This window comes from Nyctereutes procyonoides, unplaced genomic scaffold (genome assembly GCF_905146905.1).
Source record: "Nyctereutes procyonoides isolate TBG_1078 unplaced genomic scaffold, NYPRO_anot_genome, whole genome shotgun sequence".
NCBI classification, from domain to species: Eukaryota; Metazoa; Chordata; class Mammalia; order Carnivora; family Canidae; genus Nyctereutes; species Nyctereutes procyonoides.
In genome coordinates, this window is record NW_026575142.1 from 43,674,939 (window position 1) to 43,819,117 (window position 144,179).

General features: G+C 37.3%; 2 protein-coding genes, 1 long non-coding RNA gene and 1 other non-coding gene across 5 annotated transcripts; 2 read left to right on the forward strand and 2 right to left on the reverse strand.

Moving 5' to 3' along the window:
* The first annotated feature begins 5,045 nt into the window (after positions 1-5,045).
* PIK3CA (phosphatidylinositol-4,5-bisphosphate 3-kinase catalytic subunit alpha) lies at positions 5,046-84,441 on the forward strand. 2 transcript variants are annotated; one of them, XM_055308125.1, is made up of 21 exons: positions 5,046-5,461; positions 52,001-52,428; positions 52,960-53,169; positions 54,457-54,707; positions 55,114-55,359; positions 56,080-56,165; positions 64,174-64,279; positions 64,948-65,100; positions 65,194-65,328; positions 67,239-67,363; positions 68,264-68,345; positions 68,639-68,803; positions 69,267-69,370; positions 70,835-71,006; positions 73,382-73,488; positions 74,013-74,134; positions 75,161-75,239; positions 78,122-78,292; positions 78,852-78,969; positions 79,082-79,233; positions 80,044-84,441. In XM_055308125.1, the coding sequence occupies exons 2-21, from the start codon at positions 52,077-52,079 to the stop codon at positions 80,312-80,314; spliced, it is 3,207 nt and encodes a 1,068-aa protein (XP_055164100.1). In that variant the 5' UTR covers positions 5,046-5,461; positions 52,001-52,076; the 3' UTR covers positions 80,315-84,441. The 2 variants fall into 2 exon arrangements, with proteins under 2 accessions (XP_055164100.1, XP_055164102.1); XM_055308127.1 differs by lacking the exon at positions 5,046-5,461 and adding an exon at positions 6,338-6,406.
* LOC129498988 (U6 spliceosomal RNA) lies at positions 24,346-24,453 on the reverse strand. The gene has a single exon (XR_008662257.1). It is a non-coding gene; the product is annotated as a U6 spliceosomal RNA (small nuclear RNA).
* Positions 84,442-89,145: 4,704 nt separating the features above from the next.
* Positions 89,146-115,049, reverse strand: KCNMB3 (potassium calcium-activated channel subfamily M regulatory beta subunit 3). Its single transcript, XM_055307662.1, has 4 exons — positions 114,957-115,049; positions 95,364-95,555; positions 91,092-91,290; positions 89,146-89,959 (listed from the first exon to the last, which is right to left on the reverse strand). The coding sequence occupies exons 1-4, from the start codon at positions 115,016-115,018 to the stop codon at positions 89,561-89,563; spliced, it is 852 nt and encodes a 283-aa protein (XP_055163637.1). The 5' UTR covers positions 115,019-115,049; the 3' UTR covers positions 89,146-89,560.
* A 1,466-nt stretch (positions 115,050-116,515) lies between these two features.
* Positions 116,516-120,259, forward strand: LOC129498352 (uncharacterized). The gene is made up of 5 exons (XR_008662111.1): positions 116,516-116,581; positions 117,559-117,617; positions 118,363-118,474; positions 119,059-119,170; positions 119,589-120,259. It is a non-coding gene; the product is annotated as an uncharacterized LOC129498352 (long non-coding RNA).
* Positions 120,260-144,179: the final 23,920 nt, after the last annotated feature.

The window sequence follows — 144,179 nt, forward strand, 5'->3', positions numbered from 1 at the left end:
AAATACTGCCATGCTAGCATAGACAGAGATTAATGGAACAGAGTAAAGCCCAGAAACAGATTCAGACGCATATAGGAATTTGTTACATGAAAAATATGGTACTTCAAATAAAAATATGAAAAATGGCAAAGAGGCACAATAAATCATTTGCAAAAGATGAATCTCTGGAGATTCATCCAAGTTGTTGCATGTATCAGTAGTTTGTTCCTTTTTATTGCTGATTACTATTTCATGGCATGGATGTTCCAGTTTGTTTAACTATTCACTTATTTAAGTTCATCTAAGTTGGTTGTAATTTTTGGTTACTTATTTTGTAAAACAATTTTTGTGTATATACATTGGGGAAAAAAGACTAGGAAGATGTACATCAAAGTAAAATTAACCATCTTTTATCATTTAGGAAGACTTTCTTTTTTCCCTTTAAACATTTCTTTATTGTTTTGCATTACTTTTAAAGGAAAAAAAATAACACTTGAGTGAGGAAGTTCTTATAAAATTACATTTGTCAAAACCCAACATTTTAATAACAGAAATTTCTGCCTTATTATCATGTAACAACCACTAACTGCCAGGGATGATGTTTGGTGAAATGGACACTCTTACTCACTGCAAACTCAAGTCTATTTCCACAGTTTGGTTTTGTTGTCACATAATATAAACATTTGTTTTACATGAGAATGTTTCACCAAAGGGAAGAAGAAAATAAACTGCTGGTTTTTCAATATTCATGAGTTAGGGAACAGCAAAAATAAAGTGGTTAAATTAAAAGATTTGTTTGAACTGATATTGAAATATCAGAATTCCTTCCATCAGAATCTTATGAACCTACCTTCTCAGGCAACTGGTTTGACTAACTACAAGGGTAGCACAAATACACTAATCTTGTTTCCTAGGTAGAAATATTTTAACAGAGTAGTGTGCAAATCCTTAGACTATACAACAGCATTGCAGATATCTTTAGCATCTACAGAATTAATTTTAACCATAGCTATTAAGAAAATTGTTCTCTGTTGTGGTCAAGGCACAAAATTTGTTTTCTCAGCAAAGCTAGATTTTTTTTTTGAGGCAATAAAATTGGCTGTTTTTCCCTTAAGAGCTGTTTCTCCCACTGAAATTCATAAAAATATCTGCAAAGCGTATTACTAACTGTGCTCCCTGAGGTAAGGACAAACAGATTTGAAATGAATGGGAAAATACAGTTTCTTAGCAGAGATACAGAAACCATTTTTAAAAAGCCAGTTAGAAAATTAAGAATGAAAAATACAATATCAGAAATTTTTAAATTTCCTTGGTGGGCTCAATAGCAGAAATGGATATAAAAGAGACAAAAGTAAGTGAACTAGAAGACAGACCAATAGAAATTATCCAATATGAGAGAGAAAATATAGAAAACAATGGGCAGAGCCTTAAATACAGGTAGGACAATATCAAAATGTCTGACATTGTCACTGGATTCCCAGAAGAGGAGAAAGAAATTGGGGCAGGAAAATATTTGAAGAAATAATTCCTGAAAACGTCCCAAATTTAGCAAATTTATAAATTTTCAAATTCAAGAGCTCAGCAAACCCAGGTGGAACAAACTCAAAGAAAAAAACCACCTAAACACATCATAAGTCATTGAAAGAAAAAAATGTTAAATATGGAAATAATCTAGAGAAAATGAAAAATTAAATACGGGGAAAATTATTTTAATGACTACAGGTGGAGCCTAAAGTGAGTAGAAAAGCATCTCTAAAATCATAACTCTGTTAGCCCAAATTTCTATAACCAGCTAACATATCCCTTAGGAACAAAAACAAAATAAAAATATCCTCAATGAAGGGAAGCTAAGAGAATTTGTCATGAGACAGAAAACAAATAATAAAATGGTAGGCCAAAATGTAACTATATCAACAATTACATTAAATGTAAATCATCTAAACATAGAAATTGCAAAAGGAGATTGTCAGATTGGAATAAATTTTAAGAAGGAAAAAAATTCCCCAATTATGTGTTGTCTACAAGTAACCCATTTTAAATATAGCAACATAGATGAAAAAAAGAGAGACAAACATATATCATAGGAACACTAATCAAAGGAAAGCTGGAATGACTATATTAATATCAGAAAAAATAGACTTCATAACAAGGCTATTATTATGAGTGACATAGAGATATAGTACATAATGTTAAAAAGAATCAATCCATCAAAAACACATTAATTCTGTGTGTGCACCTAATAGCAAAGCTTCAAAATATACAATTTATGCAGAAATACATAGAAGTGAAAGGAGAAATAGACAAATCCACAATTATGGCTGGAGACATCAATGTTCCTCTCCCAGAAATTGATAGAACTTGTAGAGAAAACCAGTAAGGATATAGAAGACCTAACAGCATTATAAACCAATCTGATATAATTGACATTTATAGAACATTCCACCCAACAATGAACATAAAATGATGTTTTATAAGTGCAAGTGGCATATTCCGTAAGATATTCTGGGGCAAAATAAACTTGACAAATAGAAAAGAACTGAAATTTTATGTTTTCTGACTATAACTGAATCAAAAAGTGCTATACAGTACCACTTGTTATCCCTTGGTGTGTTTTCACTGTTGAACTTGACAATTTTATACCTCCAGAGTACACCGCTACATAACTAAACTGATTTTTGTTTTCAACGACTTCAAAGCTCAGCAATGACTTACGTGCTGTTAAGAGAATGTTTTGGTGCACAGTGCACATCTGAGTATCAGTTATCTTTATTTTCGGTAGAAAGAAATCCAAAAGGCAAATAGCTGTTATCATTTTCAATGTGTTAGAATAGAATAATAGTTTCATCTCAGACGGTTCACCTTCTAACTTTGAAAAACTTAGAATGCAATTCTTAAATTCTTAAGTATTACATTTTTTTGTCTCACTGACAGTCTGAGAACTGCTATTTCAACTTTTCCTTTAAAATTCTTCCTACATGGGACGCCCGGGTGGCTCAGCGGTTCAGAGTCTGCCTTTGGCTCAGGGTGTGATCCCAGAGTCCTGGATCCAGTCCCAGATGAGTCCCGCATCGGGCTCCCCATGGGAGCCTGTGTGTCTCCCTGTGTCTGCCTGTGTCTCCCTGACTCTCTCTCTCACGAATATATGAATAAAAATCTTAAAAATTTATATATTCTTCCTACAGGGGCATGTGGGTGCCTCAGGGGTTGAGCATCTGCTTTTGGCTCAGGTCTTGATCCCCGGGGCCTGGGATATAGTCCCACCTCAGGCTCCCTGCAGGGAGCCTGCTTCTCCCTCTGCCTGTGTCTCTGCCTCTCTTTGTGTCTCTTATGAATAAGTAAATAAAATCTTTTTAAAAATTAAATATTCTTCCTACAGCCACAGGACACTTGAGAAGTTTTGTCATATAGATGTCTAACATACTGTATACACTGAATAATAAAACACCTTTGAAAAAAGCATGATAAAACACACGACAAATGCTCACCAAATAAACCAAATGCACCAACTGAAAATTGGGCAATAAATGCTACTCCTGCACAGTGAATAATCATGTATTCAATTACCAGGTATGGCATTTTCTGCTACGATACATGTTTTCTTAAATGTCTATCATCACGTAACAAAAAATATATAACGTAATTAGCTTTTTCTTATTTAAAAATAAATTTTAGAAGGAAAAATACACCTAGCAAAGACGACCTACTGATACTTCACAAAACTCTGTGCCTGGAAACATCGTTTTGGAAATGCTGCCTTAGGGTTTACTTTGACTCGTGATTCAATGTTATTTGCTCCCTTTCACCCCCCCGCGCCCCACCCCCCCAAGTCCCCTGCTGTGGAGTAAGTTAAGTTACATAAGTTTTTTGAAACTGCTGTGGGGGGGGGGGGCACAAAACAAAACCTGGTTCAAGAAAAATATTTAGAAACATAGACCCCTGGAATGTGAGATGAAAACCATAGCTTAAGAAAGAAAACAAGAAATATGGTCAAACGAAACTATGACAACATAAAGGAAGGAATCTCATTTACAATTGCGTACGGCCCCGTGGTATTCAAGCAAAAAACAAAATTGGTTATTGGTCGGGTTTTTGGTCTTGGATGACAAATAAGACTGCAGCCTTCTAGGGTGGGTCACTCCCAAGTCTTCTACCTAAAAATTCAAGAGAGCGGATGTTTGAGGACTTGCGTTGCAGACTTGAATCACGCTCCCGCGCGGTACACGGTATTCATTCAATACAATGAAAGACCACCAGGGGGAGAAACAGGGGAACTCGGGACCCTTACAAGCAGCGACCTCAGAAGGCAACAGATTCCACCACTCTCAAAGAAAGGGGTGGGAAGCGGGCTTCTCTGGCTCGCAGCAGCAAGGCTGGACTCTAAGTCGATGGATAAGATGGCTTTCCTGAAGTCTCCGTGGGCACTGCGCGAAAAGAGCTCTTCTGCTCCAGTCGGAATTGGATCCTACAAGCTGATTCACTCTGAATTAAAAGAGCATTGCAGAAGGTCCCCCCGGAGTGAGTGGAAGGATTGCGGAGGGCACTGGCAGTGTATTCCTCTTCCGATCTGGCTATAACTTAACTTTACGTTGGCAGAAGGACGCGTAGCAACGCTTCCTAAAACGCCTTCTTAGTAGCCACTTGGGGCTAGCCACGGGGCCCCCTTCTCTCGCCTCCAGGAAATGAGATTTCCTCTACGAGCGTAAAAGCAAAGGAACTCACTCGATCCCAATACGCCCCTATGTCTACCCTAGCCTGCTTAGTGCCCGCCGAAGCAGACACATAAACACGCAGGCAGTCCTAGGATGACACAACATTCTCACTGCTGCAAAAGCAGGAGCACAAACACACGCGATCCTCCACCGCCCGGACTTCGGGCGGAAAAGCGAGGCGCAGGCGCACCGGCGCACTGTTACCCGAGTGCCCACTTGCCCCTCCCGCTCTCGGCAATTTCACTTCCTGTCCTCTGCGCATCTGCTTCCGGGGTATTGTAGGCTCGGCCCCTCCTCAGCTCTGACCCTCCTCTGCCGGAGGAGGGGGGGAGTCGAGGGGGTGGGGAAGAGTTCGTTGTTTGTTTACACGATGTGAGCGGAAAAAGAGACCAATAAAGTTTATTCTGGAAACAAAAGGAAAAAAAAAACAGGGTGACAGAGAAAGGAGACGGGGGCGGGGGCGTGTGGCGGGGGCTAGAGAGGAGAGGGAGCTAGAAGGAGAAAGCGGCAGTTCCGGTGCCGCCGCTGCGGCCGCTGAGGTCTTGGGCTGCTGCTGCGGCGGCCGCCGGGGCTGGGGCCGCCGGCGAGGCAGGGCTCGGGCCCGGCCGGGCAGCTCCGGAGCGGCGGGGGAGAGGGGCCGGGAGGCGGGGGCCGCGCCGCCCGCTCTCCTCTCCCTCGGCGCCGCCGCCGCCGCCGCCGCCGCCGCCGCCGCCGCCGCCGCGGGGCTGGGACCCGATGTGGTTAGAGCCGCGGAGCCTGGAGCAGCCCCGAGCGTGAGTAAAGCGCCGAGCGGCCGGGAGCGGGCGCGGCGGGGATGCAGACCGGGTGGGTGTGGGGGCCTCCCCGGCGCGCCCGGCGTGTTGGGCGGGGGCCACCCTCGGGTCGTCTCCCGGCGTCGGCCCGCCGCGGAGTTCGCCTGCGATCGCCGCTCCCTCTCCCCCGCCTGCCGCTGGCCTCACCCAGATGCAGAGGCGAGGGCTCGCCGCTTACTCTCCTTTCCCCCCTGGCCGCCGCCACGCTTCGGGTTTCCTTCCTTTTCTCATTTTTTTGGGGATGGGGCGGTCTGGAATCCGAGGAAGTACACCCAGGGCCGCCGCCCCGGTCGCGGTATCTCGGCCCCCCGCGCCCTTGCACGCCCCCCGGGCCCGCGGGGAGCCGGGCTGCCGCGGGCGGCGCGGCACGAGGGACCCCGGTGGAGCCGCGAGCTGCTCCGGAGGGGCTGTCATGCCCCGGGACTCGGCCCCGCCAGCCGGGCGACCCTACCCTGCCTTTGCCTCACGCTGAGTTTAAATCGCCCGGCTGGGGCAGGGAAGGAAAACCGCTCCCCCCACCCCGCGGTTCTCCTCCCACCCTTCCTCTCGAGCTTGTGTTTTTTGTTTTTTTTTTTTTTTTTTTTTGCTTTTAACCGAGACAATCGGACGTATTGGATCTTTCATTCATAGACCTGAGACGTTGTCTGGTGATTTGTGTCTTTACTAAGTCTATTATGCGATGCCCTTTTCCTCGCTCCTAAGTGGTTCAGAAAGGTAGGGTACGCCCAGGATCGGACTGTGTAAACACCAGCCGTTCCGCCTGTGTTTTGACCGCGGCGTGAGGGGGTTTATTTTAGGATGCTGAAGGAAGAGCGGTGATGGTGGCTAGTTCCCAGGCTCGGGAATCGAAAGCTGTTTTCTTAGATGTCAATAACCGGGGGACTGTTTACGTAGTTCCATGAAGCGGTAAGGGAGCGCAACAAGGGGGGGCTTTGTAGAAGACAGCCCGTGTAGTCTTTAATGGGTTACAGTTGTGATTTCGTTTTAGAAAAGCTTCCTCATTCCAGTGCCGTTGTGCACGCGTGGGACATGGGTTTGCGAGATGATATTTTGAATCCAGTTTGTGAGGTCTGGGACAACCCCTCGAAAACTTGGGTAGATAGACGAGTAAGCCAAGTCGGGTGATTTCAGTGGCCACATTTGAACCACTGCAGACAGCATTGGTCGCATGTTTTCCTCCTTAGAAAATACATTCTCAAGGGTATTTGCTTACAAATTTGCTTTTATACAGGCTTGTGTGATGGGGTTGAGAAGAGACCTGAAAAATACTTAAGATACCATGTTGCTAGTTTAGTTTGGATAAATCAGAATACCCTATGTCTCTATTAAGAGGCCCTCAAAGCAACTGCAGTGTAAGAGTTTGTTACTATGTGTATTCAAGTTTTAAGATTTTTTTTAAACTAGAATGTTGCATTCTGGTTGACAGCATAGATTTTTAGCTAAACTTCACATATTATGGAAAATTTTGATTATCAGATTAACTGTTCTGCAGTGTCATCAACCAAAATTATCTGAAGAGGGCCCAGTGTGTGTGTGTGTGTGTGTGTGTGTGTGTGTGTGTGTGCTTGTTTTGTTTTTTAAGTTTTCTCATGTGGTGTTTTGGGATGAAATTAAATAAAATGTCATCCATAACTTTTTTCAAAAGTTTCTTGTGCATTTTCCATCTCTGTAAGATAGAGTGCTTTTGTGTGCGTGCGTGCTTGTTTTGTTTTTTAAGTTTTCTCATGTGGTGTTTTGGGATGAAATTAAATAAAATTTCATCCATAACTTTTTTCAAAAGTTTCTTGTGCATTTTCCATCTCTGTAAGATAGAGTGCTTTTCTTTGCAAAATAAGTAATTGAAAGAAATGATAGCACATCATAATAGTAATACCTCCATGGACAAAATAGAAAGTAAATGAATATTAATATTCTGTTGACTGTGAGTATGAAGTTTGAAGGCATTTCTGTCAGTTTTAGTTGGAGAATTAAAAATGAGCCACATGTAAATGCAGAACAGTGTTTTTATATAATTAAAGTTTTTAAATTTTAAGTAAATTGGATTTAGTATGAAAGAGATGTCGCTCCGTACAGCACTGTACTTGAACTGAAAGATTACTGCATCAGTGTGTGTATTCTCATGGGGCTGGACATATGTAAAAGGGAGACTAAAAGAACAGTGACTCTGCCTGGCTCTGTGTATGGAACAGTCCTTCTGGAGGCAGAGCTTCCTTCCTCTCAGGATAAGATCCTCTCCATCTCAAATAAGTATTCCCTAAAAAATAACAACAACAAAAACCAACCACCTACATTTATAAATGAAATACTTGTATAAGAAGGTAGATCATAATAATGTTTTTCCTAAAACAGTTTACTTTGTGTGTAGCTTTCTTGTTTGGAGCCCTTTACTGAACAGAGTTTTAACATTTGTTGTTACCATTAAAGGGCATTTGCTCTGTTGATCTGTTTATTTGAAAAGAGCTAACTTAATCCCAGTTGATCTCTTTAGCAACTGGAGTAGCATTAAAAGGATCAGTTCTCTATTTTATTATTTTAATATCTTGAATTCTAGGGTAGGTGTGATTCTTTAAGTAAAATGTGTTCCTTAAGCATCATAAAGATTTCATCTTTGATAAAAATATGTATGATCTTTAAAATTGTGCAGTTTTAGCTGCATAAATCGTGGAATATTGTGGTTTGTATTCATTAGCACAGTTATCAAGCTGTTTTCTTAAGTGCGGTCTTGAATTACAGCAATCCTGTAGCCAGGCAGTATTACTATCTCCGAGAAATGACATTTTAATCTGAGGTCATACAGGCATCAGGTGACAGACTCATTGACAAAACCAGTGTTTTCTGATTCCTTTCAGTATATCAAGCTACCTCTAACCTGCTTCATCCTGCTTTTTAATAGATAAAGAAACTAAGGCCCAGAGAAGTTAATTACTTAAGATCACCTTTTCCTTTATTTCCAATAATAAGTATATGTTTTTAATTCCCTATATAGCTTGAACAGTAGTTTTCAATACAGGCTACATATTAGAATCATCTAGTTATCTTTTTAAAAGTACCAGGACCAGGACACATGGGTGGTTCAGTGGTTGAGCGTCTGCCTTTGGCTCAGGTCATGATCCCGGGGTCCTGGAATTGAGTCTCGCCTCGGGTTCCCCACAGGGAGCCTGCTTCTCCCTCTGCCTATGTCTCTGCTTCTTTTTGTGTGTCTCCCATGAATAAATACATAAAAATCTTAAAAAAAAAAAAAAAAAGAAGAAGAAGTAGTAGTACCAGGACCAGAGATTGTGATTTAATTGGTCTGAGATGGGGCCCAGACATCTGTGATTTCTTCATTTGTTTTAAAGTTCCTCAGGTAATAGTAATAGACAAGATTATAAAGCCCTTTCTTTCAAAGACATGCATGGTTTGGTCCTTGCTTGTCTCTCTAGGTTCATTTCTCCTCCCACAGCTTCTTTGGCCTTTCCCTGATCTCTTGTGCAAATGCTCTTCCTGAAATATTTGCACTCTCTATACCTCTTCCTTAACTCACTGACTCCTACTTGTCTTTCACATCACCTCTTTCAAAAAGTCTAGTCTGGGTAGGTATCACTACTTCCTGTTCCCATAGCATCTTGTATTCCCACTGTCATAGCATTGACTCACTGCATTATAATTGCCTATTTGTCTGTATCCTCCACCAGGATATAAATTCCATGAGGATAGGGAATCTTTCTATTTTATATATAGTTGTATTCTTCTTATTGGCAGGGACGGTAGCCAGTACATAATAGGCCTTATTAACTGAATAAATAAGTATATTGGCAAAAGATTTCTTTGCAACATGTAATAATTTACAAACACCAATCAAGTTTTTATTTCTGCCAAATACATTTAATATCTTTGGTCACTAAAAAATGTATATCCCTGAAGTTGCCACACATATAATTTCATTTGGAGACAGTCAAGACATTATAAATTATACCAAGCATGACTCAACCCCAAAGACACACACACAAGCAAAAATAAGGATTATTATGCACAGAACTGCACTGGAAATCAGGAGACTTGAATTCAAATATCAGTTTCACCACAAACATTGCATCCTTGGGCAAGTCTCAGTCTTTTCTGGGCCTCTGTTTCCTCATCTGTAACACAGAGAGATTGTACCAGGTGTTCTGCATGGTACCCATGTAGCCTTAAATCTTATGAGTAATAACAATACAGCTTTGGAATCTGAAGCTCCTTGGTTGAGTACTTGTCTCTTGCAGTTACTGACAGGATTACTTTGGATTGATTTCCTAATCTGCATAATGGGAGTAATTACTATTCAATAGACTCTTGTTGAAATTTTGAATGAAATCTAGATCTAAGAGAGTTTTTTTGTCCCTGTATCAGGCACTTAATAAATGTTCATTTCCTTTCCCCCCTAGGAGGTGTTAGATCTCATGAGTGGACTTAGATAACAAAAAGACATAGTTTATATAATCCTATTTTCCACTTTGCTAACTGTTAGCACTACAGATGTGACTAGGGACCAAAATCACTGTGACTTTTAGTTTCATTTTCTTAGAATCCCATTGCACTGTCAAACATCCAGGTGTTAGCCTGTTTGGGAAGTAATTGTGCCTAGGAGTTTCAACCATGACACGATATCGATATACCTATAATACATAATATGAAGGAGGAAAGAATCTGGTGACCTTACAGCATCTCCAAAGACAAGTGATATCAGACTTGACCATTCCAAAAGAAGAGGACAAATTAAAACTATAGGTGACTTATAAAAGAAAACTCAAAATTTTGATAAAACCTCAGTTCACCAAAGCTTAAAATTCAGGGATCATGATTTAGTAATTTCTGGGAGATACAGAAAATATACCCCCGGTGAGGACCAAATTCAAAAGGTAAGATTGGGATCCCTGGGTGGCGCAGGGGTTTAGCGCCTGCCTTTGGCCCAGGGCGCGATCCCGGAGACCCGGGATCGAATCCCACGTCGGGCTCCCGGTGCATGGAGCCTGCTTCTCCCTCTGCCTGTGTCTCTGCCTCTCTCTCTCTCTCTGTGACTATCATAAATAAATAAATAAAAATAAAAAAAATAGTCAAAAGGTAAGATTGTTCTTGATGTCAGATTAGCAATTTCAGATATCAACAGACTGAAATTATTGATATTTTTCTTTATTTGGGAGCCATGTGTTTAAATATATAGTTAGCCTTTATTTGGTAGTAGAGAGTAACCTTACGTGTAGTGTAAATAGTACCTCTTGGCTAGAGTTCCTTGATACCAATCTTATTTTTATATAAACCAAATTGGTGTGCCTGAGTTTTCCCTTAAGTTTGTATTTAAAGTGAATTTTACTACCAGTCATTTTGGAAAAAAAAATACTATAATAAAACTTAAAAACTGTGGGGAGGAGAAACTGAAATATTAGGGCATAAAAAAGAAATGTGAAGCAACACATAGTAAAATCTGAGAATTCAACTTGAAGTCTTGTGATTTCCATCACTGAAAAAGGTTATTAAATTTTAAATATATCAATAGTGTTTTATAGCTATATGTGTCTTATTCACATTTAATCCTTTATTCTGTGAACTGATTGATCTTGGTTAAGGAACTTTTAAGTGTTCTTTCTTCCTCTTCCCAAATACATAGTTTGGGGAGTTTAAAGTTAAAATCTTCCAATAAAGAATTTACAAGTTTGTAATAAATGTGGTAACTTAGAGCTTTTTCAAGTTTAATATTAAGTTGAAGCTGTTTTTAAGTGTGGATTATAGAGCTCTGATCTAGAGGGCTAAGGGACTAAATTCCAGTCCCAAAATGTTACTTTGTATTTGTGTATGGGGAAGAAGATGAAGATTATATCAAATTTTTGCCTCTTTTCCTGGATTGATAGGAATTGTATTATGTTGCTTGCTAAGTAAATCATATAATGAGATAATTTAAGTGATCTCAAATTATATAAAATTATTAAGGAAGAATATACATACTAATCATTATTCTAAGTTTATATCTAATATAAGAATTTCATATTTAGCTCAATAACTAAGTACTCATTTCTTCTGTATTACTTAGTAGTTACGTTGATAATTTATCAAAATTGTTGTCATGTAGTAGAAATTAAGTTTTAGTGACATTTGGCATATAATTGCAATTGTTATGGAGTCTTTGTATCAAAACCAGCATTAGGATTTAAAATAAAGGTGAGATTAAAAAATAGTAAGAATCTTTACAGATCATACCTATCTGGTATACTTCAGATTTTAAATATTTGTATAGTGGAAGCCAAAAAAGTCAATGTTGTGATTTGAAAAAAAGCTGCCACAGAATAGAACATCTATTCTGATCATAATTCTCTTGCCAACCTCAATACCTACTCAAGCCTTAGTAAGACAGAGTGGAGATACGCATCTTACAAAGTACTATAGAAAGTTAAAACAATATTATGAAGATAATTTTAAGCATAAATTTTTTTTTAACAGGAAGAAATCATGTTCATTCTTGTTATCTTCAGCACTTAGCATAGTGCCTAAAAGTAAGTGGCCAATAAGCATTGATATTTTTGCAGCAAAATCATAATTAAGAATCAAAATATTTTTCTTATCTTTTATCAGTTTGTAGCTATATACTTTAAACTATCTGAAAAGTAGGTAAGTTGCTCTGTGCCAGTCTTAGTTGATCATTTATTGAATATAAACTTGAAGTATAGCAGAAACACTTTTCTGTAAGTTGTTAACAAGTTGCATATTTCTCTTGCTTTGGGGGATATTTTTAAGAGAGGAGGTTAAGGAGAGACTGTGTGCTATGGTGAAAAGAACACTGAATTAGGAATCTAAAACCTGGGTTCTTTTTTTTTTTTTTTTTAAGATTTTATTTATTTACTCATGAGAGACACACAGAGAGAAAGAGAGGTAGAGACACAGGCAGAGGGAGAAGCACAGGCCCCATGCAGGGAGCCTGACATGGGACTTCATCCTGGGTTTCCAGGATCACGCCCTTGGCTGAAGCGGCGCTAAACCACTGAGCCACCCAGGCTGCCCTAAAATCTGGGTTCTACGTTGAACTATTAACCAACTGTTTAGTTTTAAATCTTAATCTTTTGCCGCTTGTTCCTTTTACCTACACAATTTCTTTTTTTTTCCTACACAATTACTAATGTTCTTTACAATTCCAAAATTCTGTGAGATTCCTAGTATTTTCAAGTCTATTTCTGATTTCAAGAAAAAGTAAGCCACTCCCTAAAAAGGGAAGACAGTCTATGCCAGTTTGTTTTGTTTTCAGAAGCTAAAATCTTATCTGCTTGTTTATAAATGTGCACATATTTGAAGGCCCTTGTATGAAAATCTGTGGCATAGACAAACTGGCATCAGAAAAGAATGGGCTGGAAAAGATTCTTTTCTTTCTGACCATCAGTGACTTTGGAAATCAAACTAACTTCAGGCATGGCCATTTTAGTTACTGGCACTCAGGCAGTTGAATGACAGGCATGGAGAGTAGGTCATCCATTGCATACCAGTTGCCAGGGTTATGAAGGACAGCAAACCTGTCACAGCACCCTTAATAGCCACTGGTCACCATCCTTACTTGTTAAAGACTTCTAGGAAAGTATGTTCCACAGTTTCCTTTGGTGACCCACCCCATGAGATGGTTTTCAGAAACTGTGTTCTAATTTTAGGAATATAATTCCAGAGACACAGTAAGCCTCTTTTTGTTCCAGATACGTCCTTTTTGCGCAGATATAAGGAAAGATAACAAAAATCATCGTTCTTGATTAGAAAGCATTGGTATGAATATGAATTTATAGAGTACATCATCAAGTATAAAGCATCACTAATGGGAAAAATTGTGGGGGGGGAGTTTGAAATTAGGACTACTAGTGTCCAATCTGAAATCAAACCATACTTGATAGTAGGGAAAGGAAAAACTGTGTTTTATACTTCACTTTTTAAATTTATAAATATTAATAGTAATATCATTTTGAAGTTGTCCATTTGAATTATTTCCTTAAAATCTAATGGCTATTATTATTTGCATTTGAGACTCCCATAGGCAGCATCTTAATGTATTTATGAAAGAGATATTCTTATTCTTTTTCTCTATATGGGAGTTGTAAAGGTTGAACATGACTTTTTCAAAGCAGCTTCTGTACTTGTCTTTATAATAATAAGTACTCAAAGTACTTTGGAATATTAGTAATTTTATAGTGTGGAGACTGATTGTTTTCTCTTCACTAGAAATGGCCAACTTTCAATTCTCTTAGTGATATTATGGGGCTCCAGATTTCTTCAAAATCACTTTGAATAATTTTGACTAATTCTGTACAATAAAAAGCAACCTTTTTTATAGCCATGTTATATTCATGGCACTACTAGTGTATAGCTAAATGTATCTACTAATGTACAACTACTAAAGAGCATTGCTAAATATATCATGCTATGGTCTTTTTTGTTGAGTATAAATATCATGCATATAAATTAGTATATTTCTCCTACAAATATTTTTTTTTAGCTACTAAAATGAAGGTAAGTTACTTGACAATAGGACAGAATATTTGAAGTTAGTACAGTCTTAAAATAAGCCAAGAAGTGTGCTTAGCTTGTTGAAAAATACAGTCAGTGTACTTAGGCTTCTTTAATTTTCTTTCTCCAAAATATACGTCATAATGGCTAAGAGCATGTGCTCTGGAGCCAGACTATTGAGATTAGTAGTTTTGTAGCTTAGGGCAAGTTATTTAACCTGTCTGGGTTAAACACTCTCCGGGTTAATAGACATTTCCTTGTTTGTAAAAGAAGGATGATAACAGTACCTACATCATAATATTGTAATGAGGATTAAATGATTAATACATTAAAGCATTTAGAACAGTGCCTAGCATGTAGTAAGCACTCAACTCCAGGACACCTGGGTGGCTCAGTGGTTGAGTATCTATCTTCGACTCAGGGCGTGATCCCAGAGTCCCAGGATCCAGTTTGCATCAGGCTCCCCACAGGGAGCCTGCTTCTCCTTCTGCCTATGTTTCTGCCTCTCTCTCTGTGTCTTTCATGAATAAGTAAATGAAATCTTAAAAAAAAAAAAATTAGGCTCCTTGAGAGCACAAACTGCGTCATATTCATCAATTTATTTGGGGGCTTTAACATTATGTAGTGAATTGAATTTTGTCCATTCTGAGGATTTACTAATGGATCCAGTCTCTGGAGAGTGAACAGTAAGATTGCCTTCTAACAAGTTTCTTGATTACTGCTTGCTTTTTGTTCTGTTATAACTTTTAAAATTTCTTTCTAGCTCTAGGAACCTGAATTCTGTTTCATACCTATTCCTAAGAGAAGTTAGCATATGGAGATTTAGCTTGATAGAAATGAGAGATTGATGAATGGAAGATACTAGGTAAATGGATGTACATTTTTCATGTCTAATCTGATCTTCCTTGGATCGATTTTTCCCTGTCAATTCTTGGAATCTCAAAATCCCTGGCAGATATCTTAATATCACTCGGCCATTGAAGCAATACTTGTTTCGAGCTACTAGGCATTTCTTTTCCCTGTCCTCCATGTGCTAAAGACTATAGTTGTGTCATATTGTTGCATAATCCCTGTATTACATGGCTTTTATAGAATTCACATGTCATGTTTTAAAGCTGCTTATATCTCACACATTATACTTGTTATGAAGCCTTTATTAAATACCATATTTACTCTTTTGTATATCATTTTGTTGCCCAGTTTACACTCATTGGACGTTGTGTAAAACTTACAAGTCATTTATGTGAAAATAAGGAAAGCAACCATGCATTCTGATTTTTCAATGAGTTGTCTCTAATTCTTTGCTTTTTTTTTTTAAGATTTTATTTATTTATTCATGAGAGACAGAGAGAGGCAGAGACATAGGCAGAGGGAGAAGCAGGCTCCATGCAGGGAGCCCAATGTGGAACTCGATCCCTGGTCTCTAGGATGACACCCTGAGCCAAAGGCAGATGCCCAACCACTGAGCCTTTAATTACTAACTTACCTACACAGCATCATTGATACAAATGTTTGTGGTATCATCTTGTTGGCACCTTACATAAATGAGACTGTTAGTTCATATTTAAGTGTTTGGTAAATATTTATGTTTATCTTTTCTCACCTCCTACTTTTTAGCCATTTAGCCTGTTCTTGATGGTCACACACCATAACTTATTCTTCTCAAGTTGGTGATCCTATCACCTGTATCTCTCATATACCAATTGATAGTAACAATAAAATCTATATACTTTTTAAAACTATAATATATCATTATTAATTTATATGGATATTTCTTTAGAAAGGATCTATAATTTTAGGACAGTTATGCAAAATTTTCATTATTACTTTTAAAGAATTGAGCATACTTCTAAACATTTTTTTTATCCATGTGAAACTATATAGAATTTCATTTCTTTTAGGGGGTGGTATGTGCAGTGAAAAAAAAACAAAAACTAAAGAAAACATGACAATAGACTGTTCTAGTACTGACCAAGAGTTTATTGCCTTAGTATCTGGTTGCAATTAACTTAGGCATTGAATTTAAGAATTAACTACTTATTTTAAAATGGCATCATGGAGAGTTATAGCTAACAACCTGTGTGAGAAAATTTCCTTGATTTTTCTAAATGTACACATAAGTATGTATACTTTGAGTTACCTCAAACCCAAACTTTAATATCATGAATCTGGGAAAGAGGAATATTATGGACTTTGTAAATGTTATCTCCCTTAGTCCTCACAGTAGCAGTTCACACATTAGGAAACTAAAGTTCCACGTCTAATCAGTACAGTGGAGTCTCATCACAATTTACGTGAATTCAACTATATATACCCAGCCAAAAGTAAAATCATGACAGAAGTAATCATTTAAATATTGCGGTCACATCCCACTACTGAGCTTTTGTTTCAAAATAGACATGAGATTAAAGATGTGAATCTCTATCACCTCAATTGATCTCATTGTGTAAGCATGAACAACTCACAGTGTTGAGTGTGATTCTGTTAGTCAATCATATGTAATGTTCATAAAGCATAGCTTCTAATGCCAAACCTGTAGTGCTTAACCAAAGAAACAACAATCTTTTCCAGTGCTGGAAGAGAACTGGTGTTTCAGACTAGCTGAGCAATTGTGTTGATTTCCAAAGTGGCCTGCAGATATGGCCACAAGAAACCACCGTCTCTACATGTGCATCCTCTCTGAAACATACATGTACATGCATAAGCCCACACCCTTTTAAATATATATTTTATGTATTGCACATAAAATTTTATTGTGTGTTCTAGATTGCTGTAAGTATATCTTTATGCAAAATGTTTCTATACAAGGCGTTATACGAAAAATGTGTACATTGTGTTGTTTATGGATGATCTAAGAGATTTTTCAAGGAAAATGTGTACACACCCACAGACCGTGTGTTGTTTGCCACTATATACCCAGGGTCTCGCACATTGCTAAGCACAAAGTTTATTGCATCACAGGGGAAAAAATGTTTAATACTTAACTACTTATTTTTAAAATATAAATATACATGCAGTGGTCATATTTTTGCAGCTCAGATTTGAAGCCTTTCAAAAATTTCCTTCATACCCCAGATGAATTAGTTTTAAGTCATTTTAGAACAGTATGGAAATAGAATATTGGAAATTACAGCTATCTCACAACATCTGGTCCTGATATAATTACTGGACTTAGCATTACTTATGTTTCTTTCCTTTGTCCCATCTCTTCTTTTATATGTATATGGATGGATTTGCTAAAGGGAACTCAACCATACTATGCAGAATTTATTTTATGAAAACTTGAATTAGATTCGCTAACTCTTCCAACTAGAGAAATGAAAAAACTAGGATAGGACATTTAAATAAGGTTACAGATCTACATATTACTCTTACCTCCCTATGTAATATTCATTCCCTTTGTACAAACACCCACTTTTTAAATATCCTATCTAATCTGTGCAGGGAGGTAGAACTTCCCCTTAGAGTTTCCCTGTGCCAGTCTTTCTAGCTAGCCAGAAGGTAGACTACTGGGCCAAGAAGACATGATCTCTCTCACACTGGGAGAGAAGAAAGAATTGGCTCAGTGAAATGGGACATTTGGTTATAATTCCAGATCAGAATAAAAATATTTAACTGCCTGCTAGCCACGTGACACTGAAGAAGCCACTTAGGTTTTATGAGCCCGAAAAGATCACTAGATGGCTAGTAACTGAAAGAGATATTTCCAGGATGCTGTGTTCCAGAAATGAGCTTGTGCAAACTTTTAAGAATGTAGAACTCAAATAGCAGCTATGAATAAAATATAAATAAAAATAATTCAGTAGTACATTAAGTCTGCTTTATGATTATCAAGTATCTAAGAACGCAAAGATGGCTAAATATGACATTTTATAATGCATAGGTCAATGCATCTGATAAGAAAAATAAACATCTCACCAAACATGGAAAAGAAATTAATAATTTCCTTTTATCAATTTAAAAGCCAGGAATGAAGAAAAATTTCCTTAACAAAGCATATCAAACTAAAAGCTAAAATAATAATTGATGGTGAAATGCTAGAGAAACAATGACTATTAGAAACTCAGAAACCCATTATCACTACATTATTATATAACATTCTTCAGGAAGTTCTGACCAATATAGTTAAGACATGAATTAGAACCAAGAGCAATAAATACGAAAAAAACCCTGCATAATCCCATTTTTGGTATGGTATGATTGCATTCCTGGGAAAACCAAGAATCAACTGAGAAGTTTATTAGAACAAGTAAGAATGTAGAGTAGGTAGATTTAAGACAAATACTTTAAATTCAGTAGTTTGGGGATGCCTGGGTGGCTCAGTGGTTGAGTGCCTGCTTTCGGCTCAGGGCATGATCCCGGGGTCCTGCAACAGGCTTCCTGCATGGAGCCTGCTTCTCCCTCTGTCTATGTCTCTGCCTCTCCCTCTGTATCTCCTCCCACTAATAAATAAATCTTTAAAAATAAAATAAATTTACTAGTTTGCCTTTACAACAGAAGTAGTTATTTAGAAAATATGGTAGAAAAATCATAACAATGATGATGGAAAATAAAAAATTATGTTAATAAGAAATGTGGGAGTCATTTCCATGTAAGGAAACCTGAAAACTGAAAAATTCTGGGATAAAGGCAGGGTGGGGTAGGGAGGGTGGTACAGGGGGAAGAATATCATGTGCCTGAGTGGAAAGTCCCAGCTATTACAAATATCCATTTTTCTCAAGTTAACTTACAGGTTTATCATAATTCTGATTTTTAAAAAATGTGTTTGAGGAATTAACAAGATAATTCTTAGTTTTGTCCAAGCAGGTAAAGAGAAAAAAGTGAAAAACCAAGAAGAGTGACAAAGAGCTAACCACTATAGCCCTATTAGATATCAAAACATACTATAAAACCATGAAAGAGTTGGATACTGGCATAGTATTGATAGTAAAATTGATAAAGGGGAATCGAGATCCCAAAAATAGATATTCTAAATATAATGAAGGAATCCTTGGAAACCAGTAGAAAAGGGAAGATAGTGCGTTTTTTTTTTTTTTTTGAGAGTATTAAATAGTATTCAAAATAAATTTGAATCTTTATTTAATCTTATATACCAAAATAAATTCCAGGTAAACTGAGGAGTTAAATGAAATAGAGTAAATATCCTTATGCTAGTCTCATTTAAGAAAGATATTTATGTGGATGGGGAAATACCATCCAAACTTTAAAGAACTGGAAGGACTCATGAAGGACTCATACATTTGACTCAGAACATTGACATTTATTCTGTCCTTTTCTCCCACCCCCAATCTCCCCAGTTCTAATGAACAAATTAAAGATATGGAGAGCAAGATTAGAAATGTGCAAATATGTAACAGACAGATGTTTATCTCTATGTATTTGGATCAAACCATTTTATTGGTGGGCTTCATGGAAGGGTTAAAGGGCTGGGAGTCCATTGAGATTCAACGCCCTTGGCCCAGCCAGGATCTCCCCAACTTCACAGTTACAGAAAGTCAAATGTTTATCTTTAAATTTTGAAGTATTTCTGCAAATGCTTTCAAAAGTACCAAATTCAATGAATGAGTAAAGAACTTGAGAAAACAGGTTTATTTTCTAAAGTGAAAATAAAAGCAAATGGGAAAATGTTTCTCCCTGACAGATCATCAAAAAAGTGAAACTTTAAGATGCAGTGATATATTTTTACTTTTTGAGTTAGCAAGAAATGGTTTTGCTGCTGATGAAAGTGCCATGAAATGGGCTTGTTCATATATTTCTATTGGCAGTCTAAACTGATTGAACTGATTGCTGAATTAGGTCAGCAGTTTTTGTGCCTTTAAAATTAACATTTTGATGCCATAATTTCATTTGCTGTATTATATATGGAAATTTTAAAACAGCTTAAGTATTCTGTAAGTAAACCGCTATATATATCTCCCATAGAAATAGGTGGTCATACAACAAACACTATTGTTTATGAAGAATTTACAATAATTTGAGGAAATGTTTTTGAAGTGAAAAAGCAACATAAAAATCATCATACTGTATGAGCACAACTATATAAACCAAAGAAGTAAACTAAAATATTCATAGAAAAAAAAAAGCCGTAGGAGAGAACATCTCAAAAAATGGTAATAATGGTTATGTCAGATGCGTTTTTCACTGGTTTGTTTTCTTTATTCATCTGTACACCATTGCATTTTAAGTAGGTACAGAGCACAGTCTTAATAGATCTTAATAGACACTTCAGTCAATATTTAAGTGAATGAATTTCTTCAGTAAGCATGAATTACTTTTACATTGAAAGAAATATGAATACAATCCACATCTAAGTTAAGAAAAGGAGAAGTGTGGGAAGTGCCCTAGAAAGGAATGTGATTAATAATATCTTACACTTAGTTTTCCAGTTTTCACAGTTCTATTTTATAAGATCCTTTTCTGTTAATAATATCATTACTTGCTAAGTTAGGAATTTCTGTAACCTTTACTATATCCTACTTGACCTACCAAATTCAACCAATCACTAAGTCTTGGGTATTTCTTTTTGGAAATGTCTTTTGATTTCATTTTCACCTTTTCTCATAGTCACTGCCTTATTTTAGTTCTTTCCTACCCTGACTAGTCTCTCCACTTTTCTCTCTTCTACTTTCCATGCTGCTGCCAACATTACCAGACATGTAAATAACTAGCAGAATTTCATGAATGTGCTATAATAAATAGATTCTGTGGAAGAGAACAGGGGAGAGATTGACACTGCTTCCACACTGTTGCCAAAATATCACTCATCCTAAAATACAAAATTGATCTGCTTAAAGCTCAGTAACTCCTTGTGGCCTACATTTTGCTTCTCAAGCTTTGAGTATGTAAGAATCATCAGGGGAAATTTGTTACAATGTAAATTATCCCCCCAAATGTAAATTACTCAGACTCTAGAAAATCATATTCAGTGCATCTACAGGCCTGGGAACATGCATTTTTTAACAAGGCTTCCTACTCTTGGTCCTGTACATATGATCCCAGGATGAGATTTTAAGGAACGGTATAACCTTGGAATATCATTAATTTACTATCATTCTCATAATTTGGCACCAGCCTACTTTTCTGTATGGAGTTTCTGTACTTTCCCTCACTGAACACCTTGTAATCTAGCCATTGTGAACTCCCTTAAACTCACCTAGGCCTTTCTGGACCTCTGTGCTCATCATGCGTGTTCTGTTTTTGCTGCTCCTACCCAATAACTTGACCTGGGCACACTATCTTGAGCTTCTGTATTAGGTATTCCTAGAGTCACTCTTCAAGACCAAAGTCAATCCCTCCCTCCTCTGTTTTCTGTAGCCTCTGCTTATTACAGCACATACATACTGCACTAGTTTTGTTTACTTCTTTACACATCTGTCTTCCTCATTAGGTTATAAGCCTTTTGAGGTCAGGGATGTGCTTTTATTTATCTTGTACCTCTAGCATAAGCCTGGCCCATAATAATTGCTTAACAAATGTGTGTCATATAATTAACAGCCCAATAAAGAAGACCGGAAATGAGTGATTAGTCCCATTTTTCAGTAAGGAAAAAAAGGTCTTAAGAAGTTACGTATTTGCTTACAGTTACCCCGCTTGTGAGTATAGACTTGAGATTCACACCCCAAGATTCACACACGTGGCTTCTTTTCTGGTTTTGGTCCTCACAGGTAGACTGTCACAGTAAGATTACACACAAACACACTTTTTTAAGCATCTCCATCCTCTCACTTATCAGTTGATCATGTTTGGGGCGGAAGGTGTTTCAATAAACTTTCTCATCACATTCAGTCTTTGTAAAATAAAACCTCTTCCTCCAGAGCAAGAACGGATTACTAGATATTAAGCTGTTTGTCTCTCAGTTTCACATCCAACCTCCTGTGCTCTACTTTGTGATGCTTATTTGTATCCCTTACAGAAACGTGTTCTGCATATTATAAAAAAAAAAACAAAAAACAAAACCATATTATAGTACCTAATGGGTTTCCACAAATGCTAGTTTAATTAAATTCAGCTGACATTTACATATGTAACATTTTATCCTGCAACAACTAAGACAAAAAGCTATGTATGTATTAAATATTCAAGTAGGTTTCCATCATATTTTTTAAAGCTCCATTTTCATAGTTTAAATGTGTTTAGCCTGACTATAGACTTCAGTCTTAAGGTGTTGATGGAAATCAACCACCAGCTGCAAAGTTCAGATCCAGTATGCCATAGAATACATGTAGCTATGGCTTGAACCAAATGTTAGCAATGAAATATTTAGTAGCAACTGTTCTTTTAAAAGAAACATTTTAGATAATTAGAGTCATCTTGTAATACCCTTATACCCAGCTGTCAGCTTTTTACTTTTTCTGCCAATATTTCTGGAACTGAAATCAAGAAAATGGAAATTAGGGTACCATACTTTGAAATATATTAAACACTTGAAAAACTGTTATATCTTATAAAGATTTCCAAATAGAGTTCCTCAGTTAGTGTTGCAAAGATATTTATAAAAAGCAAATATCTATAATAACACCAATATTAAGCTGAAATATATGCATTGGTAAATAAGAGGAGCATTTGAGAATTTGAAGAATTTGCCTCTATGAACAGCCAGTGAACTTGAAAACTATTAAAGTAAATTTGAGAATTTTAATTTCATTTTGAAATATTGTTTCTTAATTTTGTTACCATATTTAATCAGCATCTCACTATCCTTCCATTCTCCCTTTTTAGCTTTTGTCATCTTTCTACTTTCAACATACTCAAATCTCCATTTTCTGTCACATCAACTTTCAGTAATAGTCCTGATTCCCCACGATGTTAGACAATGATAATATTACTCCCGTTTTCCTTTCAAGTCTTCTACCCTTTCACCATAAATTATGTGATTTTTACATTGTCAAGTAATGGTAATGCTGATATTTGATACTGTAACCATACTGAAACCTGCTTATGTTTTGACTATAGGTAGATTTTAATAGTTGAAACTGATACTATTTACATTAATATGATTATGTAAAATGTTTCATTCCACAACTAAATAGAACTATAGGATTAGATTTCTTTCTCTGTGTTCAACATCATGAACCATGCAAAGAATATTTTTAGCATTTCAGTCACATGGTTCCTCTTTTCATACACTTTAAAATTGCTCAAATTGTGCTGTTTCATATTTTGAGCATGATTTTATTGTATATTTTGAGGGTTTGTTTTTTTTTTCCCTAAAGTCCTCAATTCCTTTTATCTGTTGCCCAGAGCCAGTTGTGTTCTTTGTCCTGAATATTTTTTACTTGGGCTATACAGAGTTCATCTACTAGCTTGGGTTTATTACTTCATACACTTGATAAAACTTTTAGGATTGCTTTTTCTTGTTACTTATGTTGTTTGGCCACTGGGTCAGTTCCACCATGTCTAGTGTAGTAATCTTCCTCCTCCTTGACCTCCATCTTTGGTTGGGTAGAGTAATAAATCAGGTGCCTCAGAATTGGTTCATGGAAGTAAAACCCATGGAAATATCTTTATTTTTTCTTTACACATGATAACTTGCTGAGTATAGAAATCTTGGTCAAATTGTTTTCCAACATATTTTAATTGCTGCATAGTTTTTCACTACTAATTATTTTTTAGTTTAATTCCAGTGTAGTTAACATACAGTATTTTATAGTTTCAGGTATGCAACATTCACTACTGTTATTATTGAGGAGAAGACTGTTGCCAGTCAGTTAATTGTTCCTTTACATATTACTGATTCTTCCCCCTGTGAAAGCTTTTAGGCTTTTATCTTTTATTGTCTAGTATGGAGGGGTTTTTAAATATTTATTCTGCTCAGTTGTCTCTTTTAGTCTAAACATGTAAGCTTCTCCAGCTCAGATGCTTTTTATTTCTTTAATTTCTTTCTCCATTTTCCTCTTATTTCTTCTGGATTAACAAATATTTGGTTGTTGGACCTCATTGATTCATCTTCTATATCTGTTTACCCCTTATTTTCAATATGCTACTTTTTACTTTGTGTTTTAGCAGGTTTTTTTTTAATTTTGAAAATCCAATAGGTGAAATATATCATTTACTTTGCTTTTTATTATAAATAAAGATGAGTAATTATCATATGTTTTTTTGGTCACTTACATTTCTTTTTCTATGAACTCTGAGTTCACTTCTTTTTTTATCCATTTATTACTGGGTCATCCTGTATATACCATAGGGATTTCTCCCATTTTCAGTTATATGAATAGCAAGTAATTTTTACTAGTTTATCTTTTGAATTTGCCCAAGGTTTTCTCCTACATAAAGGAATTTTTTATTTTTCTGTATTTGGATTTATTAACCTATTTATGGCATCTTGATTTCACTTTAGAAAAGACTTCCTCACATATATGAGGAAAGATCATCTCATTTTTTTTACGTGTCATCCTTGCGCAGGGGCCATGCTAATCTTCTCTGTATCGTTCCAATTTTAGTATATGTGCTGCCGAAGCGAGCACTCATTTTTTTTATAGTACTGCTATGTTTTTTTTTTTTACATTGTGATTGTTATTCTAAATAGAATTTCTTTGAATGTAAGGTGTAAATAGGGAACCCACTCTTTTTTTTTTCAAGCGTCCAGCCAGTTGTTCCAAATGGTCTTTTCCGTATTGATTGGAAATGATATCCTTTTTATATAATACATTGTGTCTATTTTAAATTTTCTGTTTTATTTATCTGACACCATGAGCTATAACTTACCATTGTAATTATTGTGCTTTTATAATATATTTTAATATCTGGTAGGATTAGGCCCTTTCTCTCCCTTCTTTTCCCCCCTCTCCTAACTTCTCCTGGGTTTTCTGCTTTTCTTTCTATTTTTCTTTTTGAACATAAGAATCAGCATAATAAATTCTGCACACACAAATCATGCTAGTATTAATTCCTGTTATGTTAAATGTATAGATTATTTCAAGGAGAATTGACATCTTTATGAACTTGAGTCTTCCTATCCAAGAATATGATGTTTTTCTATTCCTTCAAGTCATTTATGTTAAATTAATTTTAAAATTAATCAGTAAAAATTAAACTTTTCTTCCCCTCCAAGTGGCTAGTCACTTCTACCAGGATTGTCTATTAAATAATACATCCTATTACCTGACATAGAGATTCTGATTTTTTTTTTCCTATACAAACCTGCAGCAACTACTTGGTTTCATTTCTTTACCCAGTTCTGTTCCCTAGATCTGCATCTTTACCCAGTTCTGTTCCCTAGATCTGCATCAGCCAATACTATATATATAATTTTTTTTAATTGAAGCTTTAATGCCTGTTAAGGCTAGTGTCCCCTCATTATTCTTTTTTCAAACATTCAATAAACTAAAAACTATTATAAAACTTCTTACACTGTATAAAAACTTTCTCTCACACAGACCTGCCTCACTTCAGGTGTTAGTTATCTTAAATAAAGTATTAGCTAAGGGAGTCAATAGTTTGTGAAAACATACACATGCACACTCCACAGTCACATGGCATTAATGCTAGAAATACCATTGGTCATTTTAACTTTAGGATATCTGTAACACACATATATAAATTCAATCACTCACACAAAAACATACCACTTTAGTAAAATATGAATAGAAAGCTATTCCTTGACATATTTTTTATATATTTTTTAATTTTTATTTATTTATGATAGGCACACAGTGAGAGAGAGAGAGGCCAGAGACACAGGCAGAGGGAGAAGCAGGCTCCATGCACCGGGAGCCCGACGTGGGATTCGATCCCGGGTCTCCAGGATCACACCCTGGGCCAAAGGCAGGCGCCAAACCACTGCGCCACCCAGGGATCCCTTGACATATTTTTTTTTTAAAGATTTTATTTATTTATTCATAGGAACACAGAGAGAGAGAGAGAGAGGGGCAGAAGCACAGGCAGAGGGAGAAGCAGGCTCCATGCAGGGAGCCTGATGTGGGGTCCCCAGGATCAAACCCCGGGCTGCAGGCAGCACTAAACCACTGCGCCACCGGGGCTGCCCACCTTGACATATTAAATAATAAATATCCCAAACCAGAAGCTTTAGTCAGGCTTGATAATGAAAGATTCATGCTCTATTCATGTTATGAATAATAAGGAACAATCAATAACTTCTCATTTGTGTTGGTGTACAATACTAATACAGTTAGACAAGGGAAGGAAAATGAATATAATACAGGAGGAGACAAAGTATTTTATTTGCAAATTTTGGTTTCCATTTTGTATATCATTTTTATCTCCTAACTTCCCAATCATATCCTGCCCTTCAAAAGTGTAGCCAGTGTTAATAGCATGTGATTAATTCTAGAGGGAAAAATAGAAGAGGATAAAGGAATGTATATTTACATATATTTTTAATCCATATTTTTATTTTCTTAGTATAGAATTACAATCATTTTCAAGTCTATCATTATATTCCCCTTTTAAATTTATATTTAATATTTATCATTAAAATAATTGCATCTTCTAGTAATGACAGCATGATAAAGTTGGGTGATTTTCCTCCATAGAAAACAGGTACAAGAATGTTAGAGTAACTATAATAATACCAGTGAAGATATATTGTAAAATAAAGAGTGATACTAGAGACACAGAAAGACATTTAATAATTATAAAAGAATGAGTGCAGCAGGAAAGTATAAAATTCTAAGTATATATGGACGTAACAGAGACGCAAAATATATGAACAAAAGGTAGTAAAACTGGAAGGAGAAATAGTCTATTCCGCATTTAGAGTTGGAGATTTTAGTACCCTTCTCTCAACAGTTGATAGAATAAGTAGGCAGAAAACAAGATAAAGAAGACTTGAGTAAGGCAAGTTGACCTAATTGACATCTACAATAAACTACACTAAACAACACATTCAAAGTAGACTTAAAATATTTATCAAGATGAGCCATATATTGACCTATAAACTAAATATGAGAAAATTGAAATTATGCAGAAATTATTCTGCAACCACAAGGAATTAAATATCAATGCCAAAAATATCAATACAGAAAGAAATAGGGCAGCCTGGGTGTCTCGGCGGTTTAGCACTGCCTTCAGCCCAGGGCGTGATCCTGGAGACCCAGGATCGAGTCCCATGTCAGGCTCCCTGCATGGGGCCTGCTTCTCCCTATGCCTGTGTCTCTGCCTCTCTCTCTCTCTGTCTCTGCCTCTCTGTCTCTCTCCGTGTCTCTCATGAATAAATAAATAAAATCTTTAAAAAATACAGAAAGAAATAAGTAAAATCCTCAAATAGTAGAAAATAATGTATTTCTAAAGTAAGCCATAGGTGAAAGAATTCACAGGAGAAATTAAAAAATACTTTAACTGAATGAAAAGAATACAACATATGAAAATGTTCAGCATATAGGTAAAGCAGTCTAAGGAAGAAATTTATAGCTTTAAAGACATACTAGAAAAGGAGAAAGGCCTAAAATCAATATATAAGCTGCTGGTTTAAGAAGCTAGAAAAGAAAAAGTAAATTAAACCCAAAGTATATAAAAGAAATAATAAAGATCAGAGTAGAAATCAAGGAAATAGAACATAGAAGGAAAATCAGTGAAATGAAAAGCTGGTTCTTGGACAGCCCCGATGGCCCAGCGGTTTGGCACTGCCTTTGGCCCCGGGGTGCAATCCTGGGGACCCAGGATTGAGTCCCACGTCAGGCCCCCTGCATGGAGCCTGCTTCTCCCTCTGCCTGTGTCTCTGCCTCTCTCTCTCTCTCTCTCTCTCTCTCTCTGTCATGAATGAATAAATAAAAGCTTTAAAAAAAACAAAAAGAAGAAGAAAACCTGGTTCCTTAAAAAAGTTCAATAAAATTGATAACCACTTTAAATAATGGTCAAGGAAAAGGGAGATGCAAATTAATAAGAATGGAAAGTATCAAAGATACTATAGATACATAAAAATGTAATAAAGGAATGTCATGAACAACTTTAACCAATTTGACAACTTAGATGAAGTGGGGGAATTCCTTGAAAAATACAAATGACCAAAATGGACTCAAGAACTAGAAAAGCTGGGGTGGCACAGTTGGTTAAGCATGCAGCTCTTGGTTTTGGCTCAGGTCGTGATCTGGGGGTTCTGGGATACAGCCCAACATTGGACTCCTTGCTCAACATGGAGTCTGCTTGGGATTCTCTTCTATCTCTGTCCCTCCCCTTCATGCTCGTTAATGCTCTCTCTCTCTAAAATTAATAGGTCTTTTTAGAAAGGAAGAAAAAACAGAAAATCTAAACAGACTTATATAAAGAAATTCAATTATTAATTTAAAACCTTCCAACAACAACAAAAATCCAGACCCCAAAAGCATAGCTGGTAATTCTGGCAAACAATGAAGGAATTAAAAATATGAGTCCTACCCAGATTTTCAGAAAATACAGGAGTAGAAAATGTCACCATTCATTTTATGAGGCTAGTATTACCGAGATACCACAGCCAAATAAGGACATTTCAAGACAAAAAAACTAGTAGCTGGGAATCCCTGGGTGGCTCAGCGGTTTGGCACCTGCCTTTGGCCCAGGGCGCGATCCTGGAGTCCCGGGATCGAGTCCCGCAACGGGCTCCCGGCATGGAGCCTGCTTCTCCCTCTGCCTGTGTCTCTGCCTCTCTTTCTCTGTGTGTCTATCATAAAATAAATGAATAAAATCTTAAAAAAAAAAACTAGTAGCCAATATTCCTCATGAAATAGATACCAAAAAAATCCTTAACAAAATATTAACATATTAAATCTAGCAATATGTAAAGAGGATGATACATCCAGCCAGCCACGTGGGATTTATCCTAGCAATGCAAGGCTGGTTTAACTTCCAAAGTCAATTCAATGTACTATACCGCACTACTAAGATAAAGTTGAAAAAGCATATGACCATCTAAGTAGATGGGAGGAAAGTATTTGACAAAATTCAGTACAAATTCAAAAACTCTCGGGGAAATAGGAATTGAAGGCAACTTCCTTAACCTGATAAAGGATGTTTATGAAAAAAAAACCAATATACTGGGGTGCTTGAGTGGCTCAGTTAAGTGTCTGACCGTTCATTTCATCTCACATCATGATCATGGGGTTGTGAGATCAAGTCCCAAGTAGGACTCTGTGCCCAGTGGGCAGTCTGCTTGAGATTCTCTTTCCCCCTCTCTTTCTGCCCCTCCCTGACTCATGCATGTGCTCACTTGCTCTCTTTCCCTCTAAAATAAGTAAATATAACAACAACAACAAAAAAAAATCTCCCCCTCTGCCTACCTCCCCACTGACTCACACACTCTCTCTCTCTGTCTCTCTCTCTTTTTTTCCTCTCTCTGTCTCTTAAATAAATACTTCATGGTGAATGATTTTATGCATTTTAGCTTAAGCTCAAGACCAAGGCAAGGGTGTTTACTCTCACCACTTTTATTCACCATTACACTGGACGTCCTAGCTAGAGCTTTAAGATAAGAAAAAGAAATGAAAACAAAACTTACAGAATAGAAAGGATGAAGTAAAACTATTATTCACAGATAGCATGTATATAGAAAGTTGTAAGGAATCTGAAAAAAAAAAAAAACCCTAACAGAACTGAAGATGTGAATTTATTAGCAAGGCTGTAAATACAAGATAATAAATAAGAATTAATTGTATTTCTGTATACTATAGTGCAATGAACTATCCAGAAATGAAATTTATAAAAAGCACAATAGCATTGTATAATTATTTAGAAATGAATTCAACAAAAGATATGCAAAACCTGTACACTGATAACTAAGTATTGCTGACAGAAATTAAAGACAAATTAAAGAAGACCTATATTAATCGAGAGATACACTGTATTTTAGTCTATACATTGGAAGACTAAATGCTTTTAGGATGGCAATTCTCATAAAATTTGATCTATAGAGCCAGTACAATCCCAATAAGAATTTTGTCAGTCTTTTTTTTTTTTTTTAAAGATTTTATTCATTTATTCATGAAAGACACAGAGAGAGAGAGGGGCAGAGACACAGGCAGAGGGAGAAGCAGGCTCCATGCAGGGAGCCCGACATGTGGGACTCAGTCCCAGATCTCCAGGATCAGGCCCTGAGCTGAAGGCCGCCCTAAACCGCTGAGCCACCCAGGCTGCCCGAATCTTGTCAGTCTTCATAGAAATGTTTATAGCAGCAATGTCCACAATAGCCAAACTGTGGAAGGAGCCTCGGTGTCCATCAAAAGATGAATGGATAAAGAAGATGTGGTATATGTATACAATGGAATATTACTCAGCCATTAGAAACGACAAATACCCACTATTTGCTTCGACATGAATGGACCTGGAGGGTATTATGCTGAGTGAAATAAGTCAATCGGAAGAGGACAAACATTATATGGTCTTATTCATTTGGGGAATATAAAAATTAGTGAAAGGAAATAAAGAGAAAGGAGAGAAAATGAGTGAAAATATCAGTGAGGGTGACAAAACATGAGAGACACCTAACTCTGGGAAATGAACAAGGGGTAGCGGAAGGGGAAATTGGTGGGGGTTTGGGGTGACTGGGTGATGGGCACTTGAGAGGGGTACTTGGCGGAATGAGCACTGGGTGTTATGCAATATGTTGGCAAATTGAACTCCTGATAAAAAAATTTTAAAAAAAAGAATGAATTGCAAAAAAAAAGAGAAATTGACAATATGATTCTAAAATTTATATGGAAATGCAGAGATATAAAGTCACAAAAAAAATTTAACCACAAAATCTGAAGACTTACAATATCTGATTTTTAGACTTGCTATGAAGCTACAGTAGTCAAAATGGTTCTGTTATTAGCATAAGGATAAACATATAGATGAATGGAAGAAATTTGGAGTCTAGAAATAGAACCATACTTAATAGGATAATGATTTTTTATGAAGGTGCTAATGTAATTCAAGGGGGAAAGAAAAATATTTTCAAAAAATGGTTCTAAAATAAACTAGATGTCTATTTGGAGGAACTTTTAAAAAGATCCTTAATATGGTCTTCACGCCAAACCCCAAAATTGATTCAAAATGGATCCTAGACCTAAACGTAAATGCTAAAAATAGCAGGCTAAGTGAAAGAAGCTAGACACAAAAGATTAAGTACTGAATGATTTCAGTTATACGAAACTCCAGAATTAGAAAAACATAGAGTGACAGAAACCAGATTAGTAAGTTACCTAAAATCTGGGGTAAGAGTAGAAATTGAGGACTGACTACAAAGGAAGAACATTTTAGGAGTAGGTAATTGGATTGTTTTGAACTTGATTATGGTGGTAATTTTCACAACTGTTACGCATTTACCAAGACACATTGACCTGAATTTTAAATTACCTCAGATAAACTGAAATAAAAATACAATCATGTGATTTTAAATTATTACTGAAAGATAAATTAAAAAGTTTACTACTCTGGGCAGCCTGGGTGGCTCAGCGGTTTAGCGCCACCTTCAGCCCAGGGCCTCATCCTGAGGACATGAGATCAAGTCCCAGGTCGGGCTCCCTGCATGGAGCCTGCTTCTCCCCCTGCCTGGGTCTCTGCCTCTCTCTCTATCTGTGTCTCTCTGAATAAATAAATTAAATCTTAAAAAAGTTTACTACTCTCCCTTCCTCCCATCCTCTCCCCTGAACTTGTCTTACCTTTATGTAATTTTTTAGGAAAGCTACTTTCAACTATTTCAGCTACCCATATTTTCCAGCTTACAATAATGGGGTATAGTGCTATCTCTTGGTCCACCAATATTTGACATCCATTTATTTCCTCTTATAACATGACTTTAACTCTTTTTATGCTTTACTTTGCCTTATAGCACATCCTAATATATTTATTACTGATTAAATATATACTTAGTGTTTTCATTACTATGACTGTATAAATATTGTTCAGTAATGGAGCAAATAGCGCATGTGGTTATATCTTTACTGGTACAAAATTTTTATTGTTTTTTTTTTGTTGTTTTTTTTTAAATATTTTTTTTTAATTTTTTTTATTTATTTATGATAGTCACAGAGAGAGAGAGAGGCAGAGACACAGGCAGAGGGAGAAGCAGGCTCCATGCACCAGGAGCCTGACGTGGGATTCGATCCCGGGTCTCCAGGATCGCGCCCCGGGCCAAAGGCAGGCGCCAAACCGCTGCGCCACCCAGGGATCCCAAATTTTTATTGTTTTAATTAAATAATTACCTCATTTAAAACTTTTGCTTAGTTACCATTGTTATCTGAGTTTCCACACACTTCAATCCATCTTTGTAATATCTTTCACCTATGCGATAATTAGCTTGGTTATTTTCCTAAGATACCTTTCCTAGAGCCTTCAGTTTTTCTGATTTACTCTTGACTGCTCCCTAGTTCTGTTTCACAGCTGTTGTCATAAGACCTCTCTTTGCTCTCATCCTGGAAATTCCCTACACCTGCTTCCTTTGTCGGCGCCTTGATTTCCTGTGCCCCATACCTTCATGGTTTATTCCCTCATTTACGGGAACATATCCTCTAGTGGCTTCTTGAAAAGGGGTAACTGAGAGGTAAATTTTTTGAGATTTTACATGCCTGAATATGTCATTTTCTACTTCTACAATTATGTGATATTTTAGGTGAGTGTAGAATTCTAGATTGAAAGTCATTTTTACTCAGAATTTTTGTAGAATTGCTCTACTGTCTTCTAGCTTCCAGCTGTGCTATATAGTGGCCCAGTCCCATTCTGGTTCCTGATCTTTTAGTTACTTATTTTTCTCTTTGGAAGGACCTTGTGGGCCCTTGCTTTCTGCGGACTTAACATCCTTCAATTCTTGGAAATTTTCTTGCCTTTTTAAATATTTTCTCACCTCTGTTTTCATTGTTCTTTCTGGAATTCCTACAAATCAGGTATTAAACTTCCTGGATTTCTTTTTCTGTTGTCTAATTATTCTTTTCTTATTGGTTCTTCATCTAGTTAATGATATACAGTATTTTTTCTCTTAGAATATTTTAATTAGTTTCCTTGATTTTTTTTTCTGTTCCATCATTCTTTCTTAGCACTCCCATAATGTTTTAGTCTCTGTCCTTAATATTGGAGACTTTCCTGAAATACATAAAAATCTTTCACTATCATTTATATTTAAATGTCCTTAAAAGCCGGTGGAAAGTGGAATTTTAGGGCAGAACTCTTGTGTGCTGGTTATATTTTGAAATCAGAAGTCTGTTCCCTCCCTTTTTTTAAACGCACTGTTCTACGACTCTTCCTTGACCTTCTTACTGTATTTTGGTGATATTTTCATATCAGTACATACAGTTCTTTATCATTCATCTTAATAGCTGTGTAATATTTCATAAGATGCACTACTATAATTTAATAGTTATTCCCCTGTTGATATGAGATTGTTTCTAGTTTTTGCTTTCATGAACATTGCCTCATAAATATTCTTTAACCTACTTTTTGGTGAATTTTTTCAAATATACCCATATAATGAATTACTAGTGGTGGGATTGCCTGGTCTAAGAATATGTACATATGAAATTTTGAATCATATTGTCCGAATTGTCTTCTACAAAGCTTATATTTCCACCACCTTTCTAAGAGTGCTTTGTTGTAATGGGTTTCATCAAGCTCAGATGTTTTTCTTTTTTTTTTTAAGATTTTATTTATTTATTTGAAAGAATGAGAGAGAAAGAGAGCATGAGCAGGGCAGAAGGGGCTGAGGGGAAGGATAAAGCAGGCTCCTCACTGAGCAGAGAGCCTGATACAGGATTCCCTTCCAGGACCCTGGAATCATGATCTGAGCCAAAGGTGGACACTTAACCAAGCTACCCAGGCATCCCATGTGTAAATGTTTTCCTATTTGATAGGTAAAATATGGAAATATATGATTGTTTTATTTGCATTTTAAATTATTTTCTTAAGCTTATCCTGTAGAAGTTTCCTTTTCTGCAAACTGTATTTGTAATGTACTCTTATTCATCTTTTTCTTACTGACTTGTCTGAGTTATTTGTAAATTACCAAAAAAAAAAAAAAAGCCTCTTGTCTTATATATTACAAATATATCCTTGCCAGTTTGCCAATGGTCTTTCCATTTGGCTTGTGGTACTTTTGCCAAACCAAATTTTTGACTTTTACTTAGTCGTATTTATCTGCCTTTTTCTGTATGTCTTCTTGGTATTGTAACATTAATATATAAATAAACCATAGTTTTCCTTTATATTAGCAATAAGAAATTATATAATGGAAGAGAAGAGCTCATTTATAAAATTAACAAAAAGTTCAGTTATCTAGAAATAAACTTAGTAAGCCATAGCAGAATTTACATGAAGAAATCTTTTAAGACTACTAAGAAGGCAAAGATTTCTTGGACAAGACACAAGAAATGCTGATCATAAAGGAAAATGAAATAAGACCTTATCAAAATAAAAAATTTTTGCTTACCAAAAGACAACATTAAAATGAATAGGTATGCCACAGAATGGAAAGAAATAGTCTCAGTACTTATAAGTCACACAAAATACACTTAATTTCCCCAGCTAGAAGTTGAGACAACCTGTATGAAATGTAGACAACCAGGAAAGCTTATTAAATTCAGTACACAAATATTTTGAGGCTGATCCATCTGCCCAGCACATACCCAAATTCCAGAAAGTGCAGGTATTCAACATAATACATGTTGTTTTCATAAACAATTTAGGTACAGTGAACCCCTTTTATCACTTAATGGAAACTCTTTCAAAATCCCTGATCCAAGTTCCCAAACACCAATCAAGGGTCAACTTTGCAAGCAAGCCTTCTTAAGGATAAGTCGTTGGTCTGCATACCCTATAATCCAGCATTTTACTCCTAGGTACCAAGAGTACTCCTTCCTTACCAAAAGAAATAAAAGTATATGTCCACTAAAACAAAAACGAAAAAATTAACATAAGGATCTTCATGGTGAAAGCCGAAGCAGCCCATATATTCAACAACTGGAGAATGGCTAAACAAGTTGAAATATATTTTGGACTGCTACTTGGCAATTTAAAAAAATTAATTACTGATACATTAACAACATGGATAAATCTCAAATATGTTTTTTATTTTATTTTTTATTTATTTTTAATTTTATTTTATTTATTTTTTTAATTTATTTATGACAGTCACAGAGAGAGAGAGAGAGAGAGAGAGAGAGAGGAGAGAGGCAGAGACACAAGCAGGCTCCACGCACCGGGAGCCTGACGTGGGATTCGATCCCGGGTCTCCAGGATCGCGCCCTGGGCCAAAGGCAGGCGCCAAACCGCTGCGCCACCCAGGGATCCCTCAAATACAATATGTTAAGCAAAAGAAGCCAAACACAAAAGAGTAAATATACTGTATGATTTAATTTATATGAAGTCAAGAACCTGCAAAAGTAACTTATGATTATAGAAATCAAAATGTGATCATCTAGGGGCAGAGAGAGAAATGAATTGGAAAAGAGCATGAGGTAATGTTCTAGGTTAATAGATGTTCTTTATCTTGTTTTGTATGGTGGTTACATGGATACAGAAATTGTTAAAAGTCATCAAACTTAACTCTTAAGATATGTGCAGTTCACTGTATGTTAATTATAGTACAATTAAAAAGTAACTGCTGAGGAACATTGAAAAACAGATAAGTGTGTAAGTACACCCTTGGATAGGAAGGATATCTTGTAAAAATATCAGTTCTCCCTAAATTATTATGAATCATGGTTAATCAAAATACAAGTTTTGCTTTGATCTTTGTTTTTGAATTTCACAAAATGATTCTAAAGTTAATCTGGAATTATAAATCAAATTTAATGAGACTGTGAAGGGACAGAAGGGAAAGCATTAGGCTGAATGTCAAGGAAAGGCATGATTGAAATGGCAATGAACAAGGACAGAGGTAGAAGAAAGATCATGGACTCTTTTTACAAAAGCAGAGAGAGAAAACTGTAAAGGAAAAAAATTGATCTAGAAAGATTAGAGCTTGGAGTGTGGGGGAAAAAAGAACAAAGTTGCAGAGCATAGTTGTAATGATTTTGAGACTTTGAGTTTGAAGTGTATTCTGTAGATAACAGAATTTCACCACATTATTTTAATTGAGTAGCCATGTGATTAGATATGTGTTTTAGGTAGCCAGTTTTAGTGACACTGGATAACAAATTGCAGGGGCGGGGGATGGGAATTGAATACTGTGCTTTTGGGGCTTTTTGCCTTTGTTCATACTGAACACTTAACCTACTCCTCACTTGGTATCTATCAGAAATTCTACAGTTCATTAAGCACCTTTCTCTTAAGCACATATATACACTTTGTGCTATAATTACTAAATTCTGCCTTATAGATTGTAAGGTAATAAAGGTTAGAACTCTGTCCTTTTCACCTTCACTTATATACACATATGAATGATTTTTCCCCCTTCACTTTAATTGCCAGTGTCCTGTAGATAGCAATGGCTTTATGAATGCTTGTTGAATTAGACACCTGTCACTGTTCCATATGAGAACTCTTTAGGGTTTAGTACTGATAGAGAATATGCTCTCCCAAAAAAAGTGATGAATTTGTAGGTGATTTAATGAATGGAAGTGATATCATGCAAGAGGAGTTGAGAACTCCAAATGATCCAACCTTCGGGATTGAGAGAGTGGTGAGATCATGAATAAACACAGTAAGAGGTACCAACAAAAGGAATAATTAAAGGAGGCTAGAAAAATATCCTAGAAAGATTATGACTTGTTACTGGGAAAAATTGGGGGAAAACTTTTTAATCATTTAAAACATCATTAGTCTCTTATCTTTTTTAAAAAAGACTTTATTTGAGAGACAGAGAGTGTGTGTGTGAGCGTGCGCGCACAAGCGGCGGGGAGGGGCACAGAGAGAGGGAGAAGCAAACTCCCTCCTGAGCATGGCGGTCCAACTGGGGGCTCAATCCCAGGACGGAGGGATCATGACCTGAGCCACCCAGGTGCCCCAATAGTTCCTTATTTTTGTAACTTATACCTTTTAATTATGAAGATGTTTTAAGATGAGATATAAAATATGAACCTAAGAACTGTCTAATATTTAACATTATGGAAATAAATATCCACTTTTTCGAATGTTCTCTACATATTTTACAGTGACTTTGTAATAGATTACCCAATAGGAAGAGGGGTGTGTGCGTGTGTGCGTGTGTGTGTGTGTCTCTTTGTCTGTCTGTCTCTCTGTCTGTATTTTGTCCTGGGGAGATGACATTCTGACAGGACAGAACAAAAGAGCAGTACTGAAAATAGTTAGACTAAAGGTTGTTTTTCTGTCACCACACACCAGATATGTAGAGTAGTAAAAGCAGACAGATGGACAGTTCTGCTAGTTTTGGAGTGTTCGAATAGAGAAAAGAAACATTCTGTTCCATTTATTCAGAAAAGGAATTTCTAGGCTAAATTACTGGTTTCAGTAATAAGTTTCATATTCTGACCAAAGAAACATTATTTTTTTACCCTGGGGATAATGACTCATGCTCTTCTCAGAATTTTGCTTTTGTGTAAACTAAAGTGCAGTCATAAATACAGCACTGTTATTTGGATCTTAGTGCTAATGATACCATTGTGAGTAGACTAGTGATGGGTAAGAACACTAGTATTGTAAAGCCAATTGGAACAAAGGAACCAAGCACAGGTTTTAATTAGCTGATTCCTAGAGATGTGAAAGTAGATTTTTTTAGACTAATAAACTAATTATTGTGGTTTTGTTAATTATGTTATAAAAATAGAACCCATACTTTTATCTTTGAAGAAAGCTTTATCGTTTTGGGGGCTTTGTGACAAAAGGTGAATTTCTGACTTGCAGTATTGACAGTGAGACTACTGTAAAGAATTTTTTCTGTGCCTTTTTTTCTTATGCCCTACCAAATTGATGAGGCTATCAAACTGTGATCACTTAGACCATTAGGCAACTATCAAATAATGGAAATTATTAGTATTGACTAGATGAAGTTAAAAGTTTATGGTCTAGTTTTAGTTTAACCTTAATCTTCCAATTTAAGAAATAAATGTTTGAATGTGCTCTTTATGTACTGTACCATAATAGATGGCTTTCCAGATTTTCACATCAGCATTCTCCATCATGTATCCATCTCTGTAATAACCATTACTGAGCATAGACTCAAAGATCGCTGTTATCATCCCCTACAATATTTCTCTCCAACCCTGGAATGTTTTTTTCTCTCTTCACTTTAATCTTTGCATTCATTCCCTTTCTTGACTTGTTACTCCCTAGTGAAGGTTTAGAATTTTAGTTCCTTTAAGTTCTCTGTTTCAAACTTTCTTACAACTCACTCTGTGCCTTGATTTTAATTTCAGCAAGATTACCTAATAAATTGTAATGTGTGAAGCAGTTGTTGGGATAATAGACAATTTAATAACTTAGGTTAAATAACTAATTTACAAGTTCATGTCAGTTGATACATTTTCTAAGGAAGCAGTTTAACTTACTGAATTATTACAAGGTAATTTATGGTTTACAATAAATGTGGTCAACAGATGACATATTGAACATCAATGAATAAAATAGAAATATTCTATCTATTGAACACTTATGTTACTATCTTTACACAGTTACACCCATTTCAGTTTGTCATTCTCATTGCTCTCATTTTAAGGTCTAGTAACTATAGCATCCCAGATAAAGGCACATTATACCGTATTAAGTGTAAGTGAACAGTAAATGTTTAAAAAGGCAAAGTAAAGACCATCTACTAATATTTCTCTCTCATCATTAAGTGGATTCTGAAGTACCATGCCCATATTGTACTGACTTTTAAAAAATTGATTTATAAATTATTTGTACTTACGTGCCTCTACATTGTTGTTGCTATCACTCATAGAACTCTCCTGTTCACATCTTGGCTAGGTGATGCTTATGCTGAAATTAAGCTCCTCTCTCTCTGATTGCACTTCTGAGAGATGTGTATTCCTTTGCTTTCCAAACAGCTATTGGACATTACTTCAAATTTCACTTTAATGAAATAGCCCTTTATCAGAGATCAAATATTGAATGATGATAAATCACTATTAAAGTTGGTCATAATTACTTGCAGTGGAGTTTTTTCACCGTTACTATTGAATACTAAACTATTCTGTTATTGCCAGAAAATGGAGCAGATGGCAGATTTTGAATTTAGAATGTTGAGTTGGTCAAAAATGAAAATAATACTCCAAAGCAAGGAGACCTTCTATGAAATATGTCTGGATTCAATTAGGTGAATATACTGTGTCTGCTAATACCTCCAGTCAAAGGTAGCTCTCCCTATTGGACTGGACTAGACTGAACATTTACTATTTTATCATTTGGGGATTGTTTTCTCATTCTGGACACAAACTACCTGTTCTGTACAAGGAAGAGAGAACAATTGAATCTACTGAGAAATCTATAGCTAACTCAAGTTTCACTTTATAATGGCAGTGTAAGACTCATCTTTTCATCATTGTCAAGAAAGACCACACGGTTAATCAGTGGAGTGCAAACAAGTTTTAATGCATCTAGAAACTAGAGAGCTACCAGCAGAAGGAATAGTACTTGATTAGAAGTCCCCATAGTAATTAAACTGTGTCTTCATCCCATTATATAAGGAAATAATGTAGCTGTTCATTCTTGCTGAATAGAGAGAATGGAATAGTATGAAACAGGTGTTTTCCAGAAGTTCATCCACCCTCTCCCATAGTGGCAGGCAGACTTGGAAGGAGATTGTTAAGGTATTCAAAGACAAAGAAAGGCTTATAAAGGCATTACACTGTACCAGAAAAAAATCAAAAAGAAAAAGTTATTTGATAAACTTAAGGGAAGGACATTCTCATTCCTGATGGCTTATGGAAACATCTTGCCTTCAGTTTATTACAGGTCTTTAAAAGAATAAAGTCAAGTGAGCTGGAAGACACATTACTATAGTTACCTTTCTCTAGATATTCTTATTTAAGATGTCTAATTTAGATATTCTTAAACTTTTCAATGAATTTATCTAGCTAGGACCTGGATGATCTACTCTTTTTTTTTCTTCTTTCTCCATGAATCACTAGCAGCCAGGAAATAACAATTTTACAAATCAACCAAGTCCAGGATGGTTGATTTTTAGCTTCTTTAAGTCAAGAAAGAATGAAGTTATTTTTGGTGAAGCCCACCGGCTTTTGAAAGAAAAACAGGGGAAAGTTAATTTTCATCCTGATTTTAAACTGAAAGTGGAACCCTTTTATACTTTTTTCCTTAACCTGTCAATCAAGAAAGAAACTGTGTGGTTGACAAGATCTATGCAATACCATATAATAAATTGCTTTTGTTCCTGAAGTATATGGGATGTGAATCTCATTTGTAAAGGGAAATTACAAAGGACTATGAGCCCCATATTTTGGTTATCATCAGTAATAAGTCTGATTATAAACTTAAGTAAGCTTATAACCTTATTTGTAAAAGTTTAAGCTTTCAGCACCTCTTCTCTTTATGTTCCCTGGGAGCTAAAATGTTTGCTTAGGAGAAAATTGGAGTAACACTTCAAGAACTCCTCTGTATTTTGCATTTCCTTTCTTCCATGCTGAGTTTGCCTATCCCTTCATTGGTCTCATATTGGTTAAATTTTCATGGAAGCAACCAGGTGTATAATTGGGGTTCTGTTTTCCCTGTCTTGTTGAAGTATTTTCTTGGCCCTCCAAGATGTAGATACAGCTATAAAATTTAAAGACCTTAGGGTCATTTCTCTCTTTACATAAAAGATACTAGTTTGTAACAATTTACAAGGGAAGTTTTTTTTTTCTCATTAAAAAGTTACTCTCCATATTATACCAAATTTTCTTTAAGTATTGCTTCAGTGAACCAAATATTATATTACTTAATGTAGAAAATGAGCTGTGTTGTTGGTTTTTAGCCCAAAAAGACCATTTCTTCTTATTTGCAATCAAACCAAATATGATTTAAAAACTTTTTTTTTTTAATGAAGAGAAAAATCAGTGGTATGGTCTATGTAATACCCTTTCACTTCTCTCTTTTCCTAACTGATCATTATTTTTTTCAGTTCAAGGGCCAAAATATTTGTTACTATGACTTTGCATTTTTATTTCTTTCACTCATTGCATTTCCTCTCTTTTTCTTTAGATAAGAAAGCCAGTATAATCTTATGTATACATAAAAAGAAGTAGATTTTACAAATAATGAATAGCATAATTCTAGCATAAGAATTTTTGTACATATTTCTGCCATTTTCTTATGTCTTGTTGACTTATATTTGATTATTTTAATGTTTTATCATTATTGAAATATATCAGATGTCCATTTGATGCTTATGCTCTGCTGAGAATGTAAACTGAGTTAAACAGATACAGACCTCAGGGGCACTGGGGTGGCTCAGTCAGTTAAACATCTGACTTGGGCTCTGGTCATGGTCTCAGGGTCCTAGGATCAAGCCCCATAGGGCTCCACACTCAGCAGGGAGTCTGCTTCTCCTCTCCCTCTACCTCTCTCCCTGCTCATGTGCCTGCTCTCTTAAATAAATTAATAAAATCTTAAAAAAAAAAAAAACAGATACTGGCCTCATCCTTTAGGGATTTTGCAGTTCAGTAAGAATACAGAGACAAATATAAAGATGAGGACAAATACATTTATACAGATTTCAAATACATAAGTAAAGTATTCTGCATAAAATTTTTTTTTAATAATTATAAAATAAGCCTGATGGGATGCCTGGGTGGCTCAGTGGTTGAGTGTCTGCCTTCGATTCAGGGTGTGATCCTGGAGTTTCGGGATCGAGTCCCGTATCAGGCTCCCTGAATGGAGCCTGGTCCTCCCTCTGCCTGTGTCTCTGCCTCTCTCTCTGTGTCTCTCATGAATAAATAAATAAAATCTTTAAAATAAAATAAGCCTGAAACAATAAAGTTCTGGCTCCTTTCTGGACCCATGGATCTAGATAGCATGGGTCCCATAGATGAGAGGGAACCTTTATTGAATTTCCATGCTCCAGGCATTATGCTAGTATTTAACGTGTATTATTTCATTTAACTCATCAATCACTGTGAGGTAGTAACTGTTTTTATTCACTTTGTGCAAATAACGTAACTCCTAGAGAAGTCTAAAGAATTGCAGAGTTTGGGGATCCCTGGGTGGCTCAGCGGTTAAGCGCCTGCCTTCGGCCCAGGGCGTGATTCTGGGGTCCCAGGATCGAGACCCACGTCAGGCTCCCTGAGTGGAGCCTATGTCTCCCTCTACCTGTGTCTCTGTCTCTGTCTCTCTCTCTGTGTCACTCATGAATAAATAAAATCTTTAAAAAGAAAAAAAAATGAATTGCAGAGTTCTCTTGGGACACCTCAGTGGGTGCAGTTGGTTAGTCAATGGACTCTTGGTTTCGGCCTAGGACATGATTTCAGGGTTGTGAGATCGAGCCCTGTGTCAAGCTCCACACTCAGTGCAAAGTCTGCTTAGGACTCTTTCTCACTGTCCCTCCCTCCACTCCTACCACCCCACTCTCTCTCAAATAAATAAAATCTTAAAAAAAGAGAGAGAGAGAATTGCATTGTTCTCCATAGAGTTGGTAGAGCTGAGGATGATGGAGTAGTGATCTGAACCAAAGCAGAAACACTGGTTAGATCATTTCTGCTCTACCCATAGAACTAGATTGGGCTCATATGTTGTTTTCTTTGCTACTAAACACTGAATAATACCATAGTTGAAAAAATGTCGAGGTTTCCAAAATGTTTTCAGGTCCATTGATTATTTGTTCCAGGTATTAAGATGTTAAAGCTCAAGTCACTCGTTAGATTCTCTTTATGGAATCATTAGCTTTGTCCCTTTTTTGGGACAGAAGGAGGTACCCTTAATTCTATCCACCTGTCTTATCAATATATGCCATCAGTCATAAGGTGGTCTGATTAAAAAGGAGGAATCAAGGAAGTAGAGCAAAAGTATTCTACTGAATAAAGCAAAATATTAATGTATTCTTCATTTGAAGTACTAGTCGTTCTTTCAGTTCTATATTTTGAAATCATAACTTACCAAATACTGCCATCTTGATCTAAATGGAGTTTCTAGAATTGCCTAATTTACCATTGACTTTTGTTTGACTGCCTGCTCCTTATTTTATGTGAAGCTATGATACCCTACCTTGACTCTCTCACAAAGAGAAAAGAAGTATTTCCTGGAAAACTCTACATTACTGTGGAGTCATTTGTCTTATTAAATTGTATGATATTGTGAAATATCTTTTGTTGTATTTTCTACCTTAACTACGTTTACTCTTCCTCATAATCCTCTCTAACCATCACCTCTATTAATATTTAGTCTCCTTTTGAGTTTAAATTTTAAGAAATTTTATCACACTAAAATTTGAATTTTTAAAGTTCAAATTGAGAAAATTAGTGACTGTATATTTTGAGATTTGGTAATGTTTCTTTACCTATCTATATAAAATATGGAATTTAAATTCATTATTTAATAATCCAAGATCAAGTATATTTTAATCTATACTTCAGTAATGCATCTTATGCTTGTTTACCCTATTTGATTCTGCTAGTCACACTGGATTGTTTTAACCCACCTTATTAATAAAGTACTTGTTCACATTTATTGATAATCAAAAGTCTACCAGGGCACCTGGGTGGTTCAGTGAGTTAAGTGTCTGCCTTTGGCTCAGGTCATGATCTCAGAGTCCTGGGATGGAGCCCTGCATTGGACTCCCTACCCAGTGAGGAGTCTGGCTTGCTCCACCCCGCCCCCAGCTAGTGCGAGCACGTGCGTGTGCTCTCTCTCTCTCTCTCTCTCTCTCTCTCTCTCAAAATAAAGAAATAAAATATTTTCTAAAATAGTCTGCGCTGATGTAGATGTTACTAACTTAGTAGACCTTAATTGTTTGTCATTTAAAAAAAAAAAAAATCCATTAGGGAATCCCTGGGTGGCGCAGCGGTTTAGCGCCTGCCTTGGGCCCAGGGCCCAATCCTGGAGATCCTGGAAGGAGTCCCACGTCGGGCTCCTGGTTCTCCCTCTGCCTGTGTCTCTGTCTCTCTGTCTCTCTGTCTCTCTCTCTGTGTGACTATCATAAAATTAAAAAAAAAATCCATTAGCACAGGCCCTTTCTAAGCCCATCAATGAATCTCATATTTGGGAACCCTTATTTTAAATAAATCATTAAATCTCTAAAATGTATTTTTAAATCTCTGAAGTGTCTTTCACAGCACAGTGAATTTAATAGTGAAAACGAATTCTGTCTCCTCCTAAAGGAATTTGAATTTTCTACATATTGGTCATGAGAACTCTATTTTTCCACCCTAAACTTGTTAAGGTCTCTCTCTGAATAACTAAGAGAATGAGTTAAATCTGTTTTTTCATGGTCGGCTTGTAAAGGTCAGTGAAGGACAGCATTTTGAAAGAAAGTGGATAAAATGCATCCTTCCAGCACTAGTGTATATTACAGCTGTCCCTTTGGACTCACTCCAACAACAGCTCAGTGACTCTTGGAAGAAGAGAATTTTAGAGGCCCAAACTGGGGCTCATGAAAAATTGTACAAAAAACGCTTGCCTTCCATGCATTTCCACTGCACTGAAATATTTTAAAATTATGCTTCTTATCCTTCAAATCCAGTTAGTCTCTCAGTGCTTTTGATTTCCATTTATAAAGTGTCTTCTTCCATCTCTTTCTTCTATTACTTGTTTCAGGCCCTGGGTTTTTTCCCTGGGATAACTTCAACAATTTAGTTTTCCTACTTATTCTTATGCTCTAGGACTGTAAGTGTGCCAAAAGAGACTCCATCCTGGAAAAGTTAGTAGTAAGTCAAACAAGGATAATAGATAATAGATAGTACATAATAGATATTAAGAATGTATTAAGGTACAATCATATATATGTAAGAGGCTAGTAACATTAAGAAAGGGAGTAATTAACTGGAAGGATTTAAAATAACTTTTAAGGAAAGTAATCAGATCATAGAATTACTTTTTTAAGAGATTTTATTTTTATTTATTCATGAGAGACACAGAGAGAGAGAGGCGGAGACATAGAGAAAAGGGAGCAGGACCCCAGTATCACGCCCTGAGCCTAAGGCAGACACTCAACCATTGAGCCACCCAGGTGCCCCAGATCATAGAATTATTAATCAAGATTTTAATCATGTTATTTCTGTAGCAAGTACAGAGGCAAGTTTTTTATTTTGTTCTAAATCAGACTAAAGTAAGGATTCATTTGGTAATTTAAAAATAACCAGGAAAGCATATTTTCTAGTTAATGAGCAAACAGATACAACTGAGTTATCAACAAACTACATGTTAATGTTTTCCAGTTGACCTCTCGGAGAAAGAGGGTGGAAAATATCTTGTCAACATATATCTAAATATACTCATTTGTAAATATGTCCATTAAATCAAATAACTTTGGTTAAATGTATCAGTTAAATAAGAAATAAGCATTTGTAAGACTTTTGTTCATTCAGTAAATACTTATAAAAGCCTCTGTATTTGTGGTATATAGATATCTAAAAAACACAAGCTGCTTATTTTAACAAATTTTGGCTTATTAAGCCATGTGCACTTAGAAAATTCTCCAGTTGAGGTTGCCTGGGTGGCTCAATCATTAAGCATCGGATTCTTGGTTTCAGCTCAGATCGTGATCTTAGGGTCCTGAGATTGACCCCCATGTAGGGCTCTGTGCTCAGCAGAGAGTCTGCTTGAGATTCTCCCTTTCCCTCTCCCTCTGCCCCTCCTCCTGCTCACGCTCATGTATACTCTTTCCCAAATAAATATTTAAAAAAAAAAAAGTAAGGGGATCCCTGGGTGACTCAGCGGCTTAGCGCCTGCCTTTGGCCCAGGGCACAATCCTGGAGTCCTGGGATCCAGTCCCACGTCGGGCTCCCAGCATGGAGCCTGCTTCTCCCTCCTCCTGTGTCTCTGCCTCTCTCTCTCTCTCTCTCTCTCTCTCTCTCTCTCTCTCTCTCTCTGTCTATCATGAATAAATAAATAAATAAATCTTAAAAAAAAAAGTAAGAAAATTTGCAGGTTGATATATTGGGTAATTCTGATACCTTACCAAAAGCCAATAAACTTTTTCTGTAAAAGACCAGATATTAAATGTTCTAAGCCACATGGTATCTCTAGCATCTGCTCAACTCTACTGTTGTAGTGAGAAAGCATCATTGACAATATGTGAACACAATTTATTGGCTGGGTTCCCATTTAAATATATTTACAAAAACAGGTGGTGAGCTGGATTTGGCATGTGGGCCATAGTTTGCCAATTTTTGCCCTAAACAGTGAAATCTGAAAATACTGTTCTATTATCATAAGCGGGGAAAGACTTTGAATTTAGGACTTAACAAATTATTAAAATGTCATTGTCGTCTTGAACTGAAAGAGTACACATTAGATGTTTAAGTTAAATTGTCCAGTGAATTAAGAAACCCTCAACTTGTAAAAGTCAAGTGACAATGAAGATTCTGAGACTATTTTTTTACTGTTCATTTCTGCTGCTTATTTTGCTTAAAGTTGTCTTTACTCCAGCTGACCAGTACTATTGCCCTCACTGGGACTGCTAATGCAGACCTACCCCTAAAGAGGAAATGAATGTGGGTTCAGGCCTTCTAAGAACCAAAGACTTTCCGTGCCTTCTGGCCAAACACAGTAATTTTTAACAGTCATGTTAACACCAGAACAAGGAAGTAAACAAAATCTGTGACCAGCAAGGTATCTGTTACATATGTTGTGCTCCTAAGTTTGTACAGCAGAGGCTTTGATATCATAATTTGGTCTGTTGTTCTCTAGTCTAGAGACTGTTATAAAATGGTAGTCGGTGTTGATGCTGACTAGAAATGAGTAACTGAAGAAAAGGAGGCCGACTGGCCACAGCTGAGAAGTGACCGTTGACTACTGGAAAACAAGGAGATAGGGACATTTTACTTTATTTTTTTTTAAAGATTTTATTTATTTATTTATTTATTTATTTATTTATTTATTTATTTATTTATGAAATCAGCACAAGTGGGGGGAGGGGCAGAGGGAGACGCAGACTCCCTGCTGAGCAAGGAGCCTGCTGCAGGACTCCATCCCAGAACCCTGGGATCTTGACCTGAGCCGAAGGCAGATGCTTAACTGACTGAACCACCCAGGCACTCCCCAATGGGAACATTTTAAAAAGCACTATCTCCGTCCTGGGGTCATTGAGGATAGGGCCAAAAATACACTCACACTCTTCAATAATACTGAAGTGCTTTGCTGTATTGTGTTTCAGAATAGCACAGTAATTGGTTTTATAATGAGGACTGTTAACCCATCAAGAAAAGGGTAAATTGTGAGTTATATATACTCTTTTAAGAAAGCAGGACCACCCCAGTTGAAATAGTTGATGTTTAGATATATAAAAAATTAGAATAAGCAAAACCAATTTATTTCCTAAGAGTCCTGCCTGAATAGTTGTAATTTTTCAGTATATGAATATTTCTGGCATTCTGAACTCCAAAGCCCAGGAGTGTCAAGTTTGGGACCTCATATGCAGCAGAGCCGCTCATCCCAGGAAATGGGGCATGGTCAGAAAGGGGGCTGCCCCTCACGGGTTACTCAATAAACATTTATGGGGAATCTAGTGCTAAACCATTGGTAGACTCTGCTTCTGAGTCAGGGTTTTCCATGTAGCAGAGCAGCTTCCTCGCTGCAATTTATGGAAAGTCAGCCCTCAACACAAGGGTTTGTAAAGAAAAAAAAAAGAAAAAAAGCCAGTAGAGTAGTACTTAATCCTAAAGTATTTTATTTTTAGTAAATACATTTTTGTGACTTCAAACTGTCAGTGGCAGAGATTCTTATTTTAAATATTAATCTTATCGATTAATATTTAAATATTAATCTTATAGATTTATTCCCCTCTATTGCTTTTCAAATAAATTCCACCTTTATCAGCATTTAATTTCTTCTATCGTGTAAAGGCCCTTTTATTTAAAATATTACATATGTATATTTGCTGACTTAGGGATTTTTTTTTTCCAAATTAGGGGAATTGGGAAGATACCATTTTAACACCTTGGTTTAATGCTAACTTAACTATATCCTGTATTTGAAGAGAAATACTTTTTAAATCTGAAATTTAAAATCATGAAAAAAATGTTGTCATTCTTTTCCTCAAAATACTTCAGAAGATTCTCTTTCCTTACAGCATACTACGTAAAATTCATACTCCTTAACAAGGAATCCACCTATCTTTCTGGCCCCTACCTACTTCTCCCCTCTCCCTCCTTGCCACACACTTTACCTATTCCCATGCACTTCCTCAAGTAATGAAAAACAACTTCTATTGCTGGTAACAGGCTGTGTTCTTTCATGGTCTGTGACTTTGCATGTATACTCTTGTGGCAATCTAAAACGCTTTCCTCATCTAGTTCCCCCATGTCCAAGCTACCCCTAACCTTCCCCGCAAGATCCCTACTAATCTATAATATTCTACTTAAATTTTACCTCTCTGTGCCTTCCCTAACCTCAAGCAGTTGGAGATTTCCTGTGGCTTTTCAAAGTACATTCTGTCGTATAATGATTTTCCACTGTCAAAGTTGTTCTTGTCTTTCATTCCCCCAATAAACTAGATTTTACCTATTTACCTTAGTTTTCATAGCATTTTTAGCTTAGAGCCCAGCACAAGTAGATGTTTCTCCAAAAAAGGCAGAGGGGTTAGCAAAGGATTCCTTATGTAAGGTGTACACGGATGTACCATTTAGATAGGAATATTAGGAGTTCAGGGAACTAGACACAGCTGCAAAAGTACCAGCCTCTGAGCCACTCAGTCCAATATTCCTGACTTGGAAGTGAGCCTTGCATTTCCAGTACTACCTTCAAAGTTCAGTTCTTGAAACTAGCACAGCTTTATAAGGCTCCTTATTTACTTGCCTCCCTCTGTAAAAGAACTCAAACCTCTTTTTCCCATCCCTGTCTGGTACTAGCCCAGGATAATTTGTAATAACTTGAAAAGGTAGTGAGGGTGTACTAATATTTAACATTTATTGAATCCTTACCGTATGCCAATCTCTTTGCTATGTACATGTTTTTCGTATATTATCTCATCTAATACAACAGTCTGAAGAATTTTCTGCCATTATCCCAACTTAACAAAACGGGTAGGGAGAATGAAGTTCAGTGAGATGAATTAAACTGCACAAGACAGCTGTTTACTAAGGCAGCGAGAATTTTAATCCAGTCTAACCTTAGAGCCCATTTCCTTATTCACCACCAGTGAGTATTACCTGGCCATAACTGAAGCCCAAATAGCCCCATGGTTATAGTATATTTATACTTTGAAATCATCTAGATCTGGATTCAAAATCTGTATCTAGCATTTACTGGTGGCAAATAATTTCACTTCTCTGACCTTCAGTTTCTTCATATGTGAAATGATCATACCTACCCTGAAAGGATTATTGCCACCTGAGTGCATGATTTATACTGACTAGTAACGTTAGCTCCATTCGCCTCTTCTGTGCTTCTGTTCATGTGAGCTCTAACTAATGGTTTGTACAGAATAAAGCCTGACATAAGAAGATAAGTAAAAAAGTTAGCATCCTCTGTCTTCTATTTAGTACTACCACGGTGCCAACTGGTGCCTGCCTTCCAGGATCTCCAAATATTTTATGGCTATGATCAGACTTATTATCTTAATAAATGAGAAGGGTGTGTCTCGAGTATTTAGTACTTGTTTGTTAACCATAAATACACTATAGTAGGATGAAGATTAGAAGCTGTGATCTCTCTGCTGTACTAGACTTCTCTTTTGCTAATTCTTAGGGAGCATATGAGACTCTGAGATGTTACTTATTATATAAAATAGTTGCCCGTATGATTCCATAACATGGACCTGTTAGGGCCATTCAACAAAGAAAACTATAAACACAGCTGCTGTTTTGGTGTGCCTTGTGGTTTGGTTTTGTTTTTATTTGAACTTTTTTATGCAGTCAGATCATCATTTAAAAGTAGTCATTTGGCATTTCCCTTGCATTCTTCAAATTTTTTGGTATGTTTTTAAAAGCTTAGCTTAAGTCACTTCTATAATTATGCACACAGATTGATCCATCTGGTCCTTTTACTAACCAATGAATTTTCATTTAGAAGTGTTGGAAAAAGAATAATTATATTTTAAATCCTATAACTTCAGTGGGTCTCTTTTATAAATTTGAAGATACATTTTCAACTATTAAAAATAGTTTTACATTCTCTATTGTCTTCCAACTGATTTCTATACTTCTACAGATGGGGGAAGGCTTGAAATTTTTGCTATTTCTATTTTTCACCTCCTTCATATATTAGAACTCTGAAGCGTACTGTCAGTACTTGTTTGCAACTGAGACAGTAAAAATGTCTGCTCAAAGTAGACCCTATTGCCCTGTCTAGCTCACACTGACTGTAAGGTGAAAGATGGATTGTAGGGGGCAAACCTAGATCCACGGAGACCATGTAGGCTGTAGCACTGGTCCAGACACGAAATAGTTGGGGCCTGGCTTAAGGTACTAAGAGTGGTAGTGAAGTATACAGATTCAAGACATAGAATTGACAAAGTTTTTGATGGATTAGATGTTAATAGATACGACAAACAGGAGTCAGAGAAGACGGGTTTCTGGATTTAATTACCTGTGAATTTAATTATCCTGTACCAAACAAACCCATAATCTTCACACTCTTGACTTTGCCTTATAAGGGCAAGGGCCATGTCTGTCGTCTTCATTATCATATACCCAGGACCTAACATGGTCCTGAAGAACAGCCCCAGTGCATTTTTAGTTAATAAACAGTGCCATTTATGACTGTTGTCCACAATGCCTAATAAAATAATCGAATATAATAAGTTATCTGGGCCTTTTTGATTCATTTCTCTAGCTTAACTTTCATTTCTTATTTTTTCAGTGTCCCTCATTTTCCTTTTTTAATGCCTTTACAGTGTAGCTTGCTGAATAGAAAAAAATATAAGCAGCAAAAAATAAATTTGTGGCTCCATGGGTTTTGCAGTATCTTCTAAAGAATCCCCAAGATAATAAGTACTGGGTGTTCTACTATATGTTGGCAAATCAAACTTCAGTTATTTTTTTTTTAAGATTTTATTTATTTGTTCATGAGAGACACACACAGAAAGAGGCAGAGACACAGGCAGAGGGAGAAGCAGGCTCCACGCAGGGAGCCCAATGTAGAACTCCATCCTGGGTCTCCAGGATCACACCCTGGGCTGAAGGCCAATGCTAAACTGCTGAGCCACCCAGGCTGCCCTCGAACTTCAATTAAAAAAAAACAAAAGAATCCCCAAGATTGTTGACATCTTTAAAAAATGAGGGGTTCAAATCATAATACTTTGTTTTTTAAAAATATTACAAGTAACACTGTTGGAACATTGTACTAACATGTACTGACAGAGTCAGTGAGTCTCATTTGTGTAGATCAATTCATTTCAGTCAGAATAATTAGACCTGGGTTATTTGATAAACTAGTTGGATCATTTAAATTCATCATCATGGGATGTCTGGGTGGCTCAGTGGTTGAGTTGAATATATATATATGTAAATTATACTTTAAAAGCAGAATGGTCTAAGATGCCACTTAGACAATAATCAGTAGGAAGAAGGAAATCACAAAGATTAATTAAAGAAAAAAGACAAAGCCATGTAATTTCTCATTACCACAGGGTAGAGGTAGGGAGTGAAAAGGAAGATTTGACTTCTCTCACCTTTATTCATCTTTAAAATGAGAGAAATGGACCAATGATCTAAAAGATCTTTTCCAGTCCAAATTCTGTTGCTCCATAAAATAGAAGAGAATGATAGAGGTGACATGTGATGGGAATTTTAGCTTCAATTACAACTTAAACTGTCCATTCCTCCCTGTAGCCTTGGCTCTGTCTTGATAAGACCTGACTTTAAAAAATCTATTAAAATAAAATGTTTTTAATTAAATCAGTTTATTAAACATAATTAAATACAAGTGTTTTTTCTAATTCCTGCTTTGGAATCAATTATTTCAGCCTAATTTGAAGCAGGAGTCTCCATCAAAATACTTAAGATAAATTATTTATACCCTAATCAATTCAAACTACAGGAAATGAACTTTTACATTTAGTAATGCCATAAATATATTCTTCTATAGTTTTTCTTTTAACATCTGTTTTTTTTTTCCCCTTTGGTTTAGATTTCTGCTTTGGGACAGCCACGCATATAATTCCTTAAAATAGTTTTATATGTAAAACTTGTAAAGGATCAGAACAATGCCTCCAAGACCATCATCAGGTGAACTGTGGGGCATCCACTTGATGCCCCCAAGAATCCTAGTAGAATGTTTACTACCAAATGGAATGATAGTGACGTTAGAATGCCTCCGTGAGGCTACATTAATAACTATAAAGCATGAATTATTTAAAGAAGCAAGAAAGTACCCTCTCCATCAACTTCTTCAAGATGAATCTTCTTACATTTTCGTAAGTGTTACCCAAGAAGCAGAAAGGGAAGAGTTTTTTGATGAAACAAGACGACTTTGTGACCTTCGGCTTTTTCAACCCTTTTTAAAAGTAATTGAGCCAGTAGGCAACCGAGAAGAAAAGATCCTCAATCGAGAAATTGGTATGACACAGTTTTTTACTAAATGGCATTGTCCTTTTCTAAAAGCAAATAACTCAAACTTAACTATTTTCTCATTACTAAAATATTTCTGTCTGAATCAGTTAATTCCTTTGTAACCTTAAATAGATTTTGAGATTAAAAACCATTACAAATTGAAAGTACTTTTTGCCTACTTGGCTAAGGAACTATTTTTAACACGTTGGTAGTGTCCTATAAATTTTCTTTAGGAAGTATCTTGTAGGGTCGACTTAGATTTGTTATATCCCAGTTTTGTTTTGTTACTCTTTTAAAAATATTACACGGATGCTTGCTGAATGCTCCAAACTGCTGAATATATCATATATTATATATTAAAAATATTTGAGTCTTTGTCAATTCTTGCTTTACTATATGTATTCATCAAAATTTCTTTAAACCTAGAGAGACCTCTTTGTTGTGATCTTCCAAATCTATCAAGTTCCCCATTTGTAAGAAACATGTTTGTACTATATGTTTAATAGAATGTTATATTCTTTATATAATTTTTTTAAGGTTTTGCTATTGGCATGCCAGTGTGTGAATTTGATATGGTTAAAGATCCAGAAGTACAGGACTTCCGAAGAAATATTCTGAATGTTTGTAAAGAAGCTGTGGATCTTCGAGATCTTAATTCACCTCATAGTAGAGCAATGTATGTCTATCCTCCAAATGTAGAATCTTCACCAGAACTGCCAAAGCACATATATAATAAATTAGATAAAGGTAAGAAAATAGTCTACTGTGTTTACTACGTAGTAAAAATTTCTATCGCTGAGTGCCAAATGTATGCGTGTAATAAATATTTATTGATTGAATGAATTGTGCACATATGGTACTGATCCCTTGGTGAGCTGTGTATCTTAAAATAAACCTGAAGAAATTCGAGTTTGAAATTTATTTTTAATACAGTTATAGTCAGTTATCTTTTTACAAATAAAAAAGTATAAGTAGAAATACTTCATGAAATTTTGGGAAAACTTTGCACCTTCTTGTTATTATTATCATATATACAAAGAACAATAGATTTCTTAATGTTAAATGCAATAATTAAATCTGATCATGAGTGATAATATAGGTTGACTTGACACTTAACATATCAATTTTTAGAATTAAGTGAACATGGAAATTTATACACGTTTCGGAAATGAAAATATTGTATCAGATAGATATCTATTTTTTAAAATAACAAGGTGAAGGTTTCATTTTGAAGTTATAGATAGAATAAGTTAGTTCTTACATATTATTAAATATAAAATTCTGTTGGTAGACAAGTTGAGACCTGTTATTGCTATTTCACTTATATTGTTTAAAGTAGTTTAATGCAGTATAACATAATATCTTCATTTGAAATTCTTTTCTACTCGAGCATACCTTTTAAAATGAAGGTCTCTTAATTTTCCCTCAACATTCTTTATAAAAATTATGCTACAGAAAAGTTGAAAGAATTGTACTGTGAACACCTGGACCACTCTACCATAGTTTTAATCTTTTCATTTTCATCATCTTACCCCCTCCTCCCAGCTTAATTGATCTTAAAAGGAAAGCATTTAAAAATTCCTATTCTTTCCTTTCTTCCACCATCTTTTCTCTCCTTCTGATTCAGCATTTTCTTTAGGTCTCCATGATTCTTTCCCATAGTTACCAGAAACTCTTCTACTTTAGGTACTGTTGATCTTTTGATACGATCAAGAGTCATTCTTCACAGGGGTCATACTCATGAAGTATTCATGCAGTTTAGAATGAAAATTAGCTTGGCCTCAGGTACTTGTGACCCACTAGTAACAGTTTTGTGTGCTTGCCATAAAACATAAGATTTGGGCATGGCCTGGCAGCTGTATCATATTTGAAGATTTGTGATTTCTACCTGATATCTGTATTTAATTAGTTTGTTTATAAGTCATTTCTGATTATAGTTAGAAAAAAATGGTACAGTATATGCTTTTTGAAATTTGTCTCTTGAAAAATGAAATATATATGGTGATTGCATCTAATAATGTTTTCCTGTTATAGGGCAAATAATAGTGGTGATTTGGGTAATAGTTTCTCCAAATAATGACAAGCAGAAGTATACTCTGAAAATCAACCATGACTGTGTTCCAGAACAAGTAATTGCTGAAGCAATCAGAAAAAAAACTAGAAGTATGTTGCTATCATCTGAACAACTAAAACTCTGTGTTTTAGAATATCAGGGCAAGTATATTTTAAAAGTATGTGGATGTGATGAATACTTCCTTGAAAAATATCCTCTAAGTCAGTATAAGGTGAGTAACAAGCTTCAAAAATATTAATATGAAATTTAAAAGTTGAGACAAGTATCTATTTTTAGGACATACTCTTTGAAAGTTCAGTGGTTAATATTGGTGAATAGCATTCATAAGTTTATTTTTAATACTACCAATTTTTAATCTGAGAAATTGATGATGAATTGAACTAGAGCAAACAGATTTTTTTTTCCTTTAGATTTATATATTTAATATTTGGAGTCTGATTCTAGATATGGATAAGCTGGTTAACATTGTTGTTCAGATATAAACAGTGTTTTCATGATGAGTATCCTCTAATCATTGTTTTTAATTCCTTTTTTCTTTTTTTTTGCTTATCTGTTGCTTTTAAAATAAAACACCTTATAAGAAATGGCTTTTCCCCTCCCTTCTTAATCTTTTACAGTACATAAGAAGCTGTATAATGCTTGGAAGGATGCCCAATTTGATGTTGATGGCTAAAGAAAGCCTTTACTCCCAATTGCCAATGGACTGTTTCACAATGCCATCTTATTCCAGACGCATCTCCACAGCTACACCATATATGAATGGAGAAACATCTACAAAATCCCTTTGGGTTATAAATAGTGCACTCAGAATAAAAATCCTTTGTGCAACCTATGTAAATGTAAATATTCGAGACATTGACAAGGTAAAGTCAAGTGTTGATGCTTACTATTTTATATAAACTTTTTAATTGAAATATGTATAATAATCTGTTGACCTGCACTGTTTTCAGATATCTAGAAAACCACTTCTCCCTCAGCTGTTGCATAGTTTATAGTCCTTTGTCTATAATGCTAATATCCATAATTCTAATAATTCTAACTTCCATAAATCTAAGTTCTTAAAAACCATGAGTTTTACAGAATTCATTTGGCAGCAAAACCTGACCTAACTGAAGCAAGACTTTTTATAGTCTTTATATATCCCATTTAGTGTAAATATTCATGTGTTTTGTTGCAGAAATATTAATGTCTTTATGGAGTGTTGTTCGAACTGCTAAGAATATGAAGTAATATTTAATATATATACCAATTTATCTTTCTAAAATATGAAAAAGTCGGAATTACATACCTGGCCTAAAGGGATTGTGAGTCTATGTTGATTTTTTTTTTTATGGTCTGATGTCACCTTAGAGGCAACAACACATTTTGTTTGGTGAAGAATCTGCATCAGTATTAACTTAGTATATATGTGAAGAAAGGGAGAAGAGAAAAGCAACATTTTAATAGAAACTCTTAATAGATTCTCTCTCATTCATATCAGTTACAATATTTTAATATCATTTAACATTGGTTCTGTAGTCTGTGTGCCTTTGTGTATTTTTTGTGTATATTTATATGCACATACTTTTTTTTCTCTTTTTAAGATTTATGTTCGAACAGGTATCTATCATGGAGGAGAACCCTTATGTGATAATGTTAACACTCAAAGAGTACCTTGTTCTAATCCCAGGTAAGGAAGTGTATGGATTTATTTTCTAAAAGCCATGTTAATATTTAGCAGTATAATCAATAAAAGTAGTAAATTTTTTTGGCATCTTTAGTTTTATACAGTCATATAAATTCACCAGGCATTTACATATAGAACATAAGGACTTTCAGTCAAATGAGTATCAATCACAGGATCATTTTGTCGACTCTCTGTAAAATTTTATCCAAAGGGTTTTTCTGATTCTCTCTTTCCATTATATCAGGTAGAGAGCAGAATATGGTTACATTTTGTGCTGATGATCCCCCACATTAGATCCATAAACCTAGTATTTTATTCTTACCTCCATTTCCATTTCCATTAAAAAGAAATGAGAGTTGGTAAACAACCTCAGAGCCAGACTACTCTGAGGCACTCACATGACTCACAAGAGTAGATATTTATACATTCAAATAAAGAGTCTTGGGAACAAATCAGATTCATAGATGGAGGGAGAATTTGGGGGAGCATTTTAAATGATTACTGCCTAGAAATAAATTGAAGAAATAAAAGGTGGTATAATCCAACAGTTTGTCTTCCTGCTATTTCTTTGTCTCTTTATAGAATCATTTGGGAATTAGGAGTCTACCCTGAATATAATAGAAATATTTTAAGAGCACTCAGATTGTTTTTGAAGATTAAAGATGGATTTTGTAAACTAGCAATAGAGACAGCTAGTAAAACCTCCAGAAGTAAATTTTATAATGAATTTAGACTGCATTCTAGGAGAGTCAAGAAAAAGTTCTGGTCTTATAATTAAGTTGCTAGATGTGGCCACCATTCTAGAGCCTAAATTCAAAAAGGTGATAGCCTTCTCTACCAGAAGGAAGTGAAATAGTTCCTCACTCTACCTGAACTATTGTCAGTCTGAAGGTACATATTTAAATTAGAAGTTACCCTGTGAATGAAACAACAACTACAGGATCTTTTTAAATTTTTGTTGTACAGCAAAAGTTTATTTCCTGCCCATACTACATGTCTGTCACAGGTTGGGTGGAGTGGTTGTGTGAGGAATAGAGAAACAATATTTGAGGAAATACTGGCCAAAAAGTTTTCCAAATTTATTGAAAACTATAAACATTCTAGAAAGTTCAACAAGCCCCAATCGAATACCCTAAAATAATATTGGGTAGATATATCATGTACCTAAAGTAAACTAGTATTATAAAAGTAAAAGGTAAATTTGTTTAATAATAAAACATTAAAAGCTCAAATTTTTAGTAAATGAGCTATCTAGTTAGAACTTACATTTGATTTCTTTTCTTCAAGAATTCTCCAGAACTACAGGCCAGTGTCTCTGATGAACATGGATGCAAAAGTCCCCAACAAAATATGGCAAACCAAATCTAACAATACATTAAAAAAATCATTCAGCACAATCAAAATTTATTCTTGGGATGCATGAGTGGTTCAATAATTGCACATTAATCAACATGGTACCTCAATCAGTAAGAGAAAGGATAAAAACCGTATGATCATTTCAATAGATGCAGAAAAATCATTTGACAAAGTATAACATCCATTCATGCTAAAAACTCTCAACAAAGTAGGTTTTTAGAAGGAATGTACCTCAACATAATAAAGGCTGTCTATGAAAAACCCACAGCTAATATCATAGTTGGTGGTGAAAAATTAAGGTCTTTCCCCTTAAGATCAGGAACAAGACAAGTATGTCTACTCTCACCACTTTTATTCAACATGGTACTGGAAGTCCTAGCCACAGAAGTCAAGAAAAAGGAATAAAAGGCATCTAGATTGGTAAGGAAGAAGTAAAACTTCCACTGTTTGCAGATGACATGTTACTCTATATAGAAAATCCTAAAGATTGAATGTTGAAAAAGAAAACCAAAGCTGGAGGCATCACAATCCAGACCTTAGGCTGTCTTACAAAGCTGTAATCATCAAAACAGTATGATAATGGTACAAAAACAAACACAAAGATCAGTGGAACAGAATAGAGAACCCAGAAATGGACCCTTAACTCTATGGTCAAATAATTTTTGACAAAGCAGGAAAAAATAGCCAGTGGAAAAAAATCTCCTCAACAGATGAAACTGGACCACTTTCTTACACCATACACAAAAATAAATTCAAAATGGATGGAAGACCTAAATAGGAGATAGGAGTCCATCAAAATCCTAGAAAAGAACACAAGCAGCAACCTCTTTGACCTCAAATGCAGCATCTTGCTAGTCACATCTTCAAAGGCAAGGGAAACTAAAGCAAAAATGAACTATTGGGACTTCATCAAGATAAAAAGCTTTTACACAACAAAGGAAACAGTCAACAAAACTAAAAGATAGCCTATGGAATAGAAGATATTTGCAAATGTCTTATCAGAAAAAGAGCTAGTATCCAAAATCTATAAAAAATTTATCAAACTCAATACCCAAAAAACAAAAAATACAGTCAAGAAATGGGCAGAAGACATAAACAGACATTTCTCCAAAGAAGACATACAAATGGCCATCAGACACATGAAAAAATGCACATCACTCAACATTGGAGAAATACAAATCAAAACCACAGTGAGATACCACCTTACACCAGTCAGAATGGCTAAAATTAACAAGCCAGGAAACAACAGACGTTGGCAAGGATGCAGAAAAAGGGAACCCTTGTACACTCTTTGTAGGAATGCAAGGGTGCGGCCATTCTGGAAAATAGTATGGAGGTTCCTCAAAAAGCTAAAAGTAGAGCTACCCTACAACCCAACAATTATACTGATTCAAAGGGACATATGTACCCCTATGTTTGTAGCAGCAATGTCCATAATAGCCAAATTATGGAAAGAGCCCAGATACCCATCGACAAGTGAATGAATAAAGAAGAGTGCGTATGTATGTGTGTGTGTGTGTGTGTGTGTGTGTGTGTGTACAGTGGAGTATCACTCAGCCATCAAAAAGAATGAAATCTTGCCATTTGCAATGACATGGGTGGAACTAGAGGGTATTAATGCTAAGCGAAATAAGTCAGTCAGAGAAAGACAAATACCATCTGATTTCACTCATAATGGAATTTAAGAAATAGATGAACAGGGGAAGGGAAAGAAAAGTAAAATAAGACAAAAAGAGGGAGACAAACCATAAGAGACTCTTAACTCTAGGAAACAACTGAGAATTGCTGAGGGGAAGTGGGTGGGGGAATGGGATAACTGGGTGATAGGCATTAAGAAGGGCACTTGATGTAAATGAGCATTGGGTGTTATATGCAACTGATGAATCACTAAATTCTACCTCTGAGATTAATAATACACTATATGTTAATTACATTGAAATTAAATAAATTTTTAAAAAGAAAAGCCTAAAGACTATCAAAAAACTGCTAAAACTGAGAAATGAATTCAGTAAGGTCACAAGACACAAAACCAACTTAAAAAATCTGTTGTATTTCTGTTTTGTTGTGTTTTTTTAAATTTATTTTTTATTTTTTTTAAAGATCTTATTTATTTATTCATGGGAGACAGAGAGAGACAGAGACACAGGCAGAGGGAGAAGCAGGCTCCATGCAGGGAGCCTGATGTGGGACTCAATCCCGGGACTCCAGGATCACGCCCTGGGCCGAAGGCAGGGGCTAAACTGCTGAGCCACCTGGGGATCCCCCCCAAAATTTGTTGTATTTCTGTACACGAATAATGAAGCAACAGAAAGGGAAAGAACACAATCCCATTTACAGTTGCACAAAATAATAAAATACCGAAGAATAAACTTAACCAAAGAGGTAAAAGACCTGTACTCTGAAAACTACAAAACATTATTGAAAGAAATTGAAGATGATACAAACAAATGGAAAGATATTCCATATGCTCTTGGATTAGAAGACAAGTATTATTAAAATCCGATACTAGCCAAAGCAACCTACAGATTTAATGCAATCCTTGTCAAATGCCAATAGCATTCTTCTCACAGAATTAGAACAAATAATCCTGAAATCTGTATGGAACCACAAAGACCCTGAATAGTCTAAACAAACTTGAAAAACACAGAGCGGGGGGGGGGGGCGGTGTATCACAATTCCAGACTTTTAAGTTATGTTACAAAGCTGCAGTCATCCACCTAACCCTGGGAAATGAACAGGGGTAGTGGAAAGGGAGGTGGGGGGGGGGTGGGATGACTGGGTGATGGGCACTGGGTGTTATGCTATATGTTGGCAAACTGAACTCCAATAAAAAAAATTTAAAAATTTAAAAAATTAAAAAAAAAAACAAAGCTGCAGTTATCAAAACAGTATGGTACTGGCACAAAAGTAGACACATAAATCAATGGAAGAAGATAGAAAACCCAGAAACCCACAATTATATGGTTAATTAATTTTCAACAAGAGGCAAAAATATGTAATGGGGGAAAAACAATCTCTTCAACAAATGATGTTGAGAAAACTGGACAGCTACATGCAAAAGAATGAAACTGGATCACTTTTTTACAGAATACACAAAAATAAACTTAAAATGGGTTAAAGTCCTGAATGAGAGACCTGAAATTAAAGAAATCCTGGAAGAGAGCACAGGCAGTAATTTCTCTGATGTCAGCTGTAACAACATTTTTCTAGGTATGTTTCCTGATGTAAGGTAAACAAATGCAAAAATAAGCCATTGGGACTACATCAAAATAAAAAAACTTCTATGCAGAAAGGAAATAATCGACAAAACTAAAAGACAACCTACTGAATGAGAGAAGATATTTGCAAATGACCTATCCGATAAAGGGTTAGTATCCAAAATATATAAAGAACTCATAAAACTCAACACCCCAAAATCAAATAACCCATTTAAAGCATGGGCAGAAAACATAAACAGACATCTCCAAAGAAGTCAGACATATAGATTGCCAACAAACTCATGAAAATATGCTCAGCATCACTCATCAGGGAAGTGCAAATCAAAACTACAAAAAACAAGTGTTGGTGGAGATATGGAGAAAAAGGAACCCTCGTGCATTGTTGCTGGGCATGTAAACTGGTGCAGCCACTCTGGAAAACAGTAAGGAGTTTCCTCAAAAAGTTATAAAGAGAACTACCCTATGATCCGGCAATCCCACTGCTAGGTATTTATCCAAAGAATATGAAAACACTAATTTGAAAAGATATATTATGCACTCCTAGGTTTATAGCTGCATTATTTACAGTAGCCAAATTATGGAAGCAGCCCAAGTGTCCATTGATAGATGAATGGCTAAAGAAGAGGGGATTTATTTATATATATGTATGTAATTATATGTAATGGACTATTATTATTCCATTATATGTAATGGAATATTATTCAGTCATAAAAATAATCTTGCCATTTGTAGCAACATGGATGGAGCTAGAGAGTATAGTTAAGTGAAATGACTCAGTTCTTTGAGTGAACTGATTCTCACTTCTCCATGTGATTTCAGTCATGTGGAATTTAAGAAACAAAACAAATGAACAAAGGAGGAAAAGAAGAGACCAACCAAGAAATGGACTCTTAACTACAGAGAACAGAGAGTTACCAGAGGGGAGGTTATGGGGGGATGGGAAAAATAAGTGATGGGGATTAAGAGTACACTTAACCATGATGAGTTCTGTATAGAATTGTTGAATCACTATGTTGTGCACCTGAAACTAATATAACAGTATACATTTAACTATATTGAAATTAAAATTAAAATCCTTAATAATAAAGAATTTTCTAGTTAAAGGGTAAAATCCTTATGATGGTAGTATGAGGATTTAAGTAGATCTTTTAACTTTTCTGTATTCACAAAGTTAAAATCAAGAATAAAAGAATATGAAATTATTAAATAGAAAAGAGGTTTTTAAAAAACTCTTACTGAGATAAAGTGATCATTCCAAATTTGGGCTTCCTATATGCTAAATAAAATAGATACTTAATGATTTCTTCATAGACGTTACCAGTCCTCTCCCAAAATCAAAATTAATTTGGAATATATATATATATATACCCTAAAAATAAAGAACTTGGGCACCTGGGTGGCTCACTTGGTTAAGCATCTGCCTTCAGGTCAGGTCATGACCTCAGGGTCCTGGGATCACTCGCATTGGGCTCCCTGCTCAGTGGGGAGCCTGCTTCTCCCTCTCCCTCTGCTACTCCTCCTGCTTGTGTGCGTTTGCGCTCTCTCTCTCTCTCTCTCTCTGTCAAATAAATAAATGAAATCTTTTTAAAAACATTTAAAAAAATGAAGAACTTAATTGGTGTGTGTGCACTCACATGTCTGTATGAACTTTAGAGGAAGAGAGAAACATGTTTTAGTCAATTAGCATAGTATTGAGCAACTACATTCATAGGACATAGCTCTCTTAGAAAGTGTGTAGAGTATTTTTCATTAATTATGAGCAATTCTAAAGATTTAGAAGTAATAAAAACTCCTAGGTACATTTAAGTACATGTATCTTTAATTTTCTTAAATTACTGTGGACTTCCCAAATCCCTACTACCTGCATTTCTTCTATCTGTATTTATTGTTTCTTTTCCCTTTAGAATTCCTTTTACTAAGTTCTCCCATTTAACTGTAAGCCTTCTCTGCATCAGAGAACCATATTTTTTTAAATCTTTGTCCATAAAACTTTAGTAATAAAGTTTATATCTTAGTTTGGCTAATTAAAAATAGAATTTTTATACCATTTTATTGTTAAGTCTTATTTTATTTATAATAAAAAATAGAATTAGGAAAAACCCTTTTGAAAAATTTTCTAGATTAATGTCTAGCACTTGAGCTTTTATCGTGGACTGGTTACTATTCCAATCACTTTACTTGTGTTATCTGACCGTTCCAGCCAGAAACTCCTTTACTAGTGTTAACTCACAACAACCTTATGGAGTAAGTACTATTATTAGTCCTTCACAAATGAGAAACAGGCAAAACCAAGGGTCACACATTTAATAAAATGTTGGAATAGGATTCTACTCTCCGTAGTCTGACTTCTGAGTTTATACTGGTAACTGTTGCTATAATATTTGAAAACAAAACAAAACAGTGTGCTGTTACTTGGCTATTTACAAAATGTCCACCCATTATAGACATAATTTCACATGTAAAATCCAGTAAATTGAAGTGAATTTATCATAAATATTTGAAGCATTTTTGTCATCACTTTATATAGCCACTTTTTATTATTTTCTTATTATGAATGTTAACTGTTGCTTCTTGTGAAGTAGTTATACTCATCCTCAAATATGTTACTGCTTACATATCCTTCATTTTATTTATGTACTGACTTATTTAATGAGTTTTTCTGAATAAAACTACACCATATGTAAAAGTAAATATATTGTAATTTTAATAGGAAATTTCACTCTTCTTTGAGTTTCCCTCTTCCATGTGCTTTTTATATAAGCTATTTTGTTTTTAATTATTTTTTTTACTGAAGTATAGCAAAAGTGCATAAAAGTATACAAATCATAAAGTTCAGTGAATTACCACACTTAATACCTATATAACCACTATGCTGGTCAAGAAATAGAACAATAGGAGTGTATGAGATTTCCTGTTACTGCTACACTCCTAATTCTGGGAAACGAACTAAGGGTGGTGGAAGGGGAGGAGGGCGGGGGCTGGGGATGACTGGGTGGCGGGCACTGAGGTGGCACTTGACAGGATGAGCACTGGGTGTTATTCTGTATGTTGGCAATTGAACACCAATAAAAAATAAATTTATTATTAAAAAAAATAAAAACCTAAAAAAAAAAAGAGAGAGAGATTTCCTGTTACTGCACATCCTTATCCTCCCTTGGTATCATCGGTATCATCAGCCTTTATAGTTTTAGCCAATCTCTTGTATACTGGTATCTCCATGAGATTTATTTTGTGTTTTCTGGATGACAAATAATATTCACTATTTTCTTATGTTTATTGGCCATTTGGATATGATGTTGTGAAGTATGTTCATTCCACTTGATCTCTGGCCTATTTTTCACTTGATTTCTTGTTTTCTTGATGATTTGTAGTTGTTTATATACTATGGATAAAGCCCTTTTTTGGTAAAGTATTTTTTTCTTTAAAACTTTACATAGGTGGAATGAATGGCTAAATTATGATATATACATTCCTGATCTTCCTCGTGCTGCTCGACTTTGCCTTTCCATTTGTTCTGTTAAAGGCCGAAAGGGTGCTAAAGAGGTAAAGTACTTCAAAAGGAATAATATTTACCTCTAAAAAACTCCTAGTTATACTACTGATTTGAATTTTTATCAAGAAACTGATTTTTTTTTTCAGGATTCCTATGTGGCTCAATGGTTGAGCATCTGCTTTGGCTCAGGTCATGATCCCAGGGTCATGGGATCGAGTTCCACATCAGGCTCACCGCAGGGAGCCTGCTTCTCCCTCTGCCTATGTCTCTGCCTGCCTCTCTCTGTCTCATGAATAAATAAATCTTAAAAAAGAAAAGGATTTTTTTCTTTAAAAAAATTAGTTATTTGTAAAATTTTAATAAATGTGTCATAGAAGACAACCTTAGGAGAGCTTCCTGAGTTTATTTATGATGAATATGTCCTGAATTCACCTTGATACAATTTTTTAAGCATGCAACTGTCTGTTAGGTGACTAGATGCCAGTCTCTGCCTGTCTTACAGAAATAGGTTCATATCTCCTATTTATAATTAAAGAAAAATTTATGTAATTTCAAATAGGAAAACAGAAAGTGCTTGTATTTTTAAAAAATTGATGTGGCTTATTATAGATATCATTGTAGCAATAGTTATTGAATTCTTTCTGGGGAAGAAAAGTGTTTGAAATGTATTTTATAATTTAATCCACGGAGTAGTGAATATTTTTGTTTGTTTTTGAAGGAACACTGTCCATTGGCCTGGGGAAATATAAACTTGTTTGATTACACAGATACTCTAGTATCTGGAAAAATGGCTCTGAATCTTTGGCCAGTACCTCATGGATTAGAAGATTTGCTGAACCCTATTGGTGTTACTGGGTCAAATCCAAATAAAGTAAGCTTTTTATTATCAAATTAGAATTTTTTCTTTTTTTTTTATACAGTCAAGCACAACTTGATATATTATAACCTTTATTCCATCTCTTAGGAAACTCCATGCTTAGAGTTGGAGTTTGACTGGTTCAGCAGTGTGGTAAAGTTCCCAGATATGTCAGTGATTGAAGAGCATGCCAACTGGTCGGTGTCTCGGGAAGCAGGATTTAGTTATTCCCATGCAGGACTGGTAAGAAAGATCACTGAGTTTTCTTAAATATCAGTCATAATCAGTGGATTTGGGTTTATCCTCTTTGTGTAGAGAAGGGTTCGTGTGTTTTAGTTACACTGGCATAGCTCCTCTGAGCTCTTGGACAGTATAATGACATAATCACATTCTCCATATGCTAATATTGTTACTGCAGCTCTGCCTCTTCTTTATTCAGAGCCCTAGCCTGCCTTCAGTTAACAAATAGATATTGAATGCTAACTGTATGTTTAAATTTATTGTATGAGAGGTACTGGGTAATAAAGTTGTGACCTAAAGAGATTTCCATTGCAGATACAGTCTAATGGTGAAAATAGACATTAAAGTGGTAAAAAAATAAAATAACGTTATTAATCATGGTAAGTGCTATGATGGAATAACCAGTAGTGTGCCAAAAATGACTACAGAGGGCTGGGTTGAAAAGCTAATATATATTGGGTTCAAGAAAGAACTTTTTACTTCTCTAAGATGGTAACATTAAAGTTAAAATGAAAGTGTATGTTGTTAGTTGAGCTTGGAAGCAGAGGAGGGCTTTCTTCGTCCACTGGGCTTCAGGCTCACAGGTCTTCCTGTTCCTCCCTCACATCAAACTCATTCTCTCCTTCGGTCACTGTCACTGTTTCCTCCATCTACAGTGGTCTTTTCCCTGATCTTACTGTAGAGGCTGTATCCAAACACCCAGTGTAAAGTAGCCACTTGGTCATTCTCCATTACGTCACCCAAAGTATTTATTTATATTACCTTTTCATTTTTTTTTATTCATTTAATTTTTGACTATAATGAGGACCCTGTTAGTGCAGGTTCTTTTCCTATTTAAGATCCCCAGCAGTAAGAAAAAAAAAAAACAAGGCACAGGGCGTTTTAATAAGTATTTGTTGATGGACATGTGCCAGTAATATTCCTTTATGCTATTGGATAAATTAATAATTTTTAAATGTTAATATAAATCAAGTGGCATGGATACCTGCTTTCATTTTTAGCCATTGGGAATATGTGTAACCCATTCCAAGGGATGTATACTTGTTTTCATAGTATATTAAGATACATTCATAATTACTCATTGTGCAGTCAATATATATCTGTATTTCAAGGGAATAAATACATTACTTGCAATCTTGGAATTTTACCAAAAGTTATAGTATTTTCACTTTAGTTTTCAATCATTTAATGTCCAGTGTTTTAAAGAGGGTGTTTCTTTTCCTTTTTTCTCTTATTTATTTTTACTTTTTAAATTTGAAAGCCTTGCAGTGATTATTCAGATATATTCGGGCAAAGATTATGAAAGAATTTACATTTTTATTTTATTATTTTACTATTTCTTATTATTCCAGAAACATGAACAGATTAGTTAATAGAATTCTAGGAAGGATCCTCATCAGGAAGAGAAGTAAATTATTCGCTTCTACCCCCTAATATCTCAGTCTGAGATACTTTGGTCCCTGACTCACTTTGGTCGAGACCGTTCTGAGGCTCGTGGTAATGTTAACTAAGATTACTAGATTTGTTCCACAAATACTACCTTAAGTTGATTCTCCTCGGGGATCCCTGGGTGGCGCAGCGGTTTGGCGCCTGCCTTTGGCCCAGGGCGCGATCCTGGAGACCCGGGATCGAATCCCACGTCGGGCTCCCGGTGCATGGAGCCTGCTTCTCTCTCTGCCTCTCTCTCTCTCTCTCTCTCTCTGTGACTATCATAAATAAATAAATAATTAAAAAAAAAAAAAAGTTGATTCTCCTCTATCCCTGAAAATAAAGGCTTGTGATGAGAAGAAACTTTCACAACAGTTAATATGCAACATAAAGTTATTCGCCATTTTCTCTTTTTGTAGATCACTCGTGAATCCAGGGAAAAATGTGGCAAAGGAAATCATATAAGATATTCCTTTATTTTACAGAGTAACAGACTGGCTAGAGACAACGAATTAAGAGAAAATGATAAAGAACAGCTCCGAGCAATTTGTACCCGAGATCCTCTCTCTGAAATCACTGAGCAAGAGAAAGATTTTCTGTGGAGCCACAGGTAAATGTTAAGATGGAGGAGATTCCCTGTTTCTTCTGTTACATAAGAAAGAACTGATTTTGACTTATCTTGCAGGTTTTACCATACCTGTTAAAGTGTATAAAGCATAATTTACGTGACTTTTTAATTGTAAACATTGTTCTTTTTCAGACTGTGATAAAGATCAGTATTTCTGGAAAGTCATGATGCATTGGTACTAACCTTCCGCCTTCAAGTGGCGAAGGCTTTTTTAAAATTCTAAATCCCTGTTACGACTTTTTTTAGGATTTGATTTTGGGGGATTCTTTTAAATGAAATTCAAGATATAAATAATTAAAAAACCCTGTAGATTTAGATCAATTTAGTTATAGTTGGTCTAGATATTTCAATTTTTAGATGTTCCTTCCATTTTCCTTCTTACACTTCCTCAAAGTAATAGTGCAGTACTTTATTTTTCACTTATGAAGAAACTATCCCACCACTTGGGAAGTATACGCTGGTTTATGCAGTTATAGTGCATTTCTGCAGAAAGTCCACTGAACCATAAATTTTGTACAGTGACTACAGTAGAAGTGATGACTCTTCTCATGGTTTCCATTGCGTAAGTAGGTTAATAAAAGGAGCTATATAGTGTTATGAAATAAATTCATAATTTTTTTGAAATATCTGTCTTCCATTTGTATTTTTCTTATGTCTTCCTTGCCATTATAACTGTGTCTAAGTATATATATATATTTATGTATACGTATATATATACGTAACTATAGTGTTAAATGCTGATTTCTTTTGATTTTAGAAAAGGCTAGTAATAGTAAGTTTTAAAAGTGTTTGGAAAGATTACATAGTTGAAAATTTAGATATCTAGGCCTTTTGAATAACATGCAAGAATGTTTTTTGTTTTGTTTTGTCTTTTCCACACAGACACTATTGTGTAACTATCCCTGAAATTCTACCCAAACTGCTTCTGTCCGTTAAATGGAATTCTAGAGATGAAGTAGCTCAGGTAAATGCATGTTTGAGATTACAGAATAACTGTCATATAAAATTGGTGTGTCACTCAAATTGTTTTCTCTCAGAAACAATAATATTAAATATTATATGTTTTATGTTAATAGAGAAAAATACTATTCACACCACTTCCACTGATGAAGTTAATTAGAATTGAACATTTTAAGCACCAAATTCATAAGGAGGGCTCTTAACTAATTTTAAAATAAGAAAGTAAGAAAATGTCTTAGAGGGTCCTTCACAACTATCTTTGCTTTTTAAATAGATTTATTGTCTTTCTCATAACAGATGTACTGCTTAGTAAAAGATTGGCCTCCAATCAAACCTGAACAGGCTATGGAGCTTCTGGACTGTAATTACCCAGATCCTATGGTTCGAGGTTTTGCTGTTCGGTGCTTGGAAAAATACTTAACAGATGACAAGCTTTCTCAGTACCTAATTCAGCTAGTACAGGTAAAATATTGTAAAACAAAAATATAATGTTTTATTCTAATCTGTGCAACTTTATCCAAACTGTGGATCTTTAACTATACTGGTTTTACACTTTTTAAAAAATCAGTTCTAAGGGTTCCTGGTGGCTCAATCAGTTAAGCATCTGCCTTAGGCTTAGGTCATGATCCCAGGGTCCTGGGATTGAGCCCCGCATTGGACTCCTTGCTCACTAGGGAGCCTGCTTCTCTTTCCCCCTCTTCCTCTCCCTCTGCTTGCTGCTCCCCCTGCTTGTCTCCTGCTCTCTCTCTCTCTCTCTCTCAAATAAGTAAATAAAATCTTTTAAAACATAAAATAATAAAAATAAATAAAAGTCAGTTTTATTACCAGTATTACCTACTTTCTTAAAATGTTTCTTTAAATCCAACCCTGCGAAAACTGACCCTGATCAATACAACGTTGTTTTTGTTTGTGTTTAATCACATAGGTCCTAAAATACGAACAATATTTGGATAACCTGCTTGTGAGATTTTTACTCAAGAAAGCATTGACTAATCAAAGGATTGGGCATTTTTTCTTTTGGCACTTAAAGTAAGTCACGTTATTTTCCCATTAAATTCTTTAGATATATATTACTTGCTTTCTTAATAGATCTATAAATATTACGTACACACTGTTTTTGTTTGTCTGAGTTTTCCATAATGAAAGTTAGTTGTACCAGTGGTAAGCTTTCCTACAACTTTTTATCTTTAATATTAAATTCAGTTTTGAATTTTATATAGAAATGAGAGCTGAAATGTTTTTAAAGACTTTGATATTACTTTAAGCAAAGAAAAATTTGCTAGATTAATATTGGTTAATATTGCAGTTGATTTTACTGTATGTGTGGATTAAAATACCCAAAATAAAGAAAAATAATCCTAACTTGGAATTCAGAACAATAGTGACAGAAATCCCAAGTTTTTTAACTAGGAAACAAGCTAATTAAGAATAAAAAGTATTTTGTAGAATAATATGATCTATTTTATACTCAAGGGGAGATCATAAGCCATATACTGTTTTCTAAATTTAGAAAGATTTATCATTAACTTGATTTTTTTTATAATTAACTTGGTCTTTTAAATGTTAAAAATGAATCAAAATGGAATCTTGAAGCTAGGTTTAAAATAACTTAAATTCAAAGACAATGTGAAAAAGGGACATGTATCCCACAGGGTCAAATAGTACTCACTGAGCTTGTCACTCCCTCCCTGTCCATTTTATTACTTTTGTGCTGATTTGTTTCATGTTTATATATCTTTATTTTTAAGCTCTTATTTAAATTCCAGTTAAGGGATCCCTGGGTGGCGCAGCAGTTTGGCGCCTGCCTTTGGCCCAGGACGTGATCCTGGAGACCCGGGATCGAGTCCCATGTCGGGCTCCCGGTGCATGGAGCCTGCTTATCCCTCTGCCTGTGTCTCTTTCTCTCTCTCTCTCTCTCTCTCTCTCTCTCTCTCTCTGTCTCTCTCTCTCTCTGTGACTATCATAAATAAATAAGAATTTAAAAAATAAATAAATAAAAAAATTCCAGTTAACATGCAGTGTAATGTTATTAGTATTACAATATGTACAATATGGTGATTAAACACTTCTATACAACTCACTTCTGGTGCTTATCATTAAAGCAAGTGCACTCCTTAATCCCCATCACCTATTTCACCCAGCCACCAACCACCTCCCCTCCGGTAACCATCAGTTTGTTTTATGTGGTTAATATATCTTGTGCTAAGATTAGTAAATGAAAAGTAGTTGAAATAGGACTAAAAACTAGTTTATTAAATTTACAGTTCCAGGAGCTATCTTAAATTCTTGATTATTTTGCCTCCAAATGATAAATTTTAAATCATTTTATTGTTAGTATGTTAATAAATGTTATAACATTTATTAGATTTCAAAAATGGGTTTTATTATTTTCTTAAGATTATATACATATATACATATACTTATTTTAGACCATATATATAGTGAGTGTTGGGGGGTCTTCTTTTTTTTACTAATCTTATACTGCTCTTTTAGATCTGAGATGCACAATAAAACGGTTAGTCAGAGGTTTGGCCTGCTTTTGGAGTCCTATTGCCGTGCTTGTGGGATGTATTTGAAGCACCTAAATAGGCAAGTTGAGGCTATGGAAAAGCTTATTAACTTAACTGACATTCTCAAACAAGAGAAGAAGGATGAAACACAAAAGGTATGTAACTCTTTAGTTTGTTTTTGGGACTCTTCATTGCAGTGGGGCAGGGTAATCTGAGAGCCTGAGGTAGATGCGGATAGTAGGCATTAGAATCAAGCATATCAGGATTTGGATCCAGGTGCCACCACCTCTCAGCTGTGTAATGTTAGACACATTATTTAGTCTTTGAGACCCATTTTCCTCATTTATAAATGGTAATGATACTTTCTACATAGTATAGTCGTGAGAATTAAATTACAGGAGATGCGCTGAAGCACATATTACAGTCCCCAGAATGCAAGCAGTGCCCAGTAAATGTTAGTTCTTTCTTCTTTCACTTCCTTGTCTTTTCACAGTCCTAACTTTTAAAATAAGTTTTTCTGGGACAGCTGGGTGGCTCAGCACTTGAGCACCTGCCTTTGGCCCAGGGCATGATCCTGGAGTCCCAGGATGGAGTCCCACATTGGGCTCCCTGCATGAAGCCTGCATCTCTCTCTGCCTGTGTCTCTGCCTCTCTCTCTGTGTGTCTCTTGTGAATAAATAAATATAATCTTAAATAAAGAGCCCCCAAGCATGAAGAATGTAAATTAGCAGTACTGATGAATTTCCTAACATCTTCATTAATACTGCATGAAAAAAATTTTTAAAGAAAGTTACTATATTAATATAAATGTCATAGTGTGACTTAGTTGATTTTATTAAACTTGTGGAATATAAGTTCAAATAAATGTTACTAGAAAATAATTGTGGGGTAGCTCGGTCAGTTAAGCATCTGACTCTTGATTTTGGCTCAGCTCATATTCTCAGGGTAATGAAATCAAGCCCTGAGTCAGACTCCACAATAGGCATGGAGCCTGCTTAAGATTCTCTCTCTTCTGCCCCTCTCCACCTTGCTCATGCTCTGTTTCTAAAAAAATAAAATAAAATAAAATAAAATAAATAAAATAAATAAAAATAGTGCTGTTTCTGATGCTAGAATCATGAGCTAGAGGGAACTAAACTGCTTTGAAGGAATAAATTTTATTATATTTATATTGTAACATGTAAGAAAAAGGAAACTAAATATTAATTAAATTTGCAAATATAGGCATTTCTCTAAGCTGGAATTTTCATATCAAAGGTTGGCTCTGATACAGTGGACTAATCAGAAATGTCAAAGTCATTACATTAGTATTGGCTTAAATGGGATTGTGATGAACAAAAGCAGTTTCTTTGAGTGGTTCCGTGCTTTATCCTAAAAATGATAAACCATAGGAAGCAGTGTGCTAACATTAGGATTGATAGGGATAGAAAAAGAAATGCCTTTATGTGAGCAAGAGCTGCCCTAGTCAGTGAAAACTAGATTTTCTAGCTACTCACCTATCCATAGTGATAAAGAAAAAAAAAGTTATTACTAAAAATATAGCATGAAAATTAATTTATTATGAATTCCTAGCTCTTAACCTCTTTTGCCCCCCACTCACCTTTTATATTTATGATAGATGAAGATTTCCTAAAATAATGGCAGTTGGGGTGCCTGGATGGCTCAGTTGGTAAAGTATCTGCCTTTGGCTCAGGTCATGATCCTGAAGTCTCAGGATCAAGCCCTATATTAGGCTTCCCGCTCAGTGAAAAGTCAGTCTCTCCCTCTGTCCTCCCCCTGCTCCCTCTCTCTCTCACTCACACAAACAAAATCTTTTTAAAAAAATTAAAAAAAAATACATGAAATGGCAGTTGTTGCATAATATAACTCAGCAGTCTGGGCTCTGATTTCAGTTGATTAAAAAGAGATGTTTCTGCATACATACTGGAACCTGAGTATAGTGTGAGACTCAGTTTAACAAATGTTTTTATAAGTCCTTTTCCAGTTTCCTTTAGCCTCACTAGACCTTTTTTACTCAAGAGAGAAAATGAATATGTTTTCTGCAACACATAAAAATAAAGTTACTAAGCTAACACAATATCTCCGTAGTTTTTCCTCTAGAACAAAGATCAGCAAACTTTTTCTGGAAAGGCCAGATAGTAAATATTTTAGACTTTGCAGGCCATGCAATCTCTGCTGTAACTACTCAACTCTGTTCTACTAGTGTGAAAGCCACCAATATCTAAATGAATGGGCATGGCTATATCCAGTGCAATCTGATTTACAAAAACTGGCATAGTTTACCAAGTCCTGCTCTAGAGCCAAAACATGGGCTGTGTCAGCAGGGCTCTTACGGGAGAGTAGGCCATGCTGTCCTTCCTGCCTCTCCCAGAGTTGTGTTGCTCTGTGTGATAGAAACCTTTCTAATCTGAATACAGGATATTAATTCATAGTTTATACAATACTGAGGTTCCAACATATAAAAGAGATTAGCAATTAGTTTTACTTTTCAGGAAATCAGTTTCTAAACATGAGTGTGCCCATTTATCAGGTACAGATGAAGTTTTTAGTTGAGCAAATGCGGCGACCAGATTTCATGGATGCTCTACAAGGTTTTCTATCTCCTCTAAATCCTGCTCATCAACTAGGAAATCTCAGGTAATGTACCTTATTGGAAGTTTTATTGATATATGTAAACAAGTACCCTTCCTGGAGAAAATCTTGAGAAAAAATAAGTCCATTTTAATCAGAATATTCAATTATATGCTTCCCTCTCCCATTATCCTACCCTGCAAAATAAGAGTTGTTTAGGTTTCTTAAGTTCAGAACTGCATTTAGTCAGAATGAGTCTTTATTACTTTAATAATAGAGTTTAAAACTTTCTCTGGCCAGAATTTCTGGTTTCATAGGATAAAAAAATGAAATGTAATACCTTTAAAATGAATGGCATATCCCTATATTTGTTGAAAATTCATATGCTATTATATAAGAAAGTTTTAAGCTTAATATTTATTTTTTTCCTTACACTCCCTTAGAATTGAATTCATAAATGAAATTGAGGAGAAGGTTTTAAATTTTTATAACACTTCAAGAAACTATACTGTCTGTATTTTAAAAGAAATTTGAGGGTAGAAAAATTTTAAAAAGTAAGGTGCCTAGTAAAGTTTTTAACTATTTTAAAGGCTTGAAGAGTGTCGAATTATGTCCTCTGCAAAAAGGCCACTGTGGTTGAATTGGGAGAACCCAGACATCATGTCAGAGTTACTCTTTCAGAACAATGAGATCATCTTTAAAAATGGGGATGGTAAGAAAGAGTATTAATGAACTTATGATGCATGAATTTAGCTATCTTTTTATACACAGGATATTTATGAACCATGAAAACTACTGAAAGCCATTTAAGGAATATGCATGTGGTAAAATATATAACATTATAATATTAAACAGATGTCTTAACCTTTAGACTATGTTAATCCTTTAAAAAGAAGTACTAAATTTAGAATTGAAAGGCCTGAAATAAGTTTCTAACTATTATTTACTTAGCTGTGTGTGTATCCATTCATTCCATAAATATTTGATGTGCTGGGCCATCAAATTGTAAGAATAAACAAAACAGAATCCCTGCCCTCTTAAAGTTTACAGTCCAGCAGAGAGAAGAGAGACATTAAACAAATAATTACAAAAATAAAATTACAATATGGTACAGAAGAAAAGTATAGTCTTCTAAGAAATCATATAAAAGAAGGTCCTAATGTACTTGGAAACAGGCTGTGGCAGGAAGCAATAGGCATATCATTGATGGGTTTCTATTGATAAATGACTTTTCGGCCCTAAATTCTGTTAACCCCAATATTTATAAACAGGTTCAAATTTAAGGATTAAAAACATAGGTACTTTAAATATTTTAATTTAAAATTTTTGTGAAATACATGCTAGCTTATCCTACATATATAGATGGATTTGTGCAGATACTTTAGAAATGGTTTAAAAGGGGATCCCTGGATGGCTCAGCAGTTTGGCACCTGCCTTTGGCCCAGGGCGCGATCCTGGAGTCCCGGGATCGAGTCCCACATCGGGCTCCCGGCATGGAGCCTGCTTCTCCCTCTGCCTGTGTCTCTGCCTCTCTCTCTCTCTCTCTCTGTGTCTATCATAAATAAATAAATAAATCTTTTTAAAAAAATGGTTTAAAGAATCAAAATATTGCTTCCTTATAGATTAATTTGATAAGTAAATTCAGCTATCTTTATGTTCTGTTTGAAAGCAACATGATGACATGAACCAGATTTGCATTTATGGTATTAAGTGGTGATACATATTATTTGAATTGCAGATTTACGACAAGATATGCTAACACTTCAAATAATTCGCATTATGGAAAATATCTGGCAAAATCAAGGTCTTGATCTTCGGTAGGTAACCAGTAAGGCAACATATATATTGAAAGTTATCCTGAAAAAGTGAACTATTAGTAAATATCAGTTATAAAGCATAAAGGAGCATGTATTTGTGAAGAAATGTAGGGAGTAGTAATTAATACTAGTTTATTACAACTGCTTTCATTTGTCTTCCTCTTTCTTGGCATAGAATAGCTAAGAGATTCAGCTAGGCAAGAAGAACTATCTCTAATAAATTGGCAAAGACTCTGCAGCTGTGTCTGGGATGTGACTGTTTAGGACAGGACATAGGAGACACAAATGCCCCCTATTTTCTTTCAGGAGTTAAGAGGTTAAAACAAAGTGTCTTTCATAATATACATTTTCTAATTTTAAAACATTATAAGGCCTCTAATCTTAAATCAGTTTGACAAGGAAAATTTACGAAAAGAACTCCTCTTAAAGTTTTCCCATTCTGTTGGTTTCTGCCCAACCTTCTACAATTATATCTAAGTTTTCTGTCATGCTTCATCTTGTCCTTATTATTTGTTTCTCACAGTGTTTCCTTCTCTTTCTCATCTCTTTGCAAATCTAGAGTCATTCCAGCAAAGGCAGCTCTCTCCAAAAGCATTTTTGTCCATAAGTGGACATAGGAGTCAACTCTAGCTGTAGCAGCAGAGCAGGTTAGGGTTTATTTGTATGCCTCTTAAAGATTGAGGGTAACTAGTATATAAAAATACATCAGTGACACATAGTAGAACCCTCTTGTTGCAAAGAAGAAAAATGGACGTGTCAAATAACTTGCTAAAGCACAAAATTAAGTCATCAACTTCAAATTTTTAACTCATGATTCTTTGCTTAATCCCTTCGGCTTTCCAAAAAACAATGTTGAATGAATCAAGTTACCTCTTTTGGTATAATTTTCTGTGTCTGAGAGATACACATGTCATTACTACCACTGCCCCCAAGGAAGTACAAAACAAAAGAGAATGCAGAACTGGACAGAGTAAAGGATTTAACTATATACCTCTGGTAATTACTGTATTTAATTGTAAATAAGTGACTGTGCTAAAAAGCATTTAAAGTTAAGCTAGATCATTGGAATGTAAGTTAGATCTTTAAAATATTTTTAAATCTTATGATATTTTCTAAATTCTTTTAACATAAATAACTTAAATTTTTTTATTTGAAGTTTGATTTTAAATAAAAAATTTATTTAAAAAATGTCAGAGCATTTTAATCTAAAACTTGGATTCTCTGTTTTGTTGTTGTTTTTTATATAACAACCCTTATAGGACTGTGTGACTCTTTAAACTATGAGCATGCTCAAAAGTAATAAAATTGAAAAGTAAAGTGTAAAAGTAAAGTAAGAGAGAATGAGAAGGATTCCAACCTTTAGAAATTCCTGTATTTACCAGGACAGATAGAAGGAAAGATTCCATAAAAGAAATAGTCAAAGGGATAGCTAGATCAGAATAAGTATTTCACAGAACCCAAAAGAGTGGAGAGATTCACAAACAGTTTACAGTGATCGGGTGCTTCAGGGGATGTAAGAGCCTAAGGACTATGAAAAAGCCCTTAGATTGGATGATTCAAGATTAACTGTAAGAAAAGTTGAGTCATTAGAATGGAAGGCATAGAAGTTATGTTACATGGAATTGAGAAAATGAAAATAAGTTTAGACTATTCCTTTTAGGAACTTAAGTAAAAGAAAGAAAGCATGGACAGTAGTAGCTTATGAGAACAACAGAGTTCTTTCGTACTTATGTGCCAATTGGGATTTTTTTTTCATATTCTCTTTAAATGCTCACATCTCCCTCGACTACATGTCCTTTTTAATACCCTGTGATGAATGGGAGGTACCCATATAGCAGTTCTGCCGCAGACCCAAATATGGTTTTATCAAGAAAAGGCATTTGTGGGTGATTACAGTTGCAAGCCAAACTAGCTGCTTTTTCCATGGGACGCTATTTTTACTTAAATAACTAATAGGAAAGCTTTGGTTATTGAGACATGGGTATTTGGCTGACATTTTCTAGAAAATGAATGAATGATAGGATGTCTTTGAGCTTTCAAGCAAAAGTTAAAATTTGGAAAAACTTGTATGCACCACCAGAAGCATAAGAGCTTCCCCAAAGTAAAGATTTTTCTGATGAGATCAGAGGCAATATTAACAATTGTGAAAAAAAAAAAAAACAATTGTGATTTTTTTTTTTAGTTGGTATAATGAAAGTATCACCATCTGAAAGGTGATACTTTATAACTCAGTGAACTAATATCTTCCAAATGACCAATGTAGGATATGATAAAGTCACATGTGAAGCCATACTTAAAAAAATTAGAAAATATGGGAAAGTGTCACTCTTATTTCTAAGTTTTTTTAATATAATATTTTTGTTTCATAAAAGATATTATTTATATGATCAGTAATATTTTTTTATTTTTAAATGAATTGATGCTTAATTTTTAAATTTTCTCTATTTTGATTGCTAATATCAGTAAATATAATCCACATAAATAAAAGCTCCTTGGGATCTCAGTAATTTTTAAGATTATAAAGTGAGTCTTGAGACCAAAAATTTGAGAACTACTGCCCTGAAGTATTATTTAGATGTCAGTTAAACTGAAATTCACCCATATTTTTAAAGTTAAAAATGTTTATAAAATTGTAATTGCCACAGTAATCTTTTTAATGCTTTTCTCTTATACAATTAAATGCTTTCTTACTTGAAGATTATAACATGATGGCAGATAATTTTGAGAATTTCTCTAGTTTTTTTCTAATTTTAAAAGAAAACTAAAGGAGTAAAGGTCGTGTGTGAAAATTTGCAAAAAGAATATTCCTGTATTAGCCTACTAGGATATTTGCTATTTTAAAATTCCATCATTTAATTGCAAATGTTTTGATCTTTTTTCAGAATGTTACCTTATGGTTGTCTGTCAATCGGTGACTGTGTGGGACTTATTGAGGTGGTGCGAAATTCTCACACTATTATGCAGATTCAGTGCAAAGGTGGCCTGAAAGGTGCACTGCAGTTCAACAGCCACACACTACACCAGTGGCTCAAAGACAAGAACAAAGGAGAAATGTGAGTTTATTATTCTTTTCTTCCTATGTCAATGTAAGGTTTGGTTAGATGAGTCTTTTAACAATTCTGTACATTCCTTTGAGACCAGAGAAAACATTTGTACTTACTTTGAAAAGAAATATGCTCACCTTTTGAAATATTTGAGATTTTATGTTTGAATGATAAGAATTACTTATGATTGTGGGGAAACCCTATATACCCAACTTTATACATTCAATTTTAGGTATCTAAAATGGGTTTTTCTTTATTGCTTATTCTTTTTTTAAAGATCAACATTGAAAATTTCAAAATTTACCTTCTAGTTCATTGTTAAAATGGTTAGAAAAAATTTTTTTCATGACACATTCAGTATTTTTTCACCATAAGAATTATGCTTTAGTCAGAGGATATCTAGAAATGTCTTTTCTATCTCAAATCTTTGGCCATAATTGCTTCCTCTTCTTAATGTCAATGATTGTTTTCATTCTTCAATACAGATTTGACCATCTTTTCTCAATTTGGACTGGATTACTCTATATTTCCACACTACTCTCATCAGGTGTTTATTTCTTCTTTGTAGATATGATGCAGCCATTGACCTGTTCACACGTTCATGTGCTGGGTATTGTGTTGCTACCTTCATTTTGGGAATTGGAGATCGTCACAATAGTAACATCATGGTTAAAGATGATGGACAAGTAATAGCTTTCTCTTTTTAAAATTTTTTAGCATTCATTCTTAAATTTACTAATTCAGGATATTGTACTTCTGCATTTGTCAAGCTATAATGTAATTCTTTATTTTTGAAAGCTGTTTCATATAGATTTTGGACACTTTTTGGACCATAAGAAGAAAAAATTTGGTTATAAACGGGAACGTGTGCCATTTGTTTTGACACAAGATTTCTTAATAGTGATTAGTAAAGGAGCCCAGGAATGCACAAAAACAAGAGAATTTGAGAGGTAAGTTCAAGAAATCAAAAATACAAAATACAGAATTTTTGCTGCTCTATCAAAAATCATTGATATTTTTCAATATAAAATGTTTTATTAACATTTTAGCATAACTGAGTATCTTAATGTATTTATTTATTATGCAATGCTATGAAGAAAAATGGAAAGAAAAAAATCAATGTATTAAGTTAATCAAGGCCTGACATGATTTACTTAGTTAATTAAGACCTAAGAAAGTGATTCTCAAACTTCTAACTATAATAAAGGTTTTTATTTACTGCTGTGTAAGTAATTGGACTATGTCTTCTCTATACTGTTAAATAACGTATAGTGCTTAAGACAGCATTTCTTCGTCCTATGATTTAAGGGAATCAATCAACTATAATTATCAGGTTTATTCTTAATTTTTCTAACTGCCTTCTGGTAGATCATCAGTCTATCTTAAACCTTAAAGTGCTTTCTAAAACTTTCTATAAAATTCCATTTTATCTATAACTCTGTCCTGGCCCTAGCCTAAATCCTAAAGCCTTCAGGATGGACCAATTCTTACATTTAATAAATCCCTAGTAAACTACTGAGGTGCCATGCTAGGTACTGGTGATAAAGCAGTAAACAGAATCCTTATGGACTCTCAAAGTTTACATTCTAGTGTGGGGTAAAGAGGACAGAAAGTGTTGATAAGGGGAGTCTGGAGAGGAGTGGTATTTTTTATAGGTTTGCCCCAGAAGACCTCTCTAATGGATGTGACATTTGAGCAGAGACCTGAAGGTATTAATCCCATTTGCTCCATACTGATCAAACTGTTCTTATTACTTATAGGTTTCAGGAGATGTGTTACAAGGCTTATCTAGCTATTCGGCAGCATGCCAATCTCTTCATAAATCTTTTCTCAATGATGCTTGGCTCTGGAATGCCAGAACTACAATCTTTTGATGATATTGCATACATTCGAAAGACCCTAGCTTTAGATAAAACTGAACAAGAGGCTTTGGAATATTTCATGAAACAAATGAATGATGCACATCATGGTGGCTGGACAACAAAAATGGATTGGATCTTCCACACCATTAAGCAGCATGCTTTGAACTGAAATGATAACTGAGAAACCGAAAGCTCATTATCTGGATTCTATACTGCACTGTTAATAACTGTCAACAGGCAAAGACTGATTGCATAGGAATTGCACAATCCATGAACAGCATTAGAATTTACACAAGAACAGAAATAAAATACTATATAATTTAAATAATGTAAACGCAAACAGGGTTTGAGAGCACTAAACTAGTTCATTTCAAAATTAAGCTTTAGAATAATGCGCAATTTCATGTTATGCCTTAAAGTCCAAAAAGGTAAACTTTGAAGATTGTTTGTATCTTTTTTTAAAAAAGAAAACAAAACAAAAAAAACCCCAAAATATATAGAAATTATGGAGAAGGAAAAAGAATGATGTTCTTTTTTTGTCTTGCAAATGTTCTATGTTTTGAAATTGTGGACACAGCGAAGTCTATTATTGCATTAGGTCCAAGGAAACTAAAGTTTGGTGTTAAATTACATTGAGATTAGAAAAATAATGAAGATTTCTTATTTTTCCATTGCTGTTCAATTTATAGTTTGAAGTGGGTTTTTTGACTCCTTGTTTAATGAAGAAAAATGCTTGGGGTGGAAGGGACTCTTGAGATTTCACCAGAGACTTCCTTTTTAATAAATCAAACCTTTTGATGATTTGAGGTCTTATCTGCAAAGTTTTGGAAGCAGTCACAAATGAGACCTGTTATAAGGTGGTGTTTTGGGTTTTTTTTTTCTGGACAGTATTTACAAGAATCTGATTCTTACTTCCCAGGGAAATTCTGGGCTCCCACAAAGTAAAATAATCATTATAGAGAAAGAATGAGCAGGACTAGTTCTTGCTCCAGAATTGTACAGTATTCACCTTAGGTTGATTTTTTTTTCTCCTTTTGCAATTGAATTGAATACATTTTTCATGCATGTTTCCAGAAAATAGAAGTGAGTATTAATGTTATTAAAAAGATTATTTTTTTTATTAAAGGCTATTTATATTATAGAAACTATCATTAATATATATTCTTTATTTACATGATCTGTCCCGTAGTCATGCATTGTTTTGCACCCCAAATTTTTTATTGTTCGTAGCAGCATGGTCAGCTTTCCTCTTGGTTTGTGGGTGAGGCTCAGGCACTATCCCATTTATACCAATGACTAGTGTATAATTGCATAAGGAAAACAGATTAAAGTTCATCCTCTTTCTTTTTATTTCTTTGTTTTCATGTAACTCCCCCATTTTCCATCTCCTATAGTTGATAATGCCTCAGTCATGAAACTAGTTACCAAAATTAACACAATATAGAGTATCTTCCTGATTGCTTCAACCCCTCTGCTGAGGTATGCTCATGAATAATACTTTATAATATGGGGGAATAGAAACCACAAACTTTCTACCTTTTTAGGCTATTTATGCAATATCTGGATAATAAAAGTAGGACTTTAAACCATTTTAAGGTCATGTCCCATTTCCAAGCAATTAGGGCTCACTGTCCAACTTTATTAAATCGCATTTGAGTACAGGATACATTCTTAAACACTTTGGAAAACATTGACCCAAGGTGCAGGGGCTAATGCTAGTCATAACTCTAGACTCTGATATTTTACTCAGTATTTGAAATGAATGATTAATGCCCTAGGAAATAGCTTTAGCAAATGTCCGGGTGCCACACCAGAAAAAGTGCAATAATTTACTGACAGTTTTCTAGATTAGGCATATTATTGGAATACAACTTTATAAAAAGTGCACATTATATACTCTAGTAAAACAGCATCACTAAAACAATATTCATTTATGAAATCAGTTACCTATAATAGAAGTCTTGAATAGTGAATAAGGGACTCTAATTGAAATACTCTTAATATTTGGCTATTTTAGAGCCCTTAAAGGGCCTAATTATTGGAGACTTAGGTACTTCACTAAAGCATGTATATAATATTGCCAACAACAAAAATAAATTTGAAGATTAGGGGAACTTATTTCTGTAAACTGTCTTGAAATAGTTAAGAAGAATTTAAACTCCCATTTTAAGCAGGAAGCCAAATAGATTCTTTTGCAGATATAGATTTCATAACTTCTTAAAACTTCTTTAACATTTTGTGCCTTTTAGATATATTCAGTTAATACATACTAACATCCCAGTCTTTTCTATATCAGGGATTAATTACAGGAAAACTCAATGAAATGGTACAAATCTGGAACTCTGATGGTGGAGACTGAAGACTTAACAGAGAACAGCGTTTTTACCTGAGTGCCAAAAAAGCTTTGAGCTTCCTTGCACAAAATTTATATGATCTTTGCATGTCTCACATCAGTCCAGCTAGTCCCCTTCCCCTGAGACCTCTCTACCATTTAAACACAAGCCACATAGCTTATTTCATCATTTACATTTATTTTTAATAGTTATTACAACCAAGTCTATTCTGTTGGAAGAAGTGTAGACAAATTTTACAAAGAATGATTAAACAATCTCACTGAAAACAAGGTAAATTTTAAACAAATCCAAGCAGAGTTTAAGCAAACAACATTAAAAATAAGAAAAAAGGGTCAAGTCGTGCTCAGAAGGCAAAGCCAAAAATTGAACTGAATGCTACATGGGGTGACTAGGATGTCAAGTCAAGGGTAAGCTGTTTCCAGGTACTTCAGTGTCAGACCACTTTCATGGATTGGTCCATTCCTGTGGCCAACTATCCTTGTCATTGAACGTGGTATAACTGATTATTGACTCTACGGTTTCATGTAGTCACTTGAGAAATAGTTCCCTCAAGGTATTTTGTAGGGGGAAAAAACCAAGCAGGTTTAAGGAAAATAAAACCTAATTTTAAACACATTCTAGTAAGATAGACTCTGAAAATCATGTTTTAACTTTTTAATCATATTCTCAGCTATACAGAATCATTTATTTTGAAGATTTTTAGACTGCTGTTAATTTGAAATCTGTTAATCATATTGTAGAATTTGGTTTTTTAAAAAAAGATGTTTCTAATTGGATTTTTTAAAGAAGAATGGAATTTGGTCGCTATTTTATGATAGAACCTAAGCTTTTTGTGGTTCTCAGTGTCCTCTGTAAAATTCAGTGTCAAAGTAATCTACTTTGAGGTTTTCCCTTTTAATCTGCTTTATATTACAAGCCCTTTAGGAAATGGGAACGTGGTGAATATACAATGAATTGTAAAATATTTTAATGTGTAATTTTTTCAACTGTGAAACTATGAATATTGGTTTTTTGATGAAAACAGCTGCTGATAAAGTATTTTGTGTAAAGTGTAGTTCTTATTAATCAGGAAAATAATCAATGACTTGATTAGAATGTATATACCCTCTTGGATTTTATTTTAAATGGATTGGTGATTTTCACATAGGTAAAACACAGTCCATCTGTATCCTTTTTCCATCAAAAATTGAGTGATTTAGCATTATAAAAAAAATTATGAGCAGCCTATCTACTTTAAAGGAACCATGGAAATTTCACAGCACATAAACTTTGATTTGTTTCTTAATGATTTTGTAAATTCACCTAATTCATATTCTGACCAATAGCCCATGCTTGCCAACTCTTTGAAAAAAATTGATTTCCGGCATTATTTTAAGGCCAGCAGGTTAACTTTTTTCTGAATGTTTTAACTTTCTTTTGTTTCTATGTCTGCACAAACTGCAGACCTGGGCTGGACCCACACACTCAGAATCCACCTTAAAAATAAATTTTGATGTCCAAGACATCACTAAAATATTTCAGTTTAAAGACCATATGTGGTGTTAATGGACTGTGGTGCTTCTACTATTTAAAAACAACTTTCATACTTCAGATGTTTTTGAGAAGAGGGGAATGTAGAGGAGGAGGCTGAACAGGGAGGAGTTGTTTGAATGAGTTACAGTCTTCATGTCTGTTCTGTTCAGAGGGGGCACTTCCAAGGGGAGCCTTAGATGGAGCCTTCTAAGAGAAGGCAGGAAGTTGTGAGTATATTGTGCGTATCATGAGGGAATGAACTCTTCATCAAGATAGGATTGTGAAGGCTGAACTATAAAACTCAGCAGTGACAGGATCCTCAGATAACAATTCTTGGTGACAGAGTAATACAGCTGGGCTGTTTTTTAAAAATATAAACACAAACCATTTTTATTTTTGATTATTACATTAAAAGTATAAGTGTATCTTATGTGCCACGGCCTGGGAAGCCTTTTTTCTTTTCTTTCAAAGGTCATGGGGTTTAGTTCAAGTTAACTATGGTCCTAATAAAATTGGATTGGTAACTCTACCTCAGAAGGTTAATAAGGAAAAAAAAAGTCACAATTCAGTACTTTAGGCTCTGATGTTACAGAAATTTCCAGAGCACCGTAGTTTAGATTTATAAAAAGTTAGAGTTGGCATGCCTTGTTTTTAATGGCATTGGAGACTTGAGAACAATTTTTGGTTAAAATTTAATCATGAATAAATAAAAAAATAAAAAAATTTTAATCATTGCTCCAGCCATGGAAAAGGCTCTAGCGCCAGGAGGCTTATGGTACTAGGTTCTTGAATTCGGCATTCGAAATCAGTTTGTTCTCTTTTCTTTATTATTAGTGAAATTAGTGTGTGTGTGTGTATTTGCACACATTTTTATTTGTGTACACACTGCTTGCTAGCCATAGTCAAGAGGCATCTTTTATAAAAGATGTAAACATCAGGCTCTAAAGCTCAGAAGTGTTTAGAATTTATTAGGAGTTTCCCAAGTTGGGATGTTAATTTTTAAATAAGCTTATTTCATCCGAGTATTCCACTTGATGAAGGTTTCACACTTCCTTTTTATCCATAAAGCGCCATTCCTTCTCCTTAGTTTTAGACATGTTAATATTACAACCATGCTAGTTAGCATAAAGTGACAGTTATGAGCCACAAGGAAATTTTCTGACTTAAGTTTTACACAACTACATATGAGTTTTAGGGGGGGATGGGGGGTGTTTGGGGGTGGGGTGGGAAACAGTCCATTGTACGTTTAGTGTAGTTTAGGTAACTGATTTTCACTACCAACAGTAAGTAGACTCCATTCTTCATGTTGGTAAGTATGGAAAGGTTTTTTTTTAAAAAAAGCATTTTGTAAGCCAGTTAAGTCTACACATCAGTCTGAAACCTTATTTAATCTGTCACTACAATAATTTTGTGGTTACGCTAAGAGCCATGTATATTTTTAGGTGATTCATATTTTTGTTATCTCCTTCTAGGTAAGCAAGGAGGCAGAAAACTTTCACTGTTTTATGTTTTCTCAAAATATCTTTAATAAGACTAAACTTCTTAATTCTAGTATGAATTTCCAAATGTAGTCATGACCTCTTGGTTTCGTAAGAACAAGCCCCGTATCAGTTCTAATTTTTGTTCCAAAGAGTGGTTGGAGAGCTTGGATTTCATGTGGTTTCTAGAAATGTTTTTTGGCTATGGAACCTAAGTTTCAAATACAATTAATAGTTTCAATGTGACTTAGTCTTCTGGCTTGATGGGGTTAAATAAAACCTAAAAGAATCTATCCTTTTGGAACATAACACTTTAATATCTTGGGGAATGTGGCACTACCAAAAGAAGACTGCTAGCACATCAAATGTTGACTTTGGAAGCTTCAAGAAGAACCCCCCGCCACCCTTTTTGGCCCCTTTTATTGTAGCAAATCTATTTCTCTATATTTTGTCATTCAATGAACTGAAGTCCTGTGGTATAATGCATTCATTAGGAGAAAAATGTTTTTAAATGTTCTTTTAATGATGGCCCAAAAAGGATTTGACACAGCAAGATGCATGTGTTTTTGTACTGAGAATATAGAATAATACAGTGTCACTAAATTTAAGACCTCTTCCCAGTCTTGCTGTTCCTAGCAAGAAGTTTGGCCTGTGACTGCACTTACTGTTTGTGCTCATCAAAAACTGTCAATGTCTGCTTTTCTTTTAACTTTGCAGTCTGTAACATCACGCTGTTTATTAAAAAAAAGAAAAACTGACTTGTGTCCAAACGGTCCTTAGTGTACTATGTATCTTAAACAAAACAAAACAAAAAAAAAACTGTGATAATTATATTTTGCTTTTTTTTGAACACTTGAAAGCCAACCAATGTTGCCAATAATCAAAATTTAGCTAAACTTGAGTTCTTACCAATAATGACTAAGAATAGTTGATTGAAAACCTGAAACTATTATGCCTTAAAAGCCAATTTTTTTGCCCCAGTAAAATGATGACTATTAAAGAAATATCTGTTTGAACATTCACTTCCTTTAAGCATGAAGAATTACCTGTTTGTATTTCAAGCAGAAATACATGTATACACATACATGTATGAATGTGTTTGTATATGTAGACAAGAGTTTTTTTCAAGTCTGTTAAAGACCAGAACCCAAAAGTGAGGTTAGGCCACAAGCAAACTGGTTTCACTATCAGTTACTGTAAACCTTGCAAAAGGTGAGTCTGGGCTTTTCTCAAACCAATAATACATGTGGGCATTGATACTTTGTACTTCTAAGCAGTTAACAGCAAATAATTGCTTAAACTTTGTTTCTTTGCCAAATGGTTTGCTGTGACTTTGAATTAACATTGTTCTTAATTGACTTTGTTCTCCAAGCATAATGTCTCCCTTTTCCTGAGATGAGATTATGAGAGGAACCAAGTAGCTACACTCTAGGTGAGTGGAAAACTAGTAATTGAAACACTTCAGGTTATACACTTCAAAAACTTTTTAGGTTTTGAATCAGTGGTTTTGAATGTATTAGAAAAATTCCACGAATTGAATGTTGTTAGATGCGTGTGAAACTAAGAAATGGACTAGAGATATGTCCTTAAGAAATCTATAGGATCTCAATTTACAAAATGATTGAAAATGTGTGTGCGTACATCGTTTTATTTTGGGAAAGTCTTTGGTATACAAAATAATTTACCACAACCTCTCAAACAGCATGTCCTGGACCTTAAATGCATATTATATTTAGCTAAGAGGAAATGGAAAGGAATCCTCCCCTACAGCTGCATATACTAGCCCTTCTAACCAACTGTCCAATGAAAGGTACCAAGGCTGACTGAATTTTATCTTATTTTTTAATAAGAATTTATGTATTTAAGGTATAGTGTGATTTGATATTGATATATAGCGAATGCTGATAGTCAAGCTAATCAGTGTATTGTCTCCTCACATAGTTACCTTTTGTGTATGGGTGTCTTTGTGATGAGAACACCTAAAATCTACTTTCTTAGCAAATTTCCAGTATTCAATATAGTATTTTGCCATCATGCTGTATGAGAGATCTCTGGACTTACTACTCATAACAAGGATTGTGCACTTTAATTAACATCTCCCCATTTCTCCCACCTGACTACCCCCAAAAATCACCATCCTACTCTGCTTCTATATGTTTGACATTTTTGGATTCCGCATGCAAGTGAAATGCAATTTTTTTCCTTTCTGTGTCTGGCTTATTTTACTTATTAGCATAAAGACCTGGGTTTATCCATGTGGTTGCAAATGGCAGGATCTCCTTTTTTAAGTCTGAATAATAATCCATAGTGTGTCTGTGTAAGATCACAGTTAATTCATCTGTTGATGGATGCAGGTTGTTTCCATATCTTGGCTATTATCAGTAATGCTCCAACGAACTGGGGAATGCAGATATCTCTTGGAGGTATTGATTTCATTTCCTTTGGGCATACACTCAAAGGAAGGATAAGGCTGACTGAATATTGAAACTTAGCAAAAGGGACACCTGGGTGGCTCAGTGGTTGAGCATCTGCCTTTGGCTCAGGGCATGATTGAGTCCCACATCGGGCTCCCTGTGAGGAGCCTGCTTCTCCCTCTGCCTCTCTGTGTCTCTCATTAATAAATAAAATCTTTAAAAAATTAAAAATTAAAAAAATTAAATACTCCTCTCTTTAAAAAAAAGAAGAAAAGAAAAAGAAGAAAGAAACTTAGCAAAAAAAATTTTGTCTACTAACATTTTTAAGCACTTTTACTAGGTGCCAGAAACTGACCAAGGTGTTTTACATACTCTACCTTGTTTATCCCTTAACCCCATGAGGAAGAGATTATCCTCATTTTATAAATGAGAAGAGAGAGGTTAGAACCTTCATTTCAGTTCAGCTGAATTGCCCAAGGATACATATCTGAAAAGTTGTAATTATGGCCTAGGAATTCAAATAAATCCACTGAGACACATGTTTTCTCTACTACTACACACTAGAAAGAGGAGAAAGCACCAAAATTGTTCATTCCTTGTCAAGTCAATATTGCTCTAATTATCCAGTCTACTTAGTCATTTGTGACTTGAAATTTACTGCTAAAAGGCATAATATTAACTGAGAAACAAAATTCCTGTTTTGGTTACATCTGCATATAAAAGTTGCTTCAAAAGTCTCATCTTTCTATTATCTATGATATAAGACTTTTTAGTAAAATTTTAAAGACTTTAAGGCATATTGGTTTTCACAGCAAACCCTGTCTTCAACTCGTAATTCAGCTTACTCTGGAAAGCCCTTATTGGGAGAGCCTTTTGACATTCATTAGTTAATAACCATGGTTGAGTCATTAATTAAGGTACGGACATTTGCTGACTATCCACGTGGGACTTCTCTACAATGCGAATCATCTGACATGAATCTTAAATTCCATTCAGTACAGCTTCTCCCTGCTTCACATTTCTGGCCATCTCTCCCACTCCCACCAGAATGTGCACAAAGAATAAGATTAGCTATGGAAAGCATAATTAACTAGAAAAATGTTGCTGAAAGCAAAATTACATAGTACATGGCAAGGTTAAGTATGAATAGCTCTAAACTTAGTGAATTTGCTAGGCAGGGGCTTTCCTCCTTTATCATGAATGGTGAGGTCCACCATTCCAAAAAATGGTAGGTCCACATTTTTTGAAATTACCAGATTACAATCTTCCTAACAGTGAATGACTTGCTCATTACTAAATTTTTTTTGAAAAATGTTTTGATGTAAACTCTGCTGCAGAGAACTAGGCTGCTTGTTCAGTACTCAATAGGTAGATACCCTCATCATTTATCCCACACCAGTGAGTTCCACTAAAGCCAAAATAAGATAAAGCATAGCTACCTGGAGCTCATGTTGCCATGTAGGAACAAAAAGCGCTGCCTTGATGCACGTGGAAAGAAATTTAAGAAGAAAAGAGGGTGAGTTTGTATGTATTTATAGAAAAACTAGAATACATAATGAGACTTTTTAAATGTTTGAATTGCCTCTACATGGTTAGTCTGCAAGTGGCATCATTAGGTCCTCAGAGGCAAAAAGCACCAAGCATCCATAGGCCAAGACTAATCTGGCCACCATCTTAAGATCTCTCTGCTCCTTGCTTTGCTCCTCCCCACACTCCACAGTTTGAATTGATGCTGTTCCACATAAGGTACTTTGCCACCCACCTCATCTCTGTGTGTAGCACTATATTTTTCACACAGTAGGGACAGGTACTGTGTTAATCTCACCATGCCAACAATCAGGGCACCACCTAGCAGAGTCAGTGTAGGCCAAAATAAACAGTGGAAGAGAACCATTTGATCATACTTTTTTATGAGAATGACATCTTCAGATTGGTTGTCTGGGCTGTAGAAGCATGTAAAGGGGGTCCCATTTTTGTGATCGAAGAACTCCTTTATGTCCAGAGCACTGGTGAGCAAATCATTCCTGTCTCGGTGGCACTTGGGTGTGTAAAAGCACTAGGAATATGGAAGAGGAAGGAAGATGAGGACACTGAAAGACCACACATTTAAACAACAGCTTTAATTCAGAAAGACCTTAAAACTGAAGATATTACTGGAGAGTTTCAATGATGAAACCTGTTGCAGAGCTCATGAAGAGTGGGCAGGAGGGCACAGAGTGAAAGGGCCATTTCCAGGCATAAAGCAGAAATGTGGGGGAAAATTCTTAGAATACAGACATTGCAGAAGATGCAGTGACCAGCCTCATAAGGACCACACTCCCTCCATATACAGGCACTCAGTCTCTATCCATTCAACAAATGTCTATTGAGATCACTATATGCTTTCAACACCTATTAATGCCTCTAGCATATTTATCTTGATTTCCCATAGTAAAATCTTCCCCTAAAAGATAGCATGTTGAGGCTTTGCCCTGGCCCACAGAGAGGGATCCTACATAGGCTTTGGTTCCTGGCAGACAGAACCAGTGAAGAAGGGATCTGTCAGCTGGTGATTTTTTTTTTAAAGCATATCCACTAGGCACTGAGAGCACTGAGAGCTTAGGTCCTACAGAAACGTTTGAGACCTTAAAAATTATTGCATCCAAAACAAAACAAATCATAAGACTGATTAGTGCCTAAGTAAAGACAACAAAGTATAGCATGTCAACTAATCTAATGCAACCTAACTTTCATAGTTAGGTGTAAATGTACACTATACATCATATGAACCAATCAAGTAACCTATTAAACTCAGAATTATAATATTCCTTTAATTTCTTTGATAAGAAAAATTGTTTACTTGATTTAAGATGGATTGTAAGTATATTTTAACATTTTTGATATGATAGGGAGTGGGACCTCTAAAAGTAAGACTGCCCACAAATGACTGTTCACTGGCTCAGCCTGTAAATGTCAAGACACTAGTTTGTGAAATTGGAATCATTCCTTTCCATTCTATGTACCCTGTTTTTACCTCCAAGAATGTTTTTAGCTTTATTTATCCTGATTAGACCACTATAGAGGCATTCACTGGAGAGAAACAGATTTATTCCCAGAGATGGTCCCAGGTACTGCACTCTGCTGGAGACAGTCTGGCATGGAAAGGGGACTATAATTAGAACTCTTTAACTACATGAACTTTACATTACCTTGGAATTTATCTGGACAGCCTCTTCATTATAGTGTAGGAGAGCTTTCTGACCTGAATGGGTGAGGTTCACAAACACCTGAAGACATGGGTACTTGCCCTCGCCCCGGCAGTCCACACCACAGGTAAAAGCACAGTCCATCCAGTCATCCATGATATGAGTGCGGATGACGGTACAGTTTGATTCTTCTCTCTGAGTGCTTCAATTGGAAAAAAAATAATTATCTTCACTCTCTACAAATTTAGTTTTAATATTTCTTTCTTTTTCTAAGAGAGAGAGAAGGGCAGAGGGAAAGGGAGAGAGAATCTCAAGCCGACTCCCTGCCCAGTGTGGAACCTGATACAGGGTTCAATCTCACAACCCCGAGATCATGACCTGAACCATGATCAAATGAAAGAATCAAATGCTCAATTGACTGAGTCACTCAGGTGCCCATAGTTTTATATTTCTAATGTGATAACCTAAGGCATTTGTTTATTTCAAGGTAATGTAGAACCATTACAGAAGGTACATAATGATTAGGGAACATGGAAAACATTGAGAAAGGGGATAAATAGCAAACTGCTAAGTTTCATTTCAATTATTATCCTCCACGCATATTTCTCGCCACACCAACCCTTAGATCAATGGTTTTCAAACTTCAGAATCACTCGCCCAAGTTTGTTAGAGTGAAGAATTTGTGAATTCTATGGCTTAACTCCCAGAGATTTGGGCTCAGTTGATCTGAGTTCAAGCCCAAGAATCTATATTTAGCAGTATTTAAGATGCAGGTATTTGTAAACCATGCTTTGACAAATATTACTGTAACCACATACTCAGGAATCTCATCCTCTTTCATGCCTCATCATCTCAAGACATACCCGTTGGCATGTCCTGACAAAAATGTCCCTTTGGAAGAGGTCCAACCACAGTCAATGTGGCCCTTAGTCAATATAGCCTCCATAATTCTAGTAACAAGGTACAGTTCCATTTACTCTACTTCCAAAGAGCCAAATACAAATTGAAGGAATTCTCATTAGAAAACTTACTGTTTTTGCTATCAAGTTCCTTAAAGTCAGGAGCTACATTCATCCTTATGTTCCTCAAAGCATGAAGCACCATGCCTCCCACACAGTAGAGGCTCAATAAGTGTTACACTGAATTAAGTTTTACTTGGAAAACATTTCTTAACAATTTGCACATGTACTACATACACAGAATGTTCTAGGTGCTATGAGAAGTGGTAGACAAAATTCCTGCCCATGAAGATTTTTGTGGTAGTGTTGAAAAAACAAATATATAGGAAAGTATTAGAGGACAAGTCTAAGATAAAGTAAATGAAGGTGAGAGGAAATGCTTGATTGAACGTACAGCCAGCTCCTCAGGTACCCTCACACGCCTAGGTGGATCCTTGTATTGATCTCCTGGTGACTTAAACACAAATGAGATCAGCAAATTCTAAAGTCAATGTTTGAAAAGCCTCATTGAAACTAGGTTCACATTGTACTCCCATTAGGATCATTGGCCATAGGTAAGCATTTTTCTTTATTAACATAATAAACTTGGGACACAGTGCAGTTTAAAATAATCTCAAGGCCAGGGCATTAAAAAAAAATCACTGGATGCAGCCTAAATATGATAAAATGTTGGACAAGTGAAAATACAAACATGGAAAATAAGGTTCCTTCCACAGGTTTAACACTAGCCTGCTTTTTCACAAAATTAAATTCTGTACTTATTTAGACTAAGCATCTTAAAATGATATTTTAGAGTTGCTTGTTTACCTGGGTTAAAACTTAAGCTCTCTGAATCCTAACTGAGGGCTGAACTGAGTATGGTTGAACTTTCCTTGAAGATTTCAGAAAGTTCCAATATGGAGAACAGAACGTTTTTTCCTATGCACAAGGACCGGGCCAGGCCTCTCAAGTAGAACCAGGGATGCTTTTAGAGCTGAAAACATTAGTATGTTCTTTCAATAGACACACACTGTGTGTCTATTTGTCTACAAATAGGCAAAATACCTCATTTGATGAGAATCTAAGGGAGTGGGGACAGGTATGAGCTATTCAGGCCACCTTCCATGGAGCAAAACCACTCCCTGAAGTGGCACAAGATCACAAGGCAAGAGACAGATGAGAATGCACCACTCTTCAGCATTCACTTAATTACTTTAAGCAAACAATTTGCAGAAATGCTTAGGAAACGCTTAGGAAAGTGAAATTTAAATACAAGCAACAGTTTCACGTCAGGTTGCAGAATGTATCCTCAAACCACTTCCCAAATTATCACATTTAAAAAATAATCTGACCTGGACCTGCACACACGTGCACACACACATGCACACACACACAATTTATTCAGCTTACATAGATATGTGTAATGCAGCTAACTAGCTAGGTAGATAGATATAGATACAGAAATCTATATATATATATATGTATATATATATAAAATATGTATAATATATATTATATATATTATTTATATAAAATGGAGTAGTTATATATATTTATAGTAATTATATATATATAATGGAGTAATTATAAATAGTAAATATATATATATAAGGACAAGTCTAAGTCTAGATATATATATATATATATATATATATATATATATATAATGGAGTAATAAGAAAACATAGGTAGAGAGATAGAAGTCAAGAGTGAGGTACAATCATGTAACCTAAAGACCATAAGATCCCTTACAATTGTGAGAACTGGGCCACAAATTTGGCTCTGAGCTTCCTAGTAGCCAAAGCAATTGGTTGTAAGGAAATACAACCACATATAGGATTTTTGGTGTCCAAGAATAAAAGGCTGGATGTATACAATGGAATATTACTCAGCCATTTGCTTCGACGTGGATGGAACTGGAGGGTATTATGCTGAGTGAAATAAGTCAATCCGAGAAGGACAAACATTATATGGTCTCATTCATTTGGGGAATATAAAAAATAGTGAAAGGGAATAAAGGGGAAAGGAGGAAAAATGAGTGGGAAATATCAGAAAGGGAGACAGAACATGAAAGACTCCTAACTCTGGGAAACGAACTAGGGGTGGTGGAAGAGGAAATGGGTGGGGGGTGGGGGTGACTGGGTGACGGGCACTGAGGTGGGCACTTGACAGGATGAGCACTGGGTGTTATTCTACATGTTGGCAAATTGAACATCAATAAAAAATAAATTTATAAAAAAAAAGAATAAAAGACTGGTTGATCAGAAGCAGAACATATTCTCCTGGGACTAATATGCAGGGGGACAGTTCTCCTGGGCCCTTCTAATAGTGGCACTGTGTGCTGTAGCAATGGTGACCACCACATTATTGCCCTAATAATGGTAACTTAGGAATGGCAAGAGAAGAATCCGGTAAATAACAAAGCAGGTCATCTACTGCCCATCCTATGACCCTTTCCCTTCACTGAACTCCTAGGCCTCCCTCTGCCCAGTCCCCTGGCCATCTATTACTTTTGTGTCCCTTGCTTTTCCCCTATTCAGTACTGCCCTCCCTCAAAGTAACCCATATTGTATAAGCCACCTCCAAAATTAAACAGCTCTTCCCCTGCCCTAATGATATCTCTCATTCCGGCCCCCCTCAAATGCTGCTAACTTCATTTAAGTATTAGGAGGCAAGGAGTCTTCTATCAAAATGATAGGCAGGTTCTTCACTGCTAAGTGACCTTGGGCAAGTTACTTGGCCTTTCTGAGTCTCAGCTTTCTCATTTATAAAAGGAAAATTTAAATGATAAAATAATGCTACCATCAGTTTTGCTATAGACTTAAATAGGATAAAACATAGTCTATTTTGGCATATAGTATATGTTTAATAAATGATAATGGTTATTAGATGTATTTAATAAGGAAACCAATGAAAACAGAAGGAGGAAACTAATATTTATTGAGCAACTACTATGTGCTAGATAGACATTCTCAAACTCAAAAAAACTCAGACTTAAATAACTTTTATTGTGCTCATGTAAAAGACTTAACCATTCCCTGTGGTATCTGCTTGTTAAAGGAAGAATTTCTTACCTAAATGCGTATCTAATTTATGGATTAGTTGTTGAAAGTATTTTTCAGAATGAAGAGGGGTAGTGGCAAAGAAATATCTCCTATTTTCTTATCACCCCGTCCTCCACACCCAACTGCCTCCCAGCACTGAGAGACAAACAGGTGATTCATCTTCCTTTAGACAATGATCAGGAGAGCTGAAGAAGCCAAAGCCAGTCTCCTCTTCTCTACCATTGTGCTTGATCTGAATTGAAAATTCTGGGTCTCCTTTTTCTGTTTCTTACCTGAGCAAGAAAGGCTTTAGGATAGTTATTCCAAGCAAAAAGAACATGAGGACTGAGAAGCCCATCATTGCAAACCCTAGCAGCATGGCTCGGTCCTCTCCAGCACTGGGCGGCAGCTTTTTGTGCACATCTGGTAGGTCTCCATCATGGTGGTCTATATTCCTATTCTTCCCTGAGGCAGTGAAGGCTGTCCTTTGGAGGAAGTAGGAAGAAGATATTTCAATAAGCTAATAAAGAAATGGAAATATTTACCAACCCATGGTGGTGGAGGGATGATCCCATTTGCCATCCACCTGAGGATAGTGAACAGGTTCAGAGCAACACAATGAAATCCCATGTTCAGGGCTTGGTAAAAAGTCCACCTAAACAAGCTAAAGTTATGTGTTATTAAATATTATTAACATAATATTTTTTACATATAACAAACAATAGGAAGTCTTTAGAGATCTGTTTGATGACTAGAAAAGAATTACCTATAAGCAGTTTTCATTTGTTATGTAAATAGGTGTTATGAACTTGCTTATCAGTCAGAGATACTACATATTCCCCCTAAAAATAATTTTTATATTCTTTTTTTTTTTTAAGATTTTATCTATTTATTCATGAGAGACACAGGCAGAGGGAGAAGCAGGCTCCATGCAGGGAGCCCGATGTTGGACCCGATCCCGGGTCTCCAGGATCACACCCTGGGCCAAAGGCAGCGCTAAACCACTGAGCCACGGGCTGCCCAATTTTTACATTCTTTAATGAGTTCCATATGTAAAGAATGACTCAGAAAGTTCAGATTCAGAATTAACAGCATCCAATTATAGACCAATATCCCTGATGAACACAGATGCAAAAATTCTCACCAAGATCTAGTCAATAGGATCCAACAGTACATTAAGAAGATTATTCACCATGACCAAGTGGAATTTATCCCCGGGATGCAAGGGTGGTTCAACACTTGTAAAGCAGAATTAACAGCATCCGGAAATAGGATTTGATTTGTTCTTTATATTATTCTTTGCATGGAAAGGCAGCATATTTACCATGGGACTTGGTGCCCCATAGCCAATCCATTCAGAATAATGAAGACTTCACTGCTGTCTTCTCTTCTCTCACTCCTCTTCTCTTCCTCTCTGTTCACTCACAGCTCTGTGTAAATCGCCCTACATTTTTTTTTCTTCTCTCTGCTCTGTACCAGCAAAGGATATGATAACTTATCTCACGATGAGAGTCCAGTGAACAGTCAAGTCCAAAACAAAGGTTGCTAACTGGTGACCCATGGACAGCATCCAGCCCACAGACCTGTTTAATTTGACCTTCTCTGTGTTTTTTTAATGTGGGATTAATTTCTAACATTTTAAAAATCATGAAGTTTCTCATTAAAGTGCTGATTTCTGACTTTTGAAAAAATCATTAGGCCCACACTCCTGCCTATGAACAGCTGGCCAAGCCAAGCAGAGGCTGCCCCTATGGACCAGCATGTATTCTCCAACTTGACATAGTCCCACCACTTCCTGTAGTCAATGTCATTGATTTGCTGTTCCTTGCTCAGTAGGCATTTGGGTCGCAGAGGAATTTCCACTTTAAGAGTCTTAACAAAATCTTAAGCCAAACAAATGCAGTTATAATTGTAGAAACTCAAACACCATCAAACTGCATAAAAGGCTTACTAAAATTTAAAGCTAAACAAAAACCTTGTCAAGGGCATTGCTAGTTGTTTTCTTCCAAAAGTATATATATATATTTTTTTCAAAAGTATATATTATACCTTATCCCACATATCCCCTTCTCCTTTCTCTCCTTTTCTCCCTGGCAACATCTTCAGAATTCAAAGACAATGAGGGGAATGTCAAGGAATCTAGGATTTTCTAGGAACCCTACTGGGAAGCACTGGCCTCAGAGGATGGCAACATTCCCTCATTAGTACTACTTTATTAAACCAGGAATCAAGAACCTGGTTTGGAGATTTTCAATCTCATTTGATATTTCACTCACCTGCTATGATCCCACCCTCAGAGAATGGGCAGGGAGAAAACTTTTTTAACGAAATTTGAGGCAGTACATTTTATAATTTGTCAACAAATAAATATGAGAGACTAAGATTTTAGCCATAAAGTAAGATTTGGATATTCTGTAAGTTTCCAATACCCTGTCTTTTCCCTTATGTTCTGAAACTGGACTTTAGTTGCTTCATATTGTAAGTCATCCTGGAGGTCGAGTGTAAGATGTCCATGGAATCAGTGCATGAAGAAGCTTATTATGATGTCTCTCTGGCACTTTCAAAAGATTGATTTAATAGATCCGATTATACTTGTTGATATACAAAAGGCACAATTTCAGTGTGCATGGGCAGCATCCATACAGGAGACAACCTTTGATCACCTGACCCTGGTGGCGAAGACACTGGTGTTCCTGAGTTCCACGGAATGTAACAATTAGAAAGACAGTTCTTAGCAGGCCACCACCTCCAGAGCAATGCACAGATAGCAGACTGAAACACACAATCTGCCTGTGAAAAAGGCCTATTTACTTAGCTTGGAGCTTCAGCCCGAAGTACAGGCTTCAGATTTGCTATACATCTAAAGGCTAAGGAGGCACTCCCAGAGAACATAAGCAGGGATACACAATTGTTACACACCCTCTTGGTCCTGCTTCAGGTCAATAAGACCTCCCAGAAGGAGCCTTACACTTGTCTGGAGCCCGTTTTTGCAATTCTCATCCAGAAAACACCTCTAGATCACCTGGTATAAAGGCCAGCTAGGTTTCCAATTGCAGCCCCAGAAGACTGTATATATTTGCATACTTTTACAGTTGTTGCCTGAGGATCTGGCTTCCAATCAACCTTAAACTAGGGACTAAATGAAATTCCTCCCCCTTGGAACACTGACAGGTCTTGACATACCCTCAGCAGCTGGGACACATACAGAAAAAGTCAAGCAGTTTAGACAACTATAAAGCTTTGAGTGACAACCAAGAGCTAGGAAAAAGGGTGAATTAGAAGATTCCTTACCTACCCAAGGCCATTCCTTCAAGACTGAGAGAAGGAGCTATTTTGCCCAATACATAGAAAAAGAGTCAAGCAAAATGAGGGAAAAAAGAAATATGTTCCAAATGAAAAAAAAAAAAACAGGACAAAACCTCAGAAAAAAAGATAAGTAATCTACCTAATAAAGAATTCAAAATAGTGGTTATAAAGATGTTCATCAAACTCGGGAGAAGGATGAATGAACATGGTGAGAACTTCAACAAAGAGAGAGAAATTACAAAGAAGCACTAAGCAGATATCACAGAACTGAAGAACATAATAACTGAACTGCAGAATACACACTAAGGAGTTCAATAGCAAACTGAATAAAACAGAAGACATCAGCAAACTGGAAGACAAAACAATAAAACTCACTCTGATAGAGCAGCAAAACGGGAAAAGGAATTTTATTTTAATTTTTAAAAGATTTTATTTATTTATTCATGAGAGGCACAGAGAGAGGCAGAGACACAGGCAGAGGGAGAAGCAGGCTCCATGCAGAGAGCTGGATGTGGGACCAGATCAGAACTCCAGGATCACGACCCGGGCCAAAGGCAGGCACTAAACCACTGAGCCACCCAGGCATCCCCAGAAAAAGGAATTTTTAAAAATGAAGACAACTTAAGGGACCAACATCAAGTAAAATAGCATTCATATTATAGGGGGTCCCAAAATGAGAAGAGAAAATGCGGCAGAAAAGTTATCTGAAGAAATAATTTCTGAAAACCTCTGTAACCTAGGGACAGAAACAGACATCCAACTCTAGGAAGCCCAGAGAGTTCCATAAAAGATAAATCCAAAGATATCCACAATAAGACACATTATAATTAAAATGTCAGAAGGTCAAAGTAAAGAGTGAATCTTAAAGCAGCAAGAGAAAAACAAATTGTTATGTACAGAGGAAACCCCATAAGGCTAACAGTAGATTTCTCAGCAGAAACTTTGCAGGCCAGAAGAGAGTGGCCTGACAGTCAAAATGTTGAAAGAAAAAAAACAACCACAAATACACTATCTGGCAAGGTTATCATTCAGGACTGAAGGAGAGATAAAAAGTTTGCCACATAATCAAAAGCTAAAGAAGTACATCACTCCTAAACTGACCTTACAAGAAATGTTAAAGAGATTTCTTTCAGCTGAAAAGAAATGGCACTAATTGATAAGAAAACATAGAAAATAAAAACTCTCACTAGAACAGGTAAATATATAGTAAAGGTAGTGAATTAGCCACGTATAAAGTAGTAAAGTTAACTAAATCTAATAATTAGTTAAGAGATACATAAAATAAAACATGGAAAATGTGACATGGAAAACATAAAATAGCTCCAGAGAAGGGAGTAAAAAATGTAGTTTTGGGATGTGTTCAAATTTAAGTTGCTTAAAATCAACTGTTATATACATAGGATGATATATGTGAACCTCATAGTAACCACAAAGCAAAAACAGATGGTAAATACACACACATACAAATGAGAAAGGAATCTAAACACAACACTAAAGAAAGTCATCAAAATACAAAGGATGAGAAAAAGAGAAGAACTACAAAAACGGCCAGGAAACAATTAACAACATGGCAATAGGGAGGGAGGGAGGGGCAAGATGGCAGAAGAGTAGGGTCCTCAACTCCTCTGGCCCCACACACTTACCTAGATAACTTTCAGAACATCCTGAACACCTATGAATTTGACCTGAGATTTAAAGAGAGACCAGCTGGAACGCTACAGAGAGAAAAGTTTTGGCTTCTAACAAGGTAGGAAGGTGGAAAAAAAATAAAAAAGAATAAAGTGGGGGAGGGGCACTGCAAGGAGCCGGGCTAAAGCTAAGCTGCGAGAGGAAACGCCCACCCTGGAGAAGCAGGAACTTTAAAAAACTGCAAAGGAGTGTTCCGGGATGGAAAACAGCTCAGCAGGGAAATCGGGCAGAACCGCAGGAGGGGCAGTGAAGCCTCAAGATTCCCAGAGTCACTATAACAGGAAGGGCGCTCAAGGGAAAGCTCACCACAAACCACAGGTCGATCTCGGTAAAGGGTTGGAGCACCGCAGTCCCCTGGGGGGCAATTGGGAGAAGCCAGTCAGTCAGACAGCAGCTCCTGATGGAGGTAGCTGTGCTCCGTTCCCTTCCAGAGTCATGGCCCCTGGGAGCGTGGGTCCAGTGGGACAGGGCCCTGGATCCCAGGGCACCAATCAGACACAGCCGGCAATCCTGCGTTCCGCCCCCCCCACCCCCCCACCCCCCCCCCCCGCCGGACAAAAGGAAGTGGCGGGGGAATAGGACAGTGGTAACTCTCCTGCCGTGGGGCACCCCCAAGCTGTGCAGAGCAGCACCCCTGGGAGCAGTGCCAGCTGCTGGGAGCATCTAGACCAGTGCGGACTGGGGCCTGTGGGTAGTCACACTCAGGGAGCTGACTCCAGAGCTGGAAATCTGGCTGCCACCATTGTTGTCATTCCACCTTGTTTCACCTCATGCCTGGGAGGGGTGGGGCCACCAGGGAACAGAGGCCTTACAGGGTAAACAGTCCACACTGAGCCCAGCACCCAGCAAGGGGCGGGGCATCTCCACCCAGGCACACACCGGAGAATCAGCACAGCACCGCCTCCCCCAGAAGACCAGCTGGAAGAGCAGAGGAAGAGCAAGTTTTTGACCAAGCAGCACTGGAAAGCTCCAGGACTGAGGGAAAATAGTATATAAGAACTAGAGGGTTCTTTCTTTCTTTCTTTCTTTCTTTCTTTCTTTCTTTCTTTCTTTCTTTCTTTCTTCTTCTTTTCCATTATGACTCATTTTTATATCAGACTAAAAATTTCCAATATTTTTTCTCTTTTCCCACCTTAACTACAATATTTTACCAACGCCTCATTTTGAAGTTTTTTCCTTTTTGACTTTCATACTTTTACAATTATATGTCTTAGATTTATTTTTTTACTTCTGGATTCCCTTCAACGTATTCAATTTAATTTTGGTAGATATACGAGATACGGGTATTTGTTTTTTGTTTGTTCTGCCTCATTTTGTTTTACAATGGTGGAGCTGGTACATTCTAAAACATGACCAACATACGATCAGAACCAAGTGGAATACCCTACCGGTTCATTTTGTGAGATTATATTCTCTCTTCCTTCCCATTCTGCCCCCATCTTTTTTGTGGTCAATGTTGGGGCTTTATATAAGTATTGCTGGTTTGTATAAATTTGGGATTGAGCATCTTCTAACATACAGGACAAAATACACTCAGAACCAAGAGGAGCACCCTCTAGAACCCCTCAGGTAGACTATATTCTTTCTCCACTACCACTTCCTCACCACCACCATCTCCCCTTCATTTTTCTTTCTCTTTTCTTTACTTTCTTTTCTTTTTTCTTCTTCTTTGTTTTTGGTTTTTGGCTTTTTCTTTTTACTATTTTGTTTTAAAATTTGTTTTTCACTTTACTGGTCCTTTTGTTTTATTTTCTTCTGTTTCTCTTTTTCTTTTATTTTCTGGTCTCTGACCTCTTCAGAATTCTCTAGGGTGTATTTTACTTAGGTCATGGTTGATATTTTTGACTCAGCCCACTCATACAGCTACTCTGCACTGGACAAAATGGCTAGGAGGAAGAATTTGCCACAAAAGAAAGAACCAGAAGCAATACTCTCTGCCACAGAGTTACAGAATTTGGATTTAAATACAATGTCAGAAATTCAATTCAGAAGGACAATTACACAGCTACTGGTGGCTCTGGAAAAAAAAGTGTAAATAATGCCAGAGACATTATTACTGTAGAATTGAGATCTAATCAGGCCAAAATTAAAAATATATTAAATGAGATGCAATCCAAACTGGGTGTCCTAACTGCTAGGGTTAATGAGGTGGAGGAGAGAGTGGGTGACATAGAAGACAAGTTGATGGTAGGAAGGAAGTGAGGAAAAAGATGAAAACAATTAAGAGCCCATGAGGAAAGGCCTAGGGAAATAAATGATAGCCTGAGAAGGAAGAATATACATCTAATTGGGATTCCAGAAAAGGCTGGAAAGTATATTTGAACAAATCATAGCTGAGAACTTCCCAAATCTGGGGAAGGAAACAGGCATTCAAACCAAGAGATAGACAGGACCACCCCCAAAAATCAATAAAAACTGTTTCATACCTCTACAATAGTGAAACTAGCAAATTTCAAAGATAAAGAGAAAATTCTTAAAGTAGCATGAGACAAGTGATTCTTAACTTATATGGGGAGAAATCTCAGATTAACAGCAGGCCTCTCCACAGAGACCTGGCAGGCCAGAAAGGGCTGGCATGATATATACAGGGTCATAAATGAGAAGAACATGCAGCCAAGAATATTTAATCCAGCAAGGCTGTCATTCAAAATAGAAGGAGAGATAAAGACCTTCCAGGATAGGCAGAAACGGAAAGAATATGTGACCACCAAACTGGCTCTACAAGAAATATTAAGGGGGACCCTGTAAAAGAAAAAGGGAGCCCAAAGAAACAATCCACAAAACCAGAGACTGACTAGGTAATACGATGACACTAAATTTATATCTTTCAACAGTTACTCTGAATGTGAATGGGCTAAATGATCCCATCAAAAAATACAGGGTATCAGACTGGGTAAAAAAGCAAGACCCATCCATTTGCTGTCTACAAGACTCATTTTAGACCTAAGGACACCTCCAGCCTGAAAATGAAGGGGTCGAGACTCATTTACCATTCAAATGGTCCTCAAAAGAAAGCTGGGGTAGCAATCATCATATCACATAAATTAAAGTTTATACCAAAGACTGTAGTAAGAAATGAAGAGGGGCAGTATCATACTTAAAGGGTCAATCCAACAAGAAGGCCTAACACTCATGAATATTGATGTCCATAATGTGGGAGCTACCAAGTATAACAATCAATTAATAACCAAAGTAAAGACATACTTAGATAATCATACACTAATAGCAGGAGACTTCAACACAACACTTTCAGCAAATGACATATTTTCTAAGCAGAACATCACCAAAGAAACAAGGGCCTTAAATTATACACTGGGCCAAATAAATTTCATAGATATATACACAACTTTCCACCTGAATGCAACTGAATACAGATTCTTCTTAAGTGCACATGGAAATTACTCCAGAATAGACCACATATGGGTCACAAATCAGGTCTCAACTGATCCCAAAAGATTGGGATTGTCCCCTGCATAGTTTCAGACTACAATGGTTTGAAACTAGAACTCAATCACAAGAAAACATTTGGAAGAAACTCAAACACATGGCAGTTAAAGAGCATCCTACTAAAAGATGAATGGGTCAACCAGGAAATTAGAGAAAAATTAAAAAGATTCATGGAAACTAATGAAAATGAAGATACAACCATTCAAAATCTTTGGGATACAGTAAAAGGGGTCCTAGGAGGGAAATACATCACAATACAAGTCTCCCTCAAAAAATTGGAAAAACTTAAATACACAAGCTAAGCTCAGACCTAAAGGAATTGGAGAAAGAAAAGCAAGTAAAGCCTAAACAAAGCAGAAGAAGAGAGATACTAGAATTGAGCAGAACTTAATGATATAGATAGAGATCAGGAGAACTGTAGAACAGATCAACAAAACCAGGAGTTGCTTCTTTGAAAAAACTAATAAGATAGATAAACCCCTAGCCAGCCTTATTAAAAAGAAAAAAAGACTAAAGTTAATAAAATCATGAATGAAAGAGGAGGGATCACAACCAATACCAAGGAAATACAAACCATTTAAAAAACGTATTTCGAGCAGCTATATGCCAATAAATTAGGCAATCTAGAAGAAACAGATGCATTTCTGGAAAACCACAAATTACCAAAACTGGAACAGGAAGAAATAGAAAACCTCAACAGGCCAATAACCAGCAAGGAAATTGAGGCAGTCATCCAACACCTCCCAAGACACAAAAGTCCAGGGCCAGATGGCTTCCTAGAGGAATTCTATCAAATGTTTAAAGAAGAAACAATTTGTGCATCCTGGCTGGCTCAGCAGTTTAGCATCGCCTTCAGCCCAGGGCATGATCCTGGAGACCCGGGACAGAGTCCCACATCGGGCTCCCTGCATGGAGCCTACTTCTCCCTCTGCCTTTGTCTCTGCGCCCCCCCCCCTCTTTCTTTCTCTCTCTCTCTGTGTGTCTCTCATGAATAAATAAATAAATAAAATCTTAAAAAAAAAAGGAGAAGAAACAATTCCTATTCTACTAAAGCTGTTCTGAAGGATAGAAATGGACAGAATACTTCCAAACTCATCTTATGAGGCCAGCATTACCTTGATCCCAAAACCAGACATAGACCCCACCAAAAAGGAAAATCATAGACCAATATCCCTGATGAACCCAAATGCAAAAATTCTCACCAAGATCTAGCCAATAGGATACAAAAATACATTAAGAAGATTATTCACCATGACCAAGTGGGATTTATCCCCAGGATGCAAGGGTGGTTCAACAATCATAAAACAATCAACATGATAGATCATATCAACAAGAGAAAAAACAAGAACCCCATGATCTTCTCAATAAATACAGAGAAAGCATTTGACAATATACAGCATCCATTCCTGATCAAAACTCTTTGGAGTTAGGAATAGAGGGAACATTCCTCAGCATCTTTAAAGCCATTTATTAAAAGCCCACAGCAAATATCATTCTCAATGGTGAAAAACTGAGAGCCCTTCCCCTAAGATCAGGAAGGACAGGGATGTCCACTCTCACCACTGCTATTCAACATAGTACTAGAAGTCCTAGCCTCAGCAATCAGACAACAAAAGGAACAAAACGCATTCAAATTGGCAAAAAAGAAGTCAAACTCTCCCTCTTCACAGATGACATGATACTATATATAGAAAACCCAAAAGACTCCACCCCAAGATTGCTAGAACTCATACAGCAATTCAGCAATGTGGCAGGATACAAAATCAATGCACAGAAATCAGTGGCATTTCTATACACCAACAATGAGACTGAAGAAAGAGAAATTAAGAAGTCAATCCCATTTACAATTGCACCCAAAACCTTAATATACCTATGAATAAACCTAACCAAAGAGGAAAGAATTTATACCCTAAAAATTACAGAACACTTCTGAAAGAAATTGAGGAAGACTTAACGAGATGGAAAAACATTCCATCCTCATGGATTGGAAGAATTAATATTGCGAAAATGTCTGTTAACCAGGACAATTTACACATTCAGTGCAATCCCTATCAAAATATGATGGACTTTCTTCACAGAATTGTTACAAAGAATATTAAGATTTGTGTGGAATCAGAAAAGACCTCGAATAGCCAGAGAAATATTGAAAAAGAAAACCAATGCCGGGGCATCACAATGCCAGATTTCAAGCTGTACTACAAAGCTGTGATCATCAAGACAGTGTCGTTCTGGCACAAAAACAGACACATAGATCAAGGGAACAGAATAGAGAACCCAGAAATGGCCCCTCAATGAACCACTCTTGCATCTCTGTCAACTAATATTCAACAAAGCAGGAAAGAATATCCCCTGGGCAAAGGACAGTCTCTTCAATCATTGGTGTTGGGAAAGTTAGACAGCCACGTGCAGAAGAATAAAACTAGGCCATTCCCTTACACCAGACTCTTACACTCAAAATGGTTGAAAGATCTAAATGTGAGACAATAATCCTTCAAAATCCTAGAGAAGAACACAAGCAACAACCTTTTTGAACTTGGCCACAGTAACTTCTTGCAAGAAATATCTATGAAGGCAAAGGAAACAAAAGCAAAAATGAACTATTAGGACTTAATCAGGATAAAAAGCTTCTTCGCAGCAAAAGAAACAGTCAACAAAACTAAAAGCCTGCAGAATGGGAGAAGATATTTGCAAATGACATCAGATAAAGGGCTAGTATCCAAGATCTATAAAGAACTTATCAAGCTCAACACCCAAGAACAAACAATCCAATCATGAAGTGGGCAAAGGACATGAACACAAAATTTCCAAAGAAGACCCACACATGGCCAATAAGCACGTGAGAAAATGCTCCACATCATTTGCCATCAGGGACATACAAATCGAAACCATAATGAGATACCACCTCCCACCAGTGAGAATGTTGAAAATTAGCAAGACAGGAAACAACAAATGTTGGTGAGGATGTAGAGATGGGGTAACCCTATTGCACTGTTGATAGGAATGCAAACTGGTGCAGCCACTCTGGAAAACTGTGTGGAGGTTCCTCAAAGAGTTAAAAAAGAAAAAAATAAAAAGAAAAAAAATTAAAAATAAAAGAGCTAAAAAAGAGAGCTACCATATGACCCAGCAATTGCACTACTGGGTATTTACCCCAAAGATACAGATGAAGTGAAAGGGATTATAAGGGAAAGGATGGGAACTGAGTGGGAAAAATTAGAGAGGGAGACAAACCATGGGAGACTCCTAACTCTGGGAAATGAACAAAGGGTTGTGGAAGGGGAGGTGGGCAGGGGGCTGGGGTAACTAGGTGAGAGGCACAGAGGAGGGCACTTGATGGAATGAGCACTGAGTGTTATGTGTTGGCAAATCGAACTTCAATAAAAACAAATGTAAAAACAGGATTTAAGTAATGCTAGTACACTGGCATTTTTACATATTTGTTTTATATTTTCTATTTAAAAAAATAGACATTGTAGATAAAGTTCAAGCCCTTATTTTACTTCCTCCTGGTCCTCAGCCCTAAGTCTCTTCCCACTCAGACACCACCAACCTCACACTGATTTGGGCTTTTCCTAGCCATACTTTCATGTCTTCAGTATGTAACATCAATATACAGGAGGAACACCTATGTGGTTCAGTCAGTTAATTGTCTGACTCTTGATTTCAGCTCAGGTCATAATCTTGGGTCATGAGGCTAATCGCCACAGTCAGCTCTGCACTAAATGTGAAGCCTGCTTATGATTCTCTCCCTGTCCTCTTCCCTCCTCACTCTCTCTCAAAAATATATATATATATATATTTTTTTTAGTGTATATATATAATATATAGTATATATAGTATATATTTCAGTGTATATATATATAATAAATGTATTTTCCAACTATGCTAAAAGTTCCAGACAGAATATATTTTTCTCCAAATTTAAAAGTCTCAATCAAGATTGTTTCAAGATGGAAGGCAATCTGTAAAATGTAATTATTAATCTAGTTCATTTATTAAAATAGCAACACTGCATTTCATCAAATGAGCTTGCTCTGTGAAGATGGTATAATAGGGATTGGATTTGTCTTTCTATCTGAAACAACCAAAAAGTACACCATGTGTGGAATGATGTGGTGGATGTTTGTGGAATGATGATTTTTCAAGACACTGGACATCAGTCAGTGAGAGGACAGTGATCCTGTGAGATAGTAAATCAGTACCTGCCCATCTTCTTGCCTTGAGAGAGTTTCCAGGCTATGGTATGGGGTGGTGAGGGGCAACCCAGCAGAGCCTAGTGACTCCCTGAGTTGAGAAGACAGACCTGAGAGTCCAGGAAAATCACGATGGCTGGAGCTCACAGGACAGAATATCCGATGGGAGAGTTTTGCAGAGAGAAAACCCTGCAGATGTGCCCCATATCGCTCCCAAGGATTCAGTATATGCACGTGCGAAACCTCCCCAGTTTGGGGAAGGAACCCTAGAGGATGAGAGGTAACATTGTCCACATGAGAATTTTTCCTGGATTTGCACTAATGGGGGAATTGTTGGATCATGTGATCATGGGTGAGTGTTTCTTCCATTTTACTTGTATCACTAAGGTGCCCACGAAGTGCTCAGAGAATGAATCATCATATTTAAAAATAAAACAAAACAAAATATAGCATGGCAATAAGTACACACTTATCAATAATTACTTTAAGTGTAAACATACTAAATTCTCTAATCAATACAGAGTGCCTGTATGGGGAAGGAAAAAAAAGCAAGATCCATCTATATACTGCCTCCAAGAGACTCACTTCAAAAGTAAGGACACACAGACTGAAAGTAGGGGGCAGAAAAAGACATTCCATGCAAATAGGAATAAAAAGAAAGCTGTTGTAGCTATATTCATATCAGACAAAGTAAACTTTAATATTTTTCTTTAAATTTTTATTTATTTATGATAGGCACACAGTGAGAGAGAGAGAGGCAGAGACACAGGCAGAGGGAGAAGCAGGCTCCATGCACCAGGAGCCCGACGTGGGATTCGATCCCGGGTCTCCAGGATCGCACCCTGGGCCAAAGGCAGGCGCCAAACCGCTGCGCCACCCAGGGATCCCGACAAAGTAAACTTTAAAACAAAGATTGTGGAGGAGGGGCAAGATGGCGGAAGAGCAGGGTCCCCGAGTCACCTGTCCCCACCAAAGTACCTAGATAACCTTCAAACCATCCTGAAAATCTACAAATTCGGCCTGAGATGTAAAGAGAGACCAGCTGGAATGCTACAGTGAGAAGAGTCCGCGCTTCTATCAAGGTAGGAAGACGGGGAAAAAGAAATAAAGAAACAAAAGGCCTCCGAGGGGGAGGGGCCCGCGAGGAGCCGGGCTGAGGCCGGGGCGAGTGTCCCCAGGACAGGAGAGCCCCGTCCCGGAGGAGCAGGAGCTGCACCAACCTTCCCGGCGGGCGGAAAGGGGCTCGCAGGGAGTTGGAGCAGGACCCAGGAGGCGGGGATGCCCTCGGGCTCCCGGGGACACTAACAGACACCTGCGAGCGCAGGGAGTGCTCCGAGCTCCCTAAGGGCTGCAGCGCGCACGGCGGGGCCGGAGCAGCTCGGAGGGGCTCCGGCGGCGGCTCCGCGGAGGGGGCTGCGGGGCGGGAGCGCGAATCCAACAGCGCAGGCCCCGGAGCACAGGGCGCCGGGACACAGCCCAGGATCCGGCCTCCCCCGGGACAGGCAGAGGCCGGGAGGGCCCAGGACAGCGAGGACGCTCCTGCCCCGAGCTGAGCAGATCAGCGGCCCCGCCCCGGAGCCTCCAGGCTCTGCGGACTGAGAGCCGAGAGCCCCGAGCCCCGTAGTTCCTGCGGAGGCTGAATCCAGGCTTCCAGAGTTGCCATAGCAACTGCGGCTGTTCCTCCTGGGGCCTGACGGGGTAAACAACCCCCGCTGAGCCCTGCAGCAGGCAGGGGCAGAGCAGCTCCCCCAAGTGCTGACACCTGAAAATCAGCGCAACAGGCCCCTCCCCCAGAAGACCAGCTGGACGGACCAGTGATACTCCCCCGTGTTCCAATACAACTTGTTTTTGGCCACTCTGCACTGAGCAAAATGACTAGAAGGAAAACCTCACTTCAAAAGAAAGAATCAGAAACAGCCCTCGCTCCCACAGAGTTACAAAATCTGGATTACACTTCAATGTCAGAAAGCCAATTCAGAAGCACTATTCTACAGCTACTGGTGGCTCTAGAAAAAAGCATTAAGGCCTCACGAGACTTCATGACTGCAGAATTTAGATCCAATCAGGCAGAAATTAAAAATCAATTGAATGAGATGCAATCCAAACTAGAAGTCCTAACGACGAGGGTTAACGTGGTGGAAGAACGAGTGAGTGACATAGAAGACAAGTTAATGGCAAAGAGGGAAACTGAGGAAAAAAGAGATAAACAATTAAAGAACCATGAAGACAGATTAAGGCAAATAAATGACACTCTGAGGAAGAAAAACCTACGTTTAATTGGGGTTCCCGAGGGCGCCGAAAGGGACAGAGGGCCAGAATATGTATTTGAACAAATCCTAGCTGAAAACTTTCCCAATCTGGGAAGGGAAACAGGCATTCAGATCCAGGAAATAGAGAGATCCCCCCCTAAAATCAATAAAAACCGTTCAACACCTCGACATCTAATAGTGAAGCTTGCAAATTCCAAAGATAAAGAGAAGATCCTTAAAGCAGCAAGAGACAAGAAGTCCCTGACTTTCATGGGGAGGAATATTAGGGTAACAGCAGACCTCTCCACAGAGACCTGGCAGGCCAGAAAGGGCTGGCAGGATATATTCAGGGTCCTAAATGAGAAGAACATGCAACCAAGAATACTTTATCCAGCAAGGCTCTCATTCAAAATGGAAGGAGAGATAAAGAGCTTCCAAGACAGGCAGGAACTGAAAGAATATGTGACCTCCAAACCAGCTCTGCAAGAAATTTTAAGGGGGACTCTTAAAAGTCCCCTTTAAGAAGAAGTTCAGTGGAACAATCCACAAAAACAAGGACTAAATAGATATCATGATGACACTAAACTCATATCTGTCAATAGTAACTCTGAACGTGAATGGGCTTAACGACCCCATCAAAAGGCGCAGGGTTTCAGACTGGATAAAAAAACAGGACCCATCTATTTGCTGTCTACAAGAGACTCATTTTAGACAGAAAGACACCTACAACCTGAAAATAAAAGGTTGGAGAACCATTTACCATTCAAATGGTTCTCAAAATATACCCTAAAAACTATAGAACACTTCTGAAAGAAATTGAGGAAGACACAAAGAGATGGAAAAATATTCCACGCTCATGGATTGGCAGAATTAATATTGTGAAAATGTCAATTTTACCCAGGGCAATTTACACGTATAATGCAATCCCTATCAAAATACCATGGACTTTCTTCAGAGACTTAGAACAAGTTATTTTAAGATTTGTGTGGAATCAGAAAAGACCCCGAACAGCCAGGGGAATTTTAAAAAAGAAAACCATATCTGGGGCATCACAATGCCAGATTTCAGGCTGTACTACAAAGCTGTGTTCATCAAGACAGTGTGGTACTGGCACAAAAACAGACATATAGATCAATGGAACAGAATAGAGAACCCAGAAGTGGACCCTGAACTTTATGGTCAACTAATATACGATAAAGGAGGAAAGACGATCCACTGGAAGAAAGACAGTCTCTTCAATAAATGGTGCTGGGAAAATTGGACATCCACATGCAGAAGAATGAAACTGGACCACTCTCTTGCACCATACACAAAGATAAACTCAAAATAGATGAAAGATCTAAATGTGAGACAAGATTCCATCAAAATCCCAGAGGAGAACTCAGGCAACACCCTTTTTGAACTTGGCCACAGTAACCGGAGAAGGACAAACAGTGTATGTTCTCATTCATTTGGGGAATATGAATAATAGTGAAAGGGAATATAAGGGAAGGGAGAAGAAATGTGTGAGAAATATCAGAAAGGGAGACAAAACATAAAGACTTCTAACTCTGGGAAATGAACTAGGGGTGGTGGAGGGGGAGGAGGGCGGGGGGTGGGGGTGAATGGGTGACGGGGCACTGAGGGGGACACTTGACGGGATGAGCACTGGGTGTTATTCTGTATGTTGGTAAATTGAACACCAATAAAAATTAATTTATATAAAAAAAAATAAAACAAAGATTGTAATGACAGACAAAAAGGAGCACTACATAATGATAAAGGGGTCAATGCAGTAAGAAGATAGAACATTTATAAATATATATATGCATCCAACATAGGAGCACTAAAATAAGGTGAATATTAATAGACCTAAAAAGGAAAAAAATTGGCAGCAATAAAATAGTAGTAGAAGACTTTAACACCCCACTTGCATCAATGGCTAGATCATTCAGCCAGAAAATCAGTAGGGGAACATTGGCCTTAAACAACACATTAGACCAAATGGACTTAATAGATATATTTAGAACATACATCCAAAAGCAGTAGAATACACATTCTTCTCAAGTGCACGTGGAACATTCTCCAGGATGAATCATACATTAGGCCACAAAACAAGTGTCAATAAATTCAAAAAGATTGAAATCATATCAAGTATCTTTTCTGACCACAATAGTAAGAAATTAGAGTTGTCTATGTGCTGAGAGAAATCACATGAAACATGCAGATGTAAAAGGCTGAAGTTTGTCAGGAAAGTCTAATGAAAAGCAAGCTGATATGCACCTTCAGGTCAAAAAGTCTTTTAGAAATAAAGAAGGTGCTAATATTGATTAAAGAGTCATCTAGAAGAGCTAGCAATATACATACCTAATAGCATTGCCTAACTGACAGAACTACAGGAAGAAATAGACAAAATCCACCAACAACTGAGGAGATATTTTTGCATCCTCCCTCAGTAACTGATTAGCTCAACCAGATAAATCAGTGGGGAAATAGATTTGAGCACAGTAACAGGCTTTTTATCTAAATGCTAATGTAGAATATTGTCCCCTACAGAGTGTATATTCTTCTCAAACATATAAGGAACAGTTGTGAGACCTACCCACAAACCAAGCCATAAAGAAGGCCTCAACAAATGTCCAAGGGATTTGTTAAAATAATGTACTTTTTTTATGCTCAGATTATGAAACTCAAAAAATGTGGAAAAGTCTACAGAAGAGAACAAAAATCACCCACAATTCTAACAGAGATCATTTCTGTTCACTTGCTGAGTTATTCTCCTCCTCTGTATTATTTTAAATAGGATGAGCTCATTCTGGATATAGAGGGGTTTTTTTTGTTTTTTTTTTAATCTTCTTTTCACCTAACATAATAAGCCCTTTCTTATGTCGTGAGCAATTCTTATGTCGTGAGTAACCCTTCTTTTGGCCACATAATATTCCATCCATTGGATATGCCATAAAATCCTTACCTATTTCCTTATTGTTGAATATTGGGTTTTTTCCAGTTTTCTGAGACCATAAACATCCCTGTAATTAACTTTGTGGTATTTATAAGTGCCTTTCATCCAGGGACCTCAAAGCATTTCCGAATGATCTAATTTTGCTCTCTAGCCAGTGAGATGAGTGAACAGCATTTTTAATCCTTTTTGCCAGAAATATATTTTCACTTCCGACCAGTGTGTTACCTGGAGATGTTTTATTCATAGTGGAGGCAGTACCCACCCCCTTCTGTTGCTTCCCTGCAGTTAGAATTGACTTTCCCACCAGCCTTTTCGCACACATTGCTACAGACACCTTCTGGCTTAGCCTCAGGCAAACTTGATTTCAAAGAGCTTGAACAAGTTCATCTGGCTGTGATCCCTGCAGATGCCGCAGCCTCTCCCGCCAACACTGCAACTTGTCAAGAAGCGCTCCTTAGAAAGATGCTGCTGTTCATCAGAGCTTGGCGATTCACCTGACACTCGTATCACTGGCATGTTGAATTAGTATTTCCCTGTAATTTGTTTGTGTTACAGAGGGAGATTTGGGTAATTATTTTCAGCCTTCTATTTTTTAATTACAAAATTATTTAACAACTTCTTTTGAAACAGCAAATGAGGTTGAGTAAAGTCAGCATGGTTCATCGAGTTCAGCAAGAGGCAAGAGCAATAATCCAACTGTGCGTCTCAGCAATGAAAATGAGAGGCTGTGTGGCTTTGGGGAGAACAACTGCTCTCGTATCTAGTTAATTATGCCATGAGCAGGGCATTAAAACGTGTTCCCTCGCATGTTCGTCATTTGACCTTCTGCCAGAGAGTAATTCTGCTTTAATTGTCTTTTCACAAAAGCATCAGTGCATTTCTAGGAGAGAAGTGTTTTTGCCTCTCTTCCCCCTTGGTCTGCGTCTTCCTCCTCTGACCCTCACCCCCGCTGAACCCCTCTGTCTCACATTCCTTCCTTCTCTCTCAGGTGCCAGGTGTGTCAGTACAGGATGGTGGAGGTGGATAACGCGGTGACCATGGCGGTCTTTACTGCTTTCACTTAGCTCCCAACTCCACGGAAGCCACTAACAAACCACCCACATTTCCAGATAGAACGTGTGAACTTGGCTGAGAAATGTACCCCTGGCCGGCTTTTAATATTCTATTCCTCAAACACCCTTAGGCATTTCTCTTTTCTCAATTTTGCTGCCCAGTTCTGAGCACCCCGCCAACCCAAACCCAGAAGCAGACAGAAGGACTGGGGCTTCACTTAAGGCTCTCAGCCCCACTGTGTTTTATTCCTCTGGAGAGAAAAAAAGGGTCCTTAAGGTAGCCTGTCTCACCTAACTCTGGGAAATGAACAAGGGGTAGTGGAAGGGGGAGGCATACCGTTCCTATTCCCTCTTTATGGACAAAGGGAGGAGGCAGGGGATCCCTGGGTGGCTCAGCGGGTTGGCGCCTGCCTTTGGCCCAGGGCGTGGTCCTGGAGACCCAGGATCGAGTCCCGTGTCGGGCTCCCTGCATGGGGCCTGCTTCTCCCTCTGCCTGTGTCTCTGCCTCTCTCTCTCTCTCTCTCTCTCCTCTCTCTATGATGAATAAATAAAATCTTTTTTTTTAAAAAAGGAGGAGGCTGACAGGCTATCTGACTTGCCCAGAGTCATGCAGCTAGTTACGGGGTGGAACTGAGACTCGAATCCAGGCCTGTGACTCCAAGGCCCAAGCGTGCTTCACCGGGGGGGTCAAATGCCGGTGGTAATTTCCTCGACCCTTCGTTCAACCAAGAGAGAGCGACTGAAGCACCGAACACGTTCTGGGCCGTGTTCTAGTGCCTGGAACCACCAGTGAGTCTTAAAAAAAAAAAAAAAAAAAAAAAGAGGTTCCTGCTTTCTAGAATTTGCAAGCCAAATGGAGGAGGAAGCCAGCAAGAAAGGCTCCAACCCCCCCGACGTCCGCGCCCCCGGGGAGGCCCTGCAGGGTCCCCCGGGGCGCGGCAGGTGGGCACCCTCCGAGGCCGCTCTTCCAGCCACTACCCGCGCACGGCAGAGTGTGCCCGGGACTTACCTCCCCTGGCGCCGCCGGCCACCCTGGAGTGTAATCTGAACGGGGACGCTGAACGGCTGCATGAGACCAGGGGGCTGGACAAAACGGGCTCCTTTCAAGGCTGACGCAGCCACGGAAGCGGGGCCCCAGAGGAGCCCCAGTCCCGGCGCAGCACCCTGGCGCCGGGGCAGCCTCGGGAGGTGCAGGGCGGGACCTGGGACCCGGGACAGGCGGGAGGGCGAGGCCGGCGGGCCCCGCAGGCCGTGGGTCCCGGACGCTCACCAAGAGCCTGCGGGGCCTTCTCCCCTCGGTGTCCTCGCACCTGCGTCCGCCTTCGCCTCGTCACCTGTGTTCCGCTTCAGCAGCCGGGGGCATTGCCATAGAGACCTCACCGCTGGTGCAACGCGGAGGCCCAGGGGACCCTATGTAATTGGTGAGGGACATTCTCAGTTCAAGGTTTCTAAAAAGAGGAAATGTTTTGCCCTGACCATGTTTCCTTTTTTTGCAAATCGTCTGTTGCAGTGCAAGCTTAAGAGAATGGATTTTCCAGTTAATTGCATGTTCCGATCAAGAGAATTCGTTTTTATACCATATGGGATTTCCCAAAATTTCAAGGGCCATTAAATAACTCACCATTAAAACTAGATCACAGTTTTAAAGGACTGTATCAAGTATCATTTTATCTTTCTTTGATAACCCAAAAGACATTTGGAGATCTTTCAGTACTCTCAAAACACGAATATCAGTTTCTATCATAATGTGGATTAGAGAATGTCAGAGAGACCACTTTTGCCATATGTTCTTAGTGAAGGTAATATTATCTTACCCTTTTCCAAAAGATCAGTGTGAGAAAGATTGCAAGCATGATCTTGTCTGTAATATAGCCAGGTTAACTGCTACTTGTAACTATTTTAATATTACTTGAAGAAAGATATATATATATATATATCTACATGGATATACTCCTGACTTGTATTATTTTTCTATTAGAGTTATAGACTAAGCCTTTTATAAACAGTTTGTTTCTAATGAACTGATATGATTAGGAATAAAAACTAAAGCAACTAAACTTTTTTTTTCTCTTCTGCCTATTTGCAACTTAGCCTTGTAAATATATAACCTTTCTGTTTCAGATTTAGATGTGCTAATAAATTCCCCTACAATTTCGTGTGTAGCTCTCTTTGAAGAGGTAAGTAATTTGCTACTATTTTTACACATTTGATTCAGTCTCAGAAATATAATACTGTTTGAGCCTGTGAGATTCCTACTTGGCTCCTAGGACTTGCATCTGCCTTTCCTGGGGCTTTCTGGTCATCCTCCCTTTCTGATTCTTATTCCACTTATGTGAAACTACTCATTCCTGAAATTTAAACACTCATATTGAGAGGGGAAGGAGAGAGAGAGAGAAGGTAAGTTATTTCAAATTACTCTTGGCCTCCTTCAACAGTTCTGATAGACCCAGATATTTATTTTGGGTCCTGGACAAGTCAGGACCTGAATATGTCATAATTGGCCATGTGAGATTGATCTCAGACTTAGTCTGTGCTTTGTTTTCTCTTCCTTTTTAAAGAGGGCCAAGATGACAAGTGAGAGGGAGTAACATAACCTGTTGCCCTTTGATTTCCCTCCTACTGCTGCTTCCCTTGGTAAGTGACTCACCTCTGCCCACTAATACCAGACCACTCCCCTCTGGCACACACATGCTTCACTCACAGTCTCAAAAATCTAGACTAGTCAGTATGAATTGCAATCCCAATGTGTCTATTCAGGAACATGGCAAGTGAAGCAGAAGGGGTGTGATGGTAAGAGACACCAGGTACATGTGCCTTCACTGTACATCAGGATCTCTGGCCCCACTCTTGATCCTCTAGGCCCTCCCTGAGCTCCTGGCTTACTCCTTCCTCTCAGAGTTGCTGGAGATCACTTCCTGCTCCCAAAAAAATCAACTATGAGTCAACTGTCAAACCCACCACATGGGTCCCCTTCCTCTCTGGGTCACAAGCTTTGGGTACTGGATTCAAATCCCAGCTTTGTAAGTTTTAAAAACCCTTTAAGCATTTGCTGCCCTGGTTTTCCTCAGTAAAAAGGAAGTAAAGAAAACTCAGTGTGAATTGTATGAGTATGGTGAGACTTAATTAGTGTCCATAAACTGTTGTGAGATCTGTAGATGAAAGGGGATGTTATTGCAAAATGCTGGCATCATGGATTCCTGGCTCAAAAGTCCATAGTAATTTTCTTTTGCATTTAATGAATGCTTTGCTCAAGGGAAAAAGAACCACCTTCCCCTTTCAGCATGCTGGAGAAACTACTTCCTCATTCTTTTTCACATTCTCTCAATTACACACTACCTATTTCAGCTAAGAATTCTTTTGTGGCTGAAATTCTCCATGTTCATGAACACTGTATCTCTCTTTTCAAATTCAGATATGGCACAAATAATTTACCACAACCTAAAAAGTATTCACAATAACCTATGTACTTGTGTGTTCTTGTGTATTTGTGAGTAGGAGAATAAATAAATCCCCAACTGAACTATCATTCCAAAATGAGTAGTTTCTGCTGATGCAAAGAACAATTTAAACTGTAAAGTAAAACCATATCTGATCTTACATTCTCTTCACAGGTAAAAACAACAAAAACAAGGGAGTACGATCTGTGCCATGCACTTAGGGAGTCTTAATGGTATGTTCCATTTCCTTTATCTTAATGACTGTCTCCAGCCATCTTTGCTATCAAATGGACACTGATCCTAAGATTTAAGTTCATGTCTAAGAAACCAGCATCACCTCTCTGCAGATGCTCTAGCTGCTCTAATGAGAGATAATACTAATGACTAACATTTTTTTGAACACTTAGTATGAGGTCAGTTCTGTTCTAAAGTTTTACATGTATTCATTCATTTCTTGGTCTTTTGCAAGAGCAGAGAGCCACACTGACTTATGCAACTTCACAAGAGCCACAGGACTGAGCTTATCCTGGCATAGAGACAACTCATTGGATAATTGAAGCGGAAATTAACAGAAACAGTAGCCAAAACTGTCAGATAGTTCAATAGCCCTGGATGTATGGTCCTATTTCAGATCCACCATGACCAAGTCTTCGGGTGGTACTGGGTTTGGGCATACTTTATAATATTGTCAATCAAGGTACTGATCATTACATGAGTGGTACTTGATTTCAAGTGTGGCCTGCTGTGAAATGCAGGTTCCCAGGCCCAATCTCTAGAGATTCTGATAAAACAGTTTAGGTGTAGGACCCAGGAACCTGCATTTAAAAAAGCTCCTTGTAAGATTCTAATACAGGTGGTCCTACTTTCATGCTTTGGAAAACCCCAGGTCAAATGATGGGTTAAGTAGGTCTTGGAGGCCTACCTTAGAAAATTAAACACTGTTTCTAGTCCCAAATCACAGCTTCTTCTTCAATACAGGATTGGAGCAGATGATTCAATGTACTTTCCATTTTTGAGATCCAATAAAATCTATGAAACCGTAACTTTGTTTGAAAGAAAATGTGATCTCCTCTCCTGGAGTTACAATAAGGTAAGAATACTCCACATGAGCTGCTGAGTGGCCCCACTCACCTAGAAAGAAGAGAACCAACCACCCACCCTCACCCCCATATATCCTGGAAATAATGATAACAGGCCCCTGAGTAACCCTGCACTAGGCATTGTACTCAGGACTTTGGAAACATCATTTGTTCAGTCACATGACCTGAAGATCACCTTCACATATCCCTGCAGGTGAGGCCACAGGCCTAGAGAGGCCATGTAACTTGCCCCAAATCACAAAACCACAGCAATAAGGGAAAAGGTCCCCACTTAGTGGCTAGGGATATGTGTCTTATTTCTAATGTTTGCCCAGGAATGTTGGTGGCCAGATATTCACACAGATAGGATGTTCATTGCTAAGGATGCTTTTGCTAGGTATTGGGAGTGTCCTAATGACTTTCAGTTAAATTCTTGTTCCTGACTTGACCAAGTCTCCATTTCTTGGCAAGCGATATCTCTTCATTAATTCTAATACAACCTTACAAATCATAGAATAACTTTGTTCACAAGAACTCAATCAGAATTATCAATTAACTAGAAGTTGTTTTGTTTTTTGCTATTTTTCTTTCTGAGGAGAAAGAGACAAATGAGGAAAATGAACCAGTATCAGAAACTGATTTTTTAAAAATAAAACTCCAGGGCAGTTCCTGGGTTAGTGGTGATTCAGGAAACTCTTCTGTTTCAGGTAAGACACATTTGTGGCTAGTGGGTTCGTGATCTCATAGCAGACACCTTTAATGTCAGTTCCTCCTGAGCTCAAAATGTTAGCTCCTTGAGGGCCCAAATCTGTGTCTGTTTTATTTATTATTGTATCTCCAGCTACTCAAACAGTGCCTGGCATAGATGCTCAGTAAATAGTGCTGGAATTATTGAATAAGCTGAACTCCACCCCCAAAATTATTCTGTATATGATATTAAGGGCAACTACTTTCAACCAATTGGGATAGGCTTGAAAGATGAGAACATTTGGCTATCCCTGTCTAGATCTTCCATTTATTTATTTATTTATTTATTTATTTATTTATTTATTTATTTATCTTCCATTTATTTATTTATTTATTTATTTATTTATTTATTTATTTATCTTCCATTTATATCTATAGCCCTCCACAGCGTGAATTAGAGTTCGAAATGATGGTTGTGAAGATCTGCAAGGTTCATTCTATTCAACAAGCACTTAGTGAGCTTCTCCAAGTGCAGAGTTCAATTAAGGTCACGTACGCTACAGCAGCAGTTCACAAAGGGGATAGTGCCACTGCCTGGTGGGCATTTTGGAACTCTGTGGAGGGTTTCTTGGTTGTCCTCATGATTGGAGTGGACAGCCAGATGTGGCAGATGTTCTGTAGTCTGCAGGACAGTCCCACACAACAAGGAATTGCCCTGAGTGCCATAGAACTTTCCATGTTCCACTGGACGTTCGTGTAGATGAAAAGCCTGGTCTGAGCTAAAACATATTTCATTTTACATATAAACACAAAATATCTGTGTTTGAGTATATTTTGCTTTTTCTTCAATACCCACTGAATTTTCCAACAAAGCATCTTTTGTAAAAATTAAGAGAAATATGTACTTGCTTTGTTCAGAATTTCATTAAAAGTTCTTCACATCTTAGGGGTGCCTGAGTGGCTCAGTTGGTTGAGTGTCCAACTCTTGATTTCAGGTCAGGTCATGATCTCAGGGTCTTGATCTCAGGGTTGTGAGATTGAGCCCCACGCCAGGCTCTGGAATCAGCAGGGAGTCTGCTCAAGATTCTCTCTCTACCTCTCCCTCTGCCCCTCCCCCTGCTCACATACTCTCTCTTTGTAAAATAAATAAATAAATCTTTTTTAAAAAAAAGTTCTTCACATTTTAGAAAATCGTATCACCATTAGCAAAGCTGTCTGAGTTGGTGTTTGAGTTACCAAGGCAATAAGACACCTAAACTGGCCTCTATTTTCAGCTGTGACATCCACGGTGATTGTCCATGTAGATTGTCACTATCTGTGTCCTTCATTGTACTAGTGATGTAGCCATGCTCAAAGTATTTGCATGGAGAATTACATACTTGATGGTAACTTATTTAACTTTAATTTTCCTATATAACAAATTTTGGACATTATGTTATTTTTAAAATGTATTGGTAGGTTATGCCATCTGTGAATCTCATCTCAGAATAGCAAAGTTATCTGCTATGAAGGAGGCATTGGGTCTGAAGGGACTGAACCCTACTGTTGTTCTTCTTAAGAAGGTGGGCAATTATGTTGCAGATATTTTCCTTTGACTCAACATATTCTTTTCCATGCTTTTCAATACAGTGTGCCAGCATCTTTCTTGGGCCATAGAACATGGAATACATCTACTCAAGTGGATTCATATCCTATATCAATCAGCTCGTTTTGGGGAAATAAGTTAGTTTCAGTGTGCTATACAAAGAGAAACCCACACAATTCCTGCACTGAAAACATGCAGCCTTCTCTGAGTTTCTAGCTCACACACCATATATAAGAAGAGCTAAGCTGCGCTTTTCTTTCCCACCCCTCCTCACCCTTAACCCCCTCCCCCCCCCCCCCGCCCCGGCACCATTCTCAGTGTGTTGACTTCCCTGGTCTTCTAGGACCTGCCATGCAGTAGGCTCAAAATAAAAGGTTTGAATTAATGGCCTCTTGAAGGTATTTGTACCAGCGGTAATGCATTGAAAAAGAAGCAGCAAAATTTAATTAATTACTTAAAATAAGCAGCAGGAAGGTGACACAGTACAGAGGCTGCCTATATTTTCATTAGCTACTCACAATGGCACCAATTTATTTTAAACAAAAAACCTGGCTTTTGTGCATCAAATATTATATTTGAAAGATTTTATGGAATTTCCACCTTGCCTCTTTCTTTGCAGAGATGAAGAATAAGATATTTTTTATCTCATCTCTTTCATCTTCCCTCCTCCCTCCTTGAAATGTCTGTTGTCACCTCTTTCCCTGCCCACCCTCTCCTTCCTTTTTCTCCCAGAGGAAAAGGGTTCTACCTGTTTCTAAGAAACCCTCCCCGTCTGCGCTCTTGTTCGCCCCCCATCCCTTTTTCCACCCCCTGCAGGATCTGGATCTGTCTCCACTTTTATAACTTCCATCTTCTGCTCTCTCTACAAAAATGTCCAGGTCTACCCTATCTTCTCACTTTGCACTAGGCACTATGCTAAGTGGTGTGTGTGTGTGTGTGTGTGTGTGTGTGTGTGTGTGTAAAAACCTTCGCTCATCATTTCCTTGATTTCCCAAGCAGCCTCTAAGGTGGCTAATATTATTCCTATGTTACAGTGAGGAATGAGGGGGAGAGGGACTGAGAAACACCCCCAAGTCCCATGGCTCGCCAGTTAGTGAGTAGAGGGGTAAGGATTCCAACAGTCCACCTGTTGCTGCCCACCAGAGAATTTTAGATTTTGGCCTCTCCCCACACTTTTTCTCTTTAACCTCTCATGGTCTGACTTCCCTTCCCCATTTCTAGAAAGTTGCTTTCTTGTATCATTAACGATTAATGATCAAATCTATCTAGTACATCTTACTTGTAATAGGAAATTTTAATCACTTGTTTCACATTATTTTGTTTTTAACTCACTAATTAATTCCACCCACCAGTGGTTGGTTCTCCATCCCGTCTACATCTAGATCACCCATAAAGATTGTTTTAATGCACACATGTATTCTTTAATAGGTAATATGTAACCATGGCTCACTACTTTACAATAAAGAGTCTTCTCCTGTCCTTGCCATCCAGCCACCCAGGACCTTTCCCCAGAAGCAAGCAATGTTACCAGTTCCCTGTGTACTCAGGAGCTTTTACAAAATACAGATTGCTATAGGAAACTCAGATTTAATAGGTCAGTAGTTTGAAAAGTGGAGGTAATTCTATTTTACTGGCAAGGTTGATAATTCCTAAACCTTTTCTAAAATTTCTGGCCACTTCTAAGTCACCAAAACCACAAAGTACAGGTTTTCTACCATTTGGAAAATTAAACCTGACCATCTCTCTCCCTGGTTGAGAACCCCTCAGTGGCATCCTATGCCAAAACTGCCATACAATTGAATGGCCGTATGGCTGTTCTGGGAAAAAAAAAAAAAAAAAAAACATCCCATGGTCAACTCCACTTGGGAAATGCCTATTAACTACATCTAGCATTAGGAACTGCAAAAAGCACATTAGCGTATTGTCCCAATTGGCTTTGTTTAAACATATTAATGCTTGTGAAGCCCTTAACCCAATGTCTGGTTCATGGCGTGGGCTAAAAGAATGTCAGGGCACCTGGGTAGCTCAGCGGTTGAGTTTGCCTTCGGCTCAGGGTGTGATCCCAGGGTCCTGGGATTGAGTCCCGCATTCAGGCTCACCACAGGGAGCCTGCTTCTCCCTCTGCCTATGTCTCTGCCTCTCTCTCTGTCTCTCATGAATGAATAAATAAAATCTTTGAAAAAGTCACTTCTTGTTCTTATTAACCACTTTCTCCTATATTCTATAACACAGTCCCCTTTCTGGGACTTCCGTCACATGTAAATACTTAACACATCATTTGTAACTATTTGTTTAATATCTACTTTCCTTGTTGGCCTGCAAGCTCCATGAGCATGGGACAGTGTGTATTGTTCCCTGCTGTGTCCCTCTCTGCCTATCACAGGATGATTGCACAGCACTCCAGACAAACAGCTCTTCATAAAACCCTTTTACCATGCAAAAGCAATTATTATCACACAAAACAAGTATCTTTAAAATGTATTTTGGAAATTTTTGATTAAAATTTAAGAGCCTTACCTGGCCTAGAGACTGCTCTGCTTTGGTCTCATGCCACTCCCCATCCATGCTTTCCTGGTTTTTGTTTTTGCTGTTGTCTCCCTGCCCCTATCCTTTGTCTGACCAGTTTGCGTTCATCCCCCAAGACTTCACCCTACCATGGCCCTCACTGATCACTGAAAGCATCTGCCCTCTAGTTCTGAATTGCCTTTTAGCCTGTCAGCTCCTCATAGATGAGGACTTGATCTTACCCATCCTTGTCCTCAGCCCCTTGCACAAGGCCTGCTGTGTAATCCACAAATTGTAAATGATTAGTGAATAAACAACTAATTTTCTCTCACAATGAAAATTCCATCTCAGGATGGCATTACATAAAATTACCAACTTAATTATGATTTTGGATCTCAAATCTGGAATAACACGGTAGACCAAAGGGTGAATGACCCAAAGGGAATAGAATGAGCCTGAGCTAACTCTCAAGTTATGCGTCATTAAATCTCCATGTGGGCGGGATGAGGTAGGCATCCTCCCCTGCACAGAAACCACTATGATTAATGAGACTGGTCTCACAAAAGCTAGTGACTGTAACTCAGGTTAGATGAAAATAGAGTCATTGAAGAGCTAAGAACGTCAGAACCATGACTCTGGAGTTATCCCAGGAGGGCCACTTCTATCCCAGGCATGTGAATAGGATGTGAATGATAGGATGGCTCAGATAACTTACACAATAATGATGACATGAGCTCTTTTGCAACTGACTGGCCCAAGTTTCAAAGTCTTTTATCTTTAGCAACATGGTTTTTGGATAAATGGCTGTTAGTTAATTTAATTATTGCATCACTAGCCCTGACCTTATCTCCTAACCTGACTTATCTCCTGCATATCAGATTCGCACAACCAGTTTACTAATGCACTTATCAGCTTATATATTCCACACAAATTATTGTGGGATTGAATTGTATATCTGTGTAAGACGTACAGGGATCCAGAGACAATCCCTGCAGAGTTCCTACTGACAAAAGGCTCACAGTCTAACTGGGGAGAAAGACAGGTAAGCAAAGAAGTATACAATGCTAGGTGCATAATTAAAGATTGGAAAGAAGTGCTCCCAGAACAAGGAAGAGGAATGACTAGCACCACTTTGGAGGTCAGGGCAAGGGAAGGTTCTTGAGAGAACAGTTCTGAACTGAATCTAGGAGTCTGCTTGACAGACCAGGTAGGCAATTTTGGCAGAAGGAGTTGGACTGCTCCAAGTAGACAGCCCTCCAATTCAGCCAGCACAGTTCAGCAAAATCCATTGCATCTTCTTCCCTGGTGTAGACCAGACATTATGTGGTCTCAACAATTAGGAATCATTCAATTACATTCCATAAATAGTTTATTGAACATCTACTGTGTAGCAGGCACCACTCTAGGCCTTCCAATATAACAGTGAGCATAAGAGGGGAGGTTCCTGACTTCCAGGAGCTTTTCATTCGTTCATTCATTTTCTGCAGAAACAGATAAGAAACAAGGACTCAAATGAAAGAACTCCAAATATATCAATGTGATGAGGAAAGAGAAATGAGATGATGATGTAGAAAAAGATGAGAAGAGGGCAGGCAACACTGAATGGGAACATGGCATTTAAACTGGGACCTGAAGCCGGGGAGGAGAGCACCAAGGCAGAGGCACAGTCAGTGCAAAGGCTCAGAGGTGGGAGAAAGTTTGGTCAGCCACAGGAACAAGAATAAACCTGATGACTATGGTCAGGACACCCAAGTTGGGGAAGCAGGATCCAAGAATTTTGTAAAAGGCAAACCTACTGGTTCCTGGCCATGCCAATAGCCAAGCAAAGCAACTCTCTGGGACATCCCAGCTGTGGCCAGTACTCAGGAGTCAAGATAATAGTTCATCATAGAGGGATAGCTCATCATGTGAGTATGGTTCTAATCAACATGACAGACAGAAGGGGATTGCAAAAGTTGAGCAGGACACTAGGGCCCAGCCATTAGACCAGTTCTTGAGGCAGCACTAGAGTATTAGGACTAAAGAGGAGAAGTTGAGGCAGCTTACTATGTTCTGAAATTCGGGCCACGCAAGCCCCAGGACTCACTGCCAGGGTCATCAGGCCCTAGGTCCAAACTGGCAGCAAAGGAACCTGAGTCCCGGAGGCACTCTGAGAGAAGACATAAAGGCTAGACCACTAGACCACCATAAAAGCTAGATCCAGCCAGATCACTGGATTGCAGGGCCAGTAGAAGGAGACCCACCAGACAGGAGCGGGTATAGGAAAAAGGGGGATAGTTATTGCCCAGGTCTCATCAGTAGTGGCTCAAGAACTGACGTGAGAGAGGGATGTACCTGAGAGGCTGAGGATCATCTCCACCTGGGGGCTCTATCTGAATTAATGGCAGCAGCATCCACCCCATCATCCAAGCTGGAAGGCTGAGTCATCTCTTCTCCTCACCACCACCTCCACCTCCACCTCCACCCACCATCAGTGACTCACTACAGTCTGCTGCTAACTCCTCTGAATGAGCTCTTGAAGCTGTGCCCTGCTCCCATTCACAGTGGACCTGCTTTTGTCGAGTCTTCTTTCTCTCTCGCAGGGAGAAAGTGGAAAAGGCAGAGGTAGAGTCAGACAGCCTGGGTTTGAGCACTGGCCCCTCTGGTTAGAGTAGCGCAGTGGGGTTAGTTGTTTAACGTTTGTATCTTCATTTTCACACCTGTAGAATGAAAACAGTTACAAACTTCATGAGGTTGTTATAAGGGTTAGTGGAAGAACTGTGTAAAATTAAAAAAAAACACTATTTACATAGATATTTGTAATCAGGGTAAACATGTTTCCCAGACCTCAATATAGTGTCGCAAAGAAAATAAAATAAATCCAACCTCAAAAGTTTTAAACAATAAAAACAGGCTTCTGGAGCACCCTGCAAGCTCAGTCAGTAGAGCATGGGACTCTTGATACCAGGGTCATGAGTTCAAGCCCCACACTGGGCGTAGAGCTTACTTTTTAAAAATGCAACCTTTTATTGAAGTCTCTTAATATTTGTGGTTTTAGCCAGCCAACTCCTGTTCTCCCTCCTGCCAGTGCTCCAGTTTTCTTGTGGTACCAACCCTCCTTCACTCTCAGTTCTTGTCCTCTATCTCTGCCTCCAGAGGTGACACAGGTGACTCAGGCTTGGCCGATCAGAATATCACACTCTTTAGTCAGGTGTGTAATTAGGAGTGGGCATGTGTCTAAGTTAGAGCCAATTAGATATCAAGGAACTTTTTCTGGGGTTAGTACCTGCCATTTCCACCACAGGGATGGGTATTTGGCCCAGACTGTCCAGTTCACATGTACCATCCCTGCAATCACAGGGCTAATTCAAAGATGAACACAAGGCCCAACCTGAGCAAATGAGTGTTTTCTCTGAGGATAATGTCAGGACAGTGGAAGAGAAACCTTCTATACTCACTCAGGGTTGCTAAGCCAGAGAATGTAGATCTTGAGCTATTGTCACCCATCTAACCTGTCTGTAAAACAAGGTAAAACAATAGAGGAAGGTTGGCTGGATGATAGGATTTGAACCCCCAGATCCAGCTGTGCCTGAAGCTATCCACTCCTGGCTATCCATTTCCCTGGGATATGAGTCAATGAATTCACTTTCTGCTGAAGCTAGATAGAGTTGAGTTTCTGCCGATTTCAAAGCCACTTAGAAAGCCATATTGAAGTAAGTGTTCCTATTTTCTGCTTTCCTTTACAGAAGACCTGACTCATTCACGAACTTGTTAAGATGATGAAGAGAGCAAGTCAGCTTACCCACTTTAAATGCATAATGATCTACAAAGGAGCAAATAGACTAGACAAAGGAGTTGGCTCTTTGTGCCAATTATTAATTATAAATTGAAGCCCATAACTACCTACCAATATTGACAAAGTTAAATTATCAGACATTTGTGATTTTGGCAATAAGGAAACAGGCCTCCCCTTTAAGGACATATTACACCATGGTTATTTCCAGAGCGCAAAACTGGGTGCCTTGCTTTGTAGCCACAGAGGCAAAAACAATCAGTAACTTCACGGATTGCCCTGATTCAACCAAGCTGACAAATCTAGGTCATATTTCTCCACCAAGTTAAAAACAAAGTGGAAGGATCTGCAAAGGAAACTCCGTAAGTCATAATCCTGGACAGGGTCCCAAGCACCAAATGCAAAGATCTATTTGCCCTTTTCCAAACTCTGTATGTGTGTGTGTGTGTGTGTGTGTGTGTGTGTGTGTTTTAAAGATATTATTTATTTATTCATGAGAGACACAGAGACACAAGCAGAGGGAGAAGCAGGCTCCCTGCAGGCAGCCTGATGTAGGACTCGATCCCAAGACCCCAGAATCATGACCTGAGCCGAAGGCAGATGCTCAACCGCTGAGTCACCCAGGCGTCCCTCCAAACTGTGTTTTGTAGAATGGCCTGTCAGTTCTTACTAACACTTTATTAACAAACTAAATGAATTTCCATTTGCTCCTCAAGAAGAGAACTATAGAAGCTGAGTTTCACAAACCTGGTATGTGGCTCTGCTTCCATTTCCGGTGAGGTAACTGAGATGCATCGGATAAGGGGTCAGGTGTAGAACAACAGCACAAATTGCCTGAGAAATTTGAAGGAAAACCAGATTCTCATATCCTGACACATGACACTAGATCTCTTTCCATTTCCTTCATGAAACGTTTTCTGTCCTCTAAGAAGCTGAGGATTTCTTGAGCCCCTTGTCTTGACGTGGATTGTGTTCTTACGGGAAACGTTTTGAACACACAGTAAGGGAAGCTCCTCTTTGCATCTTCACCTGTGTGCTCTCTCTCCAGGCATCCGGGGCATCTCAGCAGAGAGGAGGAGAGACAAGGTTTTTACAACAGGAATGTCAAGAGGAAAGAGTATTCAGTCTCTGACATCCAATTACATGATTTGGGATCAACAGCAGCACAATAGATTTTGAAAGCCAGGTTTTGTGAGGACAAAAGGATTTCCTAAATGCCTTTATGTTCCTTTTCAACAAAAATGAAGCAGGTCAGGTGAACTCAGGAGATGAATTTCTTCAAAACTGTAGGAAGATGTGACTTCTTTTCCCTGAGAACACGAGGCTGGCTGTGTGAGGTGAGAGGAGCGGAGGAAGTGAAAATCCCACAGGCCACCCCAAGCCTGGGGCCCTGGTGAGTGCTTGGTAACTTCTTACCCACCTGACCTGCAGACACTCCCGGTGAGAGCACAGTCGGAGGCTTTCCCATCCTGGTGACTCTGGGCATTCTGGGCTAAATTTCTAGCATTCTGGGCTAAATTTCTCCTCATTGAAGTATGAATTCAGGAAGTCAGAAAAATCCAAAACAGATCATCCACCCACAATCTCACTCCTCAGCTTAAAACTCCAAATTTGGAAAATGGTCGGAATTCATTCCCACTTTGTTTACATCCTGTGTGTCTGTTTCAGGCTGATTTTCCTGCAGCTGTGACCCAAACTCTGTGCTATTATATTCTGAAGATATAAACTTGGTCCTCTTCCAGGGCCACATCTGTGACATTGAAAATAAGGCCAGAAGGTCACTGAGTTGTTTCTCAGCATCAAAAATGGGTCAAGAATCAACCAAACTAGCCCTCCAGATTCACTTACCTCAGCAGGCGAGAGCCCAAAGACATCAAGCAGCCTGAATACCTCCAGCTTCCTCCAGGTGTGGGCTCACCTCTCTGTGCACAAAAAAACAAAACAAAACAAAACAAAACAATAACATCAATCCTCTGGGATGGGGTGAAGGGGAGCTCATAATAGGATAATAGGAATAGGAAAATGGGTCAAATCAACTTAAAATAAAAGGTAGGGCCAGTGTCATTCATTCAAAAAAGTATTTGTTGAGCAAATATGTGCCATGTACCAGAACACAGCATAAAGGATGTACGTACAAGGCCACTCTACTAACTATCCACTCCAACCCATCCCCAGACAGAGCCGCTGCAGGACTGCCCAGGCTGTGCACCTTCAGGGAACACCATTCACACTAGCCACTATGTGAATGGTACCCTGGGAGTTTACATCATTTCCAGAAGTATTCATATTCCTGCTGAGGACAAAGCTATAAAAAAAAATTATATGTGACAAGTGTAAAAGTAGAGGTATGTGTGAGGGGCCATGGGAACCTGCTCAAGTAATGAAGTGGCTGTATCCATCCTGCTTGACATCCACAGCCTTCCCCAAGTTAAGGAGCAGCAGGCCTAGAGTTTGGATGCCTCTAGGCATCCTTACATGGTCCATTCTTGAGCATCCAGGAAGAGCTTCTAGAAAACAACTCAGACCAGATGAAAGGAAAATTTCTTAGCTTCCAGATCCAATCCCAAAGCAGATATCCTGGGCAGTAATGCGGCATGGGGCTGACCTTAGATGCTCCAGAGCCCACAGAGCAGATGACTCAAGAATTCAAAATGCTGATTACTCCTTTTGTCTTTTCTTCCCAAGATTCTGCTATGCATAGGCTGGTGTCAAAGAGTAAAACCAACAGGTGATTAAACATTTTTTCATTTAATGCCTTTGGTGACTTCTCCTCATTTTCTAGAAGGGAAACTTTAGTGCCAAGTTTATCAGAGCCTTTGGAGCATCTCTACTGCTGGGGGGCGGTGGGGAGCAGACTAGAGATATGAAATAATGTCAGTTGCCTTAGTTGACTCAGGGACACACAGAAGAATCCCCCTTCAACCACCTCCAGGGGAAGCTGTAACTGAAACAAGCACCCTCTGAGACAAGATAATAATCAGAGTTACAAATCACAAGTGAGAATATTTTCTTTCCTGATTTATATTATAATTCTTTGCTCTATACATCAAAGTAAATAGATTACACAGAAAACAAATAAAGCAACCCTAACAGAAATCAGGTAAGAGATGAAAACCTGCTCCAAAAAAGACTAGTTTTATGTTTACTAAATAATAACTGAATAATTATCTTAAGTAAATATTACAGAATGAAAAATAATAACCACCATTTCTTGAGTCTTCACCATAAGTGGAAGCCCTCACCATTACATAAGGAAATTGAGACTCAGAGTAGGTAGGTCACTTTCTAAGACTACGCAGTAAGAAGTATTGTGACTAACAACCAAATCCAGGTTTTTATGACCCCAGGGTTTATTTTCCTCATCACTATGAATAATTCATATTGATAAAATAAAAACCTGTGATGAATAAATATTTATAAAATAAAACTAGAGTATGGCATAAATCTATTATTCTGAACACTTCAGATTGGCCCATTTCATAAAGTAAATGTGTAGATTCCTTGACTTTTATATTTTTCTTCATTCTGCTTGGGGAACTGTTGGCAATTAGGGTTGTGGGGAGGACATGAGGACCCATACAAAGTAAAATGACCCTGCACCTGCTACAGTGCTTTCTCTCAACTGCTTCTTAGGGAACTTCCATGACTCACAGTGATACCCAGGAAAGGAGGGGGCATGGCTTCTTTCCCAAACTGCCTTATTATGTCTTTCAATATTCCTACATCTTGAGGTCAGGACGCTTCAAAAGCTTGGACTATAACTAACTAGAAAGACCATCAGGGTAAGAGTAAAGAGAGAGAGAGAGAGATGAGTATGCACAATTAGAAACTGAGCACGTGGGTCACGTCAAGGTTCAAACCTGAGGATAGCAGATTCCCATTCCCAAAACCACCCATTTCCCAAGACTACCTTTAAACCAAGATCTTGGCTCTTTAAAAGGGCTGGAGGGCAGCCCGGGTGGCTCAGTGGTTTAGTGCCGCCTTCAGCCCAGGGCATGATCCTGGAAACCTGGGATCGAGTCCCACGTCGGGCTCCCTGCGTGGAGCCTGCTTCTCCCTCTGCCTGTGTCTCTGCCTCTCTCTCTCTCTCTCTCTCTCTCTCTCTCTCTCTCTGCATCTCTTGTGAGTAAATAAATAAAATCTTTTTAAAAATAAATAAAGGTTTGAAGCTTGTGCTGAAACCCTCGTGTCCTGGTTTTATCTTTTGGTCCACATGGGTATTAAAAGTCATAATCAGAGAGATGAGAAGATGGGGGAAATTTATTTCAACATGGCCACGAGCCCTTGGTTTGTCACCTCACATATACTATTTCATTTAACCTTTACAACTCTATAGGAGGCAGGTGTGTTTATTCCTCAAATGAGGACATGGAGGCCCCGTGAGGTTAATAGCTCCCACAAATCACACAGCTAGCAAGTGGGGCTTAGAACTCACACTCTCTAATCAAGGTCGTTGAAATTAATGCTCAAAGCCACTTAGAGCTAAACCTTTACAGTAGCTACCTAGAACAAGAGGCTATATTTTTGGGAGATATGATTGAAATTATCTAACCCATCTCTATCCAATGTGAGCTATATAGGTAGTTCAAATTTTTTCTAGTAGCCACATTTTAAAAAGTAGAAAAGAGATAGGGTGAAAAAAAAATTTAATAATATATTGTATTTAACCCAATATATCCAAAATATTATCATTTCAACATGTAACCAATACAAAAAAGAAAAACTATTAATGAGATATTTTACCATCCCCTGCATATTTTGAAGTACAGTGTATATTTTACATTTGTGATGCACTTTAATAAGGATGCTAAATTTTCAACAGTTAATGTGAAATGTCCTACCAATGTTATAAAGTTGCATTTAAAAGAAAAAATTGCTACAATGCTTTAGTTGTTTAATTTAAATTCAAATTCATTAAAATTAAATTAAAAATTCAGTTGTTCTCAATCCCATCAACCACATTTCAAGTGTTCAATAGCCACACGCATGGCTGGTGGCTACTGTATTGGACAGTGTAGATCTAGCCCAAAAGACTGAAGCCCAACGAGGTTAAATGACTTGCTTAGGATTGTTGCCAGTTGGTAGCTGAGCCAGAACTAACCCAAGTTTCCTAAGACTGACCTTTTTATCACACCATGGGTCATGAGGCACTATTGAATTGATGGTTTGCTGTGGTTGATTAGCATGCATTTTTTGGGTCATTCCTCAAATTAACCACATTCCTATCCCAGCCTTCTCCTTCCTTGGTAAGTTCACCAAGGTGATTCTGCTTCCTCACCATAATTCACTCTGTAAACCTCAGCCAGAGTGCCCCAAAGTCAGGTCTCATGTACCCCTGTTGGTAAAGAAAAGTAGAAATATGAATAAAGTTTTTTTAATATATGACTAATGCCTTCAAAGTTAGTAATTTTAACACTATCTTAAAGGACAATTTAATATTACCTGTCAAAAATTTTCAAGCATACTTCCATCTTTCAACACTAAATTAGTAAATTTCTCTTGTTAACATTACTTTATGAACAGAAGAATGTGATGCTAAAAAGTTGGGAAATTTACCTAAGATTATACAAGGACTCAGAAGCAGATTTCAGGGTGCAACACTTTCTCTTTCTTCTCTGGGTCTATCACTCTAAGTCATAGCATTTCTCTTAAACAATGTGTACTTTTCAAACAGGGAATGAGGTTTGAATTACAGGCATAAGAGACTGATGTGGAATAGCTCAAAGTTGAGACTTTTATCACCCAGACAAAATCAAGGTAAAACTAGTATATTGAATTCGAGATGCCTTGCATATTAATTATAAAGTAATGCACAAATAATACCAAGAGCAACAGACACAACACTGTCTACAGAGACTAATTTTTCACATTGATTTGAGAGGAGTCCTTAGCAATATGATACTCATTGGGAGCAATATGGAAGTCTAGTTAGTCCTGAAATTGATTTATGTCTCACCACATATCTTAGATCTCATTTTTATAGACAAAGGTAAAACTGTATTGTTCTCAGCTGATTGTAGTCATGGAATCCTAAGCCTTGAAATTTGTATGTAATAACCCTGAGAGAATCATCATTCCCCAGGAAGCTATAGATATGCTGAGTCAAGAAACCCATACAGTGAACCTAGAGAAAATAAGGGAATGAATAATAGGGGGAAATGAGATGCCTCATAAAAATGCCTTGGAAAAAAATAAGGCCAAAAAATAATTTTTTTCTGTTCCGTTTTTTTTTTTTCTTAAGATTTTATTTGTTTTGACAGATTGAGAGAAAGAGAGAGCACAAGTAGGAGGACTGGCAGGCAGAGGGAGAAGCAGGCTCCTGCTAAGCAGGGAACCTGATGCAGGGCTCAATCCCAGGACCCTGGGATCAGGACCTGAGCTGAAGGCAGACACTTAACCCACCGAGCCACCGAGGTGCCACTTTCTCTTCCAGGTTTTGAAGGTCAAGCTAACCCTCTACTGACATGTGACAAATAAAAATCTGCCTATTAGAAGCATCCACATAGTGTCCTCATTTGGCTCTCCTTCTGCCATAGATTGGGCTTTCAGATATCCAAAGATAGGGATCTTGTCTCCTCCCCAAGACTTCTCCTCCAAGTGATTCATCCTACATTCCTCAACTCTTCTTTATGGGACTGATTCCTACATTCAACCAACGTGTCTGAGTCCTATTCTATACCTGGTGACAATAATATACAGTAAGGACACAAAGATGAGTATGATGCTGCCCCACTCATATACTTTCTGCCTCAGGGCTTGTTTCTAACAGCCCAAAAAAAAAATGCTGCAAAGAATGTGTTGATTTGCAATAAATTAAACTGCAATTCCTGGTAAACTGTGTTGAAATAATGTTTATCCTTTGCACACTTTTTTTGAGCATCTCTTATGAACAGAGCCTTTCTAAGTCAGAGGATCCTTAGCTTTTGCCCTCAAGAACTAAGACCTTATCTTCAAGTTTATTGCTTGTATTTTATGACTATAAAACTATTTTCATGTTCATTATTTATATACCCTATCCTCAGAAGGGCAGAAATGTTGCATCTCTTTCCCTGCCAAGTCATAAACATGGTCAAATCAAAGCAGGGAGCGTGTATACCTGCATATGTTCACATACTGATAAGCATCATCTTTATTTCCTTCTGTTACTAGGACTATTAGCTTTTAATACACCTCTAGTGCCAGAAAAATCATTTCTTCATTCATTTATTCAGTGAATATTTGAGTGTCTGCCATATACAGGCACTCCTCTGGGCTCTGGAAAAACAGCGGTGATACAAAAGAGCTAGATCCCTGCCCTTGTGGAGCTTATCAAAAGCTGTAACTCCATTTTTGTCTGAGAAATAACGATTTGCAAAATTCCAACCAGCTCAAGCATCATTAACAAACAAACAACTGTTAATAAGATTAACCCTCTGGATAGAAAAAAAAATGTTCACATGTAGAAACTACCAATCATTATAATGTGGATTCAGTGCATCAGTGCTGTTAAAACAACATTGAGAAATATGCAGAAATGCTCCAGCAGCTTATTGGTTAGAAACTGCAGTTAAGTCTCTCCTACTTTCCTCTCTATCCTCCACTTTATCTTTACTTAAGGCGAGGGAAGACATTCCTCCAGGAAATTGTTTCAGAGAATCCCCTTCTCATTTGGCTCATTTCCGAGTAAACATTAGTTTCCAGATGAACTAATTAGTCTGATGGGAATTTAAATATTTTCAAAACACTGATTAAAGGGGACTCACCAGTTTAGGGATTGATCAGACCATGCTCTGCTTTCAGTTTCAGGGTAATATTTAACTGGAGGCCTTCCCCAAGCAATGGACATCCTTTGATGTATGCCATTAAATGATCCCTTGATGGCAACAGTAGCAAAGTTTCCTTCCTGTGCCTTCCCTTGATGGCATTTAATCAAATCTTACCAAGAGTCATTTGCTTAGGCTCAAGGGCAGAAAACTCATGTACCACCTGGAAGTAACATCTGAAAAGGAGAACTGACCGATTACAACCTCTTCCTCAATAACTTAAAAAGGTTGGCTATGACCACAATATTCCACTCTGTCAACATCCACCTATATTACTCATGAAAGGAAGGACAGGCCAAATCTACTGAGGAAAAAAAGCATGTGATCCAATAAATAAAATGAGTAAGACTTAAACAGATGCTTCACAAAACAGGAAGTCCAAATTGCTAAAGAAAAGGTACTCAATTTCATTCGTCATCATGGAAATGCAAATTCCAACCACAATAACACAAACTGTAGTGGCACTCGAATTACTACAAAAGGAAAAGAAAAAAAAAGAAAAGGGACAAGAAATACCAAATGCTGATAAAGAGGCAGAGGCAATGGAACTCTATTCATACATTGCTAGGGAGGTTGTACATTGGTACAATCACTTTGGAAAACAACTTGGTAGTATCTAGTAAAGTTGAAGATCTATATAGTGATGGGATGTAGATGCTACATCCCCAGGGATGTAGCAATTATGTTCCAAGATATATATCCTAGAGAAGACATGTACATATAAACCAGAATACTTATGAAATGTACACATACTTGAAAATGTACATAGGAAGCAATCTATTTTCAAAGGAATGGATAAATATATATATATGTATAAATATAGTATATTCATGCAGGAATATCAATCAGCAACAAAATTAATGAATTTCAACTACATGCAACGATATGGGTAACTCACAACATAATGTTGAACAAAAAGCAAGATACAAAATAATATAGAGTATTAAAACAGGCAAAAACAGCACAGTATTGTTGAAGGATATTGCCCACCTATGCAGTATGACTATAAAGAAGAGCAAGAAATGACTGACATAAAAGAAGGATAACAGTTACCTCTGGGGAGAGAATAGGGGTTCAGGTCAGAAATGGATACATGGAATGGGAGGAAGTGCTCATAACGTTCAGTTTCTTAACCTGACTACCACTTACATGGGTGTTTGCTTTATAAATACTTGTTAAGCTGTACAAATAAATTGCTACATGTTTCTGAACAAATGTGCAATATTTTGTCATACAAGTGTTTTAAAAGGAGAGAGGGGGTGCCAAGCTAAATAGCACCATCAATCATCTCCCTCACCTTTCACCTGGATGGTTTATTTATTTATGCTGTTTCCTATCCGGAATACAATTTCTCGCCTGGGAAGTGCTTTCTCTGAGAAGAAATCAGAACTGTAGAGTTGTTCTATAGATTACCTATACATAATAGAAAACAGATTTCTATTTTCTAATAGATCACCTATACATAATAGAAAAGCAGAAGAAAAGAGAATTTAGCAGAATAAAAAAAATAATTAATTCCATGACTGTGAAGCCTAAATATTTTAGTGCTAATTTCACTGTGAAGTCTGTGACATAAATCCCTATGTTCTCTAAATCTCCATCACTCCACAGTAAGGGAATATAGTGAGGAAAGAACACTTCCAAGTGAAATATTCAGAACATATAAAACTTCATTCAAGAAAAAAAAAAAAAAAAAAAAGGGCAGCCCGGGTGGCTCAGCAGTTTAGCGCCGCCTTCAGCCGAGGCCCTGATCCTGGAGACCTGGGATCGAGTTCCACATGGGCTTCCTGCATGGAACCTGCTTCTCACTCTGCCTGTGTCTCTGCACCCCCCCTCTCTGTGTCTCTCACGAATAAATAAAATCTTAAAAAAGAAAAAAGAAACCATTCAAACAAGCAGAGACACCTGGCTTGTTCAATTGGAAGAGCTTTCAACTCTTACTCTCGGTCTCTGAGTTCAAGCCCTACATTGGATGTAGAGATTACTCTTTTTTAAAGATTCTATTTCTTTTTCTTTTTTTTTTTTTAAGATTTCATTTATTTATTCAGAGAGAGAGGCAGAATCACAGGCAGAGGGAGAAGCAGGCTCCATGCACGGAGCTGATGTGGGACTGGATCCCAGGACTCCAGGATCAGGACCTGAGCCAAAGGCAGATGCTCAACCACTGAGCCACCCAGGTGTCCCTAACGATTACTTTTTAAAATTTTTTTAAAAAGCAGACTGACTTCAGAAAAAAGAAAACCGGGGGATTCCTGGGTGGCGCAGCGGTTTGGCGCCTGTCTTTGGCCCAGGGCGCGATCCTGGAGACCCGGGATCGAGTCCCACGTCGGGCTCCCGGTGCATGGAGCCTGCTTCTGCCTCTCTCTCTCTCTCTCTCTCTCTCTCTCTCTCTGTATGACTATCGTAAAAAAAAAAACCATGCAGGGAAAAAAATTGCAAGATAAAATATCACTACTGAAAGTTGTATTGCTTATTTATATTAGGGACTCCTATAAAGATCACTCTGCTCACCCACTCATCCATTCAACAAACTTTATTAGAGTCTCAACTCAATAGGCATTGTGGGAATAAAACCTGGCTGCTGTCCTGAAAGGACTTATAATTGAGTAAAAAAGAACATGTGTATGCCCTTCTCTAGTTAACTCCCAATTGTTGAGACTTAACCAATTGCCAAACACTGTTTGCTAAATCATTAATTAACATTATCTCATTTAATCTTCATAAACAATCCTTTCAGGAGGTTGGCAGATATAGAAACAGACTCAGAGAGATTAGGCAATTTACCCCAGGGAAAACACCCAGTAGGCTAGAGCTTAGACTTGTCTGACCCCATAGCCCATGCTTTTTACACATGGTATAGTGCGTCTCCATTTACAGAACACAAGACAGGATAAGCTAAATGCTATATGTAGAAACCAGGTATTGAAGGATGTTTGCTTCCTTACTGGTGGAATTTCTTACTACACCATGTATTACCTAAATAATGGTTAATGAAAAAGAAGTATAATGCTTTGGAATGTAGGGGAAATTTCAGTTTAGATTACCTTAACCTGAGACTTATATAACTTTCCAAATTCTTTTTTTTTTTAAGATTTTTATTTATTTACTCATGAGAAACAGAGAGAGAGAGGCAGAGACATAGGCAGAGGGAGAAGCAGGCTCCATGCAGGGAGGATGATGTGGGACTCCATCCCAGAACTCCAGGATCATGCCCTGAACTGAAGACAGACGCTCAACTGCTGAGCCACCCAGGCATCCCTAACTTTCCAAATTCTTAATTTAGGAACACTTAGAATGGAAAGATAAATTCAACCAAAACAATTCTTGAATTCTCAAGTTTCTATAAAAATCAGGGATCTTAAAATTGCACAATTGACATACTTCAAATTTTCTTTCTGAAAATGCTTTAATGCTGCTCTGAACCACACAAGTTTTTGTGTGGATGCAAGTCTTCAATTCTCTTGGGTATAAATACCTAGGAGTGGAATTGCTGGGTCATATGGTTTCATGTTTCACTTGTTGAAGAACTGCCAGGCCATTTTCCAAAGCCATGGCACTATTGTATATTCCAACCAACAATGTAGGGGGTTCCAATTTCTCCATATTATCACCACTTGTCATCATCTGTCTTTTATTATTATAACCATCCTAGTGTGTGTAAGTGATATTTCATTGTGGTTTTGATTTGTATTTTCCTGATGACTAATGATGTTGAGTGTCTTTTCATGTGCTTATTTGGCCATGGTCTATCTTCTTTGGGGAAATGCCTCTTCCTTTGCCTATTTTAAATTGAGTTATCTTTTTATTAAGTTGTAATAACTCTTTAAATATCTAGATACAAGTTTCTTATCAGACATGTATTTGCAAAATTTTCCTTCCAATCTCTAGTGTGTCCAATCTCTAGGGGCACAGGAGTTTTTAATTTTAATGATGCCTAATTTATCTACTTTTTTTTCTTTTACTCCTCGTGCTTTTAGTGTCATATCTAAGCAATCATTGCCTAATCCAAGGTCACAAGTATATATTTATGTTTTTCCTCTAAGAAATTTATAGCTCTGGCACCTACATTTCAGTCTTTGATCCATTTTGAGTTAATTTTTTGGATGGTAAGGAGAGGCAGAAGGTCATTTTTTATCCCTAATCTTTTAAATGCACCAAGTTGAGTTTTAGAAAGATTAACCTGTCAGGAATATGGGAGGTGGATTAACTTGCTAAGAGACTAAAAGCGGGGAAGCTACTGTACAAGTCCAAACATGGTAATAGAAGCAGTAGTTGAGGAAATGAAACTCGTGGAGGTAGGGGCATAGTCATCAATTTTTAAAAAAATTCCCAGGTGATTCTAATGTGCAATAAACCCTTAGAATAAAAAATGGGGAAAGACATTGCAGAATAATGAATGAAAGGCAAATGCAATAGGGTCCTTCGAAGGAGCCAGGTCTAAGCAGGATTAGGTAAGAGGCTGCTCTACAGTGGACTGACTACTCCCAGGAAAAATAAGAGGTACAGCAGTACCTCTTACAGAAGGACTGGAAATCCCAGTGACCAGAAGTTTGCTAGAATTTTAGAAAAAGTACCTCAGAATTTAATCAATTTGAGTTCTTATTTTAAATTACCTGTAAAAAATAAAATGAATTACCTATAAAGCACACTTTTCCCTTTTGTAATAGATAAGAATACTCCTGTTTTGGATACCATTCTTGTTTCATAAACTTATAATAGATAATTGTCTCCACCCATTCCCATCAGTTGCATTTTTAAAAAAATTTTTAATAATAAATTTATTTTTTATTGGTGTTCAATTTGCCAACATACAGAATAACACCCAGTGCTCATCCCGTCAAGTGCCCACCTCAGTGCCCGCCACCCAGTCACCCCCACCCCCCACCCTCCTCCCCTTCCACCACCCCTATTTCATTTCCCAGAGTTAGGAGTCTTCCATGTTCTGTCTCCCTTTCTGATATTTCCCACTTATTTTTTCTCCTTTCCCCTTATTCCCTTTCATCAGTTGTATTTTTTATACCAAATGATTTTTGACTTGGGGAACCTGGTCACGGAAATTCACCTGATGAGACAACTCAGTTTAATTTGGAAGTTCAATTGCATAGGAAAGAATTGTCTTTTGGGAAATGCTTTCTCCACTCAGAAGCAGGAGACTAATTAGAAGAAAACACCTTAACAGATTGAACTCAGGCGTTAACATGTTGAGTTAATTAGCATTTCCACCCTGAGAAAGCTCAAAGACTGTTCAGCTGATCTTTGTGCACTAGGTTAAGCAAATCCTGCAGACTTTAACCCTAATTTTAAACCATAGATTAAAGGTTTAAAAGGTTGTTCGGAACACAGAACATCCTCAACCCAGTCCTCTCATTAGAACTTCTCATTGAATTGCATTTCCTTCTCTCTCTCTCTTTTTTTTTTTTTGTAGACTGCTCATTTTTTTATTTCAACTTTTTATTTAAATTCTAATTAGTTGACACATATGGTAAAAAAATTGATTTCAGGTGTAGACTTTAGTGATTCATCACGTGCATCTAACACCCAGTGCTCACCAGAAGTGCCCTCCTTTAAACCCATCATCCACTTAGCCCAGCAGTTGTACTACTAGTTATTTCTTTTCTTTTTAATGCTCATTCCCCAGCCCTTATCCCACAGTTCCTTGTTGAGACGTTTTTGTGATAGGTTTGGAGTATTTGCGTTTTTAGAAAGTTCTACAGATGATTCCTATGCCAACCGGGATATAGAATCAGTGAACTGAGCTTAAATGAAGAAATCTGGTTCTCACCGAGGTCTGCTATAACCAGCTATTTTTAAGCTTGAGCAATTCCCTGACATCTGAGCCTAGTTTCCTCATTAAGAAAAGAAAGATAATAATGACCATAATGACCTCCCAATGACTCATGTGAGAAAAAACTGACATTCCAGTTTTCATAAAAGTGCTTCAAAATGTATTGCATAAACAGTGAGTCATTGTTATTATCAAATTCAATGGCCATCTTTACTCAACAGTTTATCAGCATTAGACTCCTTTGGCTTCTCCCTTCTTGAAACTCTTCTAGTGGCTTCTGACATGACACCTCCCTCATTCCCTCTAACCCTAGGGACCACTCCTCATCCATGTTCTTTTCTGGTTTCACTTGCTCTGTAGGAGCTCTAAATGTTGGGCCACTTAGGGCTCTATCACTGTTCCTCTCATTTTTTCTCTATACATTCACTCCTTTGGTGATCCCAACCAATTTCATGAAATCTATGGTTTAAAATAAGGATCTCTATAATCACAACTCCCAAATTTTATGTTTCCTGCCCAATACTTTTTCTCTCTTTCCCTCCTCCCCCACCCACCCATTCTGTGTGTGTGTGTGTGTGTGTGATTTATCATAAGGAATTAGCTTATTTGATTATGAGGTGCTGTCTAAGCAAATCCAAAATCTGCAAGATAGGTGGTCAGGAAGGGAATATCTGGCATGCTCAAACTTTGTTTTTTTTTTTTTTAATAGTTTTTTTTTAATTTTTTTATTTATTTATGATAGTCACAGAGAGAGAGAGAGAGAGAGATACCAAATGCCAGAGATACCACATGCCAGCATGCAATGTCTATTGCATTATAGATTATTGGCCCATTGTCAGATGGCCTGAGAGAGAAAAACAGAGAAAAATAATGGCTTCAACATGTACCTGTGAACTTCAAAGTTTGAGCATGGGGATCCCTGGGTGGCGCAGCGGTTTGGCACCTGCCTTTGTCCCAGGGCGTGATCCTGGAGACCCAGGATCGAATCCCACATCAGGCTCCCGGTGCATGGAGCCTGCTTCTCCCTCTGCCTATGTCTCTGCCTCTCTCTCTGTGTGTGTGAGACTATCACCAAAAAAAAAAAAAAAAAAAAAAAAAAAGTCTTAAGCGGACTCATTGCTAATCACAGAGCCCATTGCCTGGCTCAGTCTCACTACCCTGAAACCACGACCTGAACCAAAATCAAGAAAGAGTTGGTTGTTTTGGCAACTCCCAGGCACTCCTCAAAGAAATTTGTGAATCTATCTCCCTCACTTCCGTCTGGTCCACGTACTTTAGTGAGGTAGCTTGGTCAATGAATGGGGCAGTTCCCAGATAGAAATCATGGCCCTTTTTTTACACGTCTTTTGACTTGCATGGATACAGAGAACCAAAGATCAGATATAGAACAAAATTTATCTTATTACAATTCATTTGCCTCTCTGAATCATTCACATGGAAATTAAGTTTACTTGGTTTCAAATTGCATAAGATATTGTTTTAAAGACAAATTCTTGGGCAGCCCGGGTGGCTCAGGGGTTTGGCACCGCCTTCAGCCCAGGGCGTGATCCTGGAGACCTGGGATCAAGTCCCACATCGGGCTCCCTGCGTGGAGCCTGCTTCTCCCTCTGCCTGTGCCTCTGCCTCTCTCTCTCTCTCTCTCTCATGAATAGATAAATAAAATCCTAAAGAAAAAAAAAAGACAAATTCTTCTTGGGACACCTGGGTGGCTCAATCATTTAAGTACCCAACTCGTGATCTCAGGCTCAGGTCATGATCTCAGGATCCTGGGATCAAGCTCTGCCTCAGGCTCCAGACTCACCAGAGTCTACTTGAGATTCTCTCTCCTATTTTCCCTCTGCCCCTTCCCCGCTGGTGCTCTCTCACTCTATCTCCCTAAAATAAATAAATATTTTAAAAAAATATAAAGACAAATCCTTCTTTTTTCTTTATAATCTATGAGTTGTGGAACTTTTTTTCCCTGTAAGGTTCTTCAAAGTCTTATCCTAAAATACTTCCTTGAGTTAAAAGAAAATCTCTCTTGGAAATTTTCTCTCTTGAACCACATTTATTTTTAAAAGATTTTATTTATTTGATAAAGAGAATACAAGCAGGAGTGGCAAAAAGAGAAAGAGGGAGAGCAGGCTCCCTGATGAGCAGGGAGCCTGATGCAGCTGGATCCCAGTACCCTGGGATCATGACCTGAGCCAAAGTCAGACCCTTAACCAACTGAGCCACCCAGGTGCCCCAAACCACATTTAATTTATGATTCAGGATGTTTAACAGACATCTCTAAGGAAGGATTTTTTTCTCTTAAGAAATAATTGACATGTTTTATACCAGTTTCAGGTGTACAACATAATGATTTGACATTTATATGCATTGCAAAAATGATTACCTAAGTTAATATCCATCACCATACAAAGTCACAAATTTTTTCTTGTGAAAAGAACTTTAAAGATCTTCTTTCTTAGCAGTTTTGAAATATACAATGCAATGTGATTAACTATAGTCACCATGCTATACATTACATCTCCAGGACTTAATTATTTCACAGAGGAAGTTTATACCTTTTTACCATGTTTACCCATTTTATCCACCCCTCAGCCTTCTCATATGTAAAGGGAGTGTAATAATATATACCCCACGGGGTTGTTAAGAGGTTTAAATGAGCATGATGCCTAGCATCTCATAGATGCATAATAATGATACTATCACTAATAAATGATTTCTACAGAATTAATGGATTTCTAAAGCTTAATTTGATTTTAGGTTTTTGGTTTTAGGTTCCAAATTAGGTTTTAGAAATCTTTGATGCATATGAAATTCTCTAGGAAACCTTTTAAAAATTGACTGCTGATATCCTGATTTACTTAGTCTGAAGCCTGGGCTTTTTATTTTTAAAGCATACTTTTTGTCCATGATTGTTCATGGTAGATTCCTTTATAATAGTCCCCAAATGGAAACAAGCAAAATGTCCTGCAATGCCTGAATGGTTAAACAAACTGTGGTGCTATCATACCATGGAATACCGCTCCACAATATAAGGAACAATCTATGGATACAGGCAACAACTTAGATGGATCTCAAGGGTATTAGGATGGATCTCCCCATTATGCTGAGTGGGGGGAAAGTCAATCTCACAAGATTACAGATGCATGATTCCATTTATATGACATTCTTAAAATGACAAAGTTATAGACATGAAGAACAGATGAATGATTGTCAGGAGTTAGAGATAGAGTAGAAGAGGGAAGGGGGAATGGGTGTGATTGTGAAGGGGTAACACAGGGACATGTGTAGTGATGGAATAGTTCTGCATCTTGATTGTGGTGTTGGTCACATGAATCTACACATATTAAAATTGCATAGACCTGGGACACCTGGTGACTCAACAAGTTAAACATCCAACTCGATTTCAGCTCAGGTCAAGATCTCAGAGTTGTGAGATTGAGCCCCCATCAGGCTCCTTGTTTAGTGCAGAGTCTGCTTAAGATTCTCTCTCCCTCTCCCTTTGCCTGCCCCTCCTACCTGCCATGAGCTAAAAAAGAAAGAAAGAAAGAAAGAAAGAAAGAAAGAAAGAAGAAAGAAAGAAAGAAAG

What these genes read in the sequence shown, in the direction of transcription:
- KCNMB3 (XM_055307662.1), bottom strand. Translation starts at nt 115,018, where the DNA reads ATGCAGCCGTTCAGCGTCCCCGTTCAGATTACACTCCAGGGTGGCCGG. An exon ending in GGCCGGCGGCGCCAGGGGAG is followed by an intron (nt 95,556 to 114,956) that starts GTAAGTCCCGGG and finishes CTTCCTCCAAAG; the next exon opens with GACAGCCTTCACTGCCTCAG. An exon ending in CTGTCCAGATAAATTCCAAG is followed by an intron (nt 89,960 to 91,091) that starts GTAATGTAAAGT and finishes CCATATTCCTAG; the next exon opens with TGCTTTTACACACCCAAGTG.
- PIK3CA (XM_055308125.1), top strand. Translation starts at nt 52,077, where the DNA reads ATGCCTCCAAGACCATCATCAGGTGAACTGTGGGGCATCCACTTGATG. An exon ending in CATCAACTAGGAAATCTCAG is followed by an intron (nt 73,489 to 74,012) that starts GTAATGTACCTT and finishes ACTATTTTAAAG; the next exon opens with GCTTGAAGAGTGTCGAATTA. An exon ending in AATCAAGGTCTTGATCTTCG is followed by an intron (nt 75,240 to 78,121) that starts GTAGGTAACCAG and finishes ATCTTTTTTCAG; the next exon opens with AATGTTACCTTATGGTTGTC.